The sequence below is a fragment of the Oryctolagus cuniculus genome, chromosome 21 (assembly GCF_051225735.1).
Source record: "Oryctolagus cuniculus isolate XC-2025 breed Fujian yellow rabbit chromosome 21, ASM5122573v1, whole genome shotgun sequence".
Taxonomy (NCBI): Eukaryota; Metazoa; Chordata; class Mammalia; order Lagomorpha; family Leporidae; genus Oryctolagus; species Oryctolagus cuniculus.
This window is the reverse complement of record NC_142887.1, coordinates 28455150-28580886: the sequence shown is the minus strand read 5'-3', so window position 1 is coordinate 28580886 and position 125737 is coordinate 28455150. Positions and strand designations below refer to the sequence as shown.

Here is a 125737-nt window from a genome sequence, read left to right as displayed (position 1 = left end):
CTAAGGAGGGCCACGGGCAGGGAGAAAACCCTCATGTCCCACAACTCTAAGAAGCTCTGCGACGTGCATATTTCCCTGTCCCCGTGTTACCTGCCTGACATAAAGGACTTGCCTAGTAGTGGAGAATGGATGGAGAAAAGAGGGAAGGAACAGCAAGCAGGAGACAAGGAGTAAGCACGAGGGGGAATTACGGGGAGCAAGACGGGCAGACCTGAGCACCCTGGGCACCTTGAGAAACCTCGCGGGAAAAGGAAATCTCTAAATGAAAAGAAGCAGTGCTTCACCATCTAACAGTAAGAAAACAAGCGAAACAGAAAAGTAGACCAGCAGGAACAAAGTACAACATTATTTAGACCTACATTAATCTCAGTAATCACATCGCTCGGGGTTTAAAAGCAAAGACTCTCAACTAGATTTGGAAAAAGAAGGAACACTATTTAAGCCAGTTACACAAAATCTTGGATAAGGTGCTGGGCTCCGTGGAGAATGCGGAATGGAGGTGGAGCCATTTGTGTCTCACAGGGAGGGGTGGCCCCAGGACGCTGAGGCCTGTGGCCATGAGGTCTTGTAAGCACTGCAGAATCTGCCAGCCGGTCCTAGCTGTTAGAGAACCTGCCTGGAAACAAGGATATTATACAAATTTTCATTTCTTTGAAAGAGAGGCAGAGCTTCCATCTGCTAGTTCACTCCCCAATGCCCACAACGCCGGAGCTGGACCAAGCTGAAGCCAAGAGCTTGGAACTCAGTCTGGGTCTCCCACGTGAGTGGCAGAGACCCAGCAGCTACTTGAGGCCCACCCTGTTACCTCCCAGGGTGTGCATCAGCAAGAAGCTGACATCAGGAACGGAGCTGGGACCTGAACCTAGACTCTCACAGGGGATGCTGCGCCAAACACCCACCCCGAACCGAGGATTTGACTAGGCTGGCCCAAGCGCCTTCTGAAGGCATTGTCCTGCGCTGTGGAGACCCCTGGCTTTGGCTATGGACAGCTGGGGGACCACAGTTAGAAAGTAAGTTATGCGGCAGGAGGTGAACAAAATGCAAGCAGGCCACTGCTGTTTCCAAAGTAGTGCTCCCCTACTGACCCGAGCAGTGACTGCAGGTGACTTTGCCCCCCCCACCCCCCTTCCCGTCTCCTGTGTACACCCGTGTCCCTCAGGCCACAGGGAGAAAGGCTGTGCAGAATACGGGTGCGTAAAGGGATAAGGCGTGCACGTGCTGCGGACTAAGGAATCTGAGCTTTGGCTCTTAAGCTTTGTCTGTTGGCTGCCAGCCCTGGGCCAGTCTGGGGTCCTGTTTCCTCATCAGTAAAGCAGACTGAAGGCAGGAGAAGAGACGGCCTGTGAGGTTGGCTCCTTTGCTGTCCCTGCCTGGAGATGAGGAAACCAGTGCCAAGAGGCAGAGCCCTTCCCCAGGGTCACACAGAGTGGCAGAGCCACAAACTCAAGTTTGTCTTCACAGCTTTTTTAAAAAAATTTCAGTTGTAATTTTAACTTTTTTGTGAGGTCTAATTTTTTTAAAAAAATATATATATTTATTTATTTGAAAGGCAGTTACAGAAGTAGAGGAAGAGAGAGAGAGAGAGAGATCTTCCATCTGCTGGGTCACTCCCCAAATGGCCACAACAGCTGGAGCTGGGCCTATCTGAAGCCAGGAGCCAGGAGCCTCCTCTAGGTCTCCCAGGCAGGTGCAGGGGCCCAAGGACTTGGGCATCTTCTACTGCTTTCTCAGGCCATAGCACAGAGCCAGATCGGATGTGGAGCAGTGGTGCCCACATGGGATGCTGGTTTTACCTGCTATGCCGTAGCGCCAGCCCTGACTCCACAGCTTTTAACAAGCTCCCAGTGATGGTTCCTTTATGCACATGTCAGTACCGAGGGCCACAAGGCACAGAGGAGGCTCTGCTACTCTGCACATCCCCAGGATGAGGGCCAGCATAAAGCAACAGAATAAAGCCACTGAGGATCAATGGCAGGGCCCAGAGACCACATGTGGGCCCCCAAAACCCACCTTCCACGGCAGTTTGCCTCATTGTTGGGATTTCTCAGGCTCCACACCCATGTTTCCACAACTCCACACTGGTGTTCTTATTTTTCTTGTATCAGGCATTTTGGGGGGAGGGGGAGTGTGGGGAGAAGTAGAGAGAGCATTTCTGTTTGCTGGTTCACTCCCTAAATGCCTGCAACGTCTGGAAACTGGGCACTCAATCCAGGTCTCTCATGTGGGAAGCAGAGACTCAAGTACTTGAGCCATCACCTGTTGCCTCTCATGGTCTACATCAGCAGGAAGCTGGAATTAGGAGTAGAGGCAGGACTTGAACCCAGGAGCTCTGATATGGAATGTGGTATCTTTTTTTCTTAATTTGACAGGCAGAGTGGACAGTGAGAGAGAGAGACAGAGAGAAAGGTCTTCCTTTGCTGTTGGTTCACCCTCCAATGGCCGCCGTGGCCGGCACACCACGCCTATCCGAAGGCAGGAGCCAGGTGCTTCTCCTGGTCTCCCATGCAGGTGCAGGGCCCAAGCACTTGGGCCATCCTCCACTGCACTCCCTGTGCCACAGCAGAGAGCTGGCCTGGAAGAGGAGCAACCAGGACAGAATCTGGCGCCCCGACCAGGACTAGAACCCGGTGTGTCGGCGCCGCAAGGCGGAGGATTAGCCTAGTGAGCCGTGGCGCCGGCTGGGAATGTGGTATCTTTAACTAGCATGTTTACTTCTAGGCCAAATGCCCGTCACTTATTTACTTATTTAATATTTATTTATGGGGCCGGTGCTGTGGCACAGCGGGTTAATGCCCTGGCCTGAAGCACTGGCTTCCCATATGGGCGCCTGTTCGAGACCCGGCTTCTCCATTTATGATCCAGCTCTCTGCTGTGGCCTGGGAACACAGTAGAAGATGGCCCAAGTCCTTGGGCCCTGCACCCGCATGGGAGACCTGGAAGAAGCTCCTGGCTCCTGGCTTCGGACCGGCGCAGCTCTGGCCATTGCTGCCAATTGGGGAGTGAGCTAGCTGATAGAAGACATCTCTCTCTCTCTCTCTCTCTCTCTCTCTCTCTCTTTCTCTCTCTCTGCCTCTCCTCTCTCTGTGTAACTCTGACTTTCAAATAAATAAAATAAATCTTTAAAAAATATTTATTTATGTAGATTTGAGAGGCAGAGCGAAATTGAGAAAAAGACTGTCTCCAATGGCCAGGACCCTGCAACTCAGATCTGGGTCTTCCTCTCGGGTGGCAGGAACTCAGCTGCCTGCGCGGTCACTGCCGCCTCCCACGGTCTGCGTTAGCAGAAGGCGGGAGTCAGGAGCCTCAGGCAGATACTTAGCCCAGGCACTCTGATGTGGGACGTGAGTGTCTTCACTGGCGTCGTCGTAAGTGCTAGGCCAATTATCTGCCCCGTATCAGGCTTTTATACCACCCTTCAGTCACATCGTATCCCTGACGACAACCGAAACAATCACGACACATGTAGTAATCACCAAGTACCGAGCATCCTTCTCAACACTGCACGTGTCAATTCCGTTTTCCCAAAGAGGTAGTTGCTGTTTTTATAATTAAGCAACTTGCCCCAAACACAGGTGTGAGTAAGACTGGGAGGACCTGAGCCTCCAGTCTCTTACCGCCACCCTGCACTGGGGACTGCCATGGTTGGAGCTCTGGTGTTCAGCTCCTCCTCCTCAGCACAGAGCATTCGATTCCCAGGCCCTGCGTCTACCCACAGAGCACCCTCCACCTGGGAGGCCCTCCCTGCACACCTCTACGCATCTGAATCTTTATCCTCTCCTCTGACATTTTTTTTTTTTTTTGGCAAGTAGAGTTATAGACTGAGAGAGAGACAGAGAGAAAGGTCTTCCTTCCGTTGGTTCACTCCCCAAATGGCTGCTATGGTTGGCGCTGCGCCGATCTGAAGCCAGGAGCCAGGTGCTTCCTCCTGGTCTCCCATGCAGGTGCAGGGCCCAAGCACTTGGGCCATCCTCCACTGCCTTCCTGGGCCACTGCAGAGAGCTGGACTGGAAGAGGGGCAACCAGGACTAGAACCCGGCACCCATATGGGATGCCGGCACCGCAGGTGGAGGATCAACCAAGTGAGCCACGGCGCCAGCCCCTCCTCTGACATTCTGCAGCGTGGCCTGCCCCTTCTCTGGGTAACCATCACTGTCCTGGTGATGAGTGGTGCTTTCTAGAGAGATCCAGTCTGGGCACCACCACTTTCTAACTTGGCATGTGCATCTGTTCCCTTACATGGGAAACAAAGATAACAGCTCTTACTCACAGGTGAGGAATAAAAAGTTGATACCTGGGGCCGGCGCTGTGGCGCAGCAGGTTACAGCCCTGGCCTGCAGTGCCAGCATCCCATATGGGTGCCGGTTTGAGTCCTGGCTGCTCCACTTCCAATCCAGCTCTCTGCTATGGCCTGGGAAGGTAGTAGAGGATGGCCCAAGTCCTTGGGCCCCTGCACCTGCGTGGGAGACCTGGAAGAAGCTCCTGGCTCCTGACTCCTGGCTCCTAGCTTTGGATCAGCGCAGCTCCGGCCGTTGCAGCCATCTGGGGAGTGAACCAGCGGATAGAAGACCCCTCTCTCTTCTCTCTCTGCCTCTGCCTCTCACTGTGACTCTTTCAGTTGATACCTGTTGAAGCACATCCGGAAACACTCAAAAGCTCCATTTTAATTTACCTTCCTTGTCTCTCTCACTAGACCACACCCTCGTTCTTAAAGAAACAGTGAACCAGGGCAGGGGTCGGCGACGTTCTGGACAGAGGGCAAAAATTGTCTGTGTCACACCCCCAAACGGGTACAGCTGGGACAGGTGTTGTGCAACAGGTTAAGACACCACTCAGGACGCCCGTAGCCCATATCAGAGTGCTGGTTCCAGGCCTGCCACCTTTGCTTCCCATTCAGCTTCTTGCTGATACATCCTGCGAAAGCGACAGATGAGGGCTCTAGTACTTGGGCCCCTGACACCCACGTGGAAGACCTGGGCGGAGTTCCTGGCTCCTGGCTTCAGCCTGGCCCAGCCCTAGATGTGGGCACCTGAGAAGTGAACCAGCAGATCGAAGATCTCTGTCTCTCCCTCTGTCACTCTGCCTTTCAAGTAGGGAAAAATGAATAAATACCTAACACCGCCCCCACCCCCACATACATAAATGGGGATGGCTATGTTCTGATAAAATTTCTTTGATGCATACTGAAATTTGAGTTTCATATAATTTTACATGTTATAAAATATTAATCTTCAACCATTTAAGAACATAAAATCCACTCTGAGCTCACAGGTTGTTTCAATGCATTTTGGCCTAGAGGCGCCATTTGCCAACCACAAGACCAGCCTCTCTTCCTGCCTCTAGGACTTCCCCTGCTTTGATCTCGGGTTCACAGTTGATGGGAGCTGCATCGATCTGACACCTACAGCTTGTGATTTCTTGGTCTGCCGATCAATCCATTGATCCACACACAGTGCAACGCTGTGTCTCCCGACTCCAAAATCTACACGAGGACGGGTCTAGTGCGCTCGGAAACAGAGCTGCCTGCCCAGTTCGTTCTCTGCTCTGTTTTCTGGTCATTTTGCTCCCATGCATGCCTCTTGTGGAGGGAGGGGCAGAGGAAGAGGAAGGCCAGAAGGGAGGGGACAGGCAAGGCGCTGGCAGAAGTGGAGGAGGACGTGAGGGAGCCGCCAGCTGCCGCCTGTGACTGTCTGCCCAGTTAGGGTTAGGCTTAGGGTTAGGGTTAGGGTTAGGCTTAGGGTTAGGGTTAGGGTTAGGCTTAGGGTTAGGGTTAGGGTTAGGGTTAGGGTTAGGGTTAGGCTTAGGGTTAGGGTTCTTCCCGGGTGCTCACCCACCTCTTTCTGAAAAGCTTGTTCTCCGAGGCCCCAGAGACAAGCGGGGGCTGCCCGTTTAGCCATAAATTCAGAGCTTCCCAGTTCCCTTGAGTGCCTCTGGCAGGCCCTCTCCTGTGGTCAGCGCTCGCCCTGAAGTTATCCGCAGAGTCCTGCAGATCCCCCCGGCCCTGGCAGGATTCCCTGCAGGGTATCTAATCATGCCTGGCATCCGAGCACCTGGCAGCTTGCCAGTCCTCATCCCTCTCCTCTCCCTTCTCTGTCTCCCATGGCACCCCTCCGAGAGGGCGGAGTGACAAATGCCTGGCTAGGCCTCTCTTGCTAAACTGCTATGAAAGGAAATGCCCCATATCATCTAAGAGAGTGTCCATCCTAACAAAATAAGTTTCCTTTGAAGACAGGGCAGTGAGGAGATGGGAGCCTCCAAATAAAGCTGTTTCGTACTTCTGTGGGTGGGCACACCGGGAAAATAATTTCTTTTTCTTTCAGGGCAGAGTGTGCTGCCCTCCTGAATCAGGTGCCACTTGTGGCCAGTCTGTCCCAGACGGAGGTCACAGCCTGTGGCACTGCTCAAGAGGAGGAGCCTGATTCTTGACATCTCTCTCCTCCCTCAAGGGCGTTCTCGTTTTCTCCCTCTTGAGTCCAAGTCTGCACAGAGCCTGGACTTGAACCCTGAACTGTCTGATTCTGAGCCCAAGACTCCTCACTGTGTCCTCTGCCCACCTTCCATGTCCGCACATATTTCCACTTCTGCATCCTCTTTCTATGGACCTGTCTTCCCCTGAGACAAACGGGGTTCATCACCTCCATATTCCCACTACCTAGAGTAGTGCCTGGCACCCGTCAGACACTATGGTACTCAACAGATGTACTCCCGTTCTGTTGGCTGCTGTGTGCTAGGAATGACGTGATTCCTGCTCTCAAGGAGCGTCAGCATTTGGCATCATACAGGACATGGGGCATACACACAGATGAACGTCCACGATACCAGAGAGGCAGTACGTGAGAGAGGGGGAAACACGCTCTGGTGATGTGGAGGAGATGAGATGCAAGCCAGCTCTGAGAAGGTGCCATCAGAGGAGGGCCCTGGGACATGTTGGGACTTGGACATGTAGGGAGGGTGGCAGAGGTTGTGTAGGGGCTCACAGAGGGGAGGACACGGGCAACTGTGCCTTTGAAGTCCAAAACCCAGCTGACGTCCGAACTGGTAAACCCCTCGTGTCACTGAGGGGGAAAGGGCCATTTCAGAGTGAGTAGGAGCCGCTGGGGAAAGCTGCCTGTGGTCAGAAGGGCTGGCCAAGGCAGACCGTGCTCTGCTGTGGGGGCCAGTTTGAGGCCAAGCACCAGAATACACACAGGATAAAATGACGTTAGCTGCCCTCAGTCGAGGTTGCATTTCATAAAAACACAACCCCACACCTCGGAGCCTCCTGGCAAACTGGGGGCCAGGGCCCGGGAGGAAAGCCCAAGGGAGATCACAGGGTAGACAGGTGGCTATGCCTCCTGCGTGCGAATCCTCCCAGGCTCACTCCACCCCGGGTCCTGAGGACACTGCTGTCGCTCCCCCTCTTCGTGGAGGAACGACACAGGACCCTGCGCTGTTCTTTTGTCTGCTCGGCCCTCCCCAGGTTTGCTGCTGGTTCTTCCCGGGTTGGCTACTATCCCTTCCACCTCCGTGGAAGGGCAGTTCCCCCTGGCCGCATTCCCCACTTCCGCAGGGGAGCGGCACACCGCCGGCCGGCTTTCTCGGGGGCTGCACGGGTTCCCTTAGATGTTCCCCATAGATGTTCCTGGTGCATGCCGTTTCTCTCCTCCTTTATAGTCCTCCTCCGCCAATCCCAACTCGGCTGCCCATATGCCGAGCACGCTGCTCTCCTCCAATCAGGAGCAAGTCCTACAGTTTATTAGTTGAACTGGAGGCAGCTGTGTGGAAGCTGTTTACTTCTCTCCCAGCGCCATATTGTGGGAGAGCAGATGCATAGAATAAGTCTTAATTCCAGTAACTCAGTCCAGTCCGGGCTGCTCCCCACAGATCCCCCTTTCTTTTTATTTTTGGCGTTGATACGCGCCTGTCTTCGGTGTCCCGCAGCACACACTCTGCTCTACTTGCTAGAGTTGCCACAGGCTCTTACAAGTCCTATCCATCAGGCAAACCGAATCCGGGTCCTCTCTTCGCCATGTTGTGAGGAGGTTTTTAGGCGCTGATGCGTGCCTGTGTTCGGTGACCTGCGGCTCACACTCTGGTCGAGCCGCCTGCTGGCGCTTACCGCCTTAATTAGGCAGACCGAATCCAAGCCTCCTAATTGTTGTATTGTGGGGGAAGCCTTACTGATGTTAATTCGTGCCTGTCTTCGGTGACCTGCGGCGCATAAGCTGCTAGCCGCCCAGGTGCTCATCGCCTCACTTAATCAGGCAGACCGAATCCAAGCTTTCTTATTGCCATGTTGAGGGGAGGCCTTTCTATTTCTCTATTTCTCTATCTCCGGGCATTCCTATTTCTCCCATTCCACTTCTATCTTCCAGCATTCCTATTTCTCTCACTTTACTTCTAAAACTTCTGTTTCTCTTATCCCTGCGGCTTCCCGCTCTCATTCTTATCCCCGCGGCTTCCCGGCTGCGCCCGCCCCGAGGCTGCTTCTCGGCAGCTTTCCGGCTGAGCCGCTTCAGCCCGCGCCTCTCTCATCTGCGCAGCTTCCCGGCTTTGCGCGGCTTGGCTTCGCGCGCTCCGCGGTCTCCACGCCCTTCGCGTCTGCACCACGGCCTACGCCAGCCCCGTTCCCTATCTATTCACGCCCCGTGCTCTCTCTGCACGCGGCGGCTTCCGCGAGTAACACAGCGTAGCTTACGTGTCCGCCACTAGCATTCAATCTAAGTTCCCTGGGCTAGCCTGGCGAATTCAACCCAGCTTACGTCTCCGCCCCACGATCTGGCTTCCCGTCCTTTGCTCCCCGGGCTAATCAGATGGATCCCAATCTGGCTTACGTTTCAGCTTCTGGTTTCAACTTTTCCGCCCCCTATTCCCGGGCTAACTTGAGAATCCCAAAGTGGCTTTCGTGTCCGTCTTGGCCTGCCCCCCACGGCTTCAATTTCCCTAACATTTTTCTCTACCCGGTATGTTTCCCCAAACTTTCCTCCAACGATATTCCTCCCTCATTTCTCCTGGCCTCTCCCCACAGTCCGCGTCCGAGTCTGTTTGTTCTAGCGTTCACTTTCGCTTTCGACCTTAGAGATTTCTCCCAGCTTCCCCCCGTAGTCCGTATCTGAGTCTATGCCTAGGCTTTCAATAGCTTCTTCCGGCACCCTTTTCGTCCGGCTTTTCCCTAGGCTGTTTGCTAGTCTCTCTCTCCGGTATTTTCCCAGTTCTTCCCGTTTCTTCCCTCCTAAGTTTCATATCCGTCCTAGGTTTCCTATCCGAGTCACGGCACCATTATGTCGCTCCCCCTCTTCGTGGAGGAACGACACTAAACCCTGCCCAGGCTTCATATCCGAGTCACGGCACCATTATGTCGCTCCCCCTCTTCGTGGAGGAGCAACACAGAGTCCTGCCTAGGCTTCATATCCGAGTCACGGCACCATTATGTCGCTCCCCCTCTTCGTGGAGGAACGACACAGGACCCTGCGCTGTTCTTTCGTCTGCTCGGCCCTCCCCGGGTTTGCTGCTGGTTCTTCCCGGGTTGGCTACTACCCTTCCACCTCCGTGGAAGGGCAGTTCCCCCTGGCCGCATTCCCCACTTCCGCAGGGGAGCGGCACACCGCCGGCCGGCTTTCTCGGGGGCTGCACGGGTTCCCTTAGATGTTCCCCATAGATGTTCCTGGTGCATGCCGTTTCTCTCCTCCTTTATAGTCCTCCTCCGCCAATCCCAACTCGGCTGCCCATACGCCGAGCACACTGCTCTCCTCCAATCAGGAGCAAGTCCTACAGTTTATTAGTTGAACTGGAGGCAGCTGTGTGGAAGCTGTTTACTTCTCTCCCAGCGCCATATTGTGGGAGAGCAGATGCATAGAATAAGTCTTAATTCCAGTAACTCAGTCCAGTCCGGGCTGCTCCCCACACACTGCTTATTTTTTTTTATTATTTAGATTAAAAAATTGTTAAATTTACTTATTTATTGGAAAAGCAAAGTCTCTGTCACACACACACAGAGAGACAGAAAGACACACAGAGAGAGAGCTTCTATCTGCTAGTTCACTCCCCAAATGCCCACAACAGCCAGAGTAGGGCCAGGTCAAGGCCAGGAGCTGGGAACTCTGTCTCCCACATGGTGACAGGAACCCAAGGTCTTGAGCCATCAATATCTGCCTCCCAGGGTGCACATGAGTAGGAAGCAGACAAAACGCCCTGGCAGATACTGCAGTGGGGAACCAGGCATCCCAAGCACTGGTTTCCCTCGCTGCTCCGCAGCACTTGGCCCAGGTGTGCGGGCGCCTCCGTCTTTGCAGCGTTCACATTTCTTCAGACCTCAATTTAATATGGCCGGGGCAGCTGCCCTGCAGCCTTCCACTGTGTGGAATCACTGTCTGGTGAATGCGGAAACCAGAGTGGCTTTGGCTCCACCCCACAAAGGGAGCGCAGCGTCTCCTCCAACCTCTGCGAGGAGCCTCAGGGGCCCTGATCGCTTTAGTGGAATTCTCACTCTTAATTAAAGATGGTTCTTCTTTCTCTCCACCGGTACCAGCCCAGACGTGGAACCAGGCCTTCCCCTCACTTTTTCCCCAAAGCAGTGTGCGCTCGGGTAGTTACTCAGACTTGGGGGAAACAGAGGGGTTTAAATCACAGCCGGCAGGGGATCCCACCACCACCATCTCCAGCTGAGGGGTTCCTCTGCAGCTCCGGCTGCCCGCAGGTGCTGTCTGTCACTCCCCGCGCTGTCCCTGCTCCCTCCCGCTCCCCCCAGTCCCTGTCCTGGGCTCACTCCCACCCCTGAGGCTCGGAAAGTCCTCTCACTGCATTTGCAGAGTATCTAGGCTCTCTCTTTTCTAACTCTGAACTGGAGGAGGAGCAAGGATGCACCTTCCCTTGCTTGTCAAAAGGAAGATTATTAGGCGCTTCCTGAACAAAGACAATTTCCAGGAGGAATTCTGCAGCCGGCTTTTGTGGTGACAGTCTTTGTCTTCTCACATTATAACCACGTGTACCGCCTACTGAGCGTGTATGCTGCTCCTCACCTGTTTCACAGGCATGAAAACTGAGGCTCTGGGGCAGGTTAACCACGTGGTATTTAAGACTCATTTTAAATATTTCCACACATAAAAATATTCATCTGAAAATGCCCAACCCAACTTCCTCTTCAAAGCTCTCGGGGTGCTCCCTCCCAGGGAAGCTAGAACTGGCCTTGGCCTGGGTGGGTTGAGTTGGGGGGAAGGGCGGTACATTCTGCCTACCAGTTCTCCACCTGTCTCCCTCTACTGGTAGAGCTGGGGAGGCAGAATTCTTCTTACCTAATCAACTGGCCTCTGCAGGTAGCTGCTTTTCTTCAAGATGATTGGCTGCGGTGGGTCTTAAGCCTCTGCTTGGGGTGCCCCATCCCATATCAGAACACCTGGGTTCACATACTGCCTCCATGTTTTTAAAAATAAATCATTTCGGCCAGCGCCACGGCTCACTAGGCTAATCCTCCACCTGCAGCACTGGTATCCTGGGTTCTAGTCCCGGTCGGGGCACCAGATTCTGTCCTGGTTGCTCCTCTTCCAGTCCAGCTCTCTGCTGTGGCCCGGGAAGGCAGTGGAGGATGGCCCAAGTGCTTGGGCCCTGCACCCGCATGGGAGACCAGGAGGAAGCACCTGGCTCCTGGTTTCAGATTGGCACAGTGCGCCGGCCATGGCAGCCGTTTGGGGGGTGAACCAACAGAAAAAGGAAGACCTTTCTCTCTGTCTCTCTCTCTCACTGTCTAACTCTGCCTGTCAAAAAATAAAAAATAAAATAACAAATCATTTCTACTTTTTTTTTTTTTAAAGAATTCACTTATTTATTTGAAAGAGGCAGGGGGAGAGGGGAAAGAGAGATTTCTTTCATCTGCTTATTCATTCCCCAAATGGCCACAACTGTCAAGGCTGGTTCAGGACAAAGACTGGAGCTCCACTTGGGTGGTAGGGACCCAAGTTCTTGGGCCATCTGCCTCTGTCTTCCCAGGTGTATTAGCAGGGAGCTGGATCTGAAGTATAGCAGGTAGGACTCAACTGGCTTAGAAAGTTTAGCTCATTGGGGCAGGCGCTGTGGTGTAGCAGGTAAAGCTGCCGCCTGCAGTGCCGGCATCCCATATGGGCACTGGTTCAAGTCTCAGCTGCTCCACTTCTGATCCAGCTCTCTGCTATGGCCTGGCACTCGCGTGGGAGGCCTGGAAGAAGCGCCTGGCTCTTGACTTTGGATCAGTGCAGCTCCGGCCATTGCGGCCAACTGGGGAGTGAACCATCGGACAGAGGACTTCTCTCTCTGCCTCTCCTCTCTCTGTGCAACTCTGACTTTCAAATAAACCTTTAGAAAGAAAGACAGCTTAGCTCACTACACCACAGTGCTGGTCCCTGTACTTGTACTCACTCCCTTCCCCCAACCCTCTTTGATCTAGTTACCTGCAAATGTGTTTGGGAGCCAGCAGGTGATGGCCTGCAGGTACTTGGGTTCCTGCCACCTACAGAGAGGACCTGTGTGGGGAGCAGCTCGGACTGGACTAAGTTACTGGAATTAAGACTTATTCTATGCATCTGCTCTCCCACAATATGGCGCTGGGAGAGAAGAAAACAGCTTCTACACAGCTGCCTCCAGTTCAACCAATAAACAGCAGGACCTGCTCCTGATTGGAGAGCAGCGTACTCGGCGTGTGGGCAGCCGAGTTAGGATTGGCGGAGGAGGACTATAAAGGAGGAGAGAGACGGCATGCACCAGGAACATCTAAGGGGAACATCTAGCTGAAGGAACACCTGTGCAGCCCCCGAGAGAGCCGGCCGGCGGTGTGCCGCTCCCCTGCGGAAGTGGGGAATGTGGCCAGGGGGAACCGCCCTTCCACGGAGGTGGAAGGGACGGTAGCCAACCCGGGAAGAACCAGCAGCAAACCCGGGGAGGGCCGAGCAGACGAAAGAACAGCACAGGGTCCTGTGTCGTTCCTCCACGAAGAGGGGGAGCGACAGACCTGGACAGGGTTCCTGGCTCCTGGCTTTGGCCTGGCCCAGACCCAGCTGTGGCAGGTATTTGAGAAAGTGAACCAGAGATGGAAGATATCTCTCTCTCCCTCCCCGGCCCCATCACTCTGCCTTTCAAATAAATAACTGTTAAACAAACAAAGACTAATTGGCCGTTGTTCTCCGTGTGGCTGCATCCAGCTACTGGTTCTCTTGGACAGAACCTTTCTGAATCTCCGCTTCCTTATCTGTAAAATAGAATACACACTACCTGATGTGAGTGGCGATGAAAACAGAAAACATGTGTGGGAATATTATCGTCTGTAAACCAATGTGTAACTTTATTATTCAATTCCTCCAGAGGAGCCCATTATTTGAAATGTCTGTTATTACTTGAAATAGATACCTCTGCTGGAGATCACTGTAAAAGTCCTAAACGGAGCTGGTGATTGTTCCTACAGACCGGCTCTTCTCCCAGTCTCTCCCACCTCAGAAAAGGATAACTCCATCCTCCTATGACAAAGGCCGAGAACTTTGGAGGTGGTTTTGGCCTTCTCCTCTCACATGTAACATCTGGTTTATCAGCAGACCTTGCTGGCTGTACCTCTAAACCATACTCGTATCCCCACCTGGACCATGTCTTCCTCTTTCACCACAGTCCCATCCAAGCCATCTCATCTCTTACCAACCACTGTCCTCCAACTGGCCTCCCTTCTCCACCCACGCCTCCTCCTAATTTGTCTTCACACTGCAGCCAGCCAGAGTAAGCCTTTTTGGATCTAAGTAGGCTCACATTTTTGAAAAAGATTTATTTATTTAATTTGAAAAGCAGAGTGACAGAGAGAGAGGGAGATAGAGATCTTGTCTTTATTGGTTAATTATCCAAATGGCTACAATGGTCAAGTCTGGGCCAGACCAAAGCTAGGAGACAGGATTTTCATTGGGATTGCCTTGATTTTTTTTAAAAAAGATTTATTTTATTTATTTGAAAGGCAGAGTTAGAGAGATTGATAGGTGAAGGTGGAGAGGAGATATCTTCCATATGCTGGTTTACTCCCCAGTGGCCACAATGGCCCAGCCTGGGCTAGGCTGAAGCTAGAAGCCTGGAACTCCAGGTCTCCTATGTGGTGGCTGGGGCCCAAACACTTGGGCCATTATCCACTGCTTTCCCAGACACATTAGCAGGGAGCCAGATTAGAAGTGGAGCAACCAGGATTCGAACCAGCAGGATTACTTTGATTCTAAAGTCAAGTTGGGAAGAACTGTCATCTTATAATACTGAGTCTTCCTATCCATGAACATGGAATATCTCTGTTTATTTAGTTCTTTGATTAAGTATTTCATTTTGGGGGTGCTATTGTACATGGTGTTTTAAATTTCAAATTCCAGGGCCAGCGTTGTGGTGCAGCAGGTTAAGCTGCTGCTGCAATGCCAGTGTCCCAACATGACCTCTGGTTCCGATCCCAGCTGCTCCACTAACAATCCTGGTTTCAACCTGGCCCAGCACTGGATGTTGAAGATCTTTCACTGTTTCTCCCTCTCTATAATTTCACCTTTCAAATAAGTAATAAATAAACTTAAAAATTCAAATTCCATTTATTCATTGTTGGTATATAAGAAAGCAATTTTGTGTCTTGCAACCTTGCTATACAATCACTCATTTTAAAATAATATTTATCACTGTGGTGATAAATATTATCACATGGCACTGTGGTGTAGCTGGTAAAGCCACCACCTGCAGTGCTGGTGTGGGGAGCAAACCGGACTAGACTGAGTTACTGGAATTAAGACTTATTCTATGCATCTGCTCTCCCACAATATGGCGCTGGGAGAGAAGTAAACAGCTTCTGCACAGCTGCCTCCAGTTCAGCTAATAAACTGTAGGACTTGCTCCTGATTGGAGAGCAGCGTACTCGGCGTGTGGGCAGCCGAGTTGGGATTGGCGGAGGAGGACTATAAAGGAGGAGAGAGACGGCATGCACCAGGAACATCTATGGGGAACATCTAGCTGAAGGAACACCTGTGCAGCCCCTGAGAAAGCCGGCCGGCGGTGTGCCGCTCCCCTGCGGAAGTGGGGAATGTGGCCAGGGGGTGGTGGAAGGGATAGTAGCCAACCCGGGAAGAACCAGCAGCAAACCTGGGGAGGGCCGAGCAGACGAAAGAACAGCGCAGGGTTTAGTGTCGTTCCTCCACTAAGAGGGGGAGCGACAGCTGGCATCCCATATGGGTGCCAGTTCGAGTCCTGGCTGCTCCACATCTGATCTTGCTCTCTGCTATGGCCTGGGCAAACAGCAGAGGATGACTCAAGTCTTTGGGCCCCTGCACCCATGTCAGAGACCTGGAAGAATCTCCTGGCTCCTGGCTTTGGATTGGTGCAGCTCTGGCCATTTGACCATCTGGGGAGTGAGCCAGCAGATGGAATACCTCTCTCTCTCTCTCTCTCTCTCTCTCTCTCTCTCTGAAACACTGCCTTTCAGGTGAATGTGTAAATCTTTAAAAATATATATATTCATCTATATGAGAGGCAGAGACAGAGGGAGAGGGGAAATGGAAGAGGGAGGGAGGGAGGGAGGGAGGAGAAAAAGAGAGCAAGGGCACACTCCCAGCTGCTCTTTCACTCCACAGAGATGCCTGCCATGGCTCCTGTAGGGCCCAAAGCCAGGAGCCAAGAACTCAAACAAGGTCTTCCACATAGGTAGCAGGGAGACCGCTGCTGCTTCTCGGGGTCTACATCAGCAGGAAGCTGGAATCAGGAGTGGAGTTTGGGACTCAAGCCCACCCTAATATGTAGGCGTCCCAGCTGGTAGCTTAACCACTAGAGCAATGTTGCTCCCATAATCACTTGTAAGTTCCAATTTTTTTTTATCAGTTCTTTCCAATTTTCTATGGAGATGGCTGTAGCATCTATGAATAAAGACAGTTTGGTTTTTAGTTTCTCACCATTAAGTATCATGTTAGTTGTAGGCTTTCAGAGATCTTCCCAATCAAGCTGAGGAAGTTCTCCTTTACTCCTAGCTTATGGAGAATTTATTTCAATTGTAAATGAGTATTAGATGTTTCTCCATAACTGGCCATGGCACTGCTCAAATCCAAGGGCAATATTCATGTTGTAGGGTCCCTGTGGATCCAGGTCCCTTCCTTGTGCACTGGGCAATGTCGCATGCTTACCCCTCTGCCCTGTAGGGAAACAGAATCCTGTTCTCCATGTTCAGTTTTAAGTGGGATTGCCTGGCACTGAGGGTTTGAGACTGGAGAGAAGCAAGGGGTCTGCCCTTAGTGTCCCCACATTTTACCCACTTCCTGATGCCGGCAGCTGGCTGGAGTCTGCAGAAATTAATTCTGCCACAACCCCCTTTTGTGCTGTGGAAGAGACAAGTAAATGTAAACAACTGAGAAACGTGATCCAGGGTGTGGGTGGGTGTGGGGGAATTTATTGTTTTTACTGAGGGTTGAGGAAGAAGGTCCCAGCAGAAGCTCCACCCATGGCTGCACCCATGGCTGGGCGGTGGGGTCATGTATCCAACGTAGGGTCATCAACTCTGGGGACACTGCCATTTACAGTCACCACCATTCTTTCTGCAGTTTTCATAGAAGCCAAAAATAGAACTCTGCACTCACTCTGCCAGGTTGCTTTGTCTTCACAGCCCAAATTCATCCTCCACTGTGACCAGCTCACCTCGGGGCTCACAGGGTCTCAGTTCTCACAGTCTTGAAGAGCTGTAGACCTTCTCTGCCCCTGTACAGAAAGCTGGACTTCCCAGAACTGTTTTCAACAAACTGCTCTCTCCCACCCCAAACCTGCCTGGACTAGCTAGGGCACTCCACACAGTGTTCCACTTTCCTTTCTCACAACTTCATGCTGGCTCCAATCCAGCCAGGGACACCTGTACACAACTGGCCAGGAGAGACCAGCAGGGGGAGCCAGAAAAATTCACTCTTCTACTTAACGAAAAAAAAAAAAAGGGCCGATAAAAACTACTTTTCAAGGGGGCCAAGGTAATTTTTCCCCCTCATTTAAGATATACAGATATTGGGGCCAGCATTGCAGCGTAGCTGGTTAAGCCACTGCCTGCGATGCTGGCATCCCATACGGGCGCCGGTTGGAGTCCCTGCTGCTCCGCTTTCCATCAAGCTCCCTGCTAATGCACCTGGGAAAGTAGCATAAGATGGCCCAAGTGCTTGGGTCCCTGCACCCACATGGGAGAACCGGAAGACGCTCCTGACTCCTTGCTTTAGCCTGGCCCAGTACTGACTGTTGTGGCCATTTGGGGGAGTGAACCAGTGGATGGAAGATTCTCTTTCTTTCTCTGCTTCTAGCTCTCCCTTGGTGACTCTGACTTTCAAATAAACAAAATAAATCTTTTTTAAAAAAGAAAGAAAATGTGGGATATATACACAGTGGAATATTATCCAGCCCATAAAAAGAACAAGATTATCATATCTGCATCATCATGGATAAAACTGGAAGACATGTTAAGTGAGGTGAGACAGGCACAGAAAGACAAAGACCGCATGTTCTTACTTAAATGTGATAACTAAAGTAGATCTCAAAGAAGTAGAAAACAGAGACTAGGAAGGGTGTGAGGGCGGGAGGTGTGGAAAGAGGATGGTACCGAGTACAGGGTGCAGCTGAATAGGAGGAGTCACTTCCAGTGTTCAATAGCACAGTAGGATAAGAAGGTTGACGATAACTGAATATTTCAAAATAAGATAGGGGATTTTGAATGTTCCCAACACAAGGAAACGATGCACATAAAGCGCGACAGGGAAATTACTGTGGCCTGACCATTCTCCATTGTGCACATGTATTAAACGCCACACTGTTCCACATGATTACGTACAGTTTGTAAAATATGTTTTTTAAAAAACATGGCGTTTGAGTCCAGAAAAATACTGATTGTGTCAATAAAAAATTTTCAGAAAGAATGTTGAACACAATAAAACTGCTAAAAGCAATAAAATGGAGGGCATACATCCCACTAAGAGCAATAGTATTAAGAACAAGTAGAAGGCCAGCACCGTGGCTCAATAGACTAATAATCCTCTGCCTTGTGGCGCCGGCACACCGGGTTCTAGTCCCGGTCGGGGCACCAGGCCAGCTCTCTGCTATGGCCCAGGAATGCAGTGGAGGATGGCCCAAGTCTTTGGGCCCTGCACCCGCATGGGAGACCAGGGGAAGTACCTGGCTCCTGGCTTTGGATCAGCATGATGTCCGGCCGTGGTGGCCATTGGAGGGTGAACCAACGGCAAAAAGGAAGACCTTTCTCTCTGTCTCTCTCTCTCTCTCTCACTATCCACTCTGCCTGTCAAAAAAAAAAAAAAAAAAAAAAAAAAAACCACAACAACAACAAGAACAACAAGTGGAAACCGAAAACCTGATCACTAGCCTGAGTTTGCTTCAAAATGATCCAGTGGGGAAACCGAGTGACTAGGGGCAGTGGGGGCAGACACGAAAGAAACCTGGCCGTAAGTTGGTGGTGCCACAAGCTGGGCGACGGGTGTTTAAAGATGCATTATATTATTCTCTCTACTTGTGCATTTGTCTTAAAACTCTCACAGGCGAAGCTAATAACAACAGCTTGGTTAATAACCACTCTGAGCAAGTTTCACAGAGGATACCTTTCTTGCCAAGTGAGAAAACTCAGCACCTCTGCTCATCCAACATTCCGAAAGAGTCCAGCACACGCTGAAGCTGTGGGCATTTTCTCTCCTGTATCCTTTTTTTTTTTTTTTTGACAGGCAGAGTGGACAGTGAGAGAGAGAGACAGAGAGAAAGGTCTTCCTTTGCCGTTGGTTCACCCTCCAATGGCCGCCGTGGCTGGTGCACCGCACTGATCCGATGGCAGGAGCCAGGTGCTTCTCCTGGTCTCCCATGGGGTGCAGGGCCCAAGCACTTGGGCCATCCTCCACTGCACTCCCTGGCCACAGCAGAGAGCTGGCCTGGAAGAGGGGCAACCGGGACAGAATCCGGCACCCCGACCAGGACTAGAACCCGGTGTGCCGGCGCCGCAAGGCGGAGGATTAGCCTAGTGAGCCGCGGCGCCGGCCCTCCTGTATCCTCTTGCACACACTGTAGCTACAGCCTGCGACCCTGATGCTTCAGCAGGGGTGTGGAATCTGAGGGTTATTTGGACATTTATAACATCATTTGCAGGCTGCACAAAATTATCAACGTAACAATTAGTCTGCTATAGATTTATTGAATTTCGAGTCTTGCCTGCTGTAGCTTTGGCAGGGCCAGACCAAATGATTTTGTGGGCCCTACATGGCCTGCGGGCCGGATGTTCCCTGCCTTGCTGGAGAGTGGATGATGCATATGAAGTGATTTCACTGGGGTGCCTTTCCTTGCTGTTCACGAGGGCAGGGACTATGCCTGTTTCACCTTTGTCCACATAAAGTGCCTGGGAAGTAGCCAAGATTTAATAGGAGTTTGTTGAATGCATAACAAATATGTTGTAAATTTTAACAAGATGTGTGTATACAAAGTATGATGTGAGGCGGGTTATATTGTTTAAAGATATATTCCCTGCACCTTTATATACACGTTAGGATGGCTACTATTGAAAGAAAGAAAATAACAAATGTTGGTGAGGATGTGGAGAAAGTGGAGCCCCGGTGAACTGCTGGTAGCAATATAAAATGATGCAGCCATATGAGAAATGATACAGCAACTCCTCAAAAATTAAAAACAGAATTACTACATGCTCTAGTAATTCCACTCCTGGTATTTATGCCCCCCAAATTGAAAGCAGCCTTAAATAGGCACACCCATGTTCACAGCAACATTATTCACAATGGTCAAAAGGTGGAAGCAATCTAAGTGTCTCCTGATGGATGAATAAAGAAATTCTGCACAGGAGAAGCCATTGCTTTTGATGCCAGCATCCCATATCAGAGTGTTGGTTCAAGTCTCGGCTGCTCTGCTTCTGATCCAGCTCTCTGTTGATGGCATGGGAAAGCAGAGATGGCCCATTTTAAGATTTTTTAAATTTTTATTTATTTATTTAATATTTACTTATTTGAAAGTCAGAGTTACACATAGAGAGAAGGAGAGGCAGAGAGTGAGAAAGAGGTCTTCTATCTGCTGGTTCACTCCCCAATTGACCGCAATGGCTGGAGCTGCGCCGATCCTAAGCCAGGAGCCAGGAGCTTCTTCCAAGTCTTCTCACGTAGCTGCAGGGGCCCAAGGACTTGGACCATATTCTACTGCTTTCCTAGGCCATAACAGAGTTGGATCGGAAGTGGAGCAGCCGGGACTTGAACTGGTGCCTATATGGGATGCCAGCACTGCAGGCGGTAGCTTTACCTGCTACACCACAGCGCCAGCCTCTAATTTTATTTTTTCAATTTTTATTTAAAATATATAAAAATAAAATAATCACTTAAAATAAAAGAAAGAAATTGTGACATATGCTACAACATTAAAAACAAAAACAAACAAAAAAACCTTTAGGACATTATACTAAGTGAAATAAGCTAGCTACAAAAGGACAAATACTGGGATTTCACTTATGTGAAGTGTCTAGAGTAGTCAAATCCAGAATTAGAAAGTAGGGTGGTTGCAGGGTTGGGGTAGGTGGGAAGGGGGAATACTTGTTCCATTGGTATTCAATTTCAGGTTTGTAAGAAGGAGACCTGGAGGTAGGCTGCATAACAATGTGAATGGACTTGACATTACTAAACTATACACTTAAGAACGGTTAAGGGGCCCGCACTGTGGCACCGTGTGTTAAGCCACTGCCTGTGCTGGCATCCCATATGGGTGCCAGTCCAAGTCCAGGCTACTCCACTTCCAATCCAGCTCCCTGATAACATGCCTGGGAAAGCAGCAGAAAATGGCCCAAGTGCTTGGGTCCTTGCCACCCACGTGGGAGGCCTGGATGGAATTCCTGGCTCCTGGCTTTGAACTAGCCCAGTCCCAGATTTAAATACATCTTTTAAAAACAGTTAAGGCTGGTGCCGAGGCTCACTAGGCTAATCCTCCTCCTGCGGCGCCAGCACACCGGGTTCTAGTCCCAGTCGGGGCGCTGGATTCTGTGCCGGTTGCTCCTCTTCCAGGCCAGCTCTCTGCTGTGGCCAGGGAGTGCAGTGGAGGATGGCCCGAGTACTTGGGCCCTGCACCCCATGGGAGACCAGGGTAAGTACCTGGTTCCTGCCATCGGATCAGCGTGGTGCGCCGGCTGCAGTGCGCCGGCCGCGGTGGCCATTGGAGTGTGAACCAACGGCAAAAGGAAGACCTTTCTCTCTCTCTCTCTCTCTCACTGTCCACTCTGCCTGTAAAAAAAAAAAAAAAAAAAAAAAATTTAAGACAGCAAATTTTATGCTATATGTACTTAACAATTTTAGCAAATATTCACTGCAATATTAAGGCACCAAGCATCTAGGGCTCCCTGCCTCTCCCCTCTTTTTTTTTTTTTTTTTAAAGATTTATATATTTGAAAAACAGTGTGACAGAGAGAGGGAGAAACAAAAACAAAGAGAAATCTTCCATCTGCCGGTTCATTACCCAAAGTCTGCAACAGGCAGGGATGGGCCAGGCTGAACCCAGGAGCTAGAAACTCCATCTGGTCTCCCACAAAATTAGCAGGAACCCAAGTACCTGGATCATCATCATGATGCATCTCCCAGGCCCATCAGCAGGAAGCTGGATCGGAAGTGTAGAGTAGCCAGGATTCCAACTAGCACTCTGACATGGGTGCCAGCCCTGTACGTGGAAGCTTAATCCGCTGGGCCGCAATGCCTACCCCTGCCTCTCCCTTTTTTCAAAGATATACGCATAATTTTCCTTAGCTGCATATGACTTGGTAGTGGTGAACCATGGAAATCGTGCTTTTAAATGTAGATTAATGACATCAATCTGAAACCATTTACTTTCAAGTCTCATTCATCATTTCATCTATAGAATGCACTATCCTTGTGCGAATATAAATTCATTTAGTACACAACAATTTTTTTTTTTTGACAGGCAGAGTGGACAGTGAGAGAGAGAGAGAGAGACAGAGAGAAAGGTCTTCCTTTTGCCATTGGTTCACCCTCCAATGGCCGCCGCGGCCGGCGCGTTGTGGCCCGCGCACCGCGCTGATCCGATGGCAGGAGCCAGGTGCTTATCCTGGTCTCCCATGGGGTGCAGGGCCCAAGCACTTGGGCCATCCTCCACTGCACTCCCGGGCCACAGCAGAGAGCTGGCCTGGAAGAGGGGCAACCGGGACAGGATCCGATGCCCCGACCGGGACTAGAACCCGGTGTGCTGGCGCCGCAGGCGGAGGATTAGCCTATTGAGCCGCGGCGCTGGCCAGTACACAACAATTTTCAATAGACACAAAGACTAGAGAGCTTTGCTATAAACACAATATCTTTTTTTTTTTTTTTGACAGAGTTAGACAGTGAGAGAGAGAGACAGAGAGAAAGGTCTTCCTTCTGTTGGTTCACCCCACAAATGGCCGCCACGGCCGGCGTGCTGCACTGATCCGAAGCCAGAAGCCATGTGCTTCCTCCTGGTCTCCCATGCAGGTATAGGGCCCAAGGACTTGGGCCATTCTCCACTGCCTTCCCGGGCCACAGCAGAAAGCTGGGCAGGAAGAGGAACAACCGGGCCTAGAACCTGGGGTGTTGGCGCCGCAGGTGGAGGATTAGCCTAATGAGCCGCGGTGCCGGACTATAAACACAATATCTACCAACGACTTCAGTGAAATGGGTACAGGACTTAGAGTAGAAAAGAAGAAAATCAAGCTGGTTTCTCAGAAGTGAAGGAGAAGCTCACAACGTCTCTTAGGGAAAATACTGAGGTGCCCATTCTTCTTGCTGTTGCCCAAGAGGGAGGGAGTGTTTGGAGGACGAGTTCTGCTCCTAGAAGCATTGTGAGGTTACCGGGTAACCTTGAACAAAGCCCACAGCCTCTGGGAGCGCTTCCTTTCTAACGACAGGGCACTATGGACTGCTTCTGGAGGCAGCATTGATAAATGCTTGTGTTGGCAGCATGAGAGAGGTTCAAAAAGACAGGTTCCTTCCTGCGTGACATCTCAGGACTAGTGATTTACCACAAAGCACATGGCAGGTCCTAAGACTGGTGCCCGTCCTGACCTCTGGAGAGCTCTGGTTCAAGGAAGAGGTTTTCTCAGTAGGCCTTCTGCCCCAGACGTTTAATCCACAGCTGGCAGGGAATACTGGCTCTGAGCTGAGGCAGATGGCAGTCGTCTGAGTTTCTGTGAGGATGAACTAAAAACAGCAGCCACCACTCCCTGACATCCAGGGCATGCGACCTGGTAGCTGATGAGGTCTGTGTCCAGAAGAAACGGCGTAAACAAGGCTTTTCACAACAGCAAAAGCCAACTGGAAAAGGAGATGAAAGAAAAGCCTGGCAAAACCAGTCGCAGCACAGCAAGGCAAATCACACAAACATTTCTTTTCTTTTCTTTTTTTTTTTTTAATTTATTTGACAGCTAGAGTTAGACAGTGAGAGACAGAGACAGAGAGAAAGGTCTTCTTTCCGTTGGTTCACTCCCTAAATGGCTGCCACGGCTGGAGCTACGCCAGGAGCCAGGTACTTCTCCTGGTCTCCCATGGGGTGCAGGGTCCAAGCACTTGGGCCATCCTCCACTGCACTCCCTGGCCACAGCAGAGAGCTGGCCTGGAAGAGGGGCAACCGGGACAGAACCCGGCGCCCCAACTGGGACTAGAACCCGGTGTACCGGCGCCACAGGCGGAGGATTAGCCAAGTGAGCTATGGCGCCGGCCCACAAACACTTCTTAATTATTAAAAATGACAAGTATACTGATGAGTCACAAAATACAGACTCCAGAAAAATTAAAAGAAGAATATAGGGGATGGTGTTGTGGAGCAGAGGGTAAGGCTGCTGCCTACAGTGCTGGCATCCATATGGGCGCCAGTTCGAGACCCAGCTGCTCCACTCCCCCCCACCTTTTTTTTTAAGATTTATTTTATTTATTTGAAAGACAGAGTTACAAAGAGAGGTAGAGACAGAGAGAGAGGTCTCCCATCCACTGGTTCACTCCCCACGTGGCTGCAACAGCTGGAGCTGCACCAATCCTAAGTGGAGCCAGGAGCTTCTTCCCGGTCTCCCACATGGGCGCAGGGACCCAAGCACTTGGGCCATCTTGTACTGCTTTCCCAGGTGCGTTAGCAGGGAGCTGGATTGGAAGTGGAGCAGCCGGGACTAGAACCAGCACCTATTTGGGATGCCGGTGCTTCAGGCCAGGGCTTTAACCCGCTGCGCCACAGCACCAGCCCCACTGCTCCACTTCCCATCCAGCTCTCTGCTGTGGCCTGAGAAAGCAGTAGAAGATGGCCCAAGTCCTTGGGCCCCTGCACCCATGTGGGAGACCCAGAAGGAGCTCCTGACTCCTGGCTTCGGATCGGCTCAGCTCTGGCTGTTGCAGCCATTTGGGGAGTGAACCAGCGGGTGGAAGACCTCTCTCTCTTTGCCTCTTCTTCTCTCTGTGTAACTCCGACTTTGAAATCAATAAATAAATCTTTTAAAAAGAAAGAAAGAATATAAAATACTGGTCACAATACACAACTATACTAAAAATCAGAAGCAACACTTGGAGTAATAAAAGTAGAACATTCATAAAGCTAATACAATTAGAATAAAGCTAATATAACAACAACAACAAAAACGGATAATACTGGCCTGGGATACACACACACACACAAACACACACAAGTAAAATTTCAGTGAATAGAATTGAGAGTTGAGAATTAATTGTCAATTAATTTTCCAGAAGAGTATTAAGATCACTCAATGGGGAAAAGATAGATATTGAGACAACCGGATATCCACATGCAAAATGAGACACTAAAAAGACAATCAGATTTTTAAAAAACCATAAATTTGAGTTAAACTAAATTTAAAACTTTCGTATATCATAGAACTATCAAGAAAGTGAGAGGTCAGTGTTGTGGCATAGTGGGTTAAGCCACCACATGCATTCCACCCAAACACTGGTGTGAGTCCTGGCTGCTCCACTTCTGATCCAGTTCCCTCCTAATGCACCTGGGCAAGCAGGAGATACCCCAAGTGCTTGGGCCCCTGCCACCCACCTGGGAGAATCAGATGGAGTTCCAGGCTCCAGGCTTTGGTCTGGCCTAGCCCTGATCACTACAGCTTTTGAAGAGTGAACCAGTGGAGAAAGAAAGAAAGAAAGAAAGAAAGAAAGAAAGAAAGAAAGAAAGAAAGAAAGAAAGAAAGAAAGAAAGAAAGAAAGAAAGAAAGAAAGAAAGAAAGAAAGAAAGAAAGAAAGAAAGAAAGAAAGAAAGAAAGAAAGAAAGAAAGAAAGAAAGAAAGAAAGAAAGAAAGAAAGAAAGAAAGAAAGAAAGAAAGAAAGAAAGAAAGAAAGAAAGAAAGAAAGAAAGAAAGAAAGAAAGAAAGAAAGAAAGAAAGAAAGAAAGAAAGAGAAAGAGAGAGAGAGAAAGAGAGAAAGAAAGAAAGAGAGAGAGAGAGAAAGAGAGAGAGAGAGAGAGAAAGAGAGAAAGAGAGAGAGAGAGAGAGAGAGAGAGAGAAAGAGAGAAAGAGAAAGAGAGAAAGAGAGGAAGAAAGAGAGAAAGAAAGAGAGAAAGAAAGAGAGAAAGAAAGAGAGAAAGAAAGAGAGAAAGAAAGAAAGAAAGAAAGAAAGAAACCCAGCCGGCACTGTGGCATAGTAGGTTAAGCTTACACCTACAGTGCCGGCATCCCATATGGGCGCCAGTTTGAGTCCCGGCTGCTCCACTTCTGATCCAGCTCTCTGCTGTGGCCTGAGAAAGCAGTAGAAGATGATCTAAGTGCTTGGATCCCTGCACACACATGGGAGACCTGGATGAAACTCCTGGCTTCTAGCTTCAGCCTGGCCCAGCCCTGGCCACTGTGGCCATTTGGGGAGTGAACAGCTGATAGAAGATCTCTCTCTCTCTTCCCTCCTCCCTCCCTTTCTCTGTAACTCTGCATTTCAAATAAATATTTTTTAAGATTTATTTAATTTTACTTGAAAGTCAGAGTTACACAGAGTGAGAAGGAGAGGCACATAGAGAGAGAAAGTCTTCCATCTGCTGGTTCACTCCCCAATTGGCCACACAGCCGGAGCTGTGCCAATCCAAAGCCAGGAACCAGAAGCCTCTTCCAGGTCTCCCGTGTGGGTGCAGGGGCCTAAGCACTTGGGCCATCTTCTACTGCTTTCCCAGGCCACAGCAGAGAGCTGGATGGGAAGTGGAGCAGCCAGGACTTGAACTGGTGCCCACATGGGATGCTGGCACTGCAGGCAGCGGCCTTACCCACTACGCCACAGCACCAGCCCCAATAAAATAAATCTTTAAAAAAAAAAAAAACACAAAAGACGAAGGCCAATCCATCTGAGTTTTGATATTGATATATTTGACCCTGTGCTGGCTCCAGCCACAGGAACTCATGTTGTGGAGGGGACTGACCTGTTGAGGAGGCATGCACATTAGTGAGGAAATACACAGCAGAGGGTTGCTGTCAGCCCTGGGTCTTGTTGAAGTCAGTCCTTGGTTCTGGGTCTTGTTGAAGTCAGTCCTTGGTTGGCCAGTTCAGAGAAAGAGGCGAAGGCTACAGTGAGTCAGAAAACGGAAGTGACTGCTTCAAGTTTTAGTCAGGCAAGGGAAGGGGGGCACATGTCTATGATCAACTCCTTACTCCCAGTTCACCGAATGAATCAGAGAATTCGGGAGAAATTTTGCACTGACATGGTTCACAATGGGCATTCCAGAGTTGTGAGATATTTGAACAGATTAAATGGTTGTCTGGGTCAATACTGCCTTAATGAAAACACTGTACATTCTCACAGTTGTAAAATTCTCCACATTTTGATGACCAATAATATTGTAAATGTATGTGGGTTTCTATGTTAGAGTACTATGTTAATTTAAAGAGTCATAAACAGCATTTCTGACCTGGGTTAAAAAAAAGTTAGGGTGAGTGTGGTAGTCAGTGGACTGCAACAGTTGGACTCAGAGGGTTAATGCAGTTTGGGATCTCTGCATTTCATATTGGAGTGCTGGCTTGAGTTCCAGCTACTCCGCTTCTGATCCAGCTCCCTGCTGATACACCCAAGAAGCAGCAGGTGTTGGCTCAATCACTCAAGTCCCTGCTATCCATGAGGGAGATCTGGATGAAGTTCCTGGCTCCTGGCTCTGGCATGGGCCAGCCCTGGCTGTTGTAGCCATTTGGGGAGAGAGCCAGTGGATGGAAGATATGGATATATATATATATATATATATATATATATATATATATCTGTCTCTCTTTGGCTCTTGCTATATCTCTCTGCCTTTCAAATAAATACATCTTAAAAAAAAAAAAAAGTTAAACAGAATAACCTGCAATTCCATACCAAGCTATATCCCAAAAAGAACTGAAAACAAGTGTCAAACAAAAACCTGTAATTAATGTTTATACCAGCATTAGTCATAACAGCCAGAAGGTGAAAACAACACACATGTCTACCAAATGATGACTGGATAAACAAAATGTGGCTCACATCCATACGCACAAATATACAGTCATAAAAAGGAATGAATAATGATACATGATAAAACTTCTCTGAATCTTGAAAATATCATGCCTGGTATAAGAAACCCAACATGAAAGGTTATGATGCTATTTGTATGAAATGTTCAGAACAGGCAAATCAATAGAGACAGAAGGTGCATCAGTGCTACCAGAGGACGGGCAAAGGGGAATGGGAGGGGCTGCTAACGGATACTAGGTCAGATGAAAATACTCTGAAACAGGGCCGGTGCTGTGGTGTAGTGGGTTAAACTGCCGCCTTCAATGCTGGTATCCCATATGCGTCCTGGTTCAAGCCCTGGCTGCTCCACTTTCAATCCAGATCCCTGCTAATGGCCTGGGAAAGGCAGTGGAAGAAGGCCCAAGTGTTTGGGCCTCTGCTACCTATGTGGCAGATCCAGAAGAAGCTTCTGGCTTTGGCCTGGCCCGATCCTGGCCATTGTGGCCACCTTGGGAGTGAACCAGTGGATGGATGGTCTCTCTGCCTCCTTCTCTCTCTCTGTAACTCTGACTTTCAAATAAATAAATAAATAAATCTTTAAAAAAAATGTTCTGGAATTAGCAATGATGGCTGTACAACCTGTGAATATAATAAAAACCGCTGAATTATACACTTTAAAATTGTGCATTTTATGGTATGTGAATTTTATCTCAATAAAAAGGAATTTTCAGGGTTGGTGCTGTGGTGTAGGGGGTAAAGCCGCTGCCTGCAGTGCTGGCATCCCATATGGGTGGCGGTTCCAGCCCTGGCTGTTCCACTTCTGATCCAGCTCTCTGCTGTGGCCTGGGAAAGCAGTAGAAGATGGCCCAAGTCCTTGGGCCCCTGTACCCACGTGGGAGACCTGAAAGAAGCTCCTGGCTCCTGGCTTTGGATTGGCCCAGCTCCAGCCCTTGCAGCCATCTGGGGAGTGAACCATAGGATGGAAGACCTCTCTCTCTCTCTCTCTCTCTCTCTCTCTGCCTCTCCTTCTCTCTCTTTTGGAACTCTGACTTTCAAATACACGAATAAGGCTTAAAAAAAAAAGAATTCTCATAGGCTTTTAAAAATTTACTTAAATTTATTGAATTTTTAAAAAGGCCTGTGTGCCCCTAGTCTGCTTTGCAGATGCATTTGTCACTACCCAGTTACCTTATCACCCTCAATCCCCAACTGTGTACCAAACCTCAAACCTCCTCTCCTCCAGGCTTTGGCACCTGTATGAGCTGTTCCTTTGAGAAGAAATTTTTGTGGGCTATACTTCATCTAATCATATACCTATTGCCCTTTTTTTTTTTTTTTTTTTTTTTTTTTTTTTGACAGGCAGAGTTAGATAGTGAGAGAGAGAGAGAGAAAGGTCTTCCTTTCATTGGTTCACCCCCTAAATGGCTGCTACGGCTGGCGCGCTGCGCCAATCTAAAGCCAGAATCCAGGTGCTTCCTCCTGGTCTCCCATGCGGGTGCAGGGCCCAAGCACTTGGGCCATCTTCCACTGCACTCCCGGGCCACAGCAGAGAGCTGGACTGGAAGAGGAGCAACCGGGACAGACTCCGGCACCCCAGCTGGGACTAGAACCCAGAGTACTGGCACCACAGGCGGAGGATTAGCCTAGTGAGCCACGGCACCAGCTTGCCTTTTTTTTTTTTTTTTTTTTTTTTAAAAGATTTATTTATTTATTTGAAAGTCAGAGTTACACACAAAGAGAGGAGGGGCAGACAGGCAGAGAGAGTCTTCCATCCGCTGGTTCACTCCCCAATTGGCCGCAACAGCCGGAGCTGGGCCGATCTGAAGCCAGGGGCCAGGAGCTTCTTCCGGGTCTCACACATGGGTGCAGGGGCCCAAGGACTTGGGCCATCTTCTACTGCTTTCCCAGGCCACAGCGGAGAGCTGGATCGAAAGTGGAGCAGCCAGGGCTGGAACCAGTCCCCATATGGGATGCCGGCGCTTCAGGCCAGGGTGTTAACCCGCTGTGCCACAGTGCCAGCCCTCCTGTTGCCTTTCAACGCATAACACAAATGTCACTAGCCTCTTGAAGCTTCTCCAACTCCCTACCCCAAACCAGAAATGTTGCTTCTTCTATCCTATGTGCCTCTGCCGCAGCAAGTTAAAGAAATTGACACATAGTACTTGTGTATACTTTTGAGGCACAGTATGGTAACTCAATAGATGAATACAAATCGGAGTAATTAGCATTTCGTTCTCCTTCAGCATTAATTTCTATGTGCTGGGAACCTTCAGGCTCTACTTTTTCAGTTATTTAAGACGAAATCACAGATTGTTGTAGACTACAGTTATCTCATTGTGCTATGAAACAATAGAACTAATTCCTCCTATTTAACTATATTTTGGTACCTGCTATCCAACCTCTCTCTACCTCTCCCTCCTTTTCCTCTTCCTAGTCTCTGGTGACCAATGTGCTTCTCTCTCTCTCTCTCTCTCTCTCTCTCTCTCAATCTCTGTACTACTCTTTCCTAAGATCTTCCCTAAGACCTGCTTTTGCAGCTTCCACAAATAAGTGCAAGCACGTGGTATCTGTCACAGAGGCACTTCCTGTACTATACATGATGATTTGGCCCCAGTTCTGTCATCTTCCCTCTTCATCCCAGACCAGGATCCCAGAAAGGCACAGCTTTCTTATTACATCTTAAGCACCAGTATAATCCTTACAGCTGAGTAGCAGGAGAAGAAACTAACATTTACGGTATGCCTAATAAGTACAGGGCACAAAACAATCTTCAAGACCATCCTGTCAAGTATATTTTAACATCTCAATCAGAATTGAACTTCTGCTCCTCAAATCCAAGGTTCTGCATGTCAGAACTGAGGTTAACTAGTACAAGCCATGAGATCAGACTGCCTGGGTATACATCCCAGTTCTTCCACTTATTTTTGTAGCTTATTTTATAAAAGGATGATACTAACAGTGCCTACATATGGGGTTTCTTTTTTCTTAAGATTTATTTTATTTATTTGAAAGACAGAGTTATAGAGAGAGGTAGAGACAGAGAAAGAAGTCTTCCATCCACTGGTTCACTCTCCAGATTTTTTAAAGATTTATTTATTTATTTGAAAGTCAGAGCTACACACAGAGAGAGGAGAGGCAGAGAGAGAGAGAGAGAGAGGTCTTCCTGGTTCACTCCCCAATTGGCTGCAACAGCTGGAAACCAGGAGCCAGGAGCTTCCTCCAGGTCTCCCATGCAGGTGCAGGGGCCCAAGGACTTGGACCATCTTCTACTGCTTTCCCAGGCCATGGCAGAGAGCTGGATCAGAAGTGGAGCAGCCGGGACTTGAACTGGTGCCCGTATGGAATGCCAGTGCTTCAGGCCAGGGCATTAACCTGCTGTGCCACAGAGCTGGCCCCTATATGGGGTTTCTATGAAGAAGAGATAGGCCGGCGCCGTGGCCCAATAGGCTAATCCTCCGCCTTGCGGCGCTGGCACACCGGGTTCTAGTCCCGGTCGGGGCGCTGGATTCTGTCCCAGTTGCCCCTCTTCCAGGCCAGCTCTCTGCTGTGGCCCAGGAGTGCAGTGGAGGATGGCCCAGGTGCTTGGGCCCTGCACCCCACGGGAGACCAGGAGAAGCACCTGGCTCCTGCCTTCGGATTGGAGGGTGAACCAACGACAAAAAGGAAGACCTTTCTCTCTCTCTCACTGTTCACTCTGCCTGTCAAAAAAAAAAAAAAAAAAAAAAAAAAAAAGAGAGAGATAATATATAGGAGTGTACTTCAAAATTTCATGAAAAAATGGAATTAAAAGATAAGTTTATTTTGATAGAAAAAATTGAAATTCATGCATCTGAGGGTAGAAACCAAATATTTACAACACTATCACCTGATAAATTGGATTTTCTTAAACTCAGCATAACAAAGGCAAAATTGGAGATTCTGCTGAGTTCTGGGTCTTGATTCTAGCTATGGCGACAACGACAGTAGTATTAGTAACAACAGCAGAAGCTCTTGGTAAACCGGAGGCCGTCTTCTAAGTGCTTCCCGTTGGTTAACCACTGATCTTCACTCTGGATTCAGGGAAGCAGACGCTCAGAGCTGACTCCAGGCTGCAGGCCGATGGCAGGGCGGCTCATCGTGGTGGGGGAGGCTTTCTCACCCGAGGGATGACCCCCGAAGGTGACAGAAGCTGAGGCCACTCGGTGCTGGAGAGGACAAGATCCTAGAAAGTGGGAGTGCTCTGCCTGGCTACCGCGGGGCAGAGTTTCTATTTCTAACGTCAAGATAATAGGGGAGCGGCTGCCAATGCCGCGTAGAGATCAAGAACACTTAGCAGAGATGGCTGACTTCCAACGGAACCATTAATGCAAGTGCAGAAGACAGCTCCAGGCAGAGAGATCCTGGGAGCGCAGCGAGCACAGTGAGTGCTTGAGGCTGGCACTCAACCCCCAGTTACCGAACGCAGCGTCTGCCGCACTGAGGCCAGCCCGAGTCCACTTCCCAGGCCTCCCGCAGGATGCGCACCTGCGTTCCCCGGGCCTCACGGAGGGCGAGGGGCAGCGATCTGACCTGACCGACGGACTGCACAGTGAGAAGATGTTGACTTCTCTTGTCCTTGCGTTTCTTGCCAGCCACAACCGCTCTGTGATCTCATTCGGGATTCTTCCTCTCCCTCTCTCTCCCCGTTTTACGGACTGTAATGAAATAGCCGCAGAGGCTCTCAATATGTCTAAGGCATCCGTGTGAAGAATACATACTGCTTATTCGTATTTCCTGACATCCAAATTCTTCACAGGACATCTATTGAGGAGAGTTGAGATAGAACCAGCGGTGAGGGGGAAAACAACAACAACAGGCAATGGAACCCTCAAAGAGAGCAGTCCACGTGACTGTGCCGAATGTGAGAGGACGGCACAGAGAGCAGTCCACGTGACTGTGCCGAATGTGAGAGGATGGCACAGAGAGGATAAAAGGAAAAGCAGTCCCCGACACAGGTGGTGATCCAGAGCTGTGTGCTGACTGAAAGAATGCACAGTAGGACGAAGTATCAGGATCATGAAGGAAGGCAGAGATCTTTCTCCAGCTACCTTATTGTTCCCCCATCCCGGGACACATTTAATATATTGGGTGGCGCCGCGACTCAACAGGCTAATCCTCCGCCTAGCGGCGCCGGCACACCAGGTTCTAGTCCCGGTTGCCCCTCTTCCAGGCCAGCTCTCTGCTGTGGCCCGGGAGTGCAGTGGAGGATGGCCCAAGTGCTTGGGCCCTGCACCCCATGGGAGACCAGGAGAAGCACCTGGCTCCTGCCATCGGATCAGCACGGTGCGCCGGCCGCAGCGGCCATTGGAGGGTGAACCAACGGCAAAGGAAGACCTTTCTCTCTGTCTCTCTCTCTCACTATCCACTCTGCCTGTCAAAAAAATTTTAAAAAAATGCACATTTAATATATTAACATCGTATCATTTTCATAAATATCAATACTATCCACAACGGAGAATGATCAAGTAATTCATGCCAAGCCCTGCGGTCAGGGCCTGTGGGCCTGAAACACGCAGCCGAACATCTGGACATTCCGAAGACACAGCAAGGATGGGGGCAGAAGCCCACCGCACCAGGTGACTTGCTAGACCAGGCCTGCATCTGGGCAAGGTCAGTGTCTCCGCCTGCAGCCCCAGGACCTTCCTCTTCCTTCTCCCTGAAGATTAGGACTCTGAGACTTCATTCCTGAACCGAGGAATCCTGTAAGTAGTCTCTAGGCTATCAAGTCTGGGGCTGAGGCCTGGCTTTTGACCTCTGCTTTGAGACCCATTCCGCAGCTTCAGCTCACACACTGTCAATATGCTCATGAATTCCAAGGCTGGCCCTAAGGCTCCTTTGGGCCTCCCTGCCAGCCCACCTTTGTTCTGGCATGTCCTAGCCCATCCCTACTCAGCCAGTACTCTCACTTCTCTGCCCGTGCGCCCCTCCACGCATCTCACATCAAATTTCTTGCTGGGCATTTCTGCACGATCCTCTGTCAAGTTCAAAACCACCAAAGCCGAATCCATTTCTTGTCTCCAAGTCAGCTCCCCTTCTTAACCTCCCTGGTATAACTACTGCCCAGTTAGAACAGATGTGTGACCCCTGGGTATGCCACAAGCAGTGGGCAAGTCAGTGTGTTGGGTCCAGTGTCAGCCCTGCCCACAACCCTTCCAGCCTCTAAACTTCTCGGAGGGGTTGTCTGTTCTTAGTCTTCTTTCATCATCTCCTTTTCCTTCCCTGATCTACACATTTTAATCCTCAATTCCCCCACCAAAATTCCCCCTGACAAGGCCACCAATGGCTTCTTTCTAACCCTTATCTTACCTGACCTCTGTGGCAGCATTTGACAATGCTGACCATTCTCTCCTTCCTGAAACACTCTCTCCTTAGCTTCTCTGACACCATATTCTCAGGGCTGCAATGCAACCACCTGTGGCTTTACCTGCTCAGTGTTCCCCAAACTTGCTTTTCCCCGTTTCTTACCTCAGTGAATGTCACCACCTTCTCCTGTGCTCCCAATCCTGTTTACTCCTAGCAAACATGTTCTCAGTTAGGGAGTCTGTTATTCTTCCTAGTTTGCCTCTCTCCAGTTTCATGCCTACATTTTGTGTGCCAGGCTGCTGTGTTCACAACAAACATAGAAAGTAAATTTTACTAAAACCTCCAACTTTCAGATTACAAAACAGAGGCACAGAGTGGCTAAGGGGCTTGCACGAAGAAGACCACAGAGCTACTAAGTGGCAGAGCCAGATTCAAACCCAGGTGATATGACGTGGCTTTGGGTTCTCATCATGAATCATTCTCTCTCTCTCTCTCTCTTTTTTTTTTTTTTTTTTTTTTTGACAGGCAGAGTGGACAGTGAGAGAGAGAGAAAGAGAAAGGTCTTCCTTACCTTGGTTCACCCGCCAATGGCCGCCGCGGCCAGCACACTGCGGCCGGCACACCGCGCTGATCCGAAGCCAGGAGCCAGGTGCTTCCTCCTGGTCTCCCATGGGGTGCAGGGCCCAAGCACTTGGGCCATCCTCCACTGCACTCCCTGGCCACAGCAGAGAGCTGGCCTGGAAGAGGGGCAACCGGGACAGAATCCGGTGCCCCGACCGGGGCTAGAACCCGGTGTGCCGGCGCCGCAAGGCAGAGGAGCCTATTGAGCTGCGGCGCCGGCCCATGAATCATTCTCTTCTCAGCTACAGCTACCTTGTGGGTCTCCTGTCATGGCTTCCTCTAATCCTCCACTGATTCTCACTGGCACCTGTTTGACTCTTGTCATTTTCTTGCGTAAAACTATTTATTTCAGGATAAATCAACACTCAAGAAAACAAAAACAAAAAATCAACACAACATGGCCATTCAGGACCCTCCATAACCTGTCCAGGAATCATTTAACTCTTTGGCGTCATTTTAACCATGATACTGAATGCCCTGCTAGCCACAGTGATGGCCCATGCTTCAGTCTTCTGCATATTGGTTGATGTGCCAAAACCACTCATTCCTTCTCACTTTCAGATTTTGTGATAAGCCTTTCCAACCTCATATGGCTATGCCATATGACCCTGCCCCTCCTGTGAATTCCCAAAGACCCAAGTAAAGGTCTGTAGTAAATCCTTACGGTGGCCTTTATTTTACTGTATTGTTTATTAGTTATCTGTACCTAGTAGTAACTTCTATAAGACTGTGAGCTTCCTGAGAACAGAGACTGCCTAGAGTTCACCATCCATCCTCAGTACTCAGCTCCGTGTCTGCATGGTGCACAGTAGACAATAGTCATTGAATGAATAAACCTTTATTTTCCATATCCCACTTTTTTATTTGAAAGAGTTATACAGAGAGAGAAGGAGAGGCAGAGAGAGATCTTCCATCTGCTGGTTCACTCCCCAATTGGCCGCAACAGCCAGAGCTGTGCCAATCTGAAGCCAGGAGCCAGGAGCTTCCTCTGGGTCTCCCACGTGGGTGCAGGTGCCCAAGGACTTGGGCCATCTTCTACTGCTTTCCCAGGCCACAGCAGAGAGCTGGATCGGAAGTGGAGCAGCCGGGACTCGAACTGGTGCTCATATGGGATGTCGGCACTGCAGGCGGTGGCTTTACCCACTACGCCACAGCGCCGGCCCCTATATCCCACTCTTTAACACCTACTCATATGATCTTTATAACCAAACTGTAAGTTTCCTGAAGATAAAAAATATAAGCAGCATCCCCAAGTTGGAAGTTACTCACAGACCTGTAATAATAACAATAGCTAAGGGCTCAGTGAATGTCAAAAATCCAATGAAACTGCTAACATTTTTATCTCTCTTTCCCTGAAAATGAGGAAACTGAGTCAGAGAGTTTAGCAGCTTGCTTAACATGACGTGGCATGTAAGCAACAGAGCTGAGTTTTGAATCCTGACATTCGTGCCTATACTTTTTTAAAAAAATTAATTGGGCTGGCACTGTGCAGCAAGTTAAGCCACTGCCTGCCATGCTGGCATCCCATATGAGTGCCAGTTCGAGTCCTGGCTGCTCCCCTTCTGATCCAGCTCCCTAATAACCTGGGGAAGTGGCCGGCGCCGCGGCTCACTAGGCTAATCCTCCGCCTAGCGGCGCCGGCACACCGGGTTCTAGTCCCGGTCGGGGTGCCGGATTCTGTCCCGGTTGCCCCTCTTCCAGGCCAACTCTCTGCTGTGGCCCGGGAGTGCAGTGGAGGATGGCCCAGGTGCTTGGGCCCTGCACCCCATGGGAGACAAGGAAAAGCACCTGGATCCTGGCTCCTGCCATCGGATCAGCGCGGTGCGCCGGCCGCAGCGCGCCGGCCGCGGCGGCCATTGGAGGGTGAATCAACGGCAAAGGAAGACCTTTCTCTCTGTCTCTCTCTCTCACTGTCCACTCTGCCTGTCAAAAAAATAAAAATAAAAAAAAATAACCTGGGGAAGCAGCAGATGATAACCGAAATGCCTCAGCCCCTGCCACCCACATGGGAGACCTGGTTGGACTTCCAGGCTCCTGGCTTCAGCCTAGCCCAGCCCCAGCCACTGTGGTATTTGGAGAGTGAACCAGCTGGATGGAAGATCTCTCTGCCTCTTCTCTATGTAATTTTGCCTCTTAAATAAATAGATGCTTTTAAAAAGTGACTTTATATAACAGATTTATTTACTTATTAGAAGTCAGCATCTTCTGCTGCTTTTCAGGCACATTAGCAGGGAGCTGGATTGGAAATAGAACAACCAGGACTTGAACCAGAGCCCATATGAGATATCAGTGTCACAGGTGGTGGCTTAGCCCACTTTGCTACAATGCTGGCCCCTAAAAATGAATTTTCAAAATTGTTTCTTTTTATTTTATTTGAAAGAGAGAGGGAGAGAGAGATAGAGAGGTCTTCTACCTGCTGGTTCTCTCTCCAAATGCCACAACAACCAGGAGTCTGGAACTCCATCCGGGTCTCCCACATGGAGGCAGGCACATGGGTACTGGCCTCCCAGGATGTGCATTGGCAGGATGCTGGATGGGAAGTGGAGCACCTGGGACTTGAACCAGGCAGTCCAACGTGTGATGCCAGTGTCTCAAGTGGAACTTAACTGCTATGCCAAACACCTGCCCTGGTGCCTGTAGTCTTAACCACTGTAATAAATTCTAAGGAAATTGAAGGTTTACAGATGGCAATAACTTATGTAAGCTCACAGTGTAGTGCTGAGACGAGAACTCAGGTTTTTTTAAAGCCTATGCTCATAAATTGATAGACCACTTCTACTTTAAAAGTCAGTGTTAAGCTCATTCTGGGTGTTGGCACTTTAAAAGATTTGAAAGGCAGAGTGATGGAGGCGGGAAGTGAGAGGGGGGCAGAGAGACAGCAAGTGACCTGTATTCTATCTACTGTTTCACTACAAATGGCCACCAACAGCCAGGTCTGGGTCTGAAGCCAAGAGTTCCAACCTGGTCTCCCACTCGGTTGGCAGGGGCTCAAGCACTTGTGACATCACCTGCTGCTTTCCCAGGAGCCTAAGCAGGGAGCTGGGCACGAAATGGAACAGCTGAGACTCCAACTGGCACTCTTTGGAGAATACCAGATCCCCTTCCGAGAGAGTCAGAGCTACAACTCTTTTCTGGGCTAATTCACCCTAAATATGGACATTCCAGTCTTAGCAACCAAGATTGTGCTTCATTGATGTGTACACTGTGTCTTCTACGGCTGCCTCTAACAAAAGCTACTTTCAAGAATTTATTCTTCCCTTCCTCCTCAAAGCCAGCGATGTGATCTTTCCAAGTTCTCTGCTTTTGTGGCTTCCCAGTGCCTAGTGTGGAATGTCTTGTGGCTGAAAGTCAACTGTCATCGATGAGCCTACTTGATTGTCCACTATCTTCCCTTAAAAAGGGAGGGCATTTGGCACACTGGTTAAGGACTAAGCCCCGGCTTGGGACGCCTGCATCCCATATTGGAGTGTCTGGGTTCAAGCCTGGCTTCACTCCTTTTTTTTTGACAGGCAGAGTGGACAGTGAGAGAGAGAAAGGTCTTCCTTTTTGCCGATGGTTCACCCTCCAATGGCCACCACGGCTGGTGCATTGCGCTGATCTGAAGCCAGAAGCCAGGTGCTTCTCCTGGTCTCCCATGGGGTGCAAGCCCAAGCACTAGGGCCATCCTCCACTGCACTCCCTGGTCACAGCAGAGAGCTGGCCTGGAAGAGGGGCAACCGGGACAGAATCTGGTGCCCCGACCAGGACTAGAACCCGGTGTGCCGGTGCCACTAGGCGGAGGATTAGCCTATTGAGCCATGGCGCCGGCCCTGGCTTCACTCCTGAGTCCACCTTTATGCTAATTCACACTCTGGGAGACTGCAGCTGAGAGCTCGAGTAGATGGTCATTGCCACCTACATGGGAGACTTTGGCTGGCTTTGGATTGGTCCTGTCCTGGCTTTTGCAGGCATTTGGGGAATAAACCAGCAGACAGATCTGTCTCTATGCCTTTCGAAAAAACAAATTATAATCTTTGTAGGTTTACTAGATGCTTTTTCGTTAAATGATACTTTTCCCCTTTATTTCAAACATTTATTAAAAGCTTAATTAAGGAGCTGGTGCTATAGCACAGCGGATAAAGCTGCTGCCTGCAGTGCCGGCATCCCATATTGGCGCCGGTTCGAGTCCCCGCTGCTCCACTTCTGATCCAGCTCTCTGCTATGGCCTGGGAAAGCAGTAGAAGATGCCCAAGTCCTTGGGCCCTTGCAACTGCGTGGGAGACAAGGGAGAAGCTCCTGGCTCCTGGCTTCGGATCAGCATAGCTCTGGCCATTGCGGCCAATTGGGGAGTGAACCAGCAGATGGAAGACCTCTCTCTCTCTCTCTCTCTCTCTCTCTGCTTCTCCTTCTCTCTCTGTATAACTCTATGTATATAACAAAAACAAAAACAAAAACAAACCTAAGTGCCTCACATTCACAAAATAGAAACTCATCGAAGGCCATATTTGAAAGACATGGCCTTGGAGTTTTGTTATTTTTTTATTTATTTATATGAGAGATTTACAGACAGTGAGAGGGAGAGACAGAAGGGTCTTCCGTCTGTTGGTTCACTCCCCAGGAGGCCGCAACAACCAGAGCTGCACCAATCTGAAGCCAGGAGCCAGGTGCATCTTCCCAGTCTCCCAGGTGGGTGCAGGGGCCCAAGGACTTGGGCCATCTTCTACTGCTTTCCCAGGCCACAGCATAGAGCTGGATTGGAAGAGGAGCAGCCAGGACTCGAACCGGCGCCTATATGGGATGCTGGCGCTGCAGGCGGAGGATTAACCTACTGCGCCACAGCGCTGGACCCTGGAGTTTTGTTATTTTAACATACCTCATAAAACCATCCCATTCTTAGTTTGCAATTATACACCAAAATATTTTATTTATTTATTTATTTTTTTTTTTTTTACAGGCAGAGTGGACAGGGAGAGAGAGAGACAGAGAGAAAGGTCTTCCTTTGCCCTTGGTTCACCCTCCAATGGCCACCGCGGCTGGCACGCTGTGGCCAGCGCACTGCGCTGATCTGAAGGCAGGAGCCAGGTGCTTTTCCTGGTCTCCCATGGGGTGCAGGGCCCAAGCACTTGGGCCATCCTCCACTGCACTCCCTGGCCACAGCAGAGAGCTGGCCTGGAAGAGGGGCAACCAGGACAGAATCCGGCCCCCGACCGGGACTAGAACCCGGTGTGCCGGCGCTGCAAGGCGGAGGATTAGCCTATTGAGCCGTGGCACCGGCCCCAAAATATCTTTAATACAGCCTCAGTGTATTTTTTTTTTTTAAAGATTTACTTGAAAGGCAAAGTTAGAAAGAGAAGACAGATCTTCCATCCACTGGTTCACTCCTCAAAAAGCCACAACGCCCAGAGCTGGGCCAGGCCAAAGCCAGGAGCCAGGAGCTTCTTCTGGGTCTACCTTGTGGGTTCAGGAGCCCAAGTACTTGGGCCCATTCTTCACTGCTTTCCCAGGCCATCAGCAAGGAGCTGGATCAGAAGTGGAGCAACTGGGACTCAAACTGGCACCCATATGGGATGCCAGTGCATTAAGCCACAGCGCTGGTCCCTCAGTGGATACTTCTACAGCCCATTATCTAAAAATAGCTGGCGCCAACTCATCAGATCTCGCTCCAAAGATTTTTACCAACACCTTGGCCCTCTTTTGTGGCTTCTTAAGCCTTTTAACAGCTTTATGACTTCCTTCCTAGATACCCCCCGCTAATATTTCCCACTAGCTAAGTGAGCTGCCCATCCTTCTCGGGGAACCCTGGAGGATATTTCCTGATAGAACAGCAGGGCTTTGTGTCTAGAGTCACACTCATTTAATGGGAAACCAAAAGTCAAAACATCCCTGAAATAGTCAGTTAAATACAAGTATTATATTTCACCATGTTGTCTTTAGGGATATAAACAACCTAAAATAAGCACTTGAGTAGTGTTACTGCATTGTATTGCTATTGCAGTAATATTTTGGAAGAAAGCTGAAGTCTGGAGGAACAACAGGCCATTAACCACGGCCATATTGAACCAATACCTGGAGCAAAGTTCAAATCTGAATCATCAGAGAAAGATCAAAACATCAGCATGACGACAGGCACATCTCCGAACTGAATCCGATTTCTTTGAGGAAGAAAGGTACTGAATCTATTATAATAGAATATGCCTTTGAAGGATTGAGAAACAAGCCCTTTATTGCTGAAAAAAATCAAATCATGCTGATAAATGTCTTGTTACAGAGGAGAAAAAACAGGGATGACTAAGCTCAAAACCATCTCCTTCTGGCCTGTCAGATCTTTCCTAGGCAGTGCTGCTTCTGCTAAGACATGTCATAAAATATGGTTTTGGTATATATCAAGGTATGTAAGTTAGAGACGACAGCTGTTTCAACATTTTTTAAAAAAGATTTATTTATTTGAAAGTCAGAGTTACACAAAGTGAGGAAGAGACAGAGACAGACAGACAGATCTTCCATTTGCTGGTTCACTCCCCAAATGGCTGCAATGGCCAGGGTGGGGCCAGACTGCAGCCAGGAGCCAGGAGCTTCTTCCTGATCTCCCACATGGTGGCAGGGGTCCAAGCACTTGGGCCATCTTCCCTTGCTTTTCCAGGCACATTGGCAGGGAGCTGGATCAGAACTGGAGCAGTGGGGTCTATATGGGATGTCAGTGTTGCAGGCGGCAGCTTCACCTGCGACAACACAATGCAGGCCCCCAAGAAAACAGGTTTTTAAAACAGAAAAACTAGGTAACAGCAACATGTTAGGAATCTTTGTGTTTCTGAGGTAAAACTACTATACGCGTACGGGAGGTAATCTAAAGAGGCTTGTCATATCCTTTCATTATCAGTCATAGAACAGAGTATTGCAATGTACCGAAACAGCCCTTTAGAGGAGGCGACACATTTCACCAGACATCAGTAAGGAAGCACTCACTGAACACAAAGCCAACAGATTAGGTGCTAAGAGATCAGCCCCCAAAAGCCCCCTGCTGCTCAGAAAATTAAAAATTGTGCTCTGCTTTTCTCAAGCCTACTTATTTCGAGGGATGAAACACAATGTACACCAAGTATCTTTTTTTATTTTTTATTTATTTATTTTTTATTTATTTATTTTTTTTTTTTTGACAGGCAGAGTGGACAGTGAGAGAGAGAGACAGAGAGAAAGGTCTTCCTTTTGCCGTTGGTTCACCCTCCAATGGCCGCCGCGGCCGGCGCGCTGCGGCCGGCGCACCGCGCTGATCCGATGGCAGGAGCCAGGAGCCAGGTGCTTCTCCTGGTCTCCCATGGGGTGCAGGGCCCAAGCACCTGGGCCATCCTCCACTGCACTCCCTGGCCACAGCAGAGAGCTGGCCTGGAAGAGGGGCAACCGGGACAGAATCCGGCGCCCCGACCGGGACTAGAACCCGGTGTGCCGGCGCCGCAAGGCGGAGGATTAGCCTAGTGAGCCGCGGCGCCGGCCACCAAGTATCTTTTGCAGTGGTGTTAAGAGTAAGCATGGGACCCACAAGGCAAACTGTGAAGAGAGCTTCCCCTTCAGCCTTGTGCCCATATAGATACCCTGCTGTTCTCTGGATAAAGTACGAACTTTCTTTAGCAAATGAAATCATCCCGTTGCGTTTGCCCTTATCCTGTTTCACTTTTTTTCTTAAGGCTTAAAACTACTTGACATTTTACCTATTTGTCAGCTGTTTCCCCATGATGGCCTAGACTTCAAATATTTTGTTCACAGATATACCCCCAGCATCTAAAACTGTATCCAGCGTATAGTAGGCTATCAAAAATATTTGTAAAATTAATAAAAATGCTAAAAGGCTACGATGTCAGACCTGTTAAATTCTAACATCTTGTCCCATCTGTATCTATGTGTGTATATGTGAATAAATTTAGATTCTGGAGTGACAGCATAAACCAAGTCACGGAGTCAGAAGTTATGTGAGAAGAAGGTAGGAGAATGGCTGCAGAAACAAAGCAACAGAACTTATTAAGCAGATTAAAGCAATCGAACACTGCCTGCAAACTGCTTTAAGAATAAACCAAATGTACCTCTGAACCCTTCCTTGTCTGAAATCTGAGTGTGATGGATTCAAATCCGCGTTAGGCTACGTGGACTCACGGGAGCTTTCTTTCCTTGAGAAAGCTTTTCAAGTTTATTTAGTACTTTCCCCCTCCCTAAAGTACTGCCTGCAAAACTGAGAGTCTCCCATTACTATTTTGAGATTTGCCTGAGTCACAAGGTAGTCTGGCGAACCACTCTGCTCTATCTCTCAGTTTCCTGAGGCTGCCTTTGAACTTGAACCGGCAGCCCAACAGGAACAGGGCTCTTCGGCCTCTCTCCAAAAGGCCCGAGTCATATGGATGTGGTGAGGCTTTATAAATCGCTGCAAATGGATTTCCCATGGGGTGGGGGTGGAGGGAAGCAAATATTTTACTTAACTTCCTCTATAACAACTCAGGGCTGGTAGAAAGGGCAGATGTGTATTACAACATGGCTGGGCAAATTTTCCAATGTTTGCCTAACATGTATTTTCAATTATAGATACCCCTTCTGTATTCCTACTAAATATGGACACTCCAAATCGCAAATGTAAGCAAAAAAAATGTGTTTGATCTGACCCTGGCAAAGTTACACTTTAAAAAAAAAAAAAGTGTCACAGCTCATAAACATGTGTGACCCACAGAGGCCCTTTTCCAGGAAAGATGTAAAGAGTTACTTCTGCCCAGATACTCTTAGGTGCCCCCGCCGTGGTCTCTGAAATCCTTGTGTTGTGTAGTTAACACTTCCTCCCTCAGGTGTCTGTGCCTTAGTGCTTTTACCCTCCCCCCGCCCGCCCCCCCGCCCCCCCGCCCCCCCTCCCCGCCATGATGCCTCTTGACAGAATAATTCTGTACTTACACAAATGGAAACAGAAGAGATGCAAAGCCCTGGGGATGCAGCCGTGCAGGTCTCAAACTGATCCGCGGCTAAGCACAGCCTGAACCTTGCCGGCTTCTCTGCGCTTGGCTGAGCGCCTCTCTTGGCTCAGGGTTAGCGATCTTGCCTGGCATAGGAGGCTTAGGACCCAGGGGGCGCTTCATAGCTGAAAAACACCTCGCGCTGCAGCAAGCTGGCTGGGAAGCTCTCAGTTCTAAAGAGAGGCTGTTTACCAGAAGAGCCGTGGCAAGGGCAGGTCTCACTGCAAGGCTGGGACGGCGAGGCGGAGCCGCTGCCAAGGGGACCCCAGCTGGACACTGGCTGTCCGGTCACCTGCAGGATGGAGGAGGGGAGGATGCAGTTGGCCTGGGTACAAACGTTCGTCCTAAGCAACATGCTCCTTGCAGAAGCCTATGGATCTGGAGGTGAGAAAACAATCTTTCCTTTCTCCAGCAACTTAAGGATGCAGACCCCGGAGACTCTGTTTCCCAAACGGAGCCGGGAAGTGAGGCTTTTAGCTGGTCTTTGTTGTCCTGTGCAAGCTTTTTTCCATTTCTCTTCCTTGCCTGGTCAGGGGCTTGCAGCTCCATCTTTGCCATTAAGAACAAAGGCAAGTGGCCACTTTCTCTTTCCTTTCGCTTGCTCAAGAGTGGACGGAGCTTGGCAGGGGGGAGGTGGCATCTCCCCGACTCCCCAACTCCTGTCCTTTTGAAGCGCTGGGCACACTGTGGCCAGGGCACAGGCCTTCCCGCCCCAGCCTCTTCCTGGGGCTCTCTCGCCAAGGGGAGTGGGAGTCTGGAGTCACATCCAGGCAGGACCCCCACCCCGCCCCCCGTAGGAAGCTCTTGAACCCTTGCCTGACTGAATCCAGGCTTTCGTAGACTTCTGTTGGGGCTGAACGTTGCCTCTTAAAAAAACTGGCAGGCGGTGGCTGTACCCCGGAGGAGGGAACACCAGTTTATGTAACACGGACATGACAACAGGGGGCTGATTATCAAGTGTGGCAGCCCCCTGCCCCCGATCCCAAAGCGCCACCACCTCCTCCACAAAGGGACCCGAAGTCTCTCCCCTTCCCCACCAAAGTGGTCACCAGTTCAAGAGTTGACAGCGCCCTGCACTTGACCGCTGCCCGATACCGCCTAGGGGCTTTTCAAGCTCTTTCTCTGCCATCACTTAGGGCCTCACAGCCTCCCTTCGAGGCGAAGTTTCCCACGCGAGGACCCGGAGGTCCCTGTCACAGGGCCCAGGGACCTCCAGCCGGGTGAGGGGCGCAGCCGGGGTGGCGTCCCGGCTGCCCTGCCCGTCAGGTTGGGCGCCTTCCGCGGGCTGTCCGCCACTCAGGAACCGGGGCGGGGGTCCTGCTTCACAGGCTGCTTCTGGGACAACGGTCACCTGTACCGGGAGGACCAGCCCTCGCCAGCGCCGGGCCTCCACTGCCTCAACTGGCTGGACGCGCAGGGCGCCCTGGCGTCTGGCCCCGAGTCGGGTGAGTGGCCGCTGGGCCGACGGGCGGGGCTGGCTGGCTGGCTGGCTGGAGGGCGGGCGGAGGCCGCGGGCCTGGCCGCGGGCCTGACCCCGGCCCCCCCAGGCCAATGGCGCCTTCTCTCCCCGTCAGGCGCTGGTAACCACAACTACTGCCGGAACCCCGACCACGACCCTCGCGGGCCTTGGTGCTACGTTAGCGGCCAGACGGGCGCCCCTGAGAAACGGCCGTGCGAGGATCTGCGCTGCCCAGGTAGCGGCTCTGATAGTCGCCGGAACCCGCGACCCTCCGCGCCGCCCGCCCGCTGACTGGGAGCGGCGGCTACACCCGCCGCGCACGTGTGGTCGCGAGACGCCGGCCGGCCCTGCCCCGCCCCCGCGCCGCGCGATTGGCCAGGGCTGTCTCCAGGCCGCGAGGCTCAAAGCCGATTGGCCGCCGCCGCCGCTCGGAGTGACCTCATCCTCCGCGAGCGCTTGTAAACAACCTTGCGAGGCGAGCCCGCGCGCGGCGCCGCGCAGTGCGCCAGGAGGGTGTCTCCGGGGCGAGCGTCTCTGGTGCTAGGGATGTTGGGGGGCCTCGGAGAAGTTCTGCGACTCACCGTGGGCAGTGTCAGGGTGCTTATATGAATCCGGATTTTTTAGGCTTGCTGCTCCCGCGGCAAGGGTTAAACGTGATCATCACGGTGAAGCATTTAGCGTTGGGGTTGGCACAAAGCATGTGGTCAGTGATGAGTGTGAGAGGCTTGGAGGAGTCAAGTTAGTTTTCCTAATGGGGAGGTGGCGGAACCCGCTGGGGAAGATAACATGGATTTGAAAAGAGGAAGGCATGGGGGGCAAGAGAGAGACCCTTCCCCGCTCATTTGCTTTGCCCCCGCGATGGTGCAGCTCCGGGGAGGAGGGTTGACTTCAGGGTGTGTAGGGCGGTGGTATTCTACGGTGGACCCTCCTTCTGCGCCCCCTGCACTTTGGTCCAGGATCAGCTGTGCAGTTCACGCAGGGCAGTCTTTGATGAGAGCTATTTCCCACCTCACCTCCAGAGACCACCTCCCTGGGCCCGCCAGCCTCCACGGTGGAAATGGCCGAGGCCCCGGATGCGCCGGGTGAGGACGAAGCGCAGGCGTTCCCGCCTGCCAAGGCCCTGCCCGCCCGGAGCGAGGCGGCAGCCGTGCAGCCCGCGGTGGGGATCGGCCAGCGGGTGCGGATGAACTCCAAGGAGAAGAAGGACCTGGGGACTCTGGGTATGAGTGCCCCACCCCCCGCTCGTTTTGGGAGGCGTTTGCTGACTGGCTGGGGCGTGGCTAATGGGGCCTTGTGTCCTGTCTCCCGCAGGTTACGTGCTGGGCATCACCATGATGGTGATTATCATCGCCATCGGGACTGGCATCATCTTGGGCTACACCTACAAGAGGTCAGTAGGTTCTCTCTTAGAGGAGGGGGTTAAGTCAAGTGAGCTTCCTCTGGGGCTTTCTGACCTAAAAGGCAGTGAGGTGTTGAAAGAATGGAAACCAGCTTAAGATGGAGAAACTTGGCTCTGGTCTCTACCAGGTGACCCTGGGTAGACCCTTTCGTTTGGTGCTGTCACTTTGCACTCAAACACCTTGCGAGGCAGGGATTCTTTGTGAGAGAGGAGAACTGACTGCCTGAGGTCACACTGCCTGGAGTGGCAGGACCTGGATGCAAAGGTTCCGACTCCGCTCTCCCTATCCCTATCCCTATCCCTATCCCTATCCCTATCCCTATCCCTATCCCATCTATCTAAAGGCAGAGAGTGAGGGAGAGGGACAGACATCTTTTATGCCTTGGTTCACTTCCCAAATGCCCACAACAGCCAGGGCTGAGCTGGGCCAGGTCGAAGCCAGGAGCCAGTCCTGGTCTCCCGCCAGGTGGCAGGGACCCAACTATTTGTCACCTGCTGCCTCCCGGGGTGCACATTAGCAGGAAGCTAGAATGGAGAAAGAAGCCAGAACTTGAACTCAGGCACTTGGATATGAGATGCTGGCGTCCCGAGCAGGAGCTTAACTGCTGTGCCAGAGGTCACCCCCCACCCCCCCGCAACCTCACTTTTCATACCAAATGCCCTGCTGTCTCATCCAACCTGCCTGGCATGGGGAGTGGGTGGCGCTGTAGAAATTAAGCTGGGTACTCATTGCAGGGGCCCGGAGACTGAATTATTTCTGTGGGTTATAAAATTCTGCTACAGACACAGTTTTTGTTGTTGGAATGTACATTTCCTAGTCCATATGCAGTGAGGTCTCCTCTAGGGTAGGAGGAAAAAAGTGAGCTGGCGGATAGCCTGTTAGCTGTTCCTTCTCACACGTGAAATCCAGAGAGGCTACCTGTGGGCTGACGATGTGGTGCAGCAGGTTAAGCCACTGCCTGCAACGCTGGCATTCCATGTCAGAGTGCCTGATTCGAGTCCTGGCTACTCTATTTCTGACCCCAGCTCCTTGCTAGATCAGATCAGAAAAGTGGGAAAGTGGAAGATGGTCCAAGTACCTGGGCTCCTGCCACCCATGTGGGAGACATGAATGGAGTTACTAGCTCCTGACTTCAGCTTAGCCCAGCCCCGGCTTTTGTGGCCATTTGGGGAGCGAACTAGCAGATGGAAGACACCCCCTTCTCTGGTCACTCTGCCTTTCAAATAAATAAATAGATCTTAAGAAAACAAACAATGAACAAACAGGAAAAAAAAAAAAAACAACAACCAACCCAGAGGCTAACTTAGGGACATGATTTGTGGCTGGGACAGCAGGAGGCGGAATGCTAATTTTGGAAGGTCCCCTGGGATGCCATTTGGAAAAGGTTCTCCAAGTCAGAAATGGGTGCATGATAATAAGCGGAGTTTAATTCAATTCTACAGCAGTGCCTTGCTCTGGGAAATTATTTACTGCTTTTTGGCAAAGATCAGGGGATTTGACTTCCAGCTGAGTGTCTGTGATACATCTTCTCTATGGGCTACGTCTTCCTGTTAGGGAGGTGACAGTGAGACGGTGACCTGCATTTTCCAGGGTTGAGAGCCATGCCTGAGCCACAGCCCCAGTAGATTTATTATATAACCTAGGGTTCTTCAGAAATGCTGTAGCTTACCTCTTCATTAAAAAAATTTATTTGAAAGTCAAAGTCATACAGAGAGAGGAAGAGAGAGAGACAGATAGACAGATAGAGATAGCTTCCATCCACTGGTTCACTCCCCAAATGGTTGCAATGGCCAGGGCTCTGCCAGGACAAAGCCAGGAGCCAGGAGCTTCTTGCAGGTTTCCCTCATGGATACAGGGGCTCAAGCACTTGGACTGTCTTCCGCTGCTTTCCCAGCGCATTAGCCGGGAGCTGGATCAGAAAGTGGAACAGCCAGGCCTGGAACTGGTGTCCATATGGGCCGCCGGTGTCACAGGCAGGCAGCACTGCTGTGCCCCGATGCAGGCCCATGAGCTCTTCATTTTATAGGCGAAAGGGTACCTAGGTGATAATAACAGCAGCAATAGCAAACATTGACCATATATGTGCTTCAAGCACTTTGCCTGCATTAATGTGCTTCTCACAATCACCCTTATAAGGGAAATGCTGTTATTATCCCTAGTCTACAGATGAGGAGACTGAGGCGAGAGGGGAGGAGTATCCGCCTGAGGTTACATACCTAGCAGTTGGTAGAGGAAGTCCTAGCCCTGGTACTAACTGGCTGTCTGCATGAGTCTGCGAAGGTTGTGCCCGTATCCTAGCAGCAGCATTGCTGTGGGGGCTAAGGCACGTACCTGCTTAGCTCAGTGAGGGCACAGGGTGAGTGGCAGTAAACAGCTGGTCTTTATTTTTCTGGGAAATGGGGGTAGTGCATTGATGCCCTCCAAACCCCCTTCCATCTCTTGATTCCTTTTTTTAAAGATTGATTTATTTCTTTCAAAGGTGGAGTAACAGAGAGGGAGAGATGGAGAGGGAAAGAGGTCTTCCATCCGCTGGTTCATTCCCCAAATGGCTGCAACGGCCAGGGCTGGGCCAGGCTGAAGTCAGGAGCCAGGAGCTTCATCTGAGTGGCAGGGACCCAGGCATTTGGGCCATCCTCTGCTGCTTTCCCACGCACGTTAGCAGGGAACTGGATTGGAAGTGGAGCAGCCAGGACCCTAACAGACGCCCATGTGGGATGGTGGCCTTGCGGGTGGTGGCGTAACCTGCCGTGCCACAGTGCCAACCTCTTTTCTGTGATTCAGGAACAGGTTGTGGCCCACAGTGGGATGGCAGGTGCAGGGACGCCTGCGTGTTCCTTTCGGAGAGGAACATGTCCTCACAGCCCTGGCCTCCCTGTCCACTGTCAGACCCAAAGCACGCTGGTTCACTTTAGCCCTGCTTCCTGATTCACTGGACAGCAGTTGGCTCTCCTCCAATCTGGTGACGGTTTCCAGGCCTTCCTAATCCCGAGCCCAGTTCTGGTGCCCAGTGGGGAAGCCAGGCTCTTTTTTCTGAAGATTTCTCCCCCAGGCTGTCAAGGATCCTCCCTTTACTTTTCCTGTAAACTCAGGGCAGGGCAGCACGTCACGTGACTCGCCGTCACCCACCACGTGTCCACTCTTTTCCTCAATAAAACTGCTCGGAGAACAGACTGTACAACAGGAAACCACATGTGGGCTGGAGACAAGCTCTCAGCTGCCATCTCTGCCCAAAGGCGGAGACCAGGGTGTTCTGGAAAGAGCTGTAGGCTGAGGGGGCCTCTCAGCCCCAGCATTCTGTCTGTTCAATAGCGATGCAGCCCCTCCCCACATCCGCCCAGGCAAGCTGAGCACAGACAGGTATTGCGTGGAAGCGGGAGGCAGCCATAGGCAGTCACCGTGATAGCAGCCAGCGTTTGTTTTGTGCTTTTTCAGTAAGGAAGGCCCGTGACATGCTCTCACCCAAGCCTCAAAACACAGACGCACTTTTGACTCCACTTGCAGTGAGCAGCGGTCCAAGCGCCGCAGCTAGCGGGGTTTGTCTCACCATGAGCAGCACCTCCACCAAGGCCCAGTAGCTGCAAAGGACAGTAGGCAAAATAAACTTTCAAAAAAAAAATAAATAAAAATAAAAAGGCTGGGTTTAGAAGTCAGAAGACCCAGGGTCTAGTTCTAGAACTGGCACCCATTCAGGATGTGACATTGGGCAAGCTATTTACCTTCCCCCGGCCTCAGTCTGTAAAACAGTGCGGGGGCAGGGGGTGACAGATGATAACCCTCCAGGCTCTGCTAGTTCCTCCAAAAACGGTCCTGACCCGCGGTCATACGTGGCTCGAATCCCAGCTCTGCAGCTGGCTTGAACAGATGAGTTCACCCCGTGGATCCGTCTTCCCATCTTGAAGACGGAGATCACAGGCGACACCTGTGACAGAGAGAGGTGTTGTAGGGGTGGAATCAGACGTTGTAGATGGAGGCTGCAGAATCCATAGCTTCCTGGGCCAACTTTCCCCAGCAGTGGGGTGACACAGCACTCCCTGTGTTACCCGAGGAGGTCCAGGTGTTTCCCTTAGCCCGGGAGAGGACGCCAGAGGCACCTGTGCTCTCTGACCAGCCCAGTCCTGCACGGCCGGCCCTGCAGCTCTCAGGGTCCTCCCTGCAAGCCTTGAACCCTGCCAGAGGCCATCAGGCTGGGCTAATGCGATGGCGCTTTCCCCTGGCTCGGCTGGGTCTTTGTCCTGGTTGTCCGGGCCACGGGGTTCAGGTGGCCGGTCTACTACTGAGCAGCTCCCTGTGCCTGTCCAAGTGTGCTGTCTGCACTAGGCCCCGGGGGAGCTCTTATGTTCTGATAGGGGGAAAAAAAAAAGTAAGTCAACACCGCCCCACCCGCTTAGCAGAGGAGCTGAGTCAGAGAATGAACCTTTTGTTCTTTCTTGGCTGCTAGACAGCAGCCAGGCTGGGCCTCCGCCCCTCCAGGCAGGGAGAGGGGGCTGGGCCGCCTGATGGTGAGCGCAGCAGGCCTGGTGGCCTCTCTCAACGCCTCCCGAGGGAGCTGGGGGCAGCCATTGCATCTCTGAGACTTACAGGCACCATTAACAGCAGGCACGTGGGGTTGGGCGTGCTGCTGGGCTTCTAAGTGGATGAGCCGAACCCAGAGCAGTCCCGGCACCTGCCTCTTTCACCCTTGGCTGCTCTGCTAGCCCTGCCCTGCCCCCGTAATGCGCATTGATTTTTCCCTCCTGAAGACTTAAGTATGTTCGGCCTGACACTGTCAGCAGCTCAGCTGGCCACAGCTCATAAATCTCTCAGTAAAGGAGGTGGCTGGGGAGAGCAGGGCTCTGGCGTGCCTCCAACGCCTCAGTTTCTGCATCTATAAAAAGGGCTTGGAAATTAAAAGCATGGCGCGAATACAGAAGGTGTGGCACCCACGAGGCGCACGGTAGCTCATCCTGGATAACAGGAGGCCCACTTCCTGGTCCCTTAGCAGGCACTCAGAAGTTACAAGTGCTGGCTTTCCTTTTCCCTCCAGGCCCTTGTGTTTTGAAATTCAGGCCTTGGCAAAAGACACCTGGCCGGTGCCGCGGCTCACTTGGCTGGTCCTCCGCCTGCGGCGCCGGCACCCCAGGTTCTAGTCCCGGTTGCCCCTCTTCCTTTCCAGCTCTCTGCTGTGGCCCAGGAGGGCAGTGGAGGCTGGCCCAAGTGCTTGGGCCCTGTACCCGCATGGGAGACCAGGAGGAAGCAGTGCACCGGCCGTAGCGGCCACTTTGGGGGTGAACCAACAGCAAAGGAAGACCTTTCTCTCTGTCTCTCTCATTGTCTAACTCTGCCTGGAAAAAAAACAAAAAACAAACAAACAAAAAAACCACCTTAGACCTTCCAGGTTTTTCCCTATATGGAAAAATCTGGCTTTTTTTTTTTTTTCTTCATTATGTGTCGTGGCCGCTGTACATGATGACCGGGGCCCAAGGGCAGTGTGAATCTCAGCACAAGTGGGAGGGCAGTTGACCCAGATGACCCTAACCCCGTGAGCAGTGTCCCTTCATTGGCTCTCTGGGTGCCCTGGGAGTTTTTGTGGTGTCCAGTAGTGAGACTAATGAGGAAGAGGAGGCAGGCACCCGAGGCTGGGACGGTCAGACTGTCACCCCCTCGGAGCCACTCAGGGTAATGAGCTCACACCTCTGCCTCCTGTGATCTCACAGAACCAGGAAATCAGAACAGCAGGGCCCTGGAGTCTAAGTCCAACTCCTTGCTTTAGGGAAGATGGATTAAGGCCCAGAGGAGGGGATTACAGCGGTCGCACAAACAGCCTGCCTTGGCTGGTCAGCAGGAGAGCTTCCTTGGGAAACTAAATTAGAATAACATTGCTGGGTGAGTCGTCCTAGTCACGTCCCAGGAGCTTTTACAGCAGCTGTACTGTGTGCAAAACGCTTTCACATTCATTGTCTTCTTTGGAGGCAGAAGAGGAAAACAAGGCTCAGAGAGGTCTTTACCAAGCATCGCACAGCTAAAGCTGAGCTGGCACAGGAACACACGCGGAAAGGACGGGATGGGGGCAGGCGTTTGGCATAGCAGGTACTGGGGACCGACTCCCAGATCCGATTTGGGATCCCTGCATCTCTCCTGACTTCCCGATTCCAGCTTCCTGCTAACGCACCCCCTGGGAGGCAGCAGGCGATGGCTCAAGTCGCTGCATCCCTACCACCCACGTGGGAGACACAGATTTGAGTTTCCAGCTCCTGGCTTCAGCCTGGCCCAACCTCACCAGCTGTGGGCATTTGGGGAGGGAACTGGCAGATGGGGACTCTTTTCCCCCCTGCTGTTCCAAAAAACAGATGCAAAACAACCACACACGTGCGCACGCTCACGCACGCAACACCCTGGATGATCTAGACGGTTCTGAGACACCATGCAAACTCTTCTTCTCTCGCCTGCCCCTCCTGCTGTCCCGTTTCCCAGTCGTCTTCTCTGGTATCTGGAAGCCTCTGTCACTGCGCATCCCATCACTGTCCCCGAGGACGCGACACGACAGGCAGGGTTGCAGTGCTTCAGCACGTCACACGGCAGCCGCTGTCCAAGGCTCTCTCCGGGAAGATTTCCTCTGTGGCTGAGCCCAGGTGGCTAGCTGCTGGCCTCAGAGGAAGCGGACTTGGGTTCTGGGTGCTGGTTTTGGTGTGCAATGTGCCACGCACTCACCAAGCCCTCCGGTTGGCAGTGGGGACTGGGTTTGAGTCCCTGCCGCACTTTTCTTTTCTTTTCTTTTCTTTTTTTTAGATTTATTTATTTGAAAGTCAGAGTTACACAGAGAGGAGAGGCAGAGAGAGAAAGAGAGAGGTCTTCCGTCCGCTGGGTCACTCCCCAGATGGCCACAACGGCCGGAGCTGCACTGATCCGAAGCCAGGAGCCAGGAGCTTCTTCCGGGTCTCCCACTTGAGTGTAGGGGCCCAAGGACTTGGGCCATCTTCTACTGCTTTCCCAGGCCATAGCAGAGAGCTGGATCGGAAGTGGAGCAGCTGGGACTTGAACCTGCGCCCATACGGGCTGCCAGTGCTTCAGGCCAGGGCGTTAACCGCTGTGCCACAGCGCCGGCCCTGCCACACGTTTCTTGTAGGGCAACATCACTCAGGTCAACATTTCTCTGATCATCAGCCAGAGTCCAGCAGTCTTGGGTTTGAGCCCATCACATCCTTGGGGAGTTCTTGTAACTTCTCTGGGCCCTTTCCTCGTCTTCAAAACAATTAAGACCTGATTCTTAGGACTGGGCTGAGAAGGAAGTGACGTAACACGTACCAAGTCCTTAGCACGCAGTGGGCTCTCCCCAGAAGGGAGCAGCACCGTGAGAATTCAGAGGATGTGGAAACCCTGAGAGCTCTGATGGTCACTCTCGTCTCCCGCGGACCTGAGAGTCCTTTTCGCTCCAGGCATGGGTCGGGACGGTCCATTTCCAGCCTGGGCTCACACCCTCTGGGACTTTTGAATAAGAAGGTTGTCCTGGAATGCGATGACGATGGCCAGGTCGGTCTTCTGTACAGCTTTATGGGTTAGGGCCAAAGCTGAGGTAGTTTTCTGGGTCTCATGTAGACCTGAGCTGAAAAAGCCTCTTCCCCCGACGTGATCTCCATTGAGCCCCACTGCTGTTGCCCCCATCACACATCTGCGGAAGCACAGACGGGAGGCGCAGGAGCTCCTGGTTAAGACCATCTTGAAGAACAGAAACCCGGTGTCTGGGACCTGGGTCCTCCTGGACCAGCCGCCGAGAGCCCCTGCTCCTGCCCGGGCCTCCCGGCTGCTACAGAGCAAAGCCACGCAGAGACCCCACCTGAACGTCTCCCTTTCTTCTTGCCAGGGGGAAGGACCTGAAAGCCCAGCACGAGCAGAAAGCGTGCGAGAGGGAGATGCAGCGAATCACCCTGCCCCTGTCTGCCTTCACCAACCCCACCTGTGAGATTGTGGACGAGAAGACCATCGTGGTCCACGCCAGCCAGACCCCGGTGGATCTTCAGGAGGGCAGCACTCCCCTCATGGGCCAGGCCGGCACTCCTGGGGCCTGAGCCCCGCCGGAGGGCAGGAGCCCATGCAGACGCTGGCGCAGGGGAGCCCCGATTCCTACAGCTGGGAGTCTACACTCTGCGGTTCAAACCCTACCCCTACTTTTTTCTTTTTGGTGAATTCCAAAGCCAGAAGCATGTGGCGCTGTAGGCCGAGGCGAGGCTGGGTAGGGGCCTACCAATGCTCCTTCTCCATCACTTGGAGAGGATTTGTGCCTGTGGACGGGGATCGTGGCAGCTCCCACGGCGGGGCTGCCGACAAGGGCTTCCAAACGGCCTGCACCCTGGAAGCGAGCCAGGGACGAGGCGGGGAGAGCTTCCCCAGGCTCCCTGTGCTCTCCTAAGACGGCCTCGGTCTCCGCCTTCCCATTTGTTTTCCACGGGTTCAGTGGCGTACACTGTTATTCATAGTTAAGGTCAGGCAGGCCAAGAGGCAGTGGCACTGAAAAAAATATATTTAGTCTTGAAAATATTCAGGATGGAACTCCCTGCTGACCTCTGAGAACCGGAAACGGGTCTGTACAGAAGTCAGAGCTTGTGGGCTGAGGACAGGATCTGGGCTAGGGGCTGTTGGGTGTGCTCCAGCTTGCTAGCAGTGATGTGCCTTGACAACCGTGGGCCGGGCCTGGGCCCAGGGACCCTTCCTTGTTTCCTAAGGGAAGGAAGGGAAGAATTGCACTAAACATTCCACTTAGGAAGAAGGCAGAGAAGGGTCTGCTCCTGCCTTAGGCCACAGGGGCAGAGGTGGACCTGAGGTGCCCAGACAGCGTCCCGGCAGGGTTGGGCAGTGACCTCATTTTGTACGGGTAAGAGAGCAGCCAGCTAACCCATGAGAATCGCACTGTGGGCCCTGTGACCCGCTTCTGAGAAGTAAACTTGGAGAGCAAGGTTAGCAAAGCATTTCCGGGCTTGCTGTGCAGTGGGCCCGAGTTTGGAGGTGGCCCTGTGGCCTCCAGGCCAGTGCCTTCCTATGGGGCAGTGGGGCTAGGGTCACATCCCCTAACCTGCAGAACAACTGTGGAGCCATCGGAAAGGACTGTAGGGTTCTTCAAGCCTTTTGGACACAGGGAGGGAGGAGCGACTCGCCCAAGGTCAGAGAGCAGGCTCCTGGCACGGCTGAGAGGGGAGCCCGGCTGCCTGACCGAGCGCCAACATTTCTCCAATGCACTGTGCTGCACTGTGCTAGGGGCTCGGCGGGCCCTCCAAGTCCTGACGTCACACTTGGAGGCCCTTGCCGTGCTCCCTAGCCACAGGGCTTCCTTCCCAGAGCCCTTCTACTGCCCGAAGTGGAGAGGGGGGTGAGTGGAGCCCCCCCAGCAGACTGTTCCCGGGAACCATCTGCTGAGGGGGCCTAGACCTCAGGGGGTCCCCTGGTGTTCATGATGCTGGAGTAGAGAACATTACTGGTTTCTACTTTTCTACAACAGCGTTTCTCTGTACACATGTTTTATATACCTCATACTGACACCTGCGTATAAAGGACGAGAAGTTGCTCTGCATCGGACTTATATTAAAAACAAACAAAAACACGACATTGTTGGTTTTTTTTTGAGTGCCACAAGCACTCCCCCTGTAAGTTGGGAAGCTTCGGGTCACCTCGTCAAAGCCTGTGCGGCGAGCGCCAGCCTGCTCTTCGCTCACCCTAGACCAGAAACTGGAAGGCTCTCGAACCCGAGGGCGGCAGCCGTTGATAGACTCTGCTTCCTGGTCGCCGCTCTCAGCAGGAATCTCCCAGGTCGGAGCCACAGGAAGCACGAGTGGGTGGGCATCCCAAGACGGCGAGCGGTCATCGCCAAGCTCTCCCCGAGGGGGAGTGAGGTCACAGCCCGTGTCAGGGCTGGGGTCGGGGACGGTACCGCAGCAGCCAGGGGCTGAGGGAGGCCCCGCAGGCCGATTCCCAGGGCTCCAGGACAGTTGGTTCTGAGCCGCCAGGAATCCGCAGGGTGACCTGTGCCCGTGCCCAGCCATCGCTCTATAGTTCCACCACTACCCCCAGATCATCAGGATTTTCAGGAACCAAGTTCTGCTCTTGTCCTGGATTCCTCAAGCCCCGGGAGTGCTTGAGAGGAATTACCTTTAGGTTTATGGGTTCATATTGTGCCCACGACCCCCAGCTAGGCAGACGGCATCATCCCGCCCAGTGGTCACTCCGCGTCCTGCCGTACGCAGAAGGCACGAGCAGTGGGGCTTCTCCACGCCCACCCTTGGGGCGGGCTGACCTGCATTCGTTTCTCCCCACTGCAAGGGTGAACCCAGCCCTGTGGAGAGAAAGCCAGGAGGCCCGGGCTGGAGAAGTGCTCCTGCGTTAGAGGTCAGAGTGCAGGGCTGAGAGGAAGGACCCAGCCCGGAGACAGAACAAGGAAGAGCAGCCTGGCCACGAGGAGGGCAGACCTGCTGCCTCAGCCGGATCCCACATTTTCTGGCGTGGGCTGGTGTGTGGCACGAGGAGGAGGGGAGGAGACTGGGTGCCCGAGCACTGCCTGTGGTGGGCAGCTGTGTGGCCTGGGCCACCTCCGAGTCACCTTTTCACTCTAAGGCTCGTCACTCAGGTAACCACTTGATTTATTTAGTCTGCTCAGCGGCCCAGCTCAGGCCCACCCCGCCCGTGCTTGCTGCAGACAGCTGAGGCGCAGCCAGCCAAACGAGGCCGAGCCAGGCTGCTGCTGCTGCGAGTCCGGGGCTCGACCCGCCGCGAGCTTGCGAGCTGCACACGCAAGGGCAGTCTGCATCGCCAGAGATGACACCTGATCCCACCACTCATCAGGTCTATGTACAACATTTCACATCTCACCCACCAGATGGAACGACAAGGGAATATTAACAGCAACCACTCTCCAGGGCCACACCCCCTCCCCACAGTACAACCACCCCAAACCACTCCCGATTTGTTAAATATGGTGCAAGCTCACAGCCACTTAGGAGGCAAATCCAAGTCATGCTGAAGAATGCCCGGAGCTCTGGGAGCCCAGGTGGGGGACCTCAGGCTGTCCAGTGCCCTTGGTCCTGCAGGGTGGCTCAGGGGGCTGTGGCCAGCGGCTAGTGAGTTGGGCCAGCCAACAAAGGAGGTAGAAGGCCCAGTCAGGGAGCTGTCTCCCAGCATCTCAGCTCTGGGGCTCTGCCTCTCCCTCTTCACAACTCAAGCTGCTACCTGGACCAGGCACACAGAAGGGTGACACTGCCGACGCCCACTCCCCAGCCTCAGACCCCAGGCCTGTGGCAAGCCAGGCTGTCCTCCGGAAACCATCCAGCTCCAGCCAGTGTGTCTTAGGGGTCTGCCTGAGGAGCCCACCAAGGCCTGAGTGACAGGAGCTAGGACATGGGCTTTTGAGGAGGCAGGGCCTCTTTCTTCCCGGCCCCCAGCCTCTTCCTGTGCTCGTGGGTGACTTGCTTGGTGCAGACAGAAAGGATGTCACCCAGAAACTTCTCAGCCAGCCTCCAGCAGTAGAGTTTGAAAATGTGATGTGGTCCCTGGCCTGTGGGAGCCCCACCCTCCCCCCACTTTGATACGGTCCCAGAGCTGGCGCGAGCCACCCTCTGGCAGGTGAGCAGACACCAGCCCTCCTATCCTTGCCTCCTGGCCACTGGACTAAGGGACTCTTCAAGGCCTGCTCCCTTCCCCTCTGCCCCAGGGAGGGCAGGACCTGAAGGGCACACGGGGAGCACCACTGTCATCTCACGCTCTTCCAGTGCCACCGGCCATCAGTCTTTCGTCCACACGCCCGCTTGAAGTCCTCCTGCACCCCGGGACACTGCCCAGCAGGTCCAGGTCATGCCGATTAGTGTAAGCAGGAGCCTCCCGGGATCCCAGGGCCAGGGAGTCCCCGAGTGGTCCCAAGTAACACATTCCTCCTGGCACACGGTCCAGGCTCGTGTCTCTTCTTCACAGCTTTGAGGCGAGTGTTGGATTGAGCGACAGTGACCACCAGGCTCCGGAACCTGTGGAGGTGCACGTCCCTGGCGCTGCACCTGCTTGCCTCCTGGGGAGGTAGTAGGGATGGCTTGTTCTGCTTCTAGACAAGCCGCCAATCCACAGGAAGCCAGGACGGCCCTGCTCACCGCAGGGGTCGGGTGCAGAGGGGGCAAGGCGGGCTGGGGCACGCCCCCCTGCAGGGGGCTGGCCCAGGGCTAGGGAGGCGAGTCCCGGGTCAGGCCGTACTGCACGCTCACAGTGTGGTCCAGCTCCTCCAGCTCTGCTGGCAGCGGAATGCCCAGCTCCCCCAGGTAGAGGGAGAGGGCCTCGAAGGAGTCCTCCAGCTTTGAGAAGGCCGGCCTAGAAAGAAGGGGAGGAGATGAGAGGCAGGGCCGTGGGCTGGAGTGGGAGGGAGCCAGGCTCACAGCTCACTCACTTCCTGGTCCTATGACCTCCAGCAAACCCTGTAACTTCCTCGTGCCTCCCTGGGAAGTGGGAGTAACATAGGGCTACTGCTGACTCCCAGGGCTGCTGTGAAGACTAAAGGCAACGCTGGGAGGAGTCTGGCCTGGCTGGAGGGAGAACTTAACAAAAAGCAGGCCCCTCCCTCATCTCAGAAAACAAATGGTCCAAGGTGGGAGTGGAAGAGTCCCTTTGTGGAGGTCCCTTTCCAGGCCCCAGGCTTGTTGTTTCCACACCAGCTGAGCTGCCCCGTGTGAGGGACGTTTTATGGATGTGGCAGCTCTTTGAGAAGAGAATGAAAACACCAGGTTCCTGGGGCCGGCGCTGTGGCGTAGAGGGTAAAGCTGCCGCCTGCAGTGCATGTTTCCCATATGGGCGCAAGTTCAAGTCCCGGCTGTTCCACTTCCCATCCAGTTCTCTGCTGTGGCCTGGGAAAGCAGTAGAGGATGGCCCAAGTCCTTGGGTCCCTGCACCCGTGTGGGAGACCTGGAAGAAACTCCTGGCTCCTGGCTTCGGATCAGTGCAGCTCCAGCCGTTGTGGCCATCTGGGGAATGACCCAGCGGATGGAAGACCTCTCTCTCTGCCTCTCCTCTCTGTGTAATTCTGACTTTCAAATAAATAAAATAAATATTTTTAAAGAAAAAGAACGAAAACATCAGGTTCCTAATGCTGTGACCCTGGCATGGCTGCCCTGGAACCGAACACATCCCAGGCTTCGTCTCGCTCTTTGTTCCCTTCCTCCACATTTTCGCTTAAACATGGCGCCATCTGGGTGAGAACCACTCCGACCTCCCCAGTCACCACCTGGACCCTGAGCGAGCCTCTCTCCTCGGCTGGGCGTTCACAGCCTCGGTCGCCTTCTAGTGCTCACTACGGTTTACTTAGTCCACTGTTGATCGTGTCTGCTTGCCACGGCGTGAGCTCGCGAAGGCAGGCACCTCTGCTTTTTGTTCACGGCTGTAACCCAAGCGCTGGGAAAAGCACCTGACACACAGCTGGCACTCAGTGCATTTTTAACGAGCGAGTTAAAGGCACACATTTCGAATGCCTGCGAAGGGATGTCAGCACACAAGTACTGTGCGGTCTCCCGATTTTTCCACTAGCGCTTACCCCGCGGTCACTGAGGGACCACAAAGCACAGAGATGGAGCTTCTTCTACCACCGAACTGCAACTCTCACGTGGGCCTTTGGAAATCATTTTTAAATAAAGATCAGGCGCCAAATGCTCACCCCAGGAGAGTGGAGTGCACGTGAGAATATCGGGGCGCATACCAGCAGCGGAGATTATAGGAGACCTGTATTTCCTGTGCCATATGCTTTACTAATGTTTGAATTTCCCTTCTTTTTCCCTCTTTTTTTTTAATTTAATTTAATTTTTTGACAGGCAGAGCGGACAGTGAGAGAGAGAGACAGAGAGAAAGGTCTTCCTTTTTGCCGTTGGTTCACCCTCCAATGGCTGCTGCGGCCGGCGCACCGCGCTGATCTGATGGCAGGAGCCAGGTACTTATCCTGGTCTCCCATGGGGTGCAGGGCCCAAGCACTTGGGCCATCCTCCACTGCACTCCCTGGCCACAGCAGAGAGCTGGCCTGGAAGAGGGGCAACAGGGACAGAATCTGGCGCCCTGACCGGGACTAGAACCCAGTGTGCCGGCGCCGCAAGGCAGAGGATTAGTCTAGTGAGCCGCGGCACCGGCCTCTTTTTCCCTCTTAAGATATTATTTATTTGAAAGGCAGAGTTAGAGAGAGAAACAGAGAGAGACAGAGAGAGAGATGTTCCATCTGCTTGTTCACTTCCCAAATAGCTAACAATGGCCACGGCTGGGCCAGGCAGAAGCCAGGAGCCTGGAACTCCATCCGGGTCTCCCACGTGGGTGCAGGGGCCCAAACAGGCCATCTGCTGCCTTCTTAGGCACTTCTGGATCAGAAGCGGAACAGCTGGGACCTTGAACCGCTGCGCCACAAGCCTTTTTACAAGAACTATTATTTTTCATTGTAGAAAAAAAACCCACAATGATCCTATTTTTCTAATGCACAAACTTGAAAAGACCCGAGTAACTGGCGTGAATGAAAGCCACTGCCTGAGAAAAACAAAAAAACACTTTTTTAAAAGAAATGAACTCAGTGCTAAAGCTGCTCAGTGCAGTTAGCGCTGAAACGGGAAAACCTGATGATCCGCATCAGCTACCGCACTTGGCCAGTCTCGAGAGGACCTCACGATGTCAGCGCCAGATGATAAACCACGAGACTGGGCGGTACAGCGGGAAACGCAGGGCAGAATAAAAACCTTGGAGCTATTTCCCATGAAGAAAACCTATGTGCGTGCACACGGACGGAGGGATGTGGAAAGATGAAGACAGGCACTGTGAGAACGGTGGGTGGAGGCGCACGTTGGGTTTAGCTGACACCAGCATCTTAGCACACTGGAGGACTTGGGTTCGAGTCCCAGCTCTGCTCCTGACTCCAGCTTCCTGCCACTGCCCGTTCTGGGAGGCAGCAGGTAATGGCTCAAGGAGTGGGGGCCCATGTACGAGACCCAGATTGGGTCCCCAGCTCCCAGCTTTGGCCTGCTAGCCCTGGGCACTGTGGGTATTTGGGGAGTGACTCAGTGGATGGGAGCACTGTCTCTCACCTAAGTAATTTTTTAAAATAGTAGGGAGAATGCTTTGAGTGAGTCGTCTTCTTTTGAAACTTCTTTTTCTTTTTAAAATTTGAGAGGTTGAGAGGTGGTGGGGAGGGAGTGGGGGGGGAGGGAGAGGGGGGAGGGGGAGGGGGAGGGGGAGAGAGAGAGAGAGTGTGCACGAAGGAGAGCGCGAGCTTCCCTGCACTGGTTCACTCCCCCAGTGCCTGCAGGGCTGGGTCAGGCAGAAGCCTGGAACCAGGAACTTAACCCAGGTCTCCCACGTGGGTCACAGAAACTCAACGACTTGCGCCATCACTGCTGCCTCCCAGGGTCTGCAATGCCACAAAGCTGGAATCGGGAGCTCTAGCCAAGTATTGAACCCAGGCATCCTGATATGGGATGTGGGGGTCTTAAGCCCTAGGCCAAATGTACTGCACCCCCAACTTTCTTTCAAAGGCTGTGCCTCTGTGTCCTGTCTACCCAGCTCGCCTGCTGCTAACCCCTCATTTCCCTCCCTTAACCACCTGGCATGGTAGAGCTGTCAGATGGCCCCAGTGACTGCCAGCGACATCCCTAAGCTCAAGGCTTCTGTCACCCCCACGCCCGAGAAGGGTTCAGGGAAGGCCCGGGTGGGGCAGGCATCCCAGCACTCTGAGCTAAAAGGAAGGCATGGCACCAACCTGCTCTCGGGCTCCAGTTTGCAGCAGGTGGCAGCCAGGGGGAAGAAGGCTGGGGGGCAGTCTGTGGGGACAAACTTCTCCCAGAAAAGCTTTACGTTGAGGCCGAAGTCCAGTGTGCGGGGCAGGCAGTCGGGATCCGCATACACCTGCCCGATGATCTGTAGGGCGAGAAGACGCTGGTCAGAAAAGACCCTGGCTGGATGGCACAGAAGACAGAAACAGGCAGGAAAAGGGATGTTGGTGTGTGGACAGGAAGGATGCGTGGAAGGGGGGGGGGGGTCGTCTGCCCTATCTGTTAAGATGCCCGCTCCAACGGGCTGGCACTGTGGTGTAGCGGGTAAAGCCGCCACCTGCAGTGCCAGCATCCCATATGGGTGCTGGTTCAAGACCTGGCTGCTCCACTTCTGATCCAGCTCTCTGCTGTGGCCTGGGAAAGCAGCAGAAGATGGCCCAAGTCCTTGGGCCCCTGTACCAGTGTGGGAGACCCAGAAGAAGCTTCTGGCTCCTGGCTTTGGATTGGCACAGCTACAGCTGTTGTGGACAATTGGGGAATGAACCAGTGGATGGAAGACTGCCCCCCCCCCCCCCGCCTCCCACCTCTGCCTCTCTGTAGCTCTTTCAAATAAATGCATAAATCTTAAAAAAACAAAAAAAAAAGATTTATTTCAGCTGGGTCTCAAACCAGACTCCACAGGATGCCGGCACTGCAGGAGGGGGACTAACCTGTTGTGTCACATAGCTGGCCCCCTGGGAAGGGCCATCTGACCCGGGGGCTAGGTGGACAGCCACATGAACAGTCTTTCCTATTGGAATTCTGAGGCTCATCTCCGCCTGATTGGCCACGAGACTAGGAGCAAACCACTAGCCCTTGGGCGTCTCACTTGCCTCACCTGAACAAACACACCTGCTCAGTCTTTCTCAGGGGAGCAATGAGACCCGAGATGTGTCACGGATCCCAAAACTCTACAGCTGACTTCACCGCAAGCCCTTCAGCCCTGGGAGGGAGGGAGGGAGTCCCGGTGTCTGCTAAGAGCTCACCTCACAGAGAACGATTCCAAAAGAAAAGACGTCCACCGTCTCGTCGTAGCTCTTTCCTGGGGAAACAGAGGAGCGAGCAGGCTGTCACATTATGTCCCTCACCTGCCTGGAGCAGCCAGGACCAAGGCCAGGCTCGGTCCCGTGTGCATGCCCAGGTCAGGCTTCACCCGAGAACCATCCTTCCTCGGCCCTGGGTGGCCTGTCTCGGAGGGACCTTGCAAGTATAAGCCAACAGTGCCCAAGATGAAACCGCAAGGCAAAGCACTAGCGGCGACCCACAGCAGGGTCCACGCTCCTCCACGCCGTGTGCTGCAAACCAATGAACTCTGGATCGGACTCCCGAAAGGGGCCCATCAGACCGCTTCTGAGGCCTCACAACCCTGTTTCCGGAATCCAAATCAGTACCTCTGGCCTGGCTTGAGCCTTATCCACCAGGGGGCAGCACACGTCAGTTCTCAGCACGGACAGAGACGGGAAAGCTAAAGCCACAGTGAGAAACAGCCTCTGTTCTCTGGGCTGCCCCTGGGGGTTCAAGAGCCCCAGCCAGACTCACCCAGGATGGGATACTGACCAGTTCCCAGGCCTGAGCTCAGAGGGCAGAGTTTCTGAGGCCTGGTCTGGCAGAGGGTAACACCCACCCAGCCCCCAGCTCTGGGTGCCTGGCCCTCCCAGGCCTCACCGTTCAGCATCTCGGGGGCCATCCAGTAGGGGTTTCCCACCACCGTGTAGCGCTTCTTGCGGTCATTCTTGCGCAAGGTCCGTTTCTTGGAGGTGGCCTTCTCCACTGGGGGCCTTTTCCTCTCTTCCACGATCAGCCGGGACAGCCCAAAGTCTGCCACCACCACGGTCTTGTCCTGGAAGGACAAGGGCCAGGTCATGACCTGCGGGGGACTCTCAAACCCAGCTTGGGGGTGCAGGGACAGGCGAGAGAAGCACCCAGAGAAGGGGAGAAAATGTGCGTAGGGAGGCCCGTCCGGTGGGTGTGGATGCAGTGGTACGTGGATTCCTGTGTGTGTGTGTGTGTGTGTGTTCCTCCCCCTCCTGCCTTATTCCGCAAAAGACGATGCATTCGCTAGAACCAAGATAAGAGAGAAAAAGAAGGTGGAGGCAGTCAGTGGGGGTGGGTGGGGACCTGGGAGAAACTCTTTAACAGCTAGGGGGCCGTCATGGGGAAAGGGATTAAGATGTGAGGTGTGGGTCCAGAGGGCAGAGCCAGGCCCAGCTGGTGGACACCCGGGACGCAGGAGGAGACAGCATTGTTAACCAGCACTGTGGCCTTGGGCTCAGGCGACACTGCTGTGAGCTGGGGTCAGCAGTGAGCTGCTCTGATCTGTGGACGTGCTCTGTGGCAGGGCACAACCAGGCAAAGCCACAGGACTCTCTGGAGAGTTCAGGAGTCCCTCCCCCCGGGTGATCACCGCGCGGCTGCCGACAGGTGGCCTGCGTCCGGGAAGCCACAGCAGTGAGAGAGCTATTGGAAGCAGCCGGAAGGGCAAGAGAGGAATCCCTGGGCAACACCGCTGGCCTGGAGCCAGAGGGATGGTCAGCCTTCTCTGTGACAAGGAAGTCGGAGGGCTGGCTGCAGGGAGGGTCAGGCCAGGCCCAGAGCGGGGGACATACCAACTTGATGAGGCAATTGTGCGAGTTCAGATCCCGGTGGATGATGCACATGGAATGCAAATAGGCCTGCAACACAAACACGAGCCAAGGGGGCCGGTAAGCCCACCAGACCCCGAAGCCGGAACTGGGGGCCACGGGACCTGTTCTTGCTCCAGCTTCACCCCCTCCACCCCAGTCACCGTACTTCCTCCTCCTCCCACCCCCGCCCTGCTGCCACCTCCTGCCCACCTACCATACGCCCCCGGTGGCTGGTCTACACCCTCACTGCTCTCTCTCTCTCTCTGCAAGTCTCCCACTCCACTGGGTCCTGGCCCTTGCAGGCCCCCTCAGCTCCGGGCAGCTGATTTAGATCCGGGCCGTGTGCGGTGAGCATCCTCAGAGGTACTGCTCCCTCCCCCCGCCCCCGGCCCTCCGGTCTCAGCCCCCGGGAGCCGCTCCTCCTGGAACTCTGCCAACCCATTCTCTGCCTACCCTTCAGCCTTTCCCTCTTCCAACCAGACGGTTGCCGACAGGTTTCTCCTCGCTTTCCCCTCTCCAGGCCTCCACCCTGGCTCCTGTCACTCTCGGGAGCCACTTCCTGTCTCCTCGCTTCCCCTCCTAGGTGCTGGTGGTGCTGCTCGCCCACCGGGAGCTCTGCCTGCAGGGCTGCAGCCCCCTCCCCCACGGCCGTCCACGCTTCTCCCGTGTTCCCACTCCGGAGACTGCTGTGTGCTGGTTTCCCTTCTAGTCCCGGTGTCAGCCATCTCAAAGCCATCCTCTCATCACGCGCCAACCCCCTGCGCACCCCAGCCCCAGCTGCCCCTTCTCTGCGGATGACGAGGCAACCAGCAGCCTCTGCCCAAGCTTCAGCCTCGAGGGGCCAGCCTCCTACCCCGCAGATGCCGGGAAGCTATGCTAGCACTTCGGTTTCTTTCTTTTTTTCTTTCTTTCTCCCTTTTTCTCTTTCTTTCTTTCCTTTTCTCTTTCTTTCTTTCTTTTTTTAGATTTATTTGAAAGAGTTACAGAAAGAGGTAGAGACAGAAAAAGGTCTTCCATCCTCTGGTTCACTCCCCAGATGGCCACAATGGCTGGAGCTGGGCCGATCCAAAGCCAGGAGCCAGAAGCTTCCTCCAGGCCTCCCATGTGGATACAGGGGCCCAAGCACCTGGGCCATCTTCTACTGCTTTCCCACCCATTAGCAGGGAGCTGGATTGGAAGTGGAGCAGCTGGGACTCGGTGCTACAGGCTGGGGCTTTAACCTGTTGGCCCCAGCACCTCACTTTCGACAGGCACCAAACCTGTTTCCCCAACTGTCACTGTCTCCCCCACAGTGTCTGCTAAGTGACACTGCCATTCTTCTGGGCCTCTCAAGCCACCGGACACCTCCTCAGCTCCTGTTCCCTCGCTGACAGCCGGGTTCTCCCTCTGATCCACCTACCTTGAGGAGCTGGAACTGTTCCAGCAGCCCTCTCCCCAGCACTCCCCGCCTGAGGCGCTCCCGGCTCCACCCCGACACACCTACCGTGCCAGACTCCTATGCAAACAAACCACAGCTCTGGTCACAAAGCCCTCTTGCTTAGAAATCTCCGACATCTGTCTTTCTGCTTCCTAAATACACTCCAGACTCCTTAACGTGTGACACAGGAACTAAATTTAACCCCAGTGTCCTGCAGACCAACAGTGTCTGGATGGACCCCATGTGAGAAGCAGCGCTCAGACGGCAGGCTCGGGGGTCTCAGTGACCTGCCCTGGACCCCAGCCCTGTCTCTGTCCAGCCCCAGCTTCTCGCCTGGACACCAGGGCTGTTGCAGGGATTAAACAGGCTCAGCGCCTGGCATGGGGAAAGCGTTCCGCTGGCTGTTAGGTTTGAGATCATTTGTTTCCTGGGCAACACAAACTATGTCGTCCTCTCTTCTCCTAGGTCACGGCTGTTGTCAGCTCAAGCCCGGGGCCGCTCTGCCCAGGAACTTGGATCTAGTTCCCACCCATCCTCCAGAGCTCAATGGAACTCACTTCCCCTCTCTGAGGCCCGAGGCCGTGAAGTGGTCCGCTCGTGCCACGGGCCCTCAGCACCTGGACACCTTTGTGCCAGCAAGGCGAGGCCGCTCACGCTTCCAGCTGCCCTCTCCAGTCCATGCCCTGTTTAACCCTTTGAGAACAGTCAGCCGGGGGTGAGGTCACTGTCACAGGCAGCGACTCCAGCAGCAGCTGCTGAACAACCCAGCGCACGCCAGGTGAGGCACCCGGGTGGTGGGGGGGTGGGCTGTGCCCTGGAGGGGGTCTCTGCCCTGCCGGTGGGACTCACCATTCCGGAGGCGATGCCTTTGGCAAATCTGACTTTCTGCTGCCAGGGGAACGGGTCCTGCAGGGTGGAGAATGACTGTCAGAGGCGGCTGGGCCCCGTCCCACACGTGGGCCAGGCCCCACGAATCAGCGTGGTCTGACAGTGAAGCCTTCCCCCCCACATGCAGTCCCTCTCACCCAGCATGGTCCTGGAGGGACAAAGCAGGGTCCCTCTGGCTTACAAGGCCGTAGGGAGTGCTGGCATAGGTGTCCCACCGACCACCCCCAGGCTCTGTGGGCTCACCACGCTGCGCAGGAAGTCCTTCAGGGTGCCGCCCTCGATGTACTCCGTGAGCAGGTTCAGCTTCTTGTCCTTGTACAGCACGCCGATGAACTTGAGCACGTTGGGGTGGTCCAGGCTGCGCATCACTTTCACCTGGGGGGCAGAAGCCAAGCGGGGCCGGTCGGGGTTAACTTCTCCCCATGTCTGCCTCAGTCTCCTGCCCTGGGAAGTTGGCTTCACCAGCGGCCCTCCTAACCCTCCTAGCCATGTGATGCGGCCAACACTGAGCTCAGGGGGAGGAGAGACCACCACCCATACGGCCGGCCTTTCTAGGGACAGCACTGGGGGCCAGTGGAGAGGGAGGGCCCAGGGCAGGCAGCCCCTGGACTGCTGTTGCTCCATGGTGCAATCTGGGAGTGGCAGCACCAGGCGGTGTTCAGGCGGTGACGGTGACACCCCCGGGCTGTCTCCACAGCCACCACCCCCAGATCTGAAAGCTCCCCTGAGCCGCAGCTTGTCTGAGCGGCTCGTGCTGTCTCGAGTGTTCACTGAACAGGGTAATTAGGCTGTGACTTAGAGGGTGTGGGGATGTTCCTCCAGCACTCTCTTCTGCTTTGTCGTGCAGGCAGTGAGTCCAAACTAAGTTTTCTCCCGAAACCATTATTTGTGGGGGCCTCCCTCTTCCCACGACCACACCGGGTTCCCACCCCACCTCCCTACCTCGGTCAGGAACGTCTTCTGTGTCTCCTCATCACACCGAATCAACTCCTTCATGACCATCACTTTGCCTGTGGCTTTGTGTGTGACCTACAGGGAGGGCTGCGGTTAGCGACACAGAGACGGGAGGCGGCTCTGGAGAACTGTGACGAAGCCTATGCCATCCCCGCCCTGGGAGGACACGCTGAGCCGGAGGAGGAAGAGGACAGAGATGGTGAGTAGAGGACACAGCACAGGGCAGCAGGGGGCTCAGAGGAAGGCACACCCTCCTCCTGGAGAGCTGGGCATGCACGGGGAGGGGCGAGAACCCACGGAAGGGATGTGGGGGGAGGAGCCGGGAGGGGACACTGCCAAGCCAAGCAGGGCTCTGGTCATTTGGCACAGGCGTGAGTCCCTTGGGTGAACAGAAGTCTGGGGGCAAGGAGGGTCCGTGCCACAGACATGCACCAGGGAGCTGGGTGGGTCGGGGGTGAATTCCCCAGCCCCACTGCTTACCTGTCCCCCCCTCCCAGCTCTCAGCACAGGAGGAGGAGGAGGAGGAGGAGAGAAAGAGAGAGAAGTTAGTCCCGGAGACTGTTCTCCAGGGAGGCAGGAGCCACTCCCCTGTGTGCTCCCAGCACTGAGGCCTGCACCTCACACCCACTGCAGGGTGGCAGGAGGGCTCACCCCAACCTGGGTCTCAAGGGCCACAAGCTCCATGTAGCAGTGCTGCTGCCCCTAGGTGGCCTGGGTGTAGGGTCGGGGAACACCCCTCACGCCATCACCCAGGAAGGAGGTCTGGGGTCCCACAGGGCATGGGGTGAGGCCATACGATGAGAGCTCTCCGAAAGAAGGTGAGAGAGGGGTGGGGGTGGGGGGCAGAAGAGGACGCAGCTGCTGCCTGAGCTCACCTTGATGGCCTGCCCAAAGAAGCCCTTCCCCAGGACCTCCCCGTGGATCAGGTCACACGGCCGGAAGATCTGCTGGGAGCAGCTGCTGGAGCAGCGGAGGGACTCGGAGCGGCTGATGTCTCGGCTGAGCAGCAGGGGCTCCTTTGGGGAGCTGGGGCCAGGGGACTTGGAGATGCTGTTACTGCGCCTGAGGAGGAAGAGAGTGACTGAGAATCGGGGGTCCTCAGAGACCATCCAGGAACCCTGAAGGCAGGTGCCTCGGGGCACCGATGCGTTCCAGCGTCTGCGGTTCAAATGCCATTACGGGGAGGGTCTTAAATCTGACCCCCGTGCTTTTGGGGTTGCAGACAACAGCAGTTTATCTACACTATATAAAAACACATTAAAATGGGAACTTGGGGTGTTTCCCACCAGGAGCAATTAACTACCTAGATGCTACCACCAGCCTACAGTGCTCAGTGCATGACAGCCCTGGTGATGGGGAACCTCCACCTCTCCATCTCTCTGTATCACACTCTAACTGGGTAACAGTGACAGCGCACAATCATCCAGAAAGGCGCAGGCGCAGGTGTTCAGCCCAGCGAAGATGCCTGCGTCTCACTGCGGCGCCTGGGTTTGAGTCCTGGCTCCAGCTTCCCGCTGACGCAGACCCTGGGGGGCAGTGGTGATGGCCCAAGTCACCAGGGTCCTGCCTCCCATGTGAGAGACCTGGATTGAGTTCCTGTTTCCCAGCTTTGGTCCTAGTCCAGACCTGGCTGTTGGAGGCTTGTCGGGGGGCATGAACCAACAGATGAAAGCTCTCTGTCTCTCTCTTTCTCTCAAATAAATAAATCAAAGGGCTGGCCCTGTGGCATAGTAGACTAAGCCTCTGCCTGTGGCACCAGTATCCCATACGGGTGCCAGTTCGTGTCCTGGCTGCTCCTCTTCCGATCCAGCTCTCTGCTGTGGCCTGGGAAAACAGTAGAAGATGGCCCAGGTCCTTGGGCCTCTGCACCCATGTGGGAGACCAGAAGGAATTTCCTGGCTCGTGGCTTCAGATCGGCTCAGCTCCAACTGTTGCGGCCATTTGGGGAGTGAACCAGCTGATGGAAGACCTTTCTTTCTGTCTCTCCTCTCTGTAACTCTACCTCTCAAACAAAATCTTTAAAAAAATAGTAAGTTAAAAGCAAATTTTTTAAAGGAGCAAAAGAGATTTTGGATAAAATTTTGCACATCTTTGTGCCTCCTCCTATTTCCTGAATTTTAAGATAAGCATTTATTATTTCTATAGCAATAAAGCCACTGCATCCACATTTTCAAAAGCAGCCAGTAACAGTAAACGGTTGATGACGTGTGACTTGGGCTTAGGGAAGACAGGAAGAGTGTGCGTGAGGACCACCATGCTGTCGGGGACGGCGACCCTGCCGGCGCCTGTCTGTGCTACGCTTCTGCTTTACTTGCGTCAGCGGAAACCAGATGGCTCTGGGTCTGACCTGCCCTGCAGGCTCTGCCACCACAGCACACAGGATGAGCTGTCCCCTCTCCTGCACGATGGGCCTGCAGATATCTGAGCAGTGCCCTGGCCACTCCCACACGGTCCCTTTCCCAGGCCATACATCTCTGGGCCTTCTCTGCTCTCTCGCATCCTGCCTCTGCTCACTGAATCCACTGACCAAGACCAAGAGGCAGCCAGCCAGGAGTGACACGACCTTCCCATGGAGAAGGCTGTTTCAAACAGACGCCAGCCAAAGGGCCCTGACTGACCCCATGTTGGGCTGGGAGGGTGGCTTCGGAACTTGACTCGCGGTGATGCTAAGACACTCGCAGCTACCGAGTGTGAGCCTATCTGCGCAGGCAGGCAGAGCTTTGTCTTCCTTTCCACGTGTGATACTTAGTATCTGGTGGAAGCCACCTCGATCTTGCAACCCCACCTCACTGATGCAGAAGAAGACACTCAGAGGTGATTTGTGAAGGGCAAACATCAGCCTAGGGGCCGGCGCCGTGGCACGGTAGCTTCATCCTCCACCTGCGGCACTGGCATCCCATATGGGAGCTAGTTCTAGTCCCGGCTGCTCCTCTTCCAGTCCAGCTCTCTGCTATGGCCTGGGAAAGCAGTGGAGGATGGCCCAAGTCCTTGGGCCCTGCACCCACGTGGGAGACTGGGAAGAAGCACCTGGCTCCTGGCTTCGGACTGTTGCAGCTCGGGCTGTAGTGGCCATGTGGGGAGTGAACCAACGGAAGGAAGACCTTTCTCTCTGTCTCTCCCTCTCACCGTCTGTAACTCTACCTCTCAAATAAATAAATAAAATCTTTAAAAAAAAAAAAAAAGTCAGCATAAAGCTCCAGAATTGGTATCTGTGCCCCCAGGGTCAGCACTCCTGGGCGTGTCCCTATTTGGGGCTTAAGCTCATGGCGACTGCTCCCTCCCTGGGCCTGGCAGACATGAAGTTTGCTGGTCTCTCAGGTCTATGATAAAATAAGAGACAAACGAAGAGCTGAACAGAGGAGTCGAAGTCCTTATGCAGACTTCCTCCATCCCATCTGGGCCCCGGCTCCTGGCTCTGAGTTCCATTCCTCCTCCCCAGGCCATCACTGCCTCCTGTCCGATCAGCAGCTCAGCGGACCCAGCCTGACTCGCCCCGCCCCCACCCCCCACCCCGGGTTTCTAAGGTGCTTGTACACAACCGGGTCTGCACAATTCTCACAGCCCGCCCTGGCCAGCCCCTTCCCTCCCGACGCTGCTGGCTTCTGAAAGCCAGCTCTGCCTCATCTGAGCCACAGACATGGGATACAACAGAGCCGGGGTAGAGCTGGCACCTCAGGGAGCGTCTCCTCAGCGTCCCCTCCAGGTTCTCCTTGGTGTCCAGGGTGCTGAGTGTGTGCGAGTGTCCAGCATTCTGCATGTGCGGGGAGAGCCGGGCATCCAGTCGCAGCTGGTCCAGGCGCTGGGAGACGGGGTCATGTTCAATCAATAGCTGAAGCGTCTGGCTCGTCTGGCTAATCGCATCCTCCACCTGCGGCCGAGAGCAGGGTAAGGCTGGCTCCCGCAGGCTGCCCTGTCCCAGGGCACTCGGTGCCACCCCGCGATCCAAGTGCAACTCGGCTCATGGTGGCATTCAGCTGCCAGCAGCCTCACAGTGCCCTCTGCCTCGCATTTGTCACCTCCCCCTCTGTCAGGCTGTCCCAGGAAGGTCACCAGCAGTCACAGGCTCAGTGCCAAGATGAAGAGATGGCAGGAGGTGGGGAGGTTGGGAAAAGGTAAAGGCCACAGACTGACTTCCCTGAGGGCCCGTTCCATGCCCTCTCCCCACAAGACAGACTGGACGTGCGTTCTACCTCGTTCACGTGCAGAGTGCGGACAGGGGTCCCGTTGATCTCCAGGATGCGGTCCCCGGGATGGATGGCGTTGCGGTTGTTGGGGCTGATGTTCATCCGGTTGACCCTGCACCAGACAAGAGTTGAGGCGTGGCAAAGGCACCCTAAAAATCGGCCTGATCAACTCTGCTTGTGCAGGGAAGGCTCACCAGGCCCCAAGCCCCCGCTGGCCCACAGAGCCCAGGCCAGCCGCACAGGGAGGCAGCCCCCTTCCCGGGATGCTCTAGGTGGAGGGCACCACCCCTTACACAGTGGTCCAAGCCAGAAACTCGGGACATCAACTGCCCCACGTGGAGTCCCCTCATTCCCCCCCTCCCCCCACCCCCACCCATCTCTGAGAACCCTGCCTTTTCTCCATCACCATAGTTACCAAGATCTTGTACCACAATTGCCTTCTAACTGGCCTCTACGCTCTAGGGCTGTCCCTTCTGCCATCGAACCCCCACACCTGTGATCCTTCCAAAACACCTGACCTGGTTGTGTTACCTCACCACCTAAACCCCTCCACGGACCTGTTGAGGTCCTCACAATCCAGGCCCTCCGTGCTTAATGGCCCCTTCTCTGGCTACTCCCAGCCACCCAACCCGTACTAGACACAACCACAGACTCCCACCTCTGGAGACGTGTTTGCTCTTTCTGCCCTGAACACAGACTCCTTACCTCTTCACCTAACCCCACCTCCTGACTTCCCGGACCCTGGGACCTGTCACCCAGGGGGCAAGCAGCAGCCCAGGACTCAGCACAAGCACTAGTCACAGGGGCGTCAGACAGACACACACTCTTTCTCCTACTACCTCTGCTGTGGACTTAGAAGGGGATCTGAGCTCCTCCTGGGCCGAGGCCCCTGTTCCTCCTTGTGTGCAGCCACAGGCAGTCACTCCCTTTGTTTACACTTAAACATATGAATGGAGACTTCCCTGGCACAGACAATTGGGCTAGGGAGATTCCGGGAAGAGGCAGGAAGAACCTAAACCTCTCACAAGAGATAATATAGATAATCAGTCACACCTGAAACCTGCATTTATCACCTAAGTGTTTCATTGTAACCTTAAAAGCCTTTTTGATATGGAAATCTTTTGTGCTCCTCCTTGTAAACAACTGGTCATGTTTAAATACTATTGGATTTATTCAATAAATGAGCCTTGATCAGGACTTGTCTTGGCTCCATTCTTTGCGTCCTTGTCCCCACATTCCCACTCTCTGTTTCAGGAGGACCCAGTTCATTGTGCCGCAGGCCGGCACACTCCTCTCTTCTCCATTCACTCAGCCAACACAACAGAACCATAACCAGTGAGGCCAACTACTGCCAGGTGCTGTGCCAGGCTCTGGGCATGCCATACCGAACAAGACAGACTAATGCACAGAATCCAGCCAGATCGTTTCAGAGAGCAAACGTGAGCTGAAGCCTGACTCCGGAGATGCAAGCGACCCTGGCCTTAAGCAGGGGGCAGCCTAGGCGGAGGGGAGGGTCAAGTGGCCAGGCCCAGGCTGGGCTCTGTGAGGAAGCCGTGAGGGAGCTCTGTGCAAGACTTCGTGGTCCCAAGCCCTCTGAGGCCCGTCTGCGGACGGCACTCCAGCCCTCTCCATACTCACTCTTTCACTTGCACCGTGGTGGCGTAGTCGGAGCAGGCACTCTCCACGGACACGGAGAAGCCCCTCTTGCCCTCGGTGGTGGCCGGCATGGAGATAAGCGTGACGGAGTAGGGCAGCTGGTCCTGCACGGATTCCGTGGACAGCCTCTCAAACATGGGGGCCAGCACCACCTCATTGTGGCACTTCCCGCTGAGGAGGGGACAGAGCGGGGCTGAGACTCTGCATTCCCCCCAGAAGGCCCCCAGCAACCATGGCACCGGGCCGCTCCCACTAACAGTACTGGCCAGCTGCTCAGAATGAGCACCAGGGTTCTCTGGGGCGGGCTGCAGCCAGCCAGGGTGAGCTGGATCTGCAGTAAGCGGTGGACTGGGAAGAACCTGTCTCTTTACTCTGCCTTAGATTCACAGGGAGAACTCTGCTGCCCCAGCCCCCATGCCCTCCCTGGGCCCCAGGCTGCCTCTGTCAGCCAGGGTAGTTGCATGGGGCAGGCTGGGTGAGCACTAAGGAGTCTTCGCCTTGAATGCTCTGGGGTCTCCTCAGAGAGAGACTTCCCAGCCAGGCCCTCCCTCTGGGAGGATCACAGGGCATGGCGAGTTATTCTCATGGTAGGTAAAGACAGAGGATGGAGGGGCCAGCGCTGTGGCATAGTGGGTAAGGCCACTGCCTGCAGTGCTGGCATCCTGTGTGGGCACCAGTTTTGGTCCTGGCTGCTCCACTTCCAATCCAGCTCTCTGCTGTGGCCTGGGAAAGCAGCAGAAGATGGCCCAAGTGCTTGGGCCCCTGTGCCCACATGGGAGACCCGGAAGAAGCTCCTGGCTTCAGATAGGCCCAGTTCCAGCCGCTGTTGCCATTTGGGGAATGAACCAGTGGATGGAAGACCTCTCTCTCTCTCTCCTGCCCCTCTGCATTTCAAATAAATAAATAAATCTTTTTGTTTTTTTTTTTTTTTAAAAAAGAGGACAGAGAAACACTAACTGTGCAGCTTATGGTTATAGAGCTGGCTAAGAGAAAGAGCATTTCTGTGACAGGAATCCAGAGCTCTGATGACGGTCTTTCCACCCAGTTCACCTGCTGCCCCCGGCCCTCTGCTGGCCGCCGCGGAGGGGAAGGACAGACACAGGACCACCCTTACCAGTAGAGGGTGGCATGCTGCACCAGAGCGTACGCGTCCCCATCCTCGATGATCACCTTGCAGCTCATGCACGCAAAGCACTCTGGGTGGTACTTGAACTCTCCGGCCACCTGTGAGCAGGAGGGGAGAAGGGTACACAGGGGCAAGGAAGTGAGTTATTGCTGTTGCTGGAGTGAGGAGAGGTGGGGGCGAACGACCTCTCGTCCAGGATCTATTTCTGTCAAGGCCCGCCCCCTTCCCCGGGGGTTCCACTCAGTCATGAGAAGGCTGACAGCTCCTCCACTGCAGGGTTGGGAACTTGTGATTATGCCTGAAGTGCTTTGTCCAGGGCGTGTACAGGAAGCAGAACCCCTCTGCAAGCCCACTCCGGGGTCTCCCTTTCAGATTCTGAACACCCCGTAAGGTCCCCTCCCAACGCTGGACTGGCAGAATGAGTAACTAAAGGGAGAGGCCTTGGCGGATGGCCGTGGGGAAGCAGAGGCGCGGTCAGTGGCCAGCACGGGCAGGTGCAGGCCTCACTCACCATGACAGGCCCTGTCATCAGCAGGGAGCACCCGTGGCAGAACTCCCCGAACTTCCCCCAGTAGTCCTTGTGGCAGTACAGCTTCCCATCCTTCTCATAGTACCAGTTGGTGAGGGGGTCTTGGCACTCGGAGCACCTGCAAGGCACGACACAGATGGGACCTTCCTGCATGCCTGAAGCCAGACCACAGGGCCGACCGCTGGCTCCCAGGTCTGACCACGAAACTAACAGCACCCGCTGGGAAGGCCAGGATGGGGGCAAAGTTACAGCTTAGCGCTCTTTTGCCCACGGAAGTCGGCTCAGCATGAGCGGGACCCCAGAAACCAGCTCTGTGCTGCTGCCTCTGTAGACACACCACTGTCTCTTAATCTCTGGGCCTTGGAGCCCTTTGAGAACCTAAGTAACAGCCTCCCCAGAAGTGCACACCTAAGGAAAAACCGCGCATCTAATTTGGGCACGGGGAACGTGTAGCATCCCAGGTCCTCTGAAACACAGTCCGAGTCCCCCCCTTAGAGGACCTCCAGGTCAGACACTTGACTCCGCGAGCCACCGCACTCAATCACATCCACCCTTCACTACTGAGGGGGCAGGGCGTTCTTGCCAAAAACAGGTTAAGCACGAAGAAACTTGTCGGGCAAATCCAGGATGTGGTCACTCTGTGCGATAACTGTTCCAGAGTCTTCCACAAAGTTAAAGTCATGGGGGGGAGAGGGGAGCATAGATTTTAAAAGGCCTGGAGACAACTAAATGATGCATCCACCTTGTAGTTTTGGGTTGAAAAAGGAAACAGCCACAAGTGGTACTATGTTTTTTGGAACTAGAAAATCTGTATTTGAATGACTTCTAGGTCTTATATTTATAATAATATATTTCTTATATATTTATAATATTTTTATATATTTAAATATTACTTGAACTATATATATTTTATATATAACTATATATTATTTGAACTATAGATATATTACTTTGAAATGATTGCCGATTTTCTTAAATCTGATCATGATATTTTATTTAGAATCCTTAGGAGAAACATATTAAAGTATTTCAAGATTAAAGTCAAGAGGACTACAACTGACTTTTCTAAAGAGTTCAGCAAATATAAATAAGGGGGGGGCCATAAAGTTAATGAAATGATGAATTTAGGTGAAGGGTACATGGGGGTACCTTGAGCTACTCTTGCAACTTTCCTATATACGTGTTTCAAAATGAAACATTGGGAGAAACCCAGGTCTCCGTTAGCACCCTGCAAGACCTACGTGTTGGATGCGCAGCCCCCTTCTAGCTCACCACCTGTCCGCACAGGTGCACCTCCCAGCCGGGCCAGCCCTGTTCTCGGGCCATCTGCGCATACCCCTCCTCCTTCCTTTGGGGCCTCCCAGCATGCAGAGCCACGGCCCCGGAGCCCTGGCTGCCATGTTCCTTCTAGTTAAGGCTCCCCCTCTTGTCGTCACAGCCTCGCGCCACTCACGTTGCCCACGTCCCCGCTTCTGAGAGGCAGGGTGGGGCTGGCCTCTTGGCTTGAATCCTGATCCTGCCACTTTGGAATTACGTCACCTTTTTGGCGAGGTCCTTCATTCCTTTGACCCCGTTTCCTCACCTGTTAAATGGTCTGTTGTGAAAATTAAATGAAATAATATGTATTAAAAGTATAGACGGCCTATATAACAGTAGAGAGTTAGTATGGTAGGAACTCAATGAATGGTAATGACAATGCTAACATAATGGTAGCTCATGTTACTGTGCAGCTTTGGACAATTTCTTTCAGTAGCTCTCCTTGACAAACTGTAACTAACAGTGTCGGACGACAAAGAACCAGTGTGAGAACTAAGTCCGTGGATGAGAAAGTCTCCTGCAGGCAAGTGTATTATTATAATAACTTGCTTTGCGATGCAGATGGAAGACAGAAACACAAGGTGCCCTACCCCATCTTTTAAGAGCTTATAAAGAGTCGAGGAAGACAAAAGTCTAAACGAAAAAAGGCAAGATGAGAGGCCAGGATGAGTGTGTCACTTCTGAGCACGGCAGAGGCACAGCAGGAGACAGGACTGAGCCGAAGCAGCTGAGCTGGAAGGTCTGGAGAGGCAGGACCCTGGGAGTCCATTTATCTTTCGGGAGCGGCTTTTCCTGCTTGTCCTGCGGCCTTGAGAGCTGGGGATGGTGTGAAGGGTGTGGACCTGAAGTGCCTAGCACCGTGAGGGAGGGTGGAGGCAGAGAAGACCCTGTTCCAGGGACATGGTTCAAATCCTTCGCCGTGTAAGATGCACGTTGGATGAAGCCTACGTTGAGAGACAGACGTGGCTTCAAGTTCTTGGGTGCTGCGTATGCTTGCACAAGCCCTTTTCCCCTTCTGGGTTCAGCTGCCCCACCTGCAAAATGAGGGGGGACACACTGCACACTGCACCCCAGATCCCTCAATTCTATCTCTGTTTTTCTCTAGTCGATCCCAGGTACAAATTACAGCACCACACTTTTACTACCGGAGTGGTCCTGGGCCAGCCACCCTCGTCTTCTCGTTCGTGACATGGCAGTAAGGGCTGTAGGGTGCCTAGCAGAGGGCCAGCACTGGAGCCAGGGGCCTGCTTCCTACCTTCTGATGCACACCTCCTGGGTGGGCACCTGCCTCCCTCACTACACTGAGAGCTCCCGGAGGACAGAGCCGGTATCCCATTTACGCCTGGTGGACTCAGCACCTAGCAAGGGACCTGGCAGAGTAGGCCCTTGACAAATGTTTCCAGATGGAAAACCAGAGAACAGGCAAGCCTGGGTGGGAAAACAAGGGTTCTGTGGCTCACGCTCACCAGACCCTGCCTTTCTCCTGTGTGCCGTGGAGGAAAGTTGGTGCAAGACGTCTGCACCCAACTGCAGGCCTGGGCTCTGTTACGCCTTCACAATGGTATGTGCGCTGCAGGGCATGGGAGCACCAGAACACACCCTCCCTTCTATTGCCAATATCCTGCTTTTGTTCACTGCAAGTAGCCCAGGCCAGGCCCATGTTGGGGAGCAGGGAGAGAAGCGAGTGCAGGCACGCAGGACACGGCTGAGCCGGCCTGCTGGGGAGCCACCCCGTCGACGCACGGATCTGTGTCAAGGAATGCCTTTGAGCGGCCCGGCCAGCTGTATGGCCAAAGCTGCAGCCATAGATGCCTTTGAGGAACAGGAGGGAGGGCTGTGGGTCCTTAAGCTCTGTTTCGTCACAGAACACAACCGGGTTCTGAGCTCACTGGAGACGTTGCCGAGGCAGACTTTGGAGTTGTAACCATATCCCCAGGTACTGTATGAGTTGCCTTAGACTATCTTTGACCCTGAACGCTAGTACGCTCATTCTGGTTTTACAGACCAGAAAGACTGAAAAGCAGAGTCGACGTTAACGTCACCCAAACCCAAGTGATGGAGACAGAATCTGAACCCAAGTGTACTTGGCGAGGGAGCCTTGTCCCCATCACTCGAGGGACACAGCACCTCTCGTGGCTTCTCATCTGTGAAGATAAGGACGCGGGGAGCCCTGATGGCTCCAGTCGAGTTCCTTCAGGTGTCACCACTGAGCGGTGTTTCTCCTTTAGCTCAAAGAGCATTAAATGGCACAATTAATGCTCCCCTCGCTCACAGTATTCTGTTCCCCCACAGTCTGTTCTTTGAAGAAAAGGACCCAGAACACACTGGATCCTTCGTGCAAGTGGAAGGGGCTATTCAACAGCGTCCCGCCTCGGATTCTCCGAGCCCACGGTCACCGAATGTTCTTCCCCCCCAAGTGAAGGCACCCTCCTCCCGCCCAGCTGTCAATTTTTGAAAATTTCAAGTAAAAGTCAAAATCTGCTCCATCTGCAGGCCTAAGGGCGGGCTGCTGGGAGGCAGGAGAGCCGACGCCAGGGCTGAGACACTGGCCACCGCCCTCTCCTGATGAGCCCAGGTGTACAGAGCTGAAATCTTCAAACGAGGGACGAGCATGGGGAAGCCACTGAGGCTGTGCCTAAAGACCCCCTCCCGGGTTCCTCTTCCCGAACAGTACCGAGGGCCTGGGCCGAGTGAACAGAAAGAACCCTGGTGGCCGGCGCAGATCACACGGAGAGGTCCTCTGAGTTAGCAGAGATTGGTTCATCCCCTGAGACTTTCACAGACAACTTTCATTTTCTACCGGTCCCACCTGAGTCCAGTTACCCTGTGACTCTGAACCTCGGCTTCCTTGTCTGTACAGGGACGATTGACAAAGTCTTACGGAGTTGTAAGAATTAAATTACGTACACATGCTTCAGATGATGGCTGGCTCCCAGCAGGAGTCCAGTGGGAGTTCATTTGCTTCCCTCCCTAATCTGGAACACCATGGGGGAAATGTAGACAGAGCCCTTTCCCTTCCATGCCCATGCGATACAGCCCTGTTGCGTGGTGCAGAACCCAACAGCGTTCTGAAAATAGAGAAGCAAGGTCCTAAAATGATTTGTTTACCCAATCAATTAGAGGTCCATCAGTTCTAACCCATTCCTATCAATTAAGGTACAGGCTGTGCAGCTGGCATGGGTGAGAACAAGCAGGTGGCTGGGAGAAGCCAGGTGAGATAAGACACAGACCCAGCCCGACCAAAAACCAAAAACACCAAAAACGTTTATAGGTAAATCTGAATCCGCCCCCTCCCCAGGCCAGGGGAAGAGGCCATTGTTACCGTGGATTTACCCACCTTAAAGAACAAGCCCCCCAGGCCCCAGGTTAGATGCTTACCCTCAACCTGGCCTGGTGAGCAGCCAGTAGTGGGGAAGCTCCTTCCAGCCTCTGAGCTCTGAGCTCTGCCTGGGCTCACGGGGAGAAGGGGCAGCTTGCTCCTCTATAGCCTGCGTGCACCGGCTCTGGGGATGCCAGCTCTCCCCACCCCGGGCCCTGAGGGTGGCTCCGACAGGGGCGGGGGGACTCTGGCCAGCAAAGCCCAGCCTCTTACCACCAAAGGTCCCTGGAATTACTCCTTCCTGTGGCTCCTGCAGACTGAAACAGTCTGTCAATCAAGCAGTAACCATTACAGAATATGTTGTTATCCTACTCAAAAAAAATTAAACACATAATGAGCCTCTGATCAGCAAGAAATAAGCGTTCCCAGAGCGTGTTGACTCGGTTCCAACCAAAAGCCAGGAAACCCTGAGTTTCAAGCAATTCGGTGCAGTCATGCTACAGTTAAAGATATGGCCTCCGTTCTTTAGGGGGAAAAAAAAATGGAGAAGAGCTTCAGTGCCTCTGAGGAGCCACACGAATTGCGGGGTGGAGAATCGAGTCCTTCGTGACTCGGACGAGGAGAAAAAGCGTCCCAGGGGACGTAAGGCCGCTGCCAAGGGCCACTGCTAAGCTGGGCAGCGCTAAGAATAATTTTCCCCTTTAAACATGGGTTGTTTTAGAACACAAAGGTGCACTTGTTTTCCTCCAGAGATAATGTGTAAACCAAACTCGTTAAATACACTGGTGGACAGGCAGGGAAACCCGAAAAAGAAAAATCCTTTAAAGACATAGGACAAAAGTCATTTTTTTGTGTGTGAATTTCAGCCTGAGGTGTTTTCTCACTTGGAAGTGCACCTGCAGCCACAACTCACCCCACGTGCTAATGGCATGGGCGGGGAAGGCGGGGCAGAGGGACCCTGTGTGGGGCCCAAAAATTACCTTCTTCATTCCCTGCTCCCTCTTCCCTCCCTCACACGGTCACGCCTGATCATGTCCCCGTGGAATCTGGTTGCGTCACTTTCCCTGCAACCACAGCCCCAGAACTCCTGTGGACTTTCCACTCTCCCAGAGGCCTGAGGGTCCAGGACTTAATTTGTTCCACAGAAATCTGGCAAGGGCCCCTGTCCATAGCCACCCACCCCCCCCATTCTCCAGAGGAGGTCCCTGGGCGGGCACCTGGTCAGCCAGGGGCACGTCCTATCCTAAAGGAGGGGCTGAGAGAGGAAGCAGCTTTCTGAGCAGGCAGGGACTCACACCCACACCTGGAGACCAGGGGTCTGGGTGGTCCCTCCCCTGAGGCACTGAGGCCCTATAGCTATCTCTTCAGAACTGGCTGCAGGAATGTGGCCTCTCACTTGGGGGAGGGGAGAAGGGCCCAGAGTCAGTCAGTAACCCCCCCCCCAACTCCAGGTGGGCAATGGGAACTGGGGGGGCGTGGTGAGTTCACCAGGCTCCCCAGAGGGGCTGGGCAGAACAAGATGACAAAGGACAGCAGGGTCTGAGTGGCTGCACTGGGGGCCCAGCCCTCCGAAGCCCAGGTGGAGGCTTTCCGTCTCTGCTGTAGCTCCAGCCCCCCCACCCCCTCCAGGTCCTGTGTTCCTGAAAACTAAAAGGTGACAGTGTTCCTCCTGGCTCCTGAAGGGACAACCCTGCCCACAAGCTGCCTCTCTCAGGATTAAGAAAAAGCATTAATGAGGACCTGGGCTGGGGGCTGCTCCCACACCCAGCATCTTGACCACCTCCCTCCTATGCTCAAGGTCAATGCCCACGGGCCTTCAACATGTCCGGTCACCTGTCCCCTTTCTCTGCTCTCAGCTGGGAGAGGAGAGCAAACCTGAGAGTGGCGGGGGATGGGTGTACAGCCCCACCCCCCCAAAGGATGAGGGGAAACTCAGACAGCCAGAAAAAGCCAGCCAGGGAGACCCCACGTGTTCACTCTGTTGAAACCAGTTGCCTCATCTGTAAAACGAGAGATTAAGGGATAAAGTGCCTGGTGGAGTCAGCACCCGCCGCTCACCAGGGTGCAGCGATTCTGGGAAGCCACCCAGGGGATCCTGCTTTGCTGCCCAGGGCCCGGCCACCTGACTGGCACCCCAGCGGCGAGGCGTTGAGCGCCAGGAGCTGGGCTGGGGGAAGCCAGAAGCAGAAGTCAACCATGACCACGGGTGCGGGGGAGGCAGCCCTTGGGACAACAGACTGCTCCCGAAGAATAACAACAAGCCCCACCCCAGGCAGGAACCGGCTGGCTCCATTCCGCAAGGGACCCAGAGGGCCAGAAACCCCCTGGGGAGTTTCTACTACTGAAGGTGGGCAGTGAGCAAAGAAAGCCTGCAGAGGTGCTGGGGCCTGGGGGAGCGCCTGCCCTGGCTCTTCCCCCGCAACCAGGCTCACCTGGGAGCCCAGAAGCCCTTCAGGGCCAGGGGCAAGAGTGCCTGCCATTAAGAGAACAAACATTTACATGGGGGCCTACTGTGTCCCGGGCTACCCACACCCAGGTCTTCCACACTTTGGCAGAACCTGCCCGTCCTGCTTGTTGGGACAAATTCCTGGGCAGGCAGCATGGCCCGCAGGTAAGACAGGCAGAGCTGGGAGAGCTGTGCCTTCCTTGCGCTCGGTCCCCGGAAGCAGTGACACCAGGAACACGCACGCTGAGCGGCGCCTTCTGGAGGGTCCCCAGCTGTGTCTAAGAAGGAAGGGGAGCCACTCACACCCCGCGCCTCACCACTGCCAGCACCCCATCGGGAAGCCTGGGCCAGGACAGCTCTGCCTGACAGCAGCGATGGCTGAGGGAGAGAGGCAGATGCACAGAGAGACAGCGGTGGGAGAAGGACTCAGACCCACTCACCGAAACGGGTCCCTGGAGGTGAAGTACGCTGGGACGGACAAGTAACTCCCCATCTTCTTCCCACAGCAGACAAACAGGCTCAGCTGCAAACCCGGCTGGCAGGGCCTCAGGCCGGCTGCAGCGGGCCACCATGACAGGCCCAGGGCTCTCGGCACCTCTGGCTGGCGGGGCGGGCTGCCCGGCGCTCACCTCTCCCTCTGGAGCCGGAGGGGCGAGAGGACTCCAGGCCACTCGCTCCCCGGCAGATTCCCACGGGGGCTCATGGCTGGCCCGGCTCCTCCCCGGTTCTCGGCAGCTCCGGCGGCCCCGGCAGCCCCTGGGGACTGCGGGAGACCCACCTCTCTGCCTGAGGCTACAGGCTACACACACACAGGCGTTCCTGGGCTGGGGCCGGTGACTAGCTAAGAAAGAGGCGCTGCTGTCAAGTTAGCCTTCTTCTCCAGCCCCTCCCCTGAATGAGGGAGGGAGGAGGGAGGGAGGAAGAGGAGGGGCTCCTCGGCAAACCGAGGTGTGTGGTTGGAGCAGCTGTTAGGAAACAGACCTTGCAGGCAAGGGGTGGAGCTGGGCTGGAGCGAGGCTGCAGGCAGGCGCCACAGACAATAACTGGGGCCGGCTGCATGTCCATCCCCGGGCTGGGCTCTGGGCAGGTGAGAGGGCCAGCGTGTCTGACTCCAAACGTCCCCAGCCCGAGGAGCTGCCTAAAGGACATAACTCTGCTCAGAGGTAAAGGGAAGCCCAGGATGCCAGCTCCAGGCAGAGCCCCGCCCCCCAAGGGTGGGGGCGGGGCAGGTCCAGAGATCCATCCCCAGATGCCGGTGGCATCTGCTCTGTCCAGGCACCAGGGCCTCCATTCATCCCCTCCCTCTGCCCCAAGAGTTGGCCATTAGTAGCTGCCACTACATTCTGCAGGGCAGGGCGGGGCGGGGCAGGGCAGGGCAGGGCAGGGCAGGGCAGGGCTGCAGATGATGGGAAGCTTAGAAAAATGTACCAGACGACTGACGCGTCTCCGTACTGTGTGCATGCTTGTATTTCCTCAAGACAGGAGTTACCACCACTTTATAAACAAGCAAAGTGAGGTACAGGGCGATCCCTGAAGGTCAAAAAGCTGCTCCGTGGCAGGGCCAGAGTTTGCTTAATAGTAATTAATTAAATTTCATTTTATTAGAGAAAGAGAGATCTTCCATCTGCTGGCTCACTCCCCGAATGCCAGCAATAGCTGAGGTTGGGCCAGGTTGAAGCCAGAAGCCAGGAACTCCATCTGGGTCTCCCCCATGGTGAGCAGGGACTCGATTACTCCAGCTATCACCTGCTGCCTCCTAGGACGTACATCAGCAGGAAGCCGGACTGGAAGTGGAGGTGCTGGGACTTGAACCAGGCACTCTGATATGGGATGCTGGGGTCCCAAGGACACCAGACACCTTCCCCTAGGGCTGGAGTTTAAACACAGGCTCAAGTGACTTCAGGGCTATATTTTCATTCTGCCTCTTAAGGAGAAACACCTCTTTCAAAATCCTCAGCAAAGGGGCTGGCGCTGCCGTGTAGCGGGTAAAGCTACTGCCTGCAGTGCCGGCATCCCATATGGGTGCCAGTTCGAGTCCCGGCTGCTCCACTTCCTAATCCAGCTCTGTGCTATGGCATAGGAAAGTAGAAGCAGAGGAAGATGGCCCACGTGCTTGGGCCTCTGCACCCATGCAGGAGACTGGAAAGAGGCTCCTAGCTTCAGATGGGCCCAGATCTGACCATTGCAGCCATCTGGGGAGTGAACCAGCAGATGGAGGACCTTTTCCTCTCTCTGTCTAATTCTGCCTTTCAAATAAATAAATTAAAAAAAAAAAAAAAAAAACAGAAAACAAAAAACAGGGTCAGCGCCATGGCTCACTTGGTTAATCCTCCGCCTGCGGTGCCAGCACCCCATATGGGTGCCGGGTTCTAGTCCCGGTTGCTCCTCTTCCAGTCCAGCTCTCTGCTGTGGCCCGGGAGGGTAGTGGAGGATGGCCCAAGTGCTTAGGCGCCTGCACCCATGTGGGAGACCAGGAGGAAGCACCTGGCTCCTGGCTTCGGATCGGTGTAGCTCCAGCTGTAGCAGCCATTTGGGTGGTGAACCAAGGGAAGGAACACCTTTCTCTCTGTCTCTCACTGTCTGACTCTATCTGTCAAATAAATTAAAAACACACACACACACACACACACACACACACCCTCAGTAAGTAGACTGGAGCCCAGCCAGATCACCAGTCGCCCTCTCTCCTTCAATCATTCTTAAAAATACCATCCACTGGCCTCAGTAGGCAGCAGTGGTAACCATGCTTCTCAAACTGAAAAATGGGGCCTGGTGGAAGAGAGGGCCTGGGATGCACAGTGGGATGATGGGCCTAGGGATCTGGAACGGAAGCCCACTCACAGAGCCCCGGCGGCGAGGATGACCAAACCAGAGCCTACAATCAGGAAAAGCCCCTCACCCCATGCCTGCAGAGCTGTGAGGTTTGAAAAAGCAAGGCTGCTAGAGGAGGCTGGGGAACACCAGTGACACCGGCTCTCTCCAAACAGGCACACAACCCTCTCCCCTGCACAGAGTCCGAAGTCACCTTGCAGCTTCTGTCTCCCGCTGCGAACCACGGCAGGAATGCCTGTGACAAAGGTGGTGGCTGAGTGACAAGGGAGCCTTTTCCCAGTCTTCCACCTGGGCACAGGGACATCAGCAAATGTGCTAAGCTTGTTAATAAGCTACCATTCATTTAGTGCTTAATCCGTGCTAGGCCCTGTGCTAAGTGCTCTTTAGTATCTTTCTTTTTTCTTTATTTTCACTTTATCTGAAAGGCAGAGATCTTTCATCCGCCGGTTTGTTGTCCAAATGCCTGCTATAGCCAGGGCTGGGTCAGGCCAAAGCCAGGAGTCCAGAACTTAATCTGAGTCTCCCACATGGGTGGCAGGGACCCAAGCACCTGAGCCATCAGTGGCTGTCTCCCTGAGTGTGTGTTGGCAGGAAACTGGGTCCGAAGTGGAGAAGCCGGGTCTTAAGCCATATGGGAATGGGAGTGCCCCGACCACCGTGCCAAATGCCCACTCCTATCTGTCATATTTAAATGGCCCCTGTGTGGGGTGGAAGTCATCATCCCCATTTAACAGAGGAGGAAACTGAGGCTCTGAGCGAGTGATGTCACTAGCCTGAAGACAGGCAGCTGGCTTCCAGGGCCTGAGCAAAGCCGACTCTGGAGCAGGGGTCATGGCAATCTACCTGTGAAGGGCCACGGAACAAAAATATTTTAGGTTCTGCAGGCCACACAGACTCTGCTGCCTGGACAGCACTGTGTCCAGCTGTGCCTGGACAGTGCAAAATCATACAACACAAACGCACGTGGCTGTGTTCTGCTAAAACTTTATTTATGGACACTGACATGTAAACTTCGTGTAACTTCCACTCGTCACCAGATGGTCTTTGGTGTCCCCTCTCCCCCTCACAATCACTGAAAAACGGAAAAATCACAAGCTGTGTAAAGACAGGCAGCGGGCCACGGCCTGCCCACCACCTCTGCGTTCTAGAGCCACAGAGCGCTGCGGCCCTGCCCACCGAGTCTGACAGAGAAGAGCGGAGTCCCTGCAGAACTCTGCCGTCTTATCACGGGCAGCTGCGGCGGGGCCAAGCCCTGCCTTTAACCCACACTACTCACAGCTGAAGGACCACAAGCACAGAGAGGCTGATCACTTGCCCGAGGTCACCCAGCTGTGCAAGTCAGAAGTGGACTGAGGCCCTGAACCCTGACTGCACAGTGTAGACTGAGCTCTACCAGGCTGCACTAGAGCTCGGCCTGGGCCCACGGCCAGACTGTCTGGGTTTGCATGCGACACTGCGCTGCACGTAAGCCCTTGGCACAGAGTCTGGAACACATTAAGGGCTGATAAATGTTAGCTGTTAATATCATTAAGACTATTGTTACCACTACCATAGGCTGCTACGAGGTCGTTAGCAAGTCCCTGCCTCTGTCTGGGCCTTCGTTAGGTGTTTAAATAGCTTCCAGCTTCAACATTTTCCAGCCCTAGGAGGCTGTGAGGGACCCCGGTTTGCCTGGAGTCTCAAGCTGAGTTTACGCCTCTTGAAGTCAGCCTTGAGGGGGTCAGGATCCTGGCCTGGGAGTCCCAAGGAGGAGGTGGAACGGATTGGAGGGGTGGAAGAAGGGAGGAGGACAATGCACAGGACTCGGAACTGGCTGCCCAGTTGCAGGCCCGTGCGCTCTCTTTCTTACAGCCACAGAGCCGACTATTTCTCACCGAAAAATCTGTTACATTCTCCTGCAATTTGATCAGGCAAGAAGGGGCCCCCAGATGAAGACTGGAACTAGCAAATTATCTTCTAATTGCACCCTCTGATTTCCATCTGATGAACCAAGTGCAGATGGAAGAAAACGCAAGCCACAGAGCGACCAGGGCCAGGGGGCCCGTGAGCATAACTCCTCTTGACATTTCACACAGCTCTGCTGTTCCAGTGGCGGCGGCGCCGTGAGTCGGTGTCTAGGAATGCGAGCAGGAGGCTCAGGCGTTCTGCTCTCCCCCCACTCCCTTTCACAAAGGACTCGGTGGGTGGGTGGCTGCGGGGATAGTGAGAAGACATCTCAGTGCCATGAAAACTGCCTCCCCCTGGAAGAGGGGCAGCCGTCTCCCCCCACCCCCACCCCGCGGCCTGGGCTGGAGCGGAAGCCCCGCCCAGGCGGAATCCATTTGACCCCTGTAAATCCAGACTTCAGGAGGAACCTCTTGAAAGATGGATCACCAGATGTGCTAAGCCGCTGGCTGCTTAGACCCGCGCGTGTGGTTCCTCGGGGCCAACTTCAAAGGGCCCCAGCCACCCAGAACTGGGAGGTGAGAAGTCACAGGCGAGAGGGTGCGTGTCCCCCTCCTGCCCTTGGAAATGGGTCCCGGGTGGAGAGCTGCTCTTCCAGGTCCCCAAGCCTCTGGCAGAGGACTCAGCAGCTACGGCTGCCAGAGGCGACCGCGGGGATCCTTGCATAAAATGGCAGGAAAGGAGCTAATCTCCTGCACGTTTCAGGCGGGGAGCCTAGCAAACGGACTCAACCAGCAGAGACAGGGGGCTTCCAGGCGACTGCATCTGACAGGCTGCAGAACAATGGCCCCAAAGCCGGCAGTCCCCAGGGGAGGGCTCCGGCAGGGGTGAGGGGTGGCGAATGAATGAATCACCCCGCCTCTCCTCTCCTGCGACGGCGGCTCTGGTCACATCACTCAGGGAGCTGCCTGTGTTCACTGGAGGCCCTCTGTTGGCAGGGAGGACTCCAGGCAGGGAAGGGACTCTGCTGCCTAGGTGAGCCAATCTCCTGTCGCTCGCTCTCCTGCCTCTGCTGCTCCCCTCCCACTCTCCACACAGCAGCAGCACTTTCACTGCTGGGGACTTTGCCTACGGAAATACCCCGACAAATGTGCAGACACCTGTTCAGTGTAGCATGGTTTCACACAAAAGCATCAGGAATGACCCATGTATCTGTTGATGGAGGCAGGCCAAAAATAACAACACAGCTACACAACAGAATACAATGCAGCTGTTAAAAATAATGAGGTAGGTATGGGGCTGGTGCTGTGGTGTAGCGGGTAAAGCCACCGCCTGCAGTGCCGGCATCCCATATGGGCACCGGTTCGAGTCCCGGATGCTGCACTTCTGATCCAGCTCTCTGCTGTGGCCTGGGAAAGCAGTAGAAGATGACCCAAGTCCTTGGGTCCCTGCACCCATGTGGGAGACCCGGAAGAAGCTCCTGGCTCCTGGCTTCGGATTGGTGCAGCTCCGTCCACTGAGGCCATCTGGGGAGTGAACCAGCAGATGGAAGACCGACTCTCTCTCTCTCTCTCTCTCTCTCTCTCTGCCTCTTTGTAACTCTGCCTTTCAAATACATAAATAAATAAATCTTTAAAAAAGAATGAGGTAGATCCTAGGTACCGAAACACAAACTGTCCAGGGTAAGATGTCAGGTGAAAAGTTCATGCGTCAGGGGCAGGTGCAGCAGCTGTCACTTAGGACACTTCTGGTCCATATGGCAGTGCCTGGGTTCTGGCTCTGCCTCTCTTCCAATTCGAGCCTCCTGCTAATACTGCACCGTGGAAGGCAGTAGGTGACGGTTTAAGTACTTGGGTCCCTGCCAGCAAGTGGATTGAGTTCCCAGCTACAAGCTTCAGCCTGGCCCAGCCAGAATGACTCAGTGGATAGAAGATTTCTCTGCCTTTCAAAAAACTATTATTTACTTATTTTTAAAGGTTTATTTTATTATTTGAAAGGCAGAGTGATATATAGAGAGTTCTTCCATCCACTGGTTTATGCCCCGAATGGCCTCAGTGGTTGGGGCTGGGTTAGGCCATAGCCAGGAGCCAAGAACTCCATCTGGGTCTCCTACATGGGTTCAGGGGCCCAAATACTGGGCCATCGTCTGCCGCTTTTCCAGGCATATTAGCAAGAAGTTGGATCGGAACCAGAACATGCTGGCATCTTAAGCTGTGGCTTAACCCACTGTGCCCATAGCACCAGCGCCAAACAAATAATTGTTTCAAAAAAGCAGGACTTCAATATTTGAAAAAAACATCAATAGTATCCAAATGGTAGGAAACGGGTGCTGTTTCATCCTGGCTTTATGTCTCACTGCTTTTAAGCAGCAGCTGAAAGCCACGTGGCAGTCTTCTAGGATTATATATAAGGATTATATGCAGACATTTTAGGCAAGGAGATTATACTATACACTCTCTGAAGCTTGGATTTTTAAAAAATATATTTTATTTTATTTTATTTATTTGAAAGGCTGAGTTATACAGAGAAAGGGCGAGACAGAGAAAGAGAGCTCTTTCATCTACTGGTTCACTCTCCAAATGGCTACAATGGCTGGGGCTGGACCAGTCCGAAGCCAGCAGCTGGGAAGTCTATCTGGGTCTCCCATAAGGGTAGCAGGGGCCCAGGTATTCAGGTCATCACCAGCTGTCTCCCAGGGTGTACATTAGCAGGAAGCTGCTGGATTCAGGGGTGGAGCTGCGACTTGAACCTGGGGTACTCCACAATGGAAAGCGAGTGTGTCAAGCAAACGTCTTAACTACACATAGCCACCGCTGAAGTGCTGCTTTTTTTTTTTTTTAATTAATTTATTTATTTGAAAGGCAAAGTTATAGAGAGGCAGAGGCAGAGAGAGAGAGAGGTCTTCCATCCGCTGGGTCACTCCCAGTTGGCAGCTGGTGCTGCGCTGATCTGAAGCCAGGAGCCAGGAGCTTCTTCCGGGTCTCTCACATGGGTGCAGGGGCCCAAGGACTTGAGCTATCTTCTACTGCTTTTCCAGGCCACAGCACAGAGCTGGATGGGAATTGGAGCAGCTGGGACTGAACCAGTGCCCATATGAGATGCTGGCACTGCAGGCATCGGCTTAACCCACCGGTCCCCTGTGGAGCTGCTTTTTAAAATGATAAACGAACAACAAAAGAAGTCCCATGTCTTAGAGTAAACAACACCTCACACTTTGTCCAACAGCAAGAACTACCAGGCGCACTGACTCAGACCCCAGGGTTGTCACTTCAGCTTCCCAAGTGCTCCGGCCACCTCCTGCCCCGCTCCATTTCCTGACTTTGCCACACAAAGTTCTCCCCAGTGGCACCCCAAACCTCTGCTCTCGTGGTTACTCCACAGCCTCCTAGGTCTCCAGTTGTGGCTTTTTTGTCATTCTTACTGCAGCCCCAGCTCCAACAGAGCACTCATTCTCAGCGGGATTCCCTTGATGTGACCCCAGGTGCACAGCACACAGCAAAGGCTCTGTGCCCACGTCTGCCTCCTGTCCAATCAAACTGTGTAGGTAGGTGCCCACAGATGCCTGGTAAATAAACACACGATTCAAGACGTCCATTATGAAGGACACTACAGTACTAGAAGAGTGATGACAACAGGTGTTTAGAAAGCATTTTCAGTTTACAAAGAGCTTTTATAGTCATCATCTGGTTTAGTGCCTGTAACAACCTCTCGAGAGTACCTACAGCACAGGCAGGGCACGGGAAGCCCCGGGATATTAATCCAAGTTGACTTGGCAGAGAGGAGCAGGATCAAGGTCAAGAGCAGGCTCTAGCCGGCGCCGCGGCTCACTAGGCTAATCCTCCGCCTTGCGGCGCCGGCACACCGGGTTCTAGTCCCAGTCGGGGTGCCGGATTCTGTCCCGGTTGCCCCTCTTCCAGGCCAGCTCTCTGCTGTGGCCCAGGAGTGCAGTGGAGGATAGCCCAAGTGCTTGGGCCCTGCACCCCATGGAAGACCAGAGAAGTACCTGGCTCCTGCCTTCGGATCAGCGTGGTGTGCTGGCCGCAGCACGCCGGCAGCCATTGGAGGGTGAACCAATGGCAAAGGAAGACCTTTCTCTCTCTCTCTCTCCCACTATCCACTCTGCCTGTCAAAAAAAAAAAAAAAAAAAAAAAAAAGAGCAGGCTCTGCTGACCTCAGATCCCATGCCCTTCATGCCCTTCTTCACATGGTCCTTATCAAGGCATTCGAGAATCTTCCTGGGTATGTTGAGCTCTTGCATCTGATTTTCCTGCCTGCATTCTTGCTGTCAGGATATTATGAAAGAGCTTAGCAAATGACTTGTAGAGATACAAGAGAGGGCCTCATGATGAGTAACCTAGCGAAAACGTGGAGTCAAGTCCACTTAGCCATTACTAATTCTCTGCAGCTGGGTCCCAGTGATCACCGAGTCTTCTAAGTCCAACCGTTCCATTATCTGCCCCGAACTTTCCAAAAGGAGTCAGATCAACAGGATCAGAGGTTTACTTTTCCCAGGATCTCTTTTTCCTCCTGTTTGAAAACAGGGCTATTTCCACTTTTGTTTTACTAACAGATTCTCAGAGCCAGGTATGTGGTAGGTTTGGCACTAATAGTCATTGTACTTTTGGGGTATCGCCCCATTCTTCACAGTTTCTCCAAAGTTGCTAACAGCAGTTCCAACATGGGGATGATATTTATTTTTATTCCTTTTTTCAGTATGCTGGGATATAATCTCCCTGGTCTGAGAGTCGGAACACATCGCATGTAACTGGGAACCCTCATACATTTGGGCTGCCCGTTCTCCATGCCGACTTTAAAGGTTAAAGAGCAGTAGGTGGCGCCGCGGCTCACTAGGCTAATCTTCCACCTTACGGCGCCGGCACACCGGGTTCTAGTCCCGGTCGGGGCGCCGGATTCTGTCCCGGTTGCCCCTCTTCCAGGCCAGCTCTCTGCTGTGGCCAGGGAGTGCAGTGGAGGATGGCCCAAGTGCTTGGGCCCTGCACCCCATGGGAGACCAGGAGAAGCACCTGGCTCCTGGCTCCTGCCATCGGATCAGCGCGGTGCGCCGGCCGCAGCGGCCGTTGGAGTGTGAACCAACAGCGAAAGGAAGACCTTTCTCCCTGTCTCTCTCTCTCACTGTCCACTCTGCCTGTCAAAAAAAAAAAAGGCAGTAGGGGCTGGTGCTGCGGCACGGTGAGTAAAGCTGCCAACTGCAGCACTGGCATCCCATATAGGCACTGGTTCAAATCCTGGGTGCTCCACTTCTGATCCTGTGAATGTGCCTGGGAAAGCAGTGGAGGATGGCTCAAGTGCTCGGGCCCCTGTACCCATGTGGGAGACCTGGACGATTTTATTATTTTTTTAAATAAATCTTAAAACAAAAGTTCATAATCTTTAAAAATGGCAGAGGGAGAGGGATTGGACTAAATCTCTACAGTTCTATCCAAATGCCAAATTCTGTTCTTTTCTCTTTCCTTTTTACCTGATTAAGATGGATACAGGGCCCAGCGCTGTGGAACAGTAGGTTAATCCTCTGCCTGTTGCACCAGCATCCCATATGGGTCCCGGTTCTACTCCTGGCTGCTCCTCTTCCAACTCAGCTCTCTGCTATTGCCTAGAAAAGCAGTAGAAGATGGCCCAAGTCCTTGGGCCCCTACACCGGTGTGGGAGACCCGGAAGAAGCTCCTGGCTCCTGGCTTCAATTGGCCCAACTCCAGCCATTGCAGCCATTTGGGGAGTGAATCAGCAGATGGAAGACCTTTCTGTCTCTCTCACTGTCTGTAACTCTACCTGTCAAATAAATAAATAAAATCATTAAAAAAAAAAAAAAAAAAAAAGAGCCGGCGCCGTGGCTCAATAGGCTAATCCTCCACCTTGCGGCGCCGGCACACCGGGTTCTAGTCCCGGTTGGGGCGCCGGATTCTGTCCCGGTTGCCCCTCTTCCAGGCCAGCTCTCTGCTATGGCCAGGGAGTGCAGTGGAGGATGGCCCAGGTGCTTGGGCCCTGCACCCCATGGGAGACCAGGAAAAGCACCTGGCTCTTGGCTCCTGCCAGGATCAGCGCGGTGCGCCGGCTGCAGCGGCAGCCATTGGAGGGTGAACCAACGGCAAAGGAAGACCTTTCTCTCTCTGTCTCTCTCTCTCACTGTCCACTCTGCCTGTAAAAAAAAAAAAAAAAAAAAAAAAAAAAAAAGAAGGATACCAAGGGGGCCGACACTGGGCATAAGGGGTAACACCACTGCCATCCCATATGGGTGCCAGTTTATATCCTGGTTATTCCACTTCCGCTCCAGGTCCCCAGCCTGAGGAGAGCAGTGGAAGATGGCCAAAGTATTTGGGTTCCTGCTACCAATGTGGGAGACCCAGGTGAAGCTCCTGGCTCCTGACTTTGGCCCTGCCCAGCCCTAGCCATTATGGCCCTCTGGGAGGTGAAGCAGCAGATGGAAGACTTCTCTCTCTTTCCCCTCCATAACTCTTTGAATAAACACATAAATCTTAAAAAAAAAAAAAAAAAAAAGAGATGGATGCCAAGTATTATCTTTAGCCTGGGACTTACTAACATGACATGATGTTCTAGAAGTAGTAGACACTTCAGCTCTCACTTCAGGAAACACTGAGTTCCGTGAACTAAGTACTGAGGTGGGAAGGCTTATATGTGGTCTCATTCAATTCTCATAATCCTGTGAGGCTGGGATTGTCATCTCCTTCTAACATATGAAGGAGCCAGGGGTTAACACAGAAGGTTATTTATCGTTCAAGGTCACAGGTCTAGGAATTGGCAGAGCTGAGATTTAACCGAAGTCTTTGGACTCTAGGCCCAGAACACTAAAACGGCCTCAAATAACTACACCTGCTATTTGATTTACTGCAGTATCTCTGAAAGTGTGGCCAAAGGAACAGAAGCACTGGACTCCTCTGGGCTGCCTGTTGAAGAGGCAGATTCCCGGACACCACTGCTGCAGGCAGAACAGCGTCAGAGTGACTGAGAGCAGGGCTAGCAACGAGCACGCTACGGAAGAGGCGTTTGGTGCAGTGGGGAAGATGCCCGCGGGACGCAGCGTCCCAGAGCAGAGCTCCTGGCTTCAAGTCTCGGCTCTGCTTCTGCTTCCTGGGAGGCAGTGGGCAGCAGCTCAAGTGGCTGGGTCACTTGCCACCCAGGGGGGAGACCCGGATTGAGTTCCCGGCCCCCAGAAAAGTGGGGAGTAAGCCAGTGGTTCAGAGCTCTGTTTGTTCATCTCCTAAATAAAATAAATTTTAAAGTATTAACAAAAAACAATTTGCATTGTAAGCAAGCTCCAGTGTTTCTGATGCAGACTGAAGCTGCAAACCACTACTTTATTCCTTCCTAAGTGCCTCTCTACTTTATTTCATTTTACTCTCATAGTCACCCTGGGAGGTAGGCAGGGCCGATCACCAGTATGGCCTGCTATAACTGAGGAAATGAAGGCAAAGACAGGCTGTTCACCTTTTAATTTGGAAAGCAGCTTACTAAGCAGTGTTTGGTGGCTGACAATTTGTGAATGAGCCTTGGCTCACTGGACGTGCGCCTCCCCGTGTCATGCTTGCTTGTGGTAACTCCACAGTACCTGCCTGTCGCTCCTCAGTGACACTGGTGTGCCATTCAAGGTGTGGTTCTAGAAGACAGGGCCGTTCTATCGAGAGATTACCTCTGGAATGAAAAAAGTCTACAACAAACCAACGTGAGGGATGACACCAGCCAGCTTCAAGCACAGCTGCGGGTTCTGTGCTACCCAAGGGAGCAGAGCAGCTGATCAAAACCGTGGCCAGGCACCGCCAGGAGGTGTGACCAGAAGATGACTGACACACAGAAGCAAACGACCCTCACTCAAGTCTGGCACGAGGCGCTCAGGGTTCTCTGGGTCACGGTGGGCGGCGTGGAGGAAGACAACTGGTAGAATGTTCTGTCCCAGGGGAGAAGGGACTCTAGCCTTTTGTAGGGGCAAGGAGAAAGAACAAGCCACAGTATTGCAGAGTGGGCTCCCGCAGTTGCAGAAGGCCATTCACTGAGGCTTTGGCTTTGCTGACTTAAGACTCAGGAGTGGGGGCTGGTACGGTGTCGCAGAGGGTTAATGGCCAGGCCTGAAGCGCCGGCATCCCATATGGGCGCCGGTTCTAGTCCCAGCTGCTCCACTTCCAATCCAGCATTCTGCTATGGCCTGGAAAAGTGGTAGAAGATAGCCCAAGTCCTTGGGCCCCTGCACCCATGTGGGAGACCCAGAAGAAGCTCCTGGTTCCTGGCTTCGGATTGGCGCAGCTCCGGCCGTTGCAGCCAACTATGGAGTAAACCAGTGGGTGGAAGACTCTCTCTGTGTGTAACTCTGACTTTCAAACAAATAAATAAATATTTTTTAAAAAAGCCTCAGAAATGCTGGAGGTCTAATAAATCTTGCTTGTAAACCTTAAAAAAAAAAAAAAAGACTCAGGGGTGACAATTAGAGACTGAGAGTCTACTCTACCGCTCACCTCCAAAGGAACGGTCTTGCCTGGGAGAGGACCACAGAGCAGAGAGATGGTGATGGGGCATACGGAAGGCCAGAGAGCCACATCAGCCAGCAAACACCCTGGCTGCTTGCTGTACTCCGGGCACTCTGCTAAGCTCTGGGCAACAAAGACGAACCAGATCAGGCTCTACTCTCAGAGAACTTCTGCTTGTTGGGCCCGGCGCCGTGGCTCACTAGGCTAATCCTCCGCTTGCGGCACTGGCATCCCATATGGGCGCCAGGTTATAGTCCCAGTTGCTCCTCTTCCAGTCCGGCTCTCTGCTGTGGCCTGGGAAGGCAGTAGAGGATGGCCCAAGTGCTTGGGCCCTGCACCTGCATGGGAGACTAGGAGGAGGCACCTGGCTCCTGGCTTCAGATCGGCACAGTGCCAGCCGCAGAGGCCATTTGGGGGATGAACCAACGGAAGGAAGACCTTTCTCTCTGTCTCTCTCACTCACTGTCTGTAACTCTACCTGTCAAATAAATAAATAAAATATATTTTTTTTTTGACAGGCAGAGTGGACAGTGAGAGAGAGAGACAGAGAGAAAGGTCTTCCTTTGCCGTTGGTTCACCCTCCAATGGCCGCCGCGGCCGGCGCGCTGCGGCCGGCGCACCGCGCTGATCCGATGGCAGGAGCCAGGAGCCAGGTGCTTTTCCTGGTCTCCCATGGGGTGCAGGGCCCAAGCACCTGGGCCATCCTCCACTGCACTCCCTGGCCACAGCAGAGAGCTGGCCTGGAAGAGGGGCAACCGGGACAGAATCCGGCGCCCCGACCGGGACTAGAACCCGGTGTGCCGGCGCCGCTAGGCGGAGGATTAGCCTAGTGAGCCGCGGCGCCGGCCCTAAATAAAATCTTAAAAAAAAAAAAGAACTTCTGCTTGTAGATGTGTACCCCAAGAGTGCTGCCACATGTGCCTAACAGATACTGCCAGGTCATAACTGAGGCATGCGTGGCTGGCACTGTGGCACAGCGAGTAAAGCTGCTGCCTGCAGTGCTGGCATCCCTTATAGTCCTGGCTGCTCCACTTCCAATCCAGCTCTCTGCTTTGGCTTGAGAAAGCAGTGGAAGATGGCCCAAGTCCTTGGGCCCCTGTACCCACATGGGAGACCCGGAAGAAACTCCTGGCTGCTGGCTTTGGATTGGCCCAGCTCTGGCCATTGCGGCCATTTGGGAAGTGAACCAGAGGATGGAAGATCTTCTCTCTATGTAACTCTGACTTTCAAATAAATACATAAATCTTTAAAAACAAAATAACTGAGGCATGAGGAGAACACCACAGAGAGAAAGGTCTCCTCTGATTGCTGGGGAGGGGTGAGGGGGATCTGGAGGGGCTCGTCCACAGGGACGGGAGTGTTGGCTGACTCCAGCAGGCTGCACGCCAGGCACACAGTAGACACTCCAGCCTGAAGGAACAACATGTGCAAATGCACTGGGGCGTGAAAGAGCCCGGTGTGCTCACAGAACACTGAGCAGGTCTGTCAGCTACAGGCAGGGCACCCATGGGCAGCGAGCAGGGAAGCCTGCAATGCTGGGAGCCAGCAGGTGTGACTCGCAAAAGACCAAGTCTGCCAGGCCAAAGAGGTACCCATGGGCAGCAAGGAGCTACCAGAGGTGTTTAAGCAAGCAGAGGTCCCCAGAAAAAACAGAACACAAACACGAAGAACACAGACAGGATGCTGATCCTTAGCTGCCAGTTCGGCTCCCTGGATGGGCACCTGCACCTCAAGTCTACGGCTGGCTGTTGTCTATGTTCATGTGGAGTTTGCTGGCCAAGTAATGTTTCCACCCAGCGGCTGTGCCTTTGTCCTGGGGCCACATCTCTACTGACTTGCTCATCTGACTTTGAGATTTATTATTTACGGGGCTGGCACTATGCAGTAGCGAATAAAGCTAACACCTGCAGTGCCAGCATCCCACATGGGCACTGGTTCAAGTCCTGGCTGCTCCACTTCTGATCCAGCTCTCTGCTGTGGCCTGGGAAAGCAGAAGATGGCCCAAGTCCTTGGGCCCCTGCACCCACGTGGGAGACCCGGAAGAAGCTCCTGGTTCCTGGCTTCGGATTGGCACAGCTCCAGCCATTGCGGCCATCTGGGGAGTGAACCAGCAGATGGAAGACCTCTCTCTCTCTCTCTCTCTCTCTCTCTCTCTCTCTGCCTCTCTGTAACTCTGCCTTTCAAATAAATAAATAAATCTTTTTTTTTTTTTAAAGGTAGAGCAACTCAGACAGAGGGAAAGATGGAGAGCGAGAGAGAGAGAGAGAGGTCTTCCATCTGCTGGTTCACTCCCCAGATGACCCCAACAGCCAGGTCTGTGCCAAGCTAAAGTCAGGCTGAAGCCAGAAGCCACCCGGGGATGCCACTTGAGCGGCAGGGGCCAGTACTCAGGCCACCTTCTGCTGCCTTCCCAGGTGTATTAGCAAGGAAGCTGAATCAGAAGCAAAGCAGCCGACACGAACTGACACTCCAATATGGAATGTGGGCATCACAGGCAGCAGCTTGACCCACTGTGCCACCGTGCCTTGCTCTGACTTCTTCATTTTAACAGCCAAGGTTTGTGTGGGCTCTGAGCAATAAGGGTGTGACTGCAACGTCTGGTGTCTAGTCATCACTACTGCTCCGTGACACCGACACAGAATGGACACCGAACTTTCAGCACCAAATGCTGCCGTCACACGGATGCTTCTCTGGCTGCTCTGGAAGAAATCCTTTGCTGTCTCTCTCCTTCAGCTGCCTAAAATGCTGGAAGACTCCTGCTGTCACGAAGCAGCAGCAGGCCCAGAAGGCAGTACCTCGTGCTTGAGGAAAAGCCTAAGGACTCCGACACGGCACAGGACATCTACCCAAAGGGCCTCGCTCACTGTCAAACGGCCCTGCTGCCTCGGCTGCCGTGGGCACGGGGTACCCTCACTAAGTGGCTGAAAGTGCCTGCCACGGTTCACCAGGTCACCCAGGCCTTGTACCATCAGCCATTCAACTCTGCTTCAGTTGGCCCACAAGAACACACCAGAGAGAAGGCACGAGGAGTAGGGTTGCTTGGCTGAGAAGAGAGTTGTTGGCAAAAAGGATTTTTCTAGATCGCGTGTCTTCTGAGCAGAGGTCAATGCTGTTAGCACCTTGGTGAATAAGGCTCACTGGCTGTGACTGACATGATGTGAATCCCAGCGAGCTGGCTGGCTTCCTCCCTGCCCTGTGTCGTAAGACGGGGGCTCCCCACTGCAGTAGCTCAGGGAAAGCCAGCCTGGGACACCTAGGCTCTGGGAAGACCTGTTGCCTTCACACAGGCTAACTCGGAAGACAAGGGAGCTCCGGCTAAGCTGGTGGAAGCTACCAGGGCCGACCACAGTGGCAGGTACAATGCGATCCACTGTCACTAAGGGGCGAGGTCTTGGGTCCGAATTCTGGCTCTCATTGTCAAGCTGGAAAAGGCAAAGCCGAAGGAACTCACCACTGAACTGGGGTTTAAATGTGCAGCATTCAGGGTTCCATACATAAAAATAGTAATTCTTCCCCAGCCAGTGTTTGTTGGGGAAAAACAAAACAAAACCCTGAAGGCAATGCCAGAAAAGAAGCCCTGGCCTGGCAGAAACCTGAAAACCTGCCCTCATCCACAATAAAGTTGCTGTGTGATCTTAGGCAGCCATTATACCTCTCTGGGCTTCTATTAAAAACAACAACAAAACCACACCTGGTAGGTCAATGCTGCAAGAAACAAGGAGGAAGAGGGTGTGGACAGAGAAAGACTCCTGGCAAACCACCCAGAGACCTCTGCAGGGCTGGCGCCAAGGTGGATGTCCCTCATCTGGGCCTGATTTTTTTTGGTCTTCTCGTCCAGAAAGAGATCCTCGCGATATCTACAGAGGTACAGACACGCTGTGATGATTCTGGACTAAGCACTTACCAGCCCACACGTCTATTTATCAGCCGGCAACCGAGATCAGAAGTCCTACAGCCCATATCTAGGGATGTATTTCTTTCCTTCAGAAAGTATCTCTGGGAGCATGGACTTAAAGGAAAGGCAAACGAGCTGCCACGGAGAGAAACCTCATGCTGGCAGTGGGCAGTCAGCCAAGCTAGCCCTGCCACAACAAAGACACCCCCCCATGACCAAAGCCAAATTCAGCCCCTCCAGGGGGACGTGCCCTTCGTTCTGCCTCACTGACATTTCACATTGTGTTTTGCTGGTGACCACTCTTTGTTTATTATGTTGGCTTTCGAACCAAATTTTAATTGAAAAAAAAAAAATTACTCCTTTAGACAAGTGGGACCATCAGCAATGCCTACGTAACTCAGCCCTGGGAGACATGTGCCTCTCTGGCAGTTAGCAACAAGTGGCTGACACTTCGCAGGGTCCCACTCCCAGGGCTGCCCATGGCTTCACCCATTTCCCTCTTGCATAGCACTAGCAGGTGGGTGCTAAGTTGGTGCCTCCACTGTACAGAGAGGAGATAAAACACAGAAGGGATAAGTAACTCGCCCGGGGCACTCAGCCAACAACTGACAGAACCAGAACTTGAACCCAACCAGTCTGGTTTTCTTCTAGACGCTCAGCTACTGCATGGTACTCTCTCACTGCAGGTTAACCCTAATCACTTTAACCCACAGAAGACAGACTTCACTTCCAAGTTCTTGAGGGAACCCAATCTGTCCACTGCCTTTCGCACTAGAAATCACCTACAAGTCTAAGACACCAGGCAGCTATTCCACTTTGTCCACTCCAGACTTAGTGGGCATCTTTAGCTAATGCTATCTTTCAGAGATAAAATTTCTTAGTAACCCAAACAAAAATGCTAACGACAGGGACCGAGATTTTTCAATCTGCAGAACAACTGTAGATCAGCGAGGGCCAGAGGAAGAGGAGAAGCCACAGGGAGAACTTCACATCCTGGCGGGGGTGAAGTTTGTGCCATAGCGGCTGAACTCACGCTTCCCCGACTGCCTCTCTCCAGGGGTACCCAGGCCCCGGGACTTGTCCCCGCCTGGACTGTACTTACAGAGAAGTGCAGGTCAAGACCTGCTGCCAGAGAGGACTCCTGCGCCCGCTTCCCTGGCTTCTCCTTGTGGCACAGGCTACAGCTCTGCCTTCTTACCTCCCGAACAACCCAACCGATGTCTGAAACTCATTCCTCTTTGCCATTTACAGTAACTGCAGCCACGGGGGCCACTAGGGGGAGGATGTAGGAGGGGGAGGGGAAGGCAGGGAAAGGCCCTGCTTACATCATATCTCTTGGCCATCTCTGGCAATTCAATCAGCAAACGCCCCTCCGATGCTGACGATGCACTGCTCAGTGGTGACATCACAGGGGACGGCCCTCACCAAGTTGTGTCATTCAGGAGATGGTCACATGCACAGGCTGAGATTAAAACGGCAGAAAAAGTTTCACAGGAAAGGTCTATGAAAGCATACAACGGGAACCTGACCTGGGCTCCGAGGGGGAGGGGTGACTGGTTTCCTGAGCCATGCCGGTCAAGATCTGCTGGGTGAGCAGGAGTTGATGAGGCAAACGGAGTGGGAGGCACGCTAGGTAGAGGGAGCAGGGTGAACAAGCAGGGTGTACTGAAGGAAAGCGGGTGTGTTCTGAGCCCTGGGAAGAAGAGAGGTGGCTCTGAAGACACGAGTAGAGGCCAGACGACGTGGGGCTCTCCCGCAGGCCACATGAACAACCCTGGTCTTCATCCAAGGACCCTGGAAAGCCTGGGCAGTGTTTCAGTTTTTGCTTTTAAAGCTCGCTCACTCCAGCTGCTCTGCAGGTAACAGATTTGAGCAGTGCATTACGTGTGCGGGAGGCAGTGGCGAAACGCAGGTTCTTGGAGCTGTACAGGTCAGAGGTGACGGCAGTTTGGAACAGGGTGGTGGAGGGGAGAAATGGAAGGGAATGAATGTACTCGAAACATAATCCCGAGAGAAAACTGATCTGCTTGGCTCTGGAGGATGAGAAAGAAGTGGCACCAAAGACTCCTGGGTTTCAGAGTTGGGGGTGGTGGTGTGGAGGGGTATTCAATGAGATAGGTCGTGATGGAGGAGCGGCCAGCCTGGGGGGTCAGGGGATGCAGATAAAGTCCAGCTGAGTCTGAGGTGCTTGGAAGACATTCACATGGCATGCCAGACTGACGGTGGCTAGACGGAACTAGAGCTCAGGGAACGGTCAGGGCTGAGATACTGATTTTTGGGGTTATCAGTGGGTGGAAGACAATGGAAGCAGAGGTGTGCACAAATTGCCCACGGAGAAAAAAAAAAAAAAAAGAGTGTGCACCTGGAGGAAAGATAACATCTCCGAGCTGGTCAGGGGAGGATAGGCAAACCGGAAATACCAGTGACTAGGTGGGGCGCGTGGAATGTCATAGAAGCCAACAGGTGACAGACACTAATCACAAGTGCTAACATCTAAAGAGCCCTAGCCATGGCCAGTGCTCAGTACCGTGAACACGCGATCCACTTTAATCCACGTAACAGCCTTCCGAGGGGGGAGCCGCTGCCCCTTGTGTAGATGAGGTTGCGTGGCCGACTGCAGGAGGCAGCTGGCCAGTGAAGCTGGGTTGTGAGCCCCCGCAGCCTGAATCCAAACTCTGATTTGCTTTACTACTCTAAGTTTCAGGGTCTCTTGTCCAAAATGCTTGAGGCCAGAGTGTTTCAGGTTTCAGATATTTGGGGATTTTAGAACATTTGCATATGAAATATATTAGGAATCAGACCCAAATCTAAACCGAAATTTGTTTCATATACATCTAATATACACAGCCTAAAGGTGATTTTTACATAATATACTTTTTCAAAATTAAAAAAAATTTTTTTACTTACTTGAAAGGCAAAGAGACAGTGGGAGAAACAGGAAGAGATTCACCACCCCTATCTGGTTCATTCCCCAAATGCCTGCAACAGTCAGGCCAAAACCAGGAGTCAGAAACTCAGCCTGGATTTCCCACAGGGATGGCAGGGGCCCAACTACTTGAGCCATCACCACTGCCTCCCAGGGTGCACAGCAGCAGGAAGCTGGAACGGAGAGTGGGGCCAGGACTCAAACCCAGGCCCTCCAATATGGGACGTAGTGCCAAGTGCTCACTTGGCTTTATACAATATGCTCAATGTATCTTTCTTTTAACTGCGACTCATCTCATGAGGTTCAGTGTGAAATTTCCTATTGTGGTGTCACACTGGCACTCAAAATAATTTCAGTGTTTGGAGCATTTTGGATTTCAGATTTTTGGGGTCAGGGCTGCTCAGCCTGTATCTCTAGTGCAATTGGGGAGGTCACATAAGACGAAGGCTGACGAGTGGCTAGCGAACAGACGACATCTGGAACATCACTAAGGGAATACGTGGCTCCCAGGGAGAGACAGGGGAAGTCCGAGTGGAGGCCACTGTTAAGAACGTTTCATTTTACTGCCTGTTTCCAGCTGTCTGAAGGAGCCTAGGAGGGGACCAGGCCAGTATGTCAACTCTGGATCCCCAACAGTGCTTAACTCAGACGATGCCTGAAATTATGATGTGGATAGTTAGTGTGAGACGTGCAATGCCATCGTTGGCTGCTACTAATCTTTCCCATGACACCACTCTTGTGCCTTCAGAGTGCGCTCCCAACCCACTACCTTCTCAGTCCTCACACCTGTTTCCTGAGGTGGGTTCCTTCGCCCCATTTTACAGATAAGAAACTGGGGCTCCCAGGAGCTGAGGAGCTTGCCCACAGGCTCAGCTAAGACTCAAGTCTGCTTTTCTGGCTCCAAGTCTACTGCTCTTCCCCGGAAGAAAGAAGACCCTCTTGGAAGCCAGAGAGATCTCAGTTCCGACGTCAGCTGTGTGGCCCTAGACAAGTCACTCTGCTTTTTTGGAACTTCTTTCTTAGTATAAAATGGGGGCTCAGGAGCCGGCACCGCGGCAAGCAGCGGGTTAAGCTATGGCTTGCAATGCCCATATCCCATATCAGATGCCACTCACGTGGGAGACCAGATTGTGGCCCATGACTGATTGTTACGACCATTTGAGGAATGAACCAGCAGATGAAAGATCTGTCTCCTTTCTCTGTTGCTCTGCCTTTCAAAAAAATAAATAGGGATTACAGGATCCTTGTAAAAATTGAATCAGATAATCTAAATGAAGCTCTTAATACAATGCTCAATGAACAGCAGTTGTCTATCCCTGGGCCTCAGCAGGTGCAGAGCTGTGGGGTCCTAGTTCTGTCTTCTCAAAGAAAAGAGCACAATTAGAATACACTGGAGGGGGCTGGCACTGTGGCATGGCGGGTAGAGCTGCTGCCTGCGGTGCTGGCATCCCATATGGGCGCCAGTTCGAGTCTCAGCTCCTCTACTTCCGATCTAGCTCTCTGCTATGGCCTGGGATAGCAGTGGATTGGGCCCCTGCACCTGCATGGGAGACCTGGAAGAAGCTCCTGGCTCCTGGCTTCAGAATGGCCCAGCTCTGGCCGTTGTGGCCAACTGGGGAGTGAACCAGTGGATGGAAGACCTCTCTCTCTCTCTGTGTAACTGTGACTTTCAAGTAAAATAAATAAACCTTAAAAAAAAAAAATAATAAGCCGGCGCCGTGGCTCAATAGGCTAATCCTCCACCTTGCGGCGCCGGCACACCGGGTTCTAGTCCCGGTTGGGGCGCCGGATTCTGTCCCGGTTGCCCCTCTTCCAGGCCAGCTCTCTGCTATGGCCAGGGAGTGCAGTGGAGGATGGCCCAGGTGCTTGGGCCCTGCACCCCATGGGAGACCAGGAAAAGCACCTGGCTCCTGGCTCCTGCCAGGATCAGCGCGGTGCGCCGGCTGCAGCGGCGGCCATTGGAGGGTGAACCAACGGCAAAGGAAGACCTTTCTCTCTCTGTCTCTCTCTCTCACTGTCCACTCTGCCTGTCAAAAAAAAAAAAAAAAAAAAAAAAAATATACTGGAGGTTATATGCTGCGGCCACACACCAGGGTTAGGGTCTAAGAGTCTCTGCATTAGGGCTGGAGTCCCTAGGATTCTGTCCTTCCTTCCTCTGTCTGGCAGGTCCCAGCCCTGTGTCCAAGGGCCAGCTTTAGTGACCTGCTGGCAGGCTGTTTCCTTAGAGATAAACTAGACAAACAAACAAACACCTTCCGGACAGGGCCACAGCCAGCATCACAGGCCTGGGGCCAACGCGTGCAGCAGCAACACCAACAGCAGATGGCGGGGTTGCTCTCTGATGGCTACATCGGGAGCCGGAGACCCAGCGCGCTGCTGCCGCTTCAGAGTTTGAACCGCTTCAGAGTTTGAACCGACAGCCCTCAACGTTATCTGACACCACCAGACTGTGTGGGAGGCAGCAGGGGGGTTTGGACCCACATGCTATAGGAGAGGAGACAGCCTCAAGGGCATATTTGAGGATGCCTAGAAACTTGTAACCAAGGAGTCAGAATGCCTGGGTTCAACACCCGGCTATGTTGACTGACTACCTCTACGACATTAAGCAAGTAACCCCCACTTCCCTATTTTTAAAGGAGGTGAGAGCAGCACTTAATTTACTGGGTTGGTGTAGGACGCAATGAGACGATGCGCATAAAATTCTTGCCATGCTGTCTCACCCGGGGCATTCAATAAATGGGACCTATTACTGTAATTCTGATTCTACTACACTTGTTTACACGGGGGTGATGGCGGGGAAAACGTGACTTACGGCATCACAGAAAGTACCCTATCTTCAGCCAGCCTATTACGCCACAGTCTCTGGTTGCTACGTGTGTCATTTCTTCACCGGCCTTCCTGAGGCACGAATTTAGCGGAAATCTCCGTTGCCTGACGATGTGACCACAGTCTTCTGCCTGCATTTGCCTTCTTCCAGAATACCGGTCAGAGAAAGCCTTCTCCAAAGAGAGAGCTGAGGCTCACAATCCTGAGAAGGGAAGCCCTAAGAGTGCCTTAAAGACAGCAAATGTCCCTGCAGATAATGCTGCTATGAACCAGGTCAAGCAGCAGAGATCCAAGTTGGGGCCAAAAGAATTACTAAGGGCTAAGGCAGGGGCTGCGGTGCAGTGGCTTAAGCTGCTGCTTGTAACTCCTGCATCCCCTATCAGAGGGCCCGGGTTCAAGTCCTGGCACACCTGCTTGCTACCCAATTTCCTGCTAATGCATCTCGGGAGGCAGCAGATGACGGCTCCGGTGCTTGGGCCCCTGCCACCCACGTGGGAGACCTGCTTGGAGTTCCAGGCTCCTGGCTTCAGCCTGGCTCAGCCTTGGCTGTTGCAGGTATTTGGGGAGTGAACTAGCAAAAGGATGATCTCTCTCTCACTCTCTCTCGCTCTCGCTCTCTGGCTCTCTCAATCACTCTGCCTTTCAAGTAGATGTAAATACATAAATTAACATTTTTTAAAGCACCCTTGAGGTTTAAGTCCTTTAAAAAAATTAATAGGGGCAACTTTCCCTCCTCCTAGGATCCGTCCTCCTTGGCCAAACATCTGTGACGAGGGTGAAAGGACAATCGTTAGGAAATCTGGCAAGGTTCTTTGGTGTGCCAACATGCCAAGAGGCCAGGTCACCACTCAGAGCTCCACACCTTAACCTCAGCTACAAGGGACGTGTTCTCTGGCTGCTCGCCCGGCCTCCTCTAAGAAGAGGGGGCCGGTTCCAGAGAACATTGGAGACAGCCCCAGAACTAGAATCAATGTCACTGCTCAAGAAAAGGGGGAACCAGAGGTACCCAGAGTTTACACAGGTCTGATAGGGAGGCTGCAGAGAGGAGGCAAGGGGCCGGTCGGCCGTGGGGCTGCAGATCCGAAGGATCCTGGCCAGGTGCCCAACTGCACCCGCACAAATACAGCCAGGGCTGCTTCCAGGAGGCTTGTCAGCTGCCCTCCACGGCCCAGGCCCAGATGCCGGCCTTAATGGCTTCCTACCGTCCTGGGCACCTGAGAATCTGGTGGAAGGCTGTCAGAGGCAGGACTGCGGATGCGGCTGCAGCCAGGGGACGAGGTGGTAAGGGGAGTTTGGGCCAAACTCCAGTCATGTCTCCATTCAATATTTAGCTCCACCCTGTGATTAGGAAAACAAAGGTGTCGGGGGGCCGGGGCGGGGGTGGGAAGGGGAGAAGAAAAGTCATTTCCTTTATTGTAAGTGCAGCCAGCTGGGTAAGAGCAAACTGGAAGAGATCCAAGAATGCAATTCTAGCGCAGGCATTTAGCTTAGAGGCTAGGACACCCACTGGCACAGCTGCATCCCATGTTGCAGTGCCTGGGGTTTGGGTCTCCCAGCTCCACCCAATTCCAGTTTCCTGCTGCTGTGCACCCTGGGAGGCAGCAGCGATGGCTTAAGTAGTTGGGCCCCTGCCGCCCATGTGGGAGACCCTGATTGAGTTCCCAGCGCCTGGCTTAAAACCTAGATGACCCCTAGCCATTGTGGGATGGTGGGATATCATCTGTCGGTCTCTAAGCCTTTCAAGTAAACACAATGAACTGGGAGGAAGGAAAAAAAAAGGAATGAATTTCTCTGAGTAGAACAGAGGGAGGTCCTGCTTCAAGGGGATTATAGGTAAGCTGGGGTGAGATGATCTATTTTTTTTAAAGATCTATTTATTTATTTGAAAGGCAGAGCTAAGGAGAGGCAGAGGCAGAGAGAGAGAGTCTTCCATCCGTTGGTTCAGTCCCCAAATGGCTGCAATGGCCAGAGCTGAGCTGAAGCCAGGAACCAGGAGCTTCCTCCAGGTCTCCTACGTGGGTGCACGGGTCCAAGGACTTGGGCCATCTTCTACTGCTTTTATAGGCCATAGCAGAGAGCTGCATCTGAAGTGGAGCAGCCAGGACTTGAACTGGTGCCCATATGGGACGCTGGCACCATAGGCGGTGGCTTTACCCACTATGCTACAGCGCCGGCCCCAGGATGATCTTAAAAGACCATTAAGGAGGCTGGCGCCACAGCTCAATAGGCTAATCTTCTGCCTGCGGCACTGGCACACCGGGTTCTAGTCCCGGTCAGGGCGCTGGATTCTGTCCCGGTTGCTCCTCTTCCAGGCCAGCTCTCTGCTGTGGCCAGGGAGTGCAGTGGAGGATGGCCCAAGTGCTTGGGCCCTGCACCCACATGGGAGACCAGGAGAAGCACCTGGCTCCTGGCTACGGATCAGCGCGGTACGTTGGCCGCAGTGCGCCAGCCGCAGCGGCCACTGGGGGGGTGAACCAACGGAAAAAGGAAGACCTTTCTCTCTCTCTCTCTCACTGTCCACTCTGCCTGTAAAAAAAAAAAAAAAAAAAAAAAAAAAGACCATTAAGGAGGCAGGCATTGTGGTATAGTGTGTAAAGCCACCGTATGTAGTGCCTGCAGTGCTGGCATCCCATATGGGCGCCCGTTGGAGTCCCAGCTGCTCCATTTTCAATCCAGCTCCCTGATAATGCACCTGGGAAAGCAGCACAAGCTAGCCCAAATGCTTCAGGCCCTGCACCCACATGGGAGACCCGACTGAGGCTCCTGGCTTTTGGCTTTGGTCTGGCCCAGCCCTGGCTGTTGCAGCCATTTGTGGAGTGAACCAACAGATGAAAGATCTCTCTCTTTCTCTTGCTCCCCCAACCCCTGTAACTCTGCCTTTCAAAAAAATACAATAAATCTTAAAAAAAAAATTCAGCCTGATGCTCCAAGCTTCTTATAACCCAGATTACCTCTAGGGTCAGACACAGTCCTTCCCAACTCTGAAGGTCTTCCTCCAATTTGGCCAAAAGCCCAACCAGCTCCAGAAGATAGCCTATCCCTCTGGGGCAAAGACCAGGTGCCATCTGAGGGCCCCACGTCATCCAGTTCGAATTTACCATGGGAAAGCACTGGAGTCAGGAGACACGCTCCGTCACTAAAGCCGCATCAGAGGAAAGCAGCTGCAACCAGGACACAGCTCGGCTTCTCCCACAGGCACCATCGTCGGCTTGACTTGTGCCGAGAAGATCAAAGCTGCCCTTAATCCCCATGGCCAACTCCGATGACCAATGAATGTGCAATAAGGGAAATAAATGATACATGTAGTTGTGTACCGACACCGTCACAACATGAGATAAAGCGACAGCTACTCATTATTAAGAGTTTTCTATGCACTGGGTGCTGTGCTGGGCACTTTTTATAGGCTATCACAGTTAATCCCATCTAACGACCATGTGGGATGAATGAGACTCTTATCCCCGTTTTATAGATGAGTGCTCAGAGCTCAGGGAAGTCACATAAGGGCAGTTAATAAAGCACTGCATTTAAGACCAGACAAGTCTCATACCGCCTGTACTCCTATCCACCACGCGAACATGCCTTACTTCTCTACGTACATGTATTTGCGTGTGTGTGTGTGTGTGTGTGTACGTCTCTAACAAGACAGCAACTGACCAGACCTACAAATGACCCAAAACCTCAATTGGAAGGCCAGCTCTGGTCATCTCTGGCCTGTCTGAGTGACCCTGAGCAGGCCCTCTGGGATTCAAGCCTCTCATCGGTGATGTGCAGGGTTGTACCATACACTCATTCGTTAGCTCTAGCAGAATACAGAAATTCCAAAGAGTAGCTCGTTTGATCCTGTCCTGCTTATTTTGGATAGAAAATATTTATAAAGATAGGAAAGAAGCAGGAATAAATCCAAACACATGGGTTAGACGCCAAGACAGGACCTGGGAATTCTTTAGGTTCTCTTGCTGGTCTTGGCCTCAGCTATGAAACGAAAGGGCCTGCTAAAGGCTTTGTCCATAAGGCCTCTCTTTCTCTCTCTCTTTTTTTTTTTTTTTTTTTTTTTTTGACAGGCAGAGTGGACAGTGAGAGAGAGAGACAGAGAGAAAGGTCTTCCTTTTTGCCGTTGGTTCACCCTCCAATGGGCGCCGCGGCCAGCGCACCGCGCTGATCTGAAGGCAGGAGCCAGGTGCTTCTCCTGGTCTCCCATGAAGGTGCAGGGCCCAAGCACTTGGGCCATCCTCCACTGCACTCCCTGGCCACAGCAGAGAGCTGGCCTGGAAGAGGGGCAACCGGGACAGAATCCGGTGCCCCGACCGGGACTAGAACCCGGTATGCCAGCGCCGCAAGGTAGAGGATTAGCCTATTGAGCCACGGCGCTGGCCACCATAAGGTATAGTCTCTGTTCCTACCATACGAAACAGCACAAAAAGATAAAATCAGGGGCTGGTGATGTGGTGTTGTGGGTGGGGCCGCTGCCTGCGATGCCAGCATCCCATGTAGGCATGGGTTCAAGACCTGGCTGCTCCACTTCTAATCCAGCTCCGTGCTAATGAGCCTTGGAAAGCAGTGGAAGATGGCCCAAGTCCTTGGGGTCCTACACCCACATTGGAGACCCAGAGGAAGCTCCAGGAACCTGGCTTTGGCCGGGGCCCAGCCCTGGCTGTTGCAGCCATTTGGGGAGTGAACCAGTGGATGGAGGATCTCTCTCTCTCTCCCTCTCTCTCTGTAACTCTGCCTTTCAAATAAATAATTAAAAAATGCAATCAACTTCCTGAGGAGTGAAAGAGGGAGAAGAACAGAGGCAGTCAGGATCACAGAGCCCCGCGCTCTGAGTTAAGAGCTGAGAGGGCAGGAAAATGCTGGTTTCCCTCCAACTCTTCCACATCTCTCCGCGCCCGTCCCCTACGTGGTTCCCGCAAGTGCTTGCAGGCCGACTCAACTGCTGGTATCAGCACAGGACATGCTTCATAAGAACCGTGGGTGGGGGAGCTGCTGGGTGTCCACCGTTTGTCTCATTCCCGGGACACGAGCACAGACCAGGGGGACCAGAGCGTGCCCACCCAGCCTCCAGAGTGGACAGCCGCTCACGCGGCCGATGTGCGGTGACTATGGACCAAGCACTGTTTCGTGTTCTGGAGAATACGGAGACAAGCTCCCACCCTTGAAGAGTCCGACCTCCCAGGACAAAGGGATGCGCATTCAGTGAGTAACAACCAGGTGCTGGGTGCTTCGCATATATTATTTCATTCAATTTCAACAACTTGATGAGGTAGATTATTAACACCCCTGTTTCCCAAATGAGGAAATGGAATCCCAGACAGAGGGAACAGATCTGACATTAAGGGCTGTATAATTTGCAAGAAACTGAGCTGCCTCCAAACAATAATAAAGCGAACAACAAAAAGCAGGAACCCAGGGAGGCATCCTGTAGGAGGAAGAGCAGGCTCTGCCAAGTGCAGTGCCGACAGCCCTTGTGGCCCCTGCAAACACCAGCAGCTCCTCTGGCCTCGGTCTCCCCATCCATTGACTGGGGGTGCCGGGAAACCCAAAGACGGCCTCCTCCCATCCCCTGCATCCAGCCGCACTGGGCTCACTTGGGGCTTCTCCACTGTAACCTGGCTTCAGGCAGGCCTCACCTGAGACCTGGTCATGGCTCCTGCTTGCCACATTCCTCTCATCACCCCTCCACTGCCAATGTCTTTGGCATGGAAATGCTCAAGGGGCCGGTGCTGTGGCGCAGGTTAAGCCTCCACTTGTGGTGCTGGCATCCTGTAAGGTGCCGGTTAGAGTCCTGGCTGCTCCACTTCCAATCCAGCTCCCTGCTAACGAGCCTGGGAAAACATCAGAAGATGGCCCAAGTGCTTGGGGCCCTGCACCCCCGTGGGAGACCTGGAAGAAGCTCTGGGCTCCTGGTTTCAGAGCGGCCCAGCTCCATTGAGGGAGTGAACCAGCAGAAGGAAGTTTCTCTCTCTCTCTCTCTCCCCTTCTGTGTACCTCTGCCTTTTAAATAAACAAAACCTTAAAAAAAATTCTCAAGTCAGAAGCTTGCTCCTGTTCTTCTGGAACATGAAATGGTGCTTGGTCCCTATACACTGGTCAGAACAGCACAGAGGTGGGAGTCTGGTGTAGCGGGCAAGACCCTGGCATCCCATATTGGGTTTGCTTGAGTCTCAGCTCCAGTTCCTGATCCCAGCTTCCTGGGAGGCAGCGCGTACCGGCTCAAGTAGCTGAGTCCCTCACGGGACACCCAGGCTGAGTTCCCGATTACAGGCATTTGGGAAGTGAATCAGTGGATAGCAGCTCTCTCTCTCTGTCCATCTGTCTCTGCTTCCCGCCCTCTGCCCCTACCCTCTTCCCCCACAGTAAGAGAAAAGAATGAACAGGAGGACACATCCACTTACCGGAAGCAAGAGCTGTGCCAGGCTTCGTTGACGGTCCTGTACAACCTCTGGCTTGGAGCAACGTGGTCCCCACAGCCCCGGCATCTCCAGGCGTCTTCACCTGCACACAGAACAGAGAGCATCGGAAGCCTGCAGCAGCAGGGGGCCAGGGGTGGGATTCCTAGCACGCAGGAGCCGACCGAGTTAAGAGACTCTCAGATGGGCAGGGTAGGCCACCTCAAAAATGGTCCTGGCTGTTCCCCTTCTACTCAAACAAAACTGGCTTTCTCCTCGGACTTTCAGTTTTTGCTTATAGCTCTGAGTAGAAGAGATGAACAGGGTTTCCCTCTTCCTACGACTGCCCCCAGCTATAGCGCCCAGAGACTTCTCCTCTCTGGGTTAAACATGTTACTGCCTCTTCCTAGTCTTCAAAAGCCCTGTTCTGTTTCTCAGACTTTGCCCATCAACTAATTGCAGAGCTCAATCATTCAAAACACGTCACTGATGCTCTCTACACACAGCTGGGAGCTGCTGGACACTGCTGGTCATGGAGCAATTCCACTGGAAAAAGAAACACTTCTTGGAGGGCTGGCACCGTGGCATAGTGGGTAAAACTGCTGCCTGCAGTGCTGGCATCCCATATGGGTGCCAGTTTGAGTCCCAGCTGCCCCTCTTCCGAAGCAGTAGAAGATGGCCCAAGTCCTTGGGCCTCTGCACCACGTGGGAGACCCAGAAGAAGCTCCTGGCTCCTGGCTCCAGAGTGATGCAGCTCCAGCCATTGCAGGCAACTGGGGAGTGAACCAGCAGATGGAAGACCTCTCTCTCTCTCTCTCTCTGCCTCTCCTTCTCTCTCTGGTAACTCTTTCAAATAAATAAAGCTTAAAAAAAAAAAAAAAAAAAGCAAGCAACACTTCTCCACATGGTCAGTTTTCACTTGGATGTCAGTTCACAGGTAGATGCAGAGTGCTGTTACAGTTCCGAGAAAGCAGTTATGGGTCTAAAAGGGAAGAACATTTAATAAATGCCTCCTACATGCCAAGAAGTACACCAGTGCTCTCACAGGCCTAATCTCATTTAACTCTCAAAGCAATCCTGTTAGACAGGTATTACTGTACTCATTCAATGGGTGAGAGAACTGGAACTCGGGGCCAGAGCAGGGACAAAGGGGTCAAGTGGCCGATCTAGCATTCAAACTGACATCTGGCTTTTTTGTTTTTAAGATTTATTTTACTTATTTGAAAGAGTGACAGAGAGAGAGAAAGAAGAAGAGACAGAGAGAGAGGTCTTCCATCGTTGTTTCACTCCCTAAATGGCTGCAATGGCCAGGGCTAGGCCAGGCCAAAGCCAGGAGCTTCTTCTGGGTCACCCACATGGGTGCAGGGGCCCAAGCACTTAGGCCATCCTCCGCTGCTTTCCCAGGCACATTTTCAGGGAGCTGGGTTGGAAGTGGAGCAGCTGGGACTCGATCTGGCACCCATATGGGATGTCTGTGTTGCAGGTGGTAGTTTTACGTGCTGTGCCACAGCGCAGGCCCAGGTCTGGCTCATTCTAAAGCCTAGACCTTCCCTATTCCTCCATGTAACATTTTTTTTTTAAACGGGATTTATTTATTTACTTGAAAGGCAGAGTTAGAGATAGGAAGAGAGGAGAGAGAGAGAGAGAGAGAACCTTTTTTTCTTTTAAAGATTTTATCTATTTATTTGAGAGGTAGAGTTACAGACAGAGAGAGGGAGAGACAAAGTTCTTCCATTCGCTGGTTCATTCCCCAAATGGCTCAACGGTGGAGCTGAGCGAGCCGATCCGAAGCCAGGAGCCAGAAGCTTCTGGGTCTCCCACATGGGTGCAGGGGCCCAAGCACTTGGGCCATCTTCCACTGCTTTCCCAGACCATACAGAGAGCTGGATCAGAAGAGGAGCAGCTGGGGCAGGAACCGGCACCCATATGGGATGCCAGTGCCACAGGTGGAGGTTTAGCCTCCCATGCCAGAGCGCTAGCCCTCCGATCGATCTTCCATTTGCTGGTTCACCCCCCAAATAGCTGCAATAACCGACGCTGGGTCAGGCCAAAGTCAGAAGGGTGGAACTCCATCTGGTCTCCAACATGGGTGGCAGGGACCCAAATACTTGGGCCATCTCCCACTGCCTCCCCAGGCACATTAGCAGGGAGCTGGATGGGAAGTGGGGCAGCTGGCACCCATATGGGATGCCGGTGTCTCAGGCTGCAGCTTAACCCGCTGGGCTACATCAGCCCCAGCATGCTGACTCTCACTCATCCCAAGGAGGGTGCCGGGAATGTCTGCAGAGAAGGCTGACGCGTGGGCTGAGCCTCGAGAGATGGAAAGGACTGCCCAAAGGCTGAGAACGGATGGGGAAGGCCGTGCGGGCTGAGAGATGGGTATGGACAAAGGCCCCCGGTCGGTCCGTGTTCCTCCCAAAGGAAGGTGCCCCAAACAAACACGATACGCTCAGCTCGGTGTTAGCTCAGATGCCACCTTCTTGAAATAAAGAGGACAACTGAGGTCAAGCCGTGGTAACTGACTCGGCCCTGGAAAGCGGGACAAGGCTGCTACAAGACGCCCTTGTGTGCTCCCTGCATGCGGCTTTGTTCTCTCTGGGTAACTCCAGACCGCCACAGGCAGGGCGACAGCCACTGAGCCCCGTTTCACAGGCCCCCGCGCCGTGAATGGACAAAGCGCGGCGGCCGGACAAAGCATGGCTGCTCAGCCCCATTCGAAGGCAGCCAGCGCTCTGACCATGGTCTTCCTCGTACCCCAGAGCAGAGCGGAAGACGTCAGAACACTACAAGACCCACCCGCTCCTCTCCCACCACGTCCTCAGCGGCAGGACACAGAAGTGCCCGCCGCTCACTCTGCCTGGATTTAAGATTCTTAGACTCTCAACAGGCACTGCTTTGCCTTTTGGATGGCAGTGGCCACAGAGTACAACACCAGGTTCACACACTCCAAGGCAGACGGCCTGAGCGTCTCACGGGAACCAGGTCCACGTCAGGTTCCAGACGCCGGGTTAGTGAGAGGGGCGGGTTTTAATGAACACAGACATCCAGATGGATCTCCTAAACTCAGAAATACCTGTGTGAAACATTTCTGGAATTCTTACACAGAAAGGGCTTTCAGGGTCAGTTTCTGACTACTGCGCCGCTGCCCCACCCCCACTCCCCAGCAAATCTCATTATCTTCACACCACACCTTGTTTCTTGTCTGCACTTTTGAATCCAAAAGGAACAGTCTCTAACCCGACCACCCACTAACTCAACAATGACTCCAAAATGACTTCTGGCTGTTCCCCAAATTCAAAGAGGCCCAGGGCTTTCCGCTATGAGGCTGTCTGGGGTAACCTGTTACTGCCTCACTCTCAGGGCCTGTCCTGCTTTCTCCAGTCTCGAGAAACTCAAAGCCACTCAATCAACACGTATTTTTGCACCTGTTCCGTGTAAAGTTCTCACGAGAGATACAAAACCAAGAGCTCCTACTCCCTTCTCCCATATACACCTGCTTCCACCTTCCCAATGTCTCTCTAGTCCCGCCTTGTCCTCTGCACAGACCCTAGTCCAGGTCTTGGGCTTCTCTTCCCTGTCTGCTGCACGATGTTGGCTTGCTGACCCAGACTCCCAGCTATGTCAGCTGCAGGCCTGTGTCCCCAGGGCTGGGCTACAGGTTAGCGGGGCTCCTTGTTCTGCATCCTGATCTACCCCACCTCGAAGACGTGCAGTCTCAGCTGCTTCTACCCCACCCCCTTCTGCCCCTCCTCGTTATTATATGAGCTATGTCAAGCCCTGCCCGACAGAAAACCTCTGGATCCGGGCTTCTCCTCCGCCACCCTTGCTCTCCTCTTCACGGCCACACGTGAACAAGTTGTCTACACATCACTGCTCTCACTTCCTCACTTCCCACTTACTGCATGACCCACTGCAATCTGGCTTCCACCCCCACCATTTCTCCGAAACTGTCTCACCAAGGTCAACAGTAACTGCTTATTGCTAAATTCAATGGGCGCGCTTCAGTCATTCTTTCAACAAATATTTACTGCATGCCAACTATGCATCCAGCACTGTGTTGGGGAGAGAGCAGCAAACAAGAGAGAGACTAAACACCGAGCAAGGATTAAACAATAACAGGATTATAACTGGGGCAAGTGGTATGGAGGAGACATGAAGTTCATAACTAAAACAAGGAGGCCAAAGGGATAGTTTGCAAGGAAGTCATTTCCAAGCTGGGCTCTAAAAAAAAAAAAAAAAATTATATATATATATATATATATATATATATAACTTAATCAGGAAAAAAAAAGGAGGGGAGAGGGAAGGATAACACTGGAGACAAAGTTGGGGGGAACATGTGCAAAGGCCCTGAGGCTGGGACAAGACCTCCTAACACATTGCTAAACTAAGCTAAGAGAAGTAAGGCTGGCCACCAGCCTCCTAGTGTCCCTCGCTAAACATTCACTAAAGCAGTGTACAGCCCTCGCAAAGTGGCCCCAAAGAACCTTTACCTCTCGCCACCCTGTGCAAGGGGATGCTCTGGCTGTATTTTGGTCCGTCTGGTATTCCCATGATACACATTCATATTCTTAACATCCTGACATCCACACCCCAAGCTATTCTCTATATCTGGGATACTCGGTCTCTTCCCGTAGTCAAAATTCTATCTTTCCGTGATGGTCCCCTAACGTCTGGCAGTGTAGATTTGTTTCATTTTGTTTATACCTGTTTTATGTCATGTATTCTTGTTTTTTTTTTTTTTAAGATTTATTTATTTTTTTTTATTTGAAAGGCAGATTACAGAGATGGAGAGAGACAGAGGCAGAGAGAGAAATATCTTCCATCACTGGTTCATTCCCCGAAATGGCCACAATGGCCAGGGCTGCGTCAGGCCAAAGTCAGGAGTTTCATTTGGGTGTCCCATGCAGGTGCAGGAGCCCAAGCACTTGGGCCATCTACCACTGCTTTCCCAGGTGCATAGGCAGGGAGCTGGATCGGAAGTGGAGCAGCCAGGACTCTAACCGGCACCTGTATGGGATGCCGGTGCTGCAGGTGGTGGCTTAACCTGCTACACCACAGCGATGGCCCCTATCATTTACAATTACAATTCACTGTGTGTGTTTGTTTCCTTCAGCCCCTCTCCTTTCCTGTCTCTCCTAGCTCCACGGGGCAAAAATTGCATCGTGATCTTCTTTAAGGCCAAGCTTGGTGCAGAATAGACACTCCTTTATGAGGCGAATCCAACTCAAAAGTTGGATCCAACTGCCAGCTCTAAAGGTCATTTCCAAAGATAAGCTCCAAAGGGCAGCAGGGATGACCCCACCGGAGTCCAGAGTTCTGGTTCCCAGAGCCACCACCTGAAGGTAAACTCTCCGGTGGGTAAAGCTGACCTCAGTTTACCTGTTGTGCATGCGCACTGCTTTTCTGTTAGAAAGCACCTGGACAAAGATATCCACCCAGAGCTCTCAGCCTGCCAAGCCCAGACACTCAAGAGAACACTTGGCCTCCTTAGCTCCCGCACAATCCTGAAAGCCAGGGATCTTGGTTTTTTTTACAACCTTTATTCTAGGAAATGTAAGAGATATATAATAGTGTGAAGTCAGGGATTTCTGGGAACCCAGTGGAGGGCCAGTCCAGGTTTCAGTCTACTTAGAAGTTCTTTCTCTAGGGGCCAGCATGATAAGTGGGTTAAGCTGCTGCCTGCAGCTCCGGCATCCCATATGGATGCCAGTTCGAGTCTGGCTGCTCTACTTCTGATCCAGCTCCCTGCTAATGTGCCTGGGAAAGCAGCAGAGGATGAGCCAAGTGCTTGGGCCCCTGCATCTATGTGGAAGACCCAGAAGAAGCTCCTGGTTCCTGGCTTCAGATCGGCTCAACTCCAGCCGTTGTGGCTATTTGGGGAGTGAACCAGCAGATGGAAGATTCTCCACCCCTTAACTCTGCCTTTCAAATAAATAAATCTTAAAAAAAAAAAAAAAAAAAAAAAAAAAGGTCCTTCCTCGAGGAAAACACCTCATTGCACCAGGCTGCTCACCTTCTCCCTCTGCAGTGTTTACCTCTCCTATCTGCAGACTTATCAACAGTGGCTACTGATTGTCACAGCCCAGGAGGGAGCTTAATTAAGTAAATGTCCACAGCAGCCTCAAACAGTAAGGAGGACTTATTAAGTCTTTAATAAATAGAAAACTGTGCCTTCAGTTGTTGGAACTTATTAAAAAGTGGTAAAACAAGCTGAGAATTGTAACAAATGGCTCATAACCCACAGGAACTTCGGAATTTTGTCACAACATATATTTTCTTTGTATATGCTTCTCCTTTCCAACTTATTAATTGCCCTTGTGACTCTCAAACAAATGGTGACTCTGCTGGGGCAGGCACCAGGAAGACAGGATGGTGAAGCTGGAAAGAGCCTTCAACACCAGCTCATCTCATCTCATCATTCTGAACGAGAACTGGGTTTGGAGGAGAGCTACCTGACCATCACAAAGCTAGTGAAAGACAGTCCTGCGTGGACTGAAGCTGCCCCAGGAGTGCTGGGCCAGTTGGGTCTGTATTGTTCCGTGTAGCCCCAGACACGCTGAGACTCGCTCAAGACCACACAGCTATTTGGTGCAAGGGCTCAGCCTGGTGCCCCCACCGGGAGCCGGCGCACTTCCCGCAACGCTCACCTTAACGTGGTCTTAAGAGCTGGCTTTTTGCAACTGAAGTCCCTTTCAGGCTTCAAAGTGCTGAGAAATGCCCTAGCACCGAGAGCTCCTGGGACCTTGACGCCCAGCCTGAACCGACATGTACAGATCCTATTCTTTCACTTGAGAAAAAAAAAATCTTTGAAGCTTCTCGTGTTCCACTAGACAATGAGAAGCAGGAACACAACCCAGCCAATTCAGCGTAGCATAAAACAAGCATGGTAACCACTAGGCCCCCTGGGAGCTGGCAGGTCAGGCATATAAACTGGGACAAAGCAGGAGGCAGAAGGGCAGGGCAGGCGCTGGTGGGGAGCAGCCAGGAGAAAAAAAAAAAAACCACATTTTAAAGAAGTGACTACCAACAATGATTAACGTTCCTCCAGATACACTCCCCTGGATCCCAAAGGGTTTTCTTCCTCACCAGCTTACCAAATATTACCAAAGGGAGTGTCTCAGGAAGAAAGATTACATGGTTTCTCAAGGCACTTCTGAACTTCTCTGGATTGTACATTATTCTTTTCTTTTCAAAGATTTATTTATTTATTTGAAAGGCAGAGTTACAGAGATGCAGAAATAGAGAGAGAGGTCTCCCATCCAATGGCTCACTCCCCAGATGGCCACAATAGCCAGAGCTATGCTGATCCGAAGCCAGAAGCCAGGAGCTTCTTCCAGGTCTCCCACGTGGGTGCAGGGGCCCAAGGACTTGGGCCATCCTCTACTGCTTTCCCAGGCCATAGCAGAGACTGGATCGGAAGTGGAGCAGCTGGGACTTGAACCGGCACCCAGATGGGATGCTGGCGCTGCAGGCAGCAGCTTTATGCGCTATGCCACATTGTTGGGCCTGTATGTAAATTACTCTTTTCTAAAAGTGGGGATCAAGCTCTGAGCGTCTGTGACAGCGAATCAGGGGGCTCAGGCATGGAAGCACAAGGCGTCTCAGTGAGCTCCATTCTTGCTGTTGTTCTCTGCTTTCCTTCTTTGTTTATCAGGAAGAATTTATAAGAGGTCAAGCGAAAGAACTCGAGTTAAGACCTCGGTTTGAAACCTGCTTCTGCCGGTGTTTGATTCTGTGTCCTTGGGCAAATTATTTAACCTCTCTGAGCTTGGCTCCTAATCTTTAAAAAGAGGCCAACAGCACCTACCTTACAGGATTATCACGAGGATTAAAAGAAAGAACAGCGTGGATGTGAAAATACCTCCCGCAGCGTCTGGCACTTGGCTGGACTGATGTGGGCAGTTCCTTCTCTTTCTTTCTGTGTGTGTGTGTTTAGGAGGTTGGCCAGAAAAAGTGGAGCTGAACAGATTTATTTCTAAAATCTGAAGGGAGCGTTTTCAAAATAAATTCAAAAACTTCTTCTATGTGCCCATGGGCGAGGCACAGACGAGGCCGGGAACTAGTGAGATCCCTGGCGAGCACTCAGGGTGTGTGTGTGAAGGACAGGGAGACGTACGGAAAGAACAGGTCAGAAGGGACAAAAACCAGGTGCCGGGGGGGCAGGAACTCAGCGCGGTAATGGGAGATGGCCGAGACGGAAAAATGAGACCATTCCTGCGGCTTGCGGGCTGCCCAGGTTCTCACTTCCAACTTTAAGCTGATTCCCCTGTGAGTGAGTCGGCATTTTCTTATCTGAGAGAAAGCTTGGAACAGGTTAACCAAATCATATTTTCCTATAGCACTTCTCTACTTGTCAAAGACGGAAAAACAAAACAAAACAAAATCCAAACCTCTTTTAAGTCCATATTTTATGCCAGGGAGTGTCCTGTATGAACTAGTTGAATACAAAGATTTCATAAGATAAGAATGGACACGGATGGATTATTATCATTATTGTGTATTTACTGATGAGGAAACGGAAATACTCACCTAATGTTAAGTATTGGTGCTAAGCTTAGGCCACAGGGCTGCTGGGCTCCAATGGCTGTGTCTTTAACTACATTTTAGACTTGGACACGCAAATTACAAACACAGAGGCCGGTCATCATTTGTGGTGCCGGCATCCCAAATGCACTCCGGTTCAAGTCCTGGCTGCTCCACTTCAGATCCAGCTCCCTGCTAATGTGCCCGGGAAAGCAGTGGAGGATGGCCCCTGCACCCATGTGGAGACCTGGATGGAGCTCTGGGTTTCTGGCTTCAGCCTGGCCCAGCCCTGGTCAATGTGGCCATTTGGGGAGTGAACCAGAGGATAGAAGATCTCTCTCTCTCTGTCTCTTCTTCCTCTCTCATTGTAACTCTACCTTTCACATAAATATATAAATCTTTAAAAAAAAATTACAGACAAAACAGAGCTGACAAAATAGAACCCCAGGGCAGGTATGTGGTCTATTGGTTAAGATGCCTGCATCTGGGGCCGGCGCTGTGGCGCAGTAGTTAAGCCTCCGCCTGAGGCGCCAGCATCCCAAAGGGGCACAGGTTTGAGTCCTGGCTGCTCCACTTCTGAGCCAGCTGATGGCCTGGGAAAGCAGTGGAAGATGACTCAAGTCCCTGGGCTCCTGCATCCGGGTGGGAGATGCAGAAGAAGCTCCTGGCTCCTGGCTTCAGATCGGTGCAGCTCCAGCTATTGTGGACATTTGGGGAGTGAACCAGCGAATGGAAGACCTCTTTCTCTGTCTCTCCCTCTCAAGTAAATAAATAAATCTTAAAAAAAAAAAAAAAAGTGTTTGCATCTCATATCAGAATGCCTGGGTTCAATTCCCATCTCCAAATTCCTGCTGATGGTGACCCTGGGAGGCAGCAGGTGCCGGTTCAGGTAGTTGAGTCCCACCCTTCCCACAGGAGACCTGGATTAAATTCCCTGCTCTTGACTTCGGCCTGGTCCCGTCCTGTCCACTGTGGGTATCTGGGATTGAGTCACTGCATGAGAACTCTGTTTTTAAAAAACAAAAACAGAATCCCAAGATGAACTTTCAAGAAATACTCTTATGAACCAAGCAACAGTTTCATGTTCTAGCTACTACCGGACGGCAGTTAACAGGTAAGAGTCTAATTTTTGCTACTGTGTAAAGAAAAGGTCAAGCAAGGGTGAGAAAGAAAAAGCCACAGCTTTCGGTCCTCTCACTGAAATGCCAAAGTGACACCTGCAGATGCACCCCTCCCTAGGACGCCCCTGAGCCCCAGGGCCCTCCAGGTTGCTTCCAGAACGTGCAGAAAACCCACCATGAATGTAGAAAGGCTAATACAGCTCCCTTGAATATGACAGCTTTTATTTAGCTTTAAAACCTGCAGGCCTCTTGGCTCTCTCCACTCCGCATCTACGGCCATTCAAGCCAGCCTGCCCTGCCCGCGTCAGCAGGCACCTGCTACCAGTCAGCGCCACTCCCAGCACTGACGCCTCATCTCAGGGCCGTTGGACACCCACCTCCAGATCGGGGTCCTGTGACCGCATTATGGCCCTTGCAGTCTTTAAAAGCTATGGTTCCTCTCTCAGACTGGAAATTCCACAGTCCTCATCCTCGGCCTGGCATCAGATCCTTCACAGCCTGGCCTCGCCAGCCCTCTCGGCATCACCTTCTGCTGCCTTCGGCTCCTCACCCGTCAGTCCTTGCTCCTGCCACACTCACCAATTGGCCATCCTTGATGAAGACCCTGTAAGTTGCCTACCTTTGCATTCTACTCCCAAAGTTTCTTCTCTACTAAGACGTCATTCCCCCAGTACCTTTACAAACCCTAACATTTCTGGCCGGCACCGCGGCTCACTAGGCTAATCCTCCGCCTGCGGCGCCGGCACCCCGGGTTCTAGTCCCGGTTGGGGCACCTGATTCTGTCCCGGTTGCCCCTCTTCCAGGCCAGCTCTCTGCTGTGGCCTGGGAGTGCAGTGGAGGATGGCCCAAGTGCTTGGGCCCTGCACCCACATGGGAGACCAGGAGGAAGCACCTGGCTCCTGGCTTCAGATCGGCGCAGCGTGCCAGCTGTAGGAGCCATTTGGGGAGTGAACCAACTGATGGAAGAACTTTCTCTCTGTCTCTCTCTCTCACTGTCTAACTCTGTCAAAAAAAATAAAATTTAATTAAACCCTAACATTTCTAAAATCTGACCTCCTCCAAGAAGTAGTCCCCAAAATAACAACAAAAAGGAAGAAGCCGCTGGCCAAAACTGGCAGCTCGCTGGGCATCTTGATAGTCTTCAAGGACACCAAGCACATTCCTTGCCTCCCCTTTAATCTACTTCATTTCTCATCCATGTCTTTGTCCCTGACTATGGCATTCGTATATTTACTTACTATTTATTTCTCCCCACCAGAGCATACAGCCCTTGAGGGAAAGGATTTGGTCCACTCTGTTTCCTGCTATCCCCTTAGGACTGAAAGTGCTTGGCACATAATATGAAGTTAAGATGCATTTGTGGAATAAATCTGTGAACAGAATTCACCCATGGAGCTCTGAGATTCCATAGTGTTACTACACACAAGCCTCACAACACCTTGTCTTGATGGTTCTGTATTTTTTTTTTAAATTACCCCAATTAGACAGTCAATTTCCCAAAGGCACAAACCACGCATGATTTATTCCCACAAATATTTATTGAGGGCTTATTATGTGCCAGACTCTGCTACTCTCTGAGTGACCCTGACAGCCCAATTTTCCCTCCCCAAGCTTCAGTTTCTTCATCCGTGAACCAAGGAAACTGTACGTTATCTCAAGTCTCTCTGGGCTCCGGCGTCTGTTAACATTTTATTGTGAGAGGTAGAACCCGGCCCCGCCCAGCGCCACAGACATCACGGGCACTCAGTAAATATTTGATCGCGTGGTGGCTGATTCTCCTGTTACACGGTGGAATCTGAGGTGTCTTGGAACGCGGTTGGGCGGAATAACAAATAAAAGTTCAAGTCCTATTTCCTCCTCTGCCTCTCCGGGCAACCTGGCTCTATTGTCTGTGACAGGGCGAGGATGAAGCACTCAACCTGAAGTAGGAAAACATGAACTCTGACCGCACCACTCACGAGGTTCTGGAACCCTGAACCAGTCATTTCTGAGCCTTCATCTGCTCTCTCTCTGTCTCTCTCTCTCTCTCACACACACACACACACACACACGCCATCTTGGCTTTATCTCAGTCAGAAGCTCCTGGATGCCTTTCTACCCCAAGGCCTTTAATAGGCTGTTCCCTCTGCCTGGAATGTTCTTTGCCCCTCCTCTGCCAGGGGTCCTCAGGGGTCAGCACAAACTGAATTCTCAATGGAAAGTATTTCCTGTTGACACCGCTATGCCCTGATGCCCTCCTGCGCCATTCGTCGCCATTGTTAGCTCAACTATTTATTGTCTAGAGCTGTAAGTGCCGCACAAGCAAGGACTGTGTTCCTTTGGCTCACCACGGTACCCCTTGGCACTGGGCGAACCGCACAGCACAGCGGCATCCAACACGTAGTCCTTGAATGAATGAAACCAACGCACCCCGAAGCTTTACCGTCCAGGAGTCCTGAGTCACTCCAAGAGGATCCGGTAAAAATGCGTGCACTATAAAACCTTGCACGAGGTTCTAGGAATCAAGGTTCAAAACAGGGGACCCTCTATTACACAGCACGGCCATCATCCAAGCTGAAGATGCCTGGATGCTACAGAAAAGATTTAAAAGGACAGGGACAGGAGGCACTGGCACTCCTAGCTCTCCTTCCCCAGACGCGTATTATCAACAGCGAGGAGAAAATCCCATGCTCCTAGGGTGAGGAAGTGACCCACGGGTGGCCTGGTCCTTGTATTCAGGATGGAGGAAGTGACTGTCCACAGGCCCAAAGCCAGGAAGCGGGGGCAGATACACAGCCTCTCCCCCCACGCCCGCCTCTCCTGCCACCTCTACAAAGCTTCTGGGAGCTGACCACCGTGGGGTCGCAGAGGCTGCGTCTCCCACCCAAGTGGCCGGCACATGGGGCAAGGGCAGGATCCTGGTTTGGGGGGACAGGCGGGGAAGGCAGGAGGCTGATGTGGGGGCGTGCCTGGGAGCAGCCCACAGGCCTGAAGCTGCCCTGCCTTCCAGGAGGTGCTTGGCCACCTCCTCTGCTCTCAGAGAAGCCAAAGGGAGGACCCCTCTCCCCCTCCCCGGGGGAGGACCCAGAACCCCTGCGGGCCGGGGGCAAGCGCCCCAATCTCTCCTTACCCCTAGTCCTGTGACGTGAACCCCAAGCGCTTCCACGTACCCCTACTTCTTGCAAAGACCCTCAACACCCAAGGGATCGAGGCCCCCCAACCCCCGCGAGCGGCCGCGGGTGCTGGCGGGGTTCTCATACCTTTCTCCATTTTCCACAGAAAACTCCGACGGCGCGGGGTCACCCTGCATCTCCCTAAGTGGCCCGCACCCTGGAGGACCCTGCATTCTCCATATTCCACGGAGCCCCCTCCCCAAGGGAACCCCAGGCCCCTCCCCTTCCCTGGACGGGGGTTTAGTTTGGGGACCTGGGTTCGCCGGGTCTTCCCCAAAAGCCGGACTCCTGGCAAAGCCCGAATTCCTACTTTCCGGGGATCTCAACTCGAAGGAAGCCGCCTACCCCGCCTGCCGCCCAGAGCCCACTCTCCCGGATGCCCTGCCCCCCAATTCCCGGAGTCTCCCGGGAGCGCCGTGCCTCCCCGACGCCCCTCAAGTCCTCGCCAGGAGCTCGGAACCACGAGGATCCAACCTGCCCGAAACTTTCGAGAGGCTGCCGGTTCCCCTCAGCCGCACGGGGTCGGGTTTCAGGGATAACGGCAGCTTCTCCTTACCCGCCAACGCGGCCATGGTCCCGGGACGCGGAAACGAAGAGGAGGAGGAGGAGGAGGAGGAGGAGGCAGGGGCCACAGCTGCTCCCCTCAGCTCCCGCCGCCGCCGCCTCAGGCGAGAGAGGTCCTCAGCCCCCGGGCGCTACAGGGATGCGCCGCCTACGGCGCCCGGGGAGGACCAAACCGCACCTGGCACCAGGGGCCCGCCTGCCGAAGCCCCGCCCCTGGCATCCCGTCTCCGCCCCTGATGCCGGCCCCGCCCCCGGGACGCGGCCACGCCCCCGGGACGCGGACTCTGAGGCAGCGCTAGCGCCCCCTGGCGTGAGCGGCGTCCTCTCTGGGCGCTGTGGCTGACAAGGGAGATCCAGGTAGAAAATGCCAATGCGTAGAGGACCCTTGGGACTCCTCTGTCCCGTCTCCTCATTTTTTTAAAAGAATTATTTATTTATTTATTTATTTCAAAGTCAGAGTTACAGAGAGAAAGAGAGAGAGAGAGAGAGAGGTTTTCCATCCGCTGGTTCACTCTCCAAATGGATGCAAAGGCTGGAGCTGCGCCGATCCGAAGCCAGGAGCCAGGAGCTTCTTCCAGGTCTCCTATGTGGGTGCAGGGGCCCAGCGCTTGGGCCATCCTCTACTGCTTTCCCAGGCTATGGCAGAGAGAGATCGGAAGTGGAGGCGCCGGGAGTGGAAATGGCACAAACATGGGATGCTGGTGCCCGGGGTGGAGGCTTAGCCCACTATGCCACAGTTCCCTCATT

The 125737-nt window shown here is 53.0% G+C and overlaps 2 protein-coding genes and 2 long non-coding RNA genes across 10 annotated transcripts; 1 reads left to right on the top strand and 3 right to left on the bottom strand.

Moving 5' to 3' along the window:
- Nucleotides 1-40735: 40735 nt before the first annotated feature.
- LOC138847382 (uncharacterized) lies at nt 40736-43611 on the bottom strand. The gene is made up of 2 exons (XR_011385156.2): nt 43245-43611; nt 40736-41041 (listed from the first exon to the last, which is right to left on the bottom strand). It is a non-coding gene; the product is annotated as an uncharacterized LOC138847382 (long non-coding RNA).
- PIK3IP1 (phosphoinositide-3-kinase interacting protein 1) lies at nt 43553-55733 on the top strand. Of its 3 annotated transcripts, XM_002719702.6 has the most exons (6): nt 43553-43687; nt 44632-44748; nt 44878-44997; nt 45782-45982; nt 46074-46152; nt 54000-55733. In XM_002719702.6, exons 1-6 carry the CDS (start codon nt 43603-43605, stop codon nt 54202-54204), a joined length of 807 nt encoding a protein of 268 aa, XP_002719748.3. In that variant the 5' UTR covers nt 43553-43602; the 3' UTR covers nt 54205-55733. The 3 variants fall into 3 exon arrangements, with proteins under 3 accessions (XP_002719748.3, XP_089179533.1, XP_089179534.1); XM_089323407.1 differs by lacking the exons at nt 43553-43687; nt 44632-44748; nt 44878-44997 and adding an exon at nt 45246-45465; XM_089323408.1 differs by lacking the exons at nt 43553-43687; nt 44632-44748; nt 44878-44997 and adding an exon at nt 45248-45427.
- On the bottom strand, nt 47832-51693 carry LOC108178658 (uncharacterized). The gene is made up of 2 exons (XR_001795395.4): nt 49879-51693; nt 47832-49737 (listed from the first exon to the last, which is right to left on the bottom strand). It is a non-coding gene; the product is annotated as an uncharacterized LOC108178658 (long non-coding RNA).
- Nucleotides 55734-56746: 1013 nt separating the features above from the next.
- LIMK2 (LIM domain kinase 2) lies at nt 56747-125225 on the bottom strand. 5 transcript variants are annotated; one of them, XM_008272149.5, is made up of 16 exons: nt 124983-125225; nt 111634-111733; nt 75287-75422; nt 74764-74873; nt 73632-73820; nt 72000-72105; nt 71481-71677; nt 68685-68871; nt 67798-67884; nt 67099-67230; nt 66817-66873; nt 64533-64598; nt 63592-63766; nt 62913-62968; nt 61875-62032; nt 56747-58471 (listed from the first exon to the last, which is right to left on the bottom strand). In XM_008272149.5, exons 1-16 carry the CDS (start codon nt 124996-124998, stop codon nt 58327-58329), a joined length of 1917 nt encoding a protein of 638 aa, XP_008270371.1. In that variant the 5' UTR covers nt 124999-125225; the 3' UTR covers nt 56747-58326. The 5 variants fall into 5 exon arrangements, with proteins under 5 accessions (XP_008270371.1, XP_089179529.1, XP_089179530.1 ...); XM_089323403.1 differs by lacking the exons at nt 111634-111733; nt 124983-125225 and adding an exon at nt 82827-84668; XM_089323404.1 differs by lacking the exons at nt 73632-73820; nt 74764-74873; nt 75287-75422; nt 111634-111733; nt 124983-125225 and adding an exon at nt 72833-72966.
- Between the last annotated feature and the right edge of the window lie 512 nt (nt 125226-125737).

Bases quoted from the DNA above. Each gene is read 5' to 3' on its own strand.
- PIK3IP1 (XM_002719702.6), top strand. From the start codon at position 43,603: ATGGAGGAGGGGAGGATGCAGTTGGCCTGGGTACAAACGTTCGTCCTA. The intron at 44,998-45,781 runs GTAGCGGCTCTG...CCTCACCTCCAG, and splicing joins CGAGGATCTGCGCTGCCCAG to AGACCACCTCCCTGGGCCCG. The intron at 45,983-46,073 runs GTATGAGTGCCC...TGTCTCCCGCAG, and splicing joins GAAGGACCTGGGGACTCTGG to GTTACGTGCTGGGCATCACC.
- LIMK2 (XM_008272149.5), bottom strand. The intron at 66,874-67,098 runs GTGAGCCCACAG...TCCACCCTGCAG, and splicing joins AGGACTTCCTGCGCAGCGTG to GACCCGTTCCCCTGGCAGCA. The intron at 62,969-63,591 runs GTGAGGCCTGGG...CTGTTTCCCCAG, and splicing joins GGCCCCCGAGATGCTGAACG to GAAAGAGCTACGACGAGACG.